At 44.5% G+C, this 144,179-nt stretch overlaps 1 protein-coding gene and 1 long non-coding RNA gene across 2 annotated transcripts; one reads left to right on the forward strand and one right to left on the reverse strand.

The window, feature by feature from the left end:
* Positions 1-24,066: 24,066 nt before the first annotated feature.
* Positions 24,067-38,334, reverse strand: LOC122445352. The gene is made up of 3 exons (XR_006270512.1): positions 38,227-38,334; positions 37,986-37,987; positions 24,067-24,106 (listed from the first exon to the last, which is right to left on the reverse strand). It is a non-coding gene; the product is annotated as an uncharacterized LOC122445352 (long non-coding RNA).
* PCP4 (Purkinje cell protein 4) lies at positions 28,879-94,809 on the forward strand. The gene is made up of 3 exons (XM_043474456.1): positions 28,879-28,975; positions 59,027-59,078; positions 94,398-94,809. The coding sequence occupies exons 1-3, from the start codon at positions 28,967-28,969 to the stop codon at positions 94,523-94,525; spliced, it is 189 nt and encodes a 62-aa protein (XP_043330391.1). The 5' UTR covers positions 28,879-28,966; the 3' UTR covers positions 94,526-94,809.
* Positions 94,810-144,179: the final 49,370 nt, after the last annotated feature.

The following is a 144,179-nucleotide window of genomic DNA, read 5'->3' on the forward strand; positions in this document are numbered from 1 at the left end:
ATCTTGAATTCTTTCATGCTTCTTCTTTCTCATTTTGCTCCAAACACACTCATCCCGCAATTTTTAAAACAGACCAGGATCATCCCTGCCTCAGAGATTTTATCCTTGCAGTAACTTTTCTTTTAAATCTTTGCTCTTTTCCCAGGTATTCACCAGGTTTGTCCCTGCATTTTATCCGGTTCAGTGCCAACAAGGCACCTGCATGGGCAGGACTCTTGCTTGGTCGGGTCTGTAATCATCCCATCTTCCACTCCTGCCACCTCTGCTTCTTCACCTGTTATATTCCTTTTGACAGCATTTGTTGATATTCAAAATGAGTTTTATAGTCTCATTCCTTTGCTGGTTTATTGCTTGTCTCTGCCACTAGAAAATAAACTTCACAAGGGGTCACAAAAGTTTGTCTTGCATGTTGCTGTTTTGTGCTTTGCTGGATAGAACACTTCTGGCACATAATAAAGGCTCAGCATATTTTTGTGATGACTTAGAAGGGTGGCATGGCGGGGTGGGAGGAAGCTTCAAGAGAAGGTATATGTTTATACTTACGGCTGATTCATGTTGTGCAGCAGAAGCTAACACAACATTGCAAAGTAATTATACTCTAATAAAATAAAACACACAAACAAAAAAGAAAAAAAAAACCTTAAAAAGAGTAAAGGGCAGATTGCAGCTAGGCATCTGAGGCTTTGATTCAGTGAATTCATCTCATCTGCACCTCAGATGCTCAAAGAGGGAATGGAGATAGAAGCTCTCAACTTCTACATGATTACTTCTTTACCAGACGGGTCGGCATGTCAGTGGGCTTGCTGGGTGAAGGGTCTCCCATCCAAGTACTAACCAGGCCCGACCCTGCTTAGCTTCCGAGATCAGGTGAGATCGGGCGTGTTCAGGGTGTTATGGCCGTAAACAAGGTGAAGGGTCTCTGAAGAGCTTGGGAGGCAGTGGGGCTGGACTGGGCTAGCATGTTGCTTGTGTCTCAAAACAGATTCAGAGCCCAAGGGAAAAGGCAAACAGGCAGAGCATCTGATGTGGCTCATCAGCTGCTGTTTCAGAATTTGGGGACTCAGAGTTGCAAGAGGTTATAGTATTTTGCTTGCTTCTTTAGTTTTCTGCTGAACATACATAGTTTTTGAATATAATGATGACAGGAAGAAGGTTCTCTTCTCCTCCCACATACAGAATGATCTGCTACCATGCTGTTACAGCCTGAGGGAGAGGTCACAGAGCATGACCTGCCAACTCAGTCACACATCTAGCATCTCTCATTTTTGATGATGTTACTCAAGTGCTGAGATATCAGAACATGTGATATTAAAAAAAGGCTTACTCATAGAACAACTTCTTCATCTACAGAGATTAGTCCTTGGGTCCACCTGACCCACAGAGCTCCTCCAAATCACCGTGTGCTTCCTCCCACGCATATTTTAGGACCCAGCTGACACAGCAAGACTCAAGCTTCTGTAGCTCCTTCTTTTACATCATGAGTCTTCTAGGTAGTTTTGACCAAGTGTTTCTTTTTTTTTTTTTTTTTAACTATGATTCAAAAATAGAAATTTCCATTTTTAAAATTAAAAGATACTTTGTTCTGGTCAAGTTCCTCTGCTGGTACCCATTTCCTGGATGAAGTAACATTTTGGAGTGCAAGTTAACTTTAGAATTTCCATCTGTAGCAACCTACAGCTTAGGAGTCACATGGAGCTGCACAGGAGGCATGCTCTGTGATGGCTAATGACACATCCTCTCATTCACTAAAGCTTACTGTGTGCCAAGCTCTGTGCGAATAATAGCACTCTATAATCATAGTCCTTCCTCCCCAGGTCTCCTTTGATCCAGTCCAGCGTCTCTCCCCAGCACATCAGGGAAACAGCTCATGGCAAGGTCACCAATGACCCCCATCTTGTCGGGATCCAAGAGATCCACATGGGTCCCCTCACAGGTCCTCTTGGTGGTGTTCGATGCAGTTGACCACTTCATTCTCCTGAAACTCTTTCTCCTCTGGTTTCTAAAATGATTCATTCTCTTGATTTCCACCTCCCTCAAATTGCCTTCGTTAATGCTGATTTTTACCAGATGACATGTTGGCGAACTCCTGGTGGTTGGCCTTCCTTCTTCCTTCATTTGAATTTTCCCCTTAGGTGGTTTGTTATGATCCTATGACTTTTAAGACCATCTGAATGCTAATGACTTCCAAGTTATGTTCATCCCTGAATTCTTCCTTGAGCTCTAGCCTCATATATGCAACTGCCCCCTTGACACCTCTATTTCAATATCTTTTAGGCTTCTAGACCAAAAAATCTGAAACAGAACTTTTGACCCCTCATTATAATAAGAAAAAATAACTAGAAGTAATCCTTGATTCTTCCCTTTCCATTATTGACACATCCAAATCCATCATCAACTCCTGCCAGATCTACCTCCATAAGGTACTTCCCCAAACTATCTACTGGGTTTGTCCCCACAGGTCCCATGCTGGTCCAACCACTTAATGGTTTCTTGGAGTTGATGAAGTCAAAATGAATTAGAAATCATCACTATCTTTGAAGAAGTTGCAGATGAATAAATGAATGATCATAATAGTGTTTAGTAAGGGCTGTTTGTCATGGGCAAACACAGGGAATCTTCTTGGGCATATATTAAATCAGGTACATCTTGGACTCAATAGCATGAGTCTAATAGGATGAGAAACGCTGGGCTGGAAGAAGCACAAGCTGGAATCAAGATTGCCAGAAGAAATATCAATAACCTCAGATATGCAGATGGCACCACCCTTATGGCAGAAACTGAAGAGGAACTAAAAAGCCTCTTGATGAAAGTGAAAGAGGAGAGTGAAAAAGTTGGCTTAAAGCTCAACATTCAGAAAACTAAGATCATGGCATCTGGTCCCATCACTTCATGGAAAACAGATGGGAAGACAGTGGAAACAGTGTCAGACTTTATTTTGGGGGGCTCCAAAATCACTGCAGATGGTGACTGCAGCCATGAAATTAAAAGATGCTTACTCCTTGAAAGGAAAGTTATGACCAACCTAGATAGCATATTGAAAAGCAGAGACATTACTTTGCCAACAAAGGTCTGTCTGGTCAAGGCTATGGTTTTTCGAGTGGTCACGTATGGATGTGAGAGTTGGACTGTGAAGAAAGCTGAGCACCGAAAAATTGATGCTTTTGAACTGTGGTGTTGGAGAAGACTCTTGAGAGTCCCTTGGACTGCAAGGAGATCCAACCAGTCCATCCTGAAGGAGATCAGTCCTGGGTGTTCATTGGAAGGACTGATTCTGAAGCTGAAACTCCAATACTTTGGCCACCTCATGCGAAGAGTTGACTCATCTGAAAAGACCCTGATGCTGGGAGGGATTTGGGGCAAGAGGAGAAGGGGACGACAGAGGAGGAGATGGCTGGATGACATCACTGACTCGATGGGCATGAGTTTGAGTAAACTCCGGGAGTTTGTGATGGACAGGGAGGCCTGGCGTGCTGCGATTCATGAGGCCGCAAAGAGTCGGACACGACTGAGCGACTGAACTGAACTGAACTGAACTGAATAGGAGAATGTTAGATAATCATAGATGAGAACCAGAACAAAGGGTATTTACAGTCTTCATCCTAAAGGCATCAACTTCCCATAGATTCTTCAGCTACAAGATGGTACAGAAAGTGTAGCATGCACTTCACCAAGTGAACTAGAGTAGAGACTACTCAATCTAAATTTTTCTTGAGCACTTATACTGTATGCCTAATGCTGGGCTAAGGCAAGGTCAGAAAAATGCTCCTTTGATCTCCTCCATGTCTGCCTTGTATGAATGTTCACCTCCTAGTGCAGCACTGGTAAAAATATGGCATATGGCACCCATGGTGTCTGTTGCATCACTAAGGGATGGTGGTCTTTTTCATCTTTGCATATGGTACCCGTGGCTCCAGGCAGACACTACCAGCCAATAGGAGTTGGTGTTGGAAACTAAACCCATTTGCTATTTGTTTGCTTCAGGTCTCTGCGTATAGGAAATTTAGGGGGTCTATTAGTGTCTGCTGTTTGGAGGGAAGAGAAATTGGGGGATAGGGAGTGACATCAGAGAGCCTGTCCTCTTGGGCTTAGATCCTGGTGAGTCAAGACTCCTACCTCTTTTGTTTTCCTTTCTAAGTTTATAATTTCTCTGTTTTCATACTATGTTTTGAGAGTAAAAAATTCAGTGTGCTTACCCCTGAAAAGAAAAATTATTGGAAGGCAGGCTTTGATTTGCTTGATGAGCTCACACATTTGTTGGTGTCTTGTTCATCTTTCTATTCCAAGCTCCCTCCTGTCACAGCACCTGAGACATGAGAAGTGTTCAGAGAATGTGAGCTGGATGAATGACTGAATTGATAGGAGGCCAGAGTCTGGAGCCTCCCCATTTGGTGAAATAACCGATGACCAGTCAAGGAGGAAGACTCTGAGACACAATGACTCCTCTGTGGGAACCAACATGTATTCATTCAGTAAATATTTATCCTTTACTTTTCTAGTTATTAGAAGTAAATAGATTATTTATTTCATCTGATTATAGTTCCTTTACAATGTTGTGTCTGTTCCTGCTGTATAGCAAAGTGAATCAGCGATGTGTATATGTATATCCCCTCTTTTTTGCATTTCTTTTCCATTTAGATCACTACAGAGCACTGAGTACAGTTCCCTGGCTTGAAACTCAATATTAAAAAGACTAAGATCATGGCATCAGGTGTTACCACTTTATGGCAAACAGAAGGGGAAAAAGTGGAAACAGTGACAGATTTTATTTTCCTGGGCACCAAAATCACTGTGGATGGTGACTGAAACCATGAAATTAAAAGACACTTGCTCCTTGGAAGGAAAGCTATGACAAACCTAGGCAGCATATTAAAAAGCAGAGATATCACAACAACAAGTGTATATATGTCAATCCCAGTATCCCAATTTATCCTATCCTCCTTCTTCCCTTGGTATCCATACATTTCCCCCTCTACATCTGTGTCCCTATTTCTGCTTTGCAGATAAGTTCATCTGTATCATTTTTATAGATTCCACATATAAGCAATATTGTATGAATAAAGGTTAATCCTTTAGACTAACAGCATGATCCCCAGTCCCTTGGAACTTCCAGTCCAGTTGGGGAGACAGACAAACAAACACATAATTATAAACTGATTAATCAGAAAGGATGCAGCTTCGACGGTTCCAGAATTGGCTGGTGCGGAGGTGGGTGGGGCTCTGCACTCTGTCACTCACCCTGCCATCCTCCGAGCCGTGTCACAGGTGCCTGGTGGGAAGAGCCCAGGGGCACAGTGAGCAGGTGCTCAGTAGAGGCCCTGGATTCTGAATGTAAACTCCATGAGTGAGAGACCTGCTCTCTAACAGGCTCCGTTGGCAGCCAGCGGTGAGAGTTAGTGTGCTTTCTAACACCATGAAAGTTTTATCTGCCCAGGCTTCAGTTCCAAAGAGGCAATACACTAAATATTTAAGAGTGCCCCAAATTAAAAGTGACAGACAGACCCAAAGAAGTCTCCTACTTTGTAATGATAAAAATTAGCATAACTTCTACATCATAAAAATGTACCCTTACAGGCTTTATCGGTTTTCATTTTATGGTGGCTTAGCTAAATCTGAGCCCTCAGAGTTGGGGTTTTTTTAAGTTTTGTAAAAATAATGACTTCATTCTCTTCTTTTTAAAGCTTTAATTTCTTTTCTCCTTCTTATGAAGTGATGGTCCAGTCTCCAAATCCTCCTAAGGCTTTGGAATGCTTATTCAGTTCGATAGGCTTCCTTTCTTGAGGGTTCGTCTCTCTGCAGAATATAAAATTTGAGCCCTAAAATAAAACCGCAAAAATCAAGCAGTTAAAAAAAACTGCTAGAAAATCAAGCAGTTAAAAAAACAGTTAGAACCTGTATTCTCTTTACTAACACATTCCATTAAGTATTTGGAGGATACTGCAAAGAAGACCACATAAAGCCCTGTCTACCAATATGCACTGGAAGGACTGATGCTAAAGCTGAAGCTCCAATACTTTGGCCACTTGATGCGAAGAGCCAACACATTGGAAAAGACCCTGATGCTGGGAAAGATTGAGGACAGGAGAAGGGTCGAGAGAGGATGAGATGGTTGGATGGCATCACCGACTCAGTGGACACGAGTTTGAGTAAACTCCGGGAGATGGTGAAGGACAGGGAAGCCTGGCGTGTTGCAGTCCATGGGGTCACAGAGTCAGACACAACTTAGTGACTAAAGAACAGCAACTGTCAATAAGGATATTATAGAGACCAAAATGTTTAAAGATTTTGTGTTAGTAACCCTCCATTCTCATGACCATAATATTGATTTCAAAAAAGGAAATCAACATTGTTAGTTTTCCACCTGCTGTTGTATAGTCTTCTCTCATTTTTCCTCCCTGATCTGTGAGGTCTGTGGCTCCTTTCCTGTGTCATTGGCTTTGAACAGTGTTTCCCAAATTTTCCTCTCGGAGTTCTCTTTGCAGAAGAGAGAGAGATGTGCCCCTGAGCTTCTGGGGGATAACCCAGAAGGGCTTGCCAAAAGCACAACATTTTGGGGTAATCTCCTATTTTATCTTGTTGCATGGCATGCAGGATCTTAGTTTCCTGACCAGGGATCAAATTTGTGCCCCTGCAGTGGAAACATGGAGTCTTAACCACTGGACCACCAGGGAAGTCCCTGTAATCTATTATAGTTTCCCATCTACCCCTTTGATTTACATTCTTACCTTATTCCCACTTGTTTTACTATAAAAATGTGTATTTCCCCAAACTTGCAAGTCACATTGATGTTTTCGGATATTTGATCGAGCACACGTGCTCTACAGCTGTGTGGGTGGGGGTGGGGGTACTCAGCCCGGATGAGATGCATAGTATCTGGGGATGAGTTTTAGCACCAGGTGTACTGAGCGCTCCATTCAACAGGGTGAGGCCCAGACCCTGGCTTTCTCTTGTCACCCCAAGAAACTAGCAACAGTTTGCCCTGGTAGTTTTTTCAGTCTCCTCCTGCATCTCCAAATACCTTATCCTTCCTGAGGTCTCCATTGCTACCCCAGTTAGAGGCAGAATCTCCCTTTCCTTCACATCCATGTGGCAAAAGCAAAACAGAACAAAATGAAACGAGGAGACAGAATTAGATGGCAAATGATGGAACTAGGAAATCCTTATTTGGCAATTATCACTCTAAAGAAATCAGGTGAAAGTCATGGGATGAAAAATTACAGGGCTATAGGATAGACACAAAGACTCAGAATAACACTCCTTGGTTATTCATTAATTGCAAGGGGAAACTTCCCTTCACAGCCCTGGCATCCATCAGCATCAGTGTCATGGGAGGAGCTGACATCATGGGCTCTTGCTCTGATGCAATAAGAAGGGCAGAGCATCAAATATTTAGCATTTCAGTCGGATTTATTTTAACCTGAATCTAACATTGTGAACACAGTCAGATTCAATCAGGCTGTAGGACAGTCAGCAAAACAATTGGCCTGAACTCAAAAAAGATGCTGCAAACAAAAACCAAAAATAAAAACATAGACAAAGGCTCTGTTCTAGGTGAAGGGTGGGTAGAGAGGCACAAAGATTAAATACGCTGCATAATCCTTGACAGGGTCTTGAACTCCTGAGACATTTGAATATGGATTATATATTTGATGCTATTATCAGTATTAAATTTCTTGGATGTGACAATGAGAATCAAGTTATGGGGGAAAATATCCTTTTCTTTAGAAGAAATATTTGGGGATAAAAGCTTTGGGAATGAAGTATTATGAAGACTTCAACTTTCTTTCTTTTTTTTTTTAAAGCTGTTAAGTATTAACCCTATTTATTTTTGTTTTAGCTTTTTAAAAAATTTTAATTGGAGGATAATTGCTATACAATACTGTGCTGGTTTCTGCCATACATCAACAGGAATCAGTCACAGGTATACATAGGTCCGCTCCTTCTTGAACCTCCCTCCCACCTCCTACCTCAACTTACTTTCAAGTGATAGATAAATAAGTAGGGGTAGAGAGAGAGCAGGAGAGGGAGAGAGGGAACGCCAATGTTGGAAAGATTTAATTGGTGAAATGGGGTCCAAGGTGTTTGTTGTAATCTTTGACTTTTTCTGTAAGTTTGAAGTATTTCTTGCTTCTGCAGAAAAAAATAATCCACATAGCAATGTCCATCTAAGTGTCATTTGGCAATTTTAATCTTGTACTCTAGTCATTTGTGGGTGTTCTACTGTCTCTAATGAAAAGTTGACTTTCCTAGAATGAAGACCCAACTCGTACATTCTATAGGCAACTCAGTTCAGTTCAGTTCAGTTCAGTCACTCAGTCGTGTCCAACTCTTTGCGACCCCATGAATCGCAGCACACCAGGCCTCCCTGTCCATCACCAACTCATGGAGTTACTCAAACTCATGTCCATCGAGTCGGTGATGCCATCCAGCCATCTCATCCTCTGTCATCCCCTTCTCCTCCTGCCCCCAATCCCTCCCAGCATCAGGGTCTTTTCCAACGAGTCACCTCTTCGCATGAGGTGGCCAAAGTACTGGAGTTTCAGCTTCAGCATCAGTCCTTCCAATGAGCACCCAGGACTGATCTCCTTCAGGATGGACTGGTTGAATCTCCTTGCAGTCCAAGGGACTCTCAAGAGTCTTCTCCAACACCACAGTTCAAAAGCATCAATTCTTTGGTACTCTATAGGCAACTACTGAGGCTAATTCATGGCTTTCCACACCATGTGTGTTCAGTACATATCATATCACTTACATGAGTGTAGCACACTAATTCCTTGAAGACTGAATGAACGAATGCAGCTCTCGGCCACCCATCCTAGAGCAGTGCAATAGTCTCTGTTGGAGGGTTATGAAGATCTCGTGAGTGCTTCCAGGATGCAAGCCCCACATTTAGGATGCTAGACTTCTTGGCCTTGAAAGCCTGACCTTTTATCTATACAAGATGATAGGATGTCTGTGTGTGGTGTGTGTGTGTGTGTCTTGTGTGAGGGAGCTGTCCAAATAATTTGAGAGCTTTGCAATAAAAATGCTTTTATGATAGAGGAGGATGGTATGCAAAGTTACAGATGATAAAGTTTTTATGAAGTGATGTTTTAAGGATATAGGGCATGAACAATAGAAAGGAAGTACACACTGAAGTCACACTTTTCAGATGATATATATATATATATCTCCAAGGTCTGAGAATGCTGTGTTTTATCTCACATTCATTTGATTTGGGAAGCCCTGGGTTATCTTCCAGAGGGTCTCAGAATTGGGGAAGAGGGGCTGTAAGCCTTCACATGGCCGTGACCATGTTTCACTGAAGCCGTAATGGATGGAGATGCAGGCGGAGTTTCTTCACTGAAAGGTTAGGTGGATTTCAGGAGATGCTCCCTTCCCCTGAAGAGGTTGGTCTTTCTTCAGTGTGGTCCCTTCCTGAGGCTTGGATTCTGAGAGACGCCAGATTGATCTGGATGCTGGTGGAGAAGACTGCTGTTACTGAGGCCATGAGGGGAGGGTCAGCACTGTCCAGGGGGTGCACAGGAAAGCGGACTCCCCACCTCTGGTTCAGTCTGACCACCAGCCAGATGGGCAGTTGACTGCCTTCCTAGCTCACCTGTAAAGCCAGCACCCCGCCAAGGTAAGTGCTGTTTCTTCTTGGTGACAACGTAGTTGGTCTCACCTAGTGACGTCACGTCACTCCTATTACAGGACCTCCTCATGGCTTCTTGCAAAAAAATGAGCTCTGGCATCACCGTGCCCAAGTTTGTCTGGCTTCTTCCCAGGACCAGCTTCCATCACAGGTGCCTCCTTGCTGGCTGTGAATAAGTCTCTCTTTGCTCACAAGGAGGAGGACGCAGCTCCAGTAAGATAGTTTTACCTCCAAATCTTCCCCCGTGATTGTGCAGTGGCAGCTGCAGGGGATATAAAAAAGTGACACCGTAGCCCCACACTGTGTACCACTCTTTGTTTCTGTTTTTCCATTTTGATTCCATTTTGAACTGTTGGTTCTACTTTGGGACGTGGAGAGAGTGCTCCCTTCTCTGTCCTCTTTGTAAACATGACGGGGAGGGGCAGATGGATGTAATTCCACAAATCACACTGTTGTCTCTCTCATTCTGGGTCCCACTGTGTCCCAATGACTGACCTAGATGAAAGTTAAATTTTCCTTTATATTAATTTATTTGAATAGGAACTCCATTTGCATGACTTGAACATCAAAGTAATACAAAAGTGTACACTGACACGTCTCCACTCAACCCACATCATATCCATCCTCTGCCCTCCACTTGCCCTTGATGGTCATTCTCCACCCTCTGCTCTCTGCTCAGCCTGGAGGCTGCCCATGTAGCACACTCATCAGCTTCTCTGCTCTGTTTAGCCAGCGGGAGATGGTGACACAGTCTCCTGAAATGTTGGCCCTGGTGGTTGACTTCCTCTGCTGCTTTGTTAATTGTGTCTACAGTTGGGTACACCATCTCAACAGTAAGCCCTTGTCTGTTAAACCCATCTGAGTGAATCAAGAGCTTGTGGTCAGACCCAAACTGACTGAAGGAGGAGAGGCAGGGCTCAGAGGGGTCACTTGGCTCTCTTAAAGTCACACAGCTTACTTGTGGAGCAGAGTTCTGATATGAACTGGATGTTTGTGTCCACCCTTATCCCTAATTCACATGTTGAAGCCCTAACCTGTGATATGATGGTATTGGGAAGTGGGGCTTTGGGGAGGTGATTATGGTTAGAGGGCTTCCTTGGTGGTTTAGTCTGCCTTCAATGCAGGAGACTCAGGTTCGATTCCTGGGCCAGGAAGATTCCCTGGAGAAGGCAATGGCAACCCACTCCAGAATTCTTGCCTGGAGAAGCCCATGGTCAGAGGAGCCTGGCTGGATATCATCCATTGTGTTGCAAAGAGTTGGACATGACTGAGCCGATACACTTTTAAGGTCATAAGAGTGAGGCTCTGTGATGGGATTCAGTTCAGTTCAGTTCAGTTGCTCAGTCGTGTCTGACTGTTTGTGACCCCATGAATCGCAGCACACCAGACCTCCCTGTCCACCACCAAATCCCGGAGTTCACCCAAACCCATGTCCATTGAGTCAGTGATGCCATCCAACCATCTCATCCTCTGTTGTCCCTTTCTCTTCCTGCCCTCAATCTTTCCCAGCATCAGGGTCTTTTCAAATGAGTCAGCTCTTCGCATCAGGTGGCCAAAGTATTGGAGTTTCAGCTTCAGCATCAGTCCTTCCAATGAACAGTCAGGACTGATCTCCTTTAGGATGGACTGGTTGGATCTCCTTGCAGTCCAAGGGACTCTCAAGAGTCTTCTCTAACACCACAGTTAGAAAGCATCAAATCTTTGGCACTCAGTTTTCTTTAGGAAGAGGGAGAGACAAGAGAGTTCTCTCTCCACAGGTGTGCTCTGAGTAAAGGCCGTGTGAGGGCTAAGAAGGTGCCCCTGCAAGCCAGGAAGCAGTTCTCACCAGGCATAAATCTGCCTGCACCTGATCTGAGACTTCCAGCCTCCAGGCTGTGATGGATCAGTGTCCACTGTTTAAGCCCGCCAGTCTGTGGTATTTTGTTAAGGTGGCCACAGTGACTGAAACAATACTGAAAGTCAGGAGGCCCTGTGTGTTTGCCTGACTTAGGAAACTCTGACTTCCTGAGAAGGGCATTGGGGTCAACAGGGGCTTGGGGTTCAACATGAGATGCTCTGGAATCAGGAAAAAGCCTGGGGCCTGGTGGTGGCTCTGTGGATATGTGAGGGCCTTGGCCAGAGGACGCAGGGCAGAGTCCTGGAGGAGGTGGCGATGGGGGAGATGGACAGGACACTCAGGCAGCTGGCAAGGTGAGGGGGCTGCTCCACGCTGAAGGACCCGCTCATGGGTGCACACATTTCTCTTCCTTCCAAGGGAAGGAAGCGTCTTTGACCCCAGTGGGTGGCTGTCCTCTGGCTTCACCTTTGCAAAGCTTCCTCCTCAGTCCTTTGGTCTGTAAAGCTTGAGCCCTGGGGAGTCCTCAGTTCTGTAACCTCAACTTGTGCTGCAGGTCCAGCGGAGGAGCTAAAAAATGACCTACATTGAGGTCTAGCAAGTGAAAAAGATGTTTTTGCTATATTCAACCCAGGTTCTAATTTATTCATGGTGTGGATGGCCTCTCAGCATGTTGCCATTTGACAGGGCTCCATCAGCTTCATTGGAGAAGGCAATGGCACCCCACTCCAGTACTCTTGCCTGGAAAATCCCATGGATGGAGGAGCTTGGTAGGCTACAGTCCATCGGGTTGCTAAGAGTCGGACACGACTGAACGACTTCAATTTCCATTTTCACTTTCATGCATTGGAGAAGGAAATGGCAACCCACTCCAGTGTTCTTGCCTGGAGAATCCCAGGGACGGGGGAGCCTGGTGGGCTGCCGTCTACGGGGTCGCACAGAGTCAGACAGGACTGAATCGACTTAGCAGCAGCAGCAGCAGCTTCATAGGAGGGACTGGAAGTCTTTGACCTCTTTGTCTCCCTGCCCCCACCAACTTTCCATTCTCAGTGGCTGATTTACTCTATTAAATAAATGTTACCAGTTCGATTTTTCTTCCCAGGAAAGAAAGGAAGAAAAGAAAGGACTGGATCTGAAAAAATGGGCAGAATATCTCCGAAGGAGATTTTAGAGAGAAAAAAAAATTAACTCACAAATGTAAATAACTGGAAGAGCAGTAGAGAAGCAACACTCTCCCCTGGGTAGCCCTGCCACGTGAGGTCTGTAAGGTGATGAGAGAAGAGCTGGCCTTGTGTTCCTACCTGGGAAGGTTTTTCTTTGAGCTCTAATAAGTTGGATGGCATCACTGATTCAATGGATAGGCACTTGGGCAAACTCCATAGTGAGGGACGGGGAAGCCTGGCGTGCTACAGTCCATGGGGTCATGGAGAGTTGGACACAAGTGAGGGGCTGAACAACAGCAATGACAACTTCTTTATTTTTATTTATTGGCTGTGCTGGGTCTTCATTAGGTGCAGTGAGCCTGCTTCTTACTGAAGTGGCTCCTTTTGTTTGGAGCACAGGCTCTAGGGCATGTGGGCTTCAGTTGTTGCAGCATGGGGACTCAGTAGTCACAGCATGGGGACTCAGTAGTCACAGCATGGGGACTCAGTAGTCACAGCATGGGGACTCAGTAGTTTTGGCTCCCGGGCGCTAGAGCTGTGTAGGGCACAGTAGCTGTGGTGAACGGGCTTAGTTGCTCCTCGGCATGTGGGATCTTCCCGGACCGGGGGTTAAACCCTTGTCTCCTGCAATGGCAGGTAGATTCTTCACCACTGAGCCCCCAAGGACAGCCCTCTAGCAACTTCTGACTGTGGAGCTGACTGTGTGGCCTTCCTAGCTGCATACAGAAAGCCAAGCTCTATGGGGAGCAAAGCAGGAATAAACTTTAGAAAAGAACAGTCTGGAAGGGAGTCTAGGTGGGGACCAGCTTCCTAAGGTGACCAGCCCACCAACAGCTTCCCATTCTGCTGGGCCGGGGAGTGGTGCCCTTCCTCCTGAAGTTTTCGACAATGGAGCTGTTAAGAGCCTCATGATCTATGGCCTGAGCTAGCGGGGCACCACAGTGGGGTCTTTAAATCTCCAGCCCTCCACCAGGAGCTGGGAACAGCTGCCCTGGCACCCAGGTTTCCTGAAGCCAGAAGGAAAAAGTGGAGGCAGAGATATACTTTATCATCACCCCTTTTCTAAAAGGCAAGAAATAATTATTGAGGTCTTTTTTAAACACATTAATTCCCTTGTCTGAATAGAGATTGAAATTTGTTAACCGATAATTAATGTCTTTTTTACCTTTTAATTAAAAGTTAACTGCCAGTGGAAAGTGCCAAGAAACATTCTCTCGCTGTACCCAGGCAATTTATGCTCTTGGATTTTCCTGACCTGCCGGTTAGTTGGAGGGCCAGAAGGTGGCATTTGTATGCAAGTGATTAGGGACTTGGGGAGCTTGAGAAAAAAGATATTTCTTTTATGCAAACTGATGTGAAAGGTAAGGCTGAGACGATTAAAAATGAAGATCATCTCCCGATCCAGTCCCTTCGGCTACAATCCCAGCCCCGCTTGTCTGATTCTGGAGGGGAGAAGGCTTTATTTTGTCTTGCTGGGGCTGACTGCTGAGTCACCACAGATAATAGCTTCCTCCAGTATCTTCCATAAACGGAGGGCAGCTGGCCACCACGCTCTATGGCTCCGCTGGGATGCCGCCTCCTTGTCTCTCTTCTGAGTGTCATGAGCTGTCACAGATGGCATTTAACTACAATTTCCCCAAAGGGCACTTTCTTCCCACCACTGTTTATAGCTTCATGGGTTGTATTCTGTCCAAGGCTGGGGGGTGGGGCACAAAGTCCTTACCTAGAAGTAACTTTTTAATTGTATTTTGCACAATCCAAGATTAATTCGCATCCTTGTAGGATTTCTATGTATCATTTATCGAGCTCTTGTAATGTGCCAGGCATGGTACTAAAACTCTGCGATGTTGGCCTGAACCCTAGGAAATTGCAGATATCCAACTCCGCTTGCCAATGCAGGAGATATGGGTTTGATCCCTGGGTCGGGAAGATCCCCTGGAGTAGGAAACAGCAATGCACTCTAGTATTCTTTCCTGGGAAACCCCAAGGACAGAGAAGCCCAGCAGGCTATAGCCCATGGAGTGGCAAAAGATTCGGACGTGATTTAGCAACTAAACAACAACTGAAATTGACCTACAAAACTAGACATTTCCCATGGTTTAATCTAATACTTAATTGCACTTAATTCTCACAATAAGTCTACAGGGAGGTATCATTAAATTGATTTTTTGGATGATGTGAAACCAAGGTTCAGGGAGGTGAGTGTATTTGCTTAATTTTGCAGAACCAGGAGGCTGGCAGAGACTGCTGTCTTATGCTAAATAGCTTGCAGTATTCTGCACCTTATTCTGGGGCTTGGGGACCATATCGGGTGTTTCAAGAAGTTTGGACTAAAATTCAGTGCTTTTCAATAGCATGCAGTGCTGTCCTCTGAGAAGGCATTTAAAACAAAATTTCAGAGTCACGGTGATGGGGGAGGTGTCCCTTTGGCATTTACTGGGTGGGCCAGGGGTGCTAAGCATCCTATAAGGAGTGGGGTGGTCCTGACCCACATCAGTCATTCTGTTCCAAGGGCCAGTTGCTTCCTCCATAGGAACATGGGCTGGGGTAAACCCCAGGTTTCTTTGGCAATAGAACCCAATCATTCTGAGTCTTCAAAGGGAGTGTTTCTTTCTGTGCATAGCTGATGAGCTGTCTGAGCACCCCCTTAGGATGCGCTGGTCCTGTCAGGCCCAGGGTGGGCTCCTGGGGAACATGATTCTGGTATGTGACTGCATCCTAGGCATAGCTGGTTCATCCAGGGGTGGACACCTAGCCAGACTGATTCTGGGAATACATGTACAGACAGAGACCACATGCAGCTGGGACCACTGCACATGAACCTGGGCTTGCAGTGGTCGTCTTCCATCCACATGGGCCTTCAGCAGCCAAGAAGCTCATTTTTTCCCCTTGAAATCCTTCTTTGAAATTAGTCTTGGTATTTGTCTGGAAATAGATCCAGTATTCACCTATTTGTCAAGTGGCTAATTTTAACAAAAAGGACAAGCATAATTATAATTGGACAACAATTCAGAGTAAGAGCATGAATATTTTCCACATCAAGTGACTATGATCTGTGGGTGTTTTTCATCTCATTGATTTTATTGTGGGCACTGAGAGCACCTCTTTTCCTTGTATTTCAATTGTTACCTCTTAAGAATCCAGCTTAATTATCTTCAAGGTTTTATCTTCATAAAAGCCACTAAACTGCTTGGAAATAATACTTTCAGCATTATATGTGAAAGAATTCTATCCTCAGACACTGAAAGTAATGATGACAGCAAAAGACATCTACACGATGCTTCTTTTCTTTTCATAATTATAAGTATTAGATCCCATCATTATGAAAAATAATATACTTAATTTATTTTTAAAAATGGATTGTACCTGTTACATAATGGGAAAGAGATTCTCAGCTCATCAGTCACTGGGGGAAATTCTTTGAGATATGAGAATTTTCTGGAGCTTTTTTTCTGGAGTTGACTTTCAAGGTGAATTGTCAGGATTTCAGATAACTTCCGGTGTTTTGGGACTGAGCCCAGCTCCTGCAGAGGGCCTGGCTTCACTCCAGGTCTTGATGTGGGTTATTCATGTCTGAATCTACTTCATTCATGATCCCAAACCTCACCATGGCAGCAACATGTAGGAAACAATAGGGAACCAAGATAGATGGGTCACTTCAATTCTCTGAACCTTATGAGTTTTTTTTTTCGTATTTAAAATGGGCTAATTATGCCTAGATCAAAGTGGGATTAAATGTCATCAGGCAGGTGAATGTGCTTTGGAAATGAAAATAAGGCGTCTGGCAGCTGAAACCTTGGCAATCTGACCTCTCTGTGATGCTGAGAGGTCATCAGGGTGTAACCATAGAGCAGAAACACAGGCATCCATTGCTTGACTTCTGGTTTTCATGCTGATGCTGTCCCTTTGGATTTGTGGGGCTTACGTCTGAAAAGCAAGCAGATGAGGACAAGGGCAATGCACACAGACTCTGAAGATGAGCAGGCAGGCTGCCAAGGCCCCTAAGCCAAGGCAGAGTCCCACAGTGGTGACCTGAGGCTTTGGAGAGGACCACCCCGCATTGAACCAACACCCGCTGGCTCTGTTCAGTGGGCTGTGCTCAGCGGTGGCAAGCCTCACCTTTCTATTCTTGGATGCCACTTACCTAGTGAGGATGTGGTGAGAAGTGAATGAGATTGTGTGTAGGAGAGCTGGTCATTTATTACCTGCTTCCTGGAACAAGCTGCCACTCCCACTCTGGCCCAGGGTAAATCAGGGATGGGGGTGTCTGGCGGCTGTGTGAGTGGGGATAAAATGGTCCCTTTATCTCTCTGGGGGATGTGTCAGAGATGTGTCTGCTCCGGACATGCACTCTAGTTTTCTTGATTTCTCGATGCGAGTGACCCTAGCTCCTGCCTGGCTCCAGTGATAACCACTGACCCATGCCCTGGATGGCCACAATGGTTAGTAACTGAAGATGCATTCCTGGGGAGTGTTCTTTGGGTCAGCTCTCAGGCAGCCAGTGCTAATGCCCAAGAAATCCCTCCTGGGCAACCCCTTAGCTCAGCCCAGTTCTCATCTGTAAGGATCCTCCACGAATAACAGGACAATCCAGTGTCTCAGAAGCTGCAACTTTTCCTCGTTAGACCAAAGTCCAGAATTGCCTCCTTTCTCTACCTGGCTGCCTGACTCCAAGGTCCTGATTTCGCTGGCCCTGCCTAACTCCCCTCACTTGAGGCACGATGCATTTACACATAATCTCCAATCATTTCCATTCCTTGGCTCTGGACCTCTTTCCCTCTCCTCTGGCACCCAGTGATTCTTTAGGGGACCTTCTGGGGAAACTTCACTTGCTCCTTCCTCCTGTATCTTGACTCTGCCCTCCCTCCAGCCTCTCCTGGTCTTTGGTCCTCCCCAAGACAAACTTTACACAAGGTGAGAGCCATCTTCCTCCTCATTGCTAGGGGTCCTCCCTTCTTCCAGGGGTAAGTCCCTTCCTGTAGCCATTCATCAGGTCTCTCTGTCTCTACCCACACTAGACTGGTATCCTGCCATGTTTCTGGCTGCTCTTTCAATAGTTCAAGTACTTCAAGAAGTTTTAGATAGTTTTCCATGGCCCTAGGGATCAAAGGATGCACAGGCTCTGGAAGAATTACGTGTCCCCAGAGATCTTATTGATATTGAAGAACTGATGCTTTTGAACTGTGGTGTTGGGGAAGACTCTTGAGAATCCCTTGGAATGCAAGGAGATCCAACCAGTCAATCCTAAAGGAAATCAGTCCAGAATATTCATTGGAAGGACTGATGCTGAAGCTGAAACTCCAATACTTTGCCACCTGATGCGAAGAACTGACTCATTGGAAAAGACCCTGATGCTGGGAAAGATTGAAGGCAGGAGGAGAAGGGGAAGACAGAGGATGAGATGGTTGGATAGCATTACTGACTGGATGGACATGAGTTTGAGTAAGCTCTGGGAGTTGGTGATGGACAGGGAAGCCTGACATGCTGCAGTCCATGGGGTCACAAAGAGTCAGTCACAACTGAGTGACTGAACAACAACAAGAGATCTTATTAAAGGCATTGCTATTACTGTTAAAAAATATGTGTTTATGGGAGAGTGTGCAGCAAGCTCGGGAGTGGCTATAAATGACATTCTGGCCTTTAGACTATTCAGGCCAAAATAGAGCCATAGAATAGAATGTTATCATTCAAAAAAACAACAAAATTCTGTAAAGCAATTTTCCTTCAATTAAAAAATAAATAAATTAAAAAAATAGTTTTGCTTTGTAGGCACCTGTTTGCAAAAGCTATTTTTCATCGGATGAATGAAACCTTTTATTCTGGTTAATTTCTTTACGTAATGAAAATGACCTTGCCTTCTGAGATCCAAGTATATGGTGGCATTCATGCATTTTTTAAGCTTCCTTCTCCACAATTATGCCTCAGTCAGAATATCTCATTTATGAGCTTAGTGACCCTGTGGCCACTCTGGTGGAAACATTGCCTCCACTCCTGCAGCTGCTTAACTAGAGAATTAAATTTTTCTAAAGACTTTATTTCACTGAATTTAACTGACTGAGATTTTTTTTTTTCTAATTTTTGCTGTATCAGTATTAAGTTCTTTGGTGTGATTCAGTATTTGGAATTATTTAAAGCAAGTGCTTATATTAAATGGAGTGAACTTATCATTTTTAATGCTAATGTTTCGCAGTCTTGAAACGATTAAAACGGCAGGAAGGTTTTGCAGAGGTCAAGTGTGAATATCATTTTTGTGTTCATTTTGAAAGATTTTAGCACAATTACCTGTCATCTATTGACATATACATTAGGCCCAGTGAGTGGGCACCATATATAATTCTTCCATGACCCATTTAAATGGTGTTCAGTTTAGGTGGTACCTCTGGGAATATGTTATGATTGTGTACTTTCTGTCTTCCCTTTTCTCCAGCCCGTACCCTTGACACAGACAGACAGACAGACAGACAGACACACACACACACACACACCCAATATCTTTATTTTATTGGTTGGACCAACACAACCCTGGTACAAGGAATGTACTCTATTGAGTTTTGAGGGGCTGAGACAGTGGGGTCCACAATTTTATACACTCAAGAAGAAAAACCATGATCAAATTTAAAAATTTTACTACCGTATAAACTATTCGTTTTCTCAAGGGCAAATAGTTGAATGGTCTGAATACAGGGAATTGAAAGAATGGCTGAATAGTAACAATGAAGTGACCTATTCCCTGGTATTTAATTTCTGGATCACTTGGGGTTTCTCATGGAGACACTGTGTGAGATGCAAGACCCATTTCATCCCGCGTGACTCATGAGGATGTCTCCCAGGTACCCTCGTGACCATGGGCTGATCATGTAGTATTCACAAATCCTCCTAACTTCTCACCCCTGACAGACATTTCCCCGACCCCAGTGAATCTAGGCCTGTTATCGTATTTTGGACACTCAGCACAGAGATTTCCGACTGGGCCAGCTCCCAGCCCCAGGTGAGTCTGCTTTCTCCCACTGCCCCCAGCTCTTGTGTGTCAGGCTGTACCTGTAAGCAGACTCTGAGGTGGAGGTTAGAATCCTCACAGGGTGATGGGGTATGACAGGTGTCCTGTTACCACAGCCATGTGGAAATTGTGACTAATGTTTGCCCTACCACATTGCTAAGCAGAGGATGCTGCAGTCATCAGCTCCCACAGCCACGCCATCGGTGAGCCCTGAGGGGACTCAGGATGAAGATAAACCGGTTGCCAAGCCCTCACCCCTGGCAGTCACCCTGACTGTGCACCCTAAGGGGATTCAAGATGGAGAAAAGCAAGATGCTGGTTCTAGATATTTAAAGTGAAAAGCGAAAAGTGTTAGTTACTCCGCCATGTCTGACTCTTTGCGACCCCAGGGGCTGTAGCCCGCCAGCCTCCTCTGTCCATTGAATTATCCTGGCAAGAATATTGGAGTGGGTTGCCATTCCTTTCTCCAGGGGATTTTCCGGACCCAGGGATCAAATCTGGGTCTCCTGCATTACAGGTGGATTTTTTTTTTTTTTTTAACCATCTGAGCCGCCTGGGAATCCCCCTAGATATTTAAGGTGCACACGAAAGGAGTGATCTCCATGAGCCTACACTCTTGCATGTTCCCATACATACAAGAGTGCTAAAGTTATCAACCTGAGGTGTTATCTTTACTGAGCAGTCATCTTTTGATGTTCTGACTACCTGGTCTTTGTAGCAAAAACTCCTATATATCCTGGTTTTCCCCGTTACCTCTTTAGAGCAGTCCCTCAGAGCTATCTGAGATGCTGTGTCCCAGGCTTAAATGCTCAGCTTTGCTTGCCATGTAAAACGTAATTCTCAGTTCTTTGGTTGTGCACTTTTTTTTGGTCGGCAGAGTGAAGGCCAGGGTAGGACTGGAGTGGAGGATGTGGGCTGTGACTCCAGCAAACTCACAGGAAGTTTCAGAGCTGGGATGGAGGACCCTGGAGAATGGTCCCGAATCGGGCAAGGGGTCCAGGCCTTTGTCGGTTGTGGACGTGTCGTTAGAACAGCACTGTGTCTTGGGGTGAGGCAGCTCCCTTGGGCTGAGGGCAGGCTCCCAGGGGACTGAGGGCAGGGCTGGGTTCATCACCATCGTTGACACTCAGCAGCTGGGGAGTGAGACCAGTACTGGGAGGGCAGGGGTCTGAGGGCAGCAGCCCGAGCATCTTCCACAGAGAGAACCTCTGCCGTGGTCCAAGTCTGCCTGGATTTTCATGCTATAGGACCATGCAGAGGGTGGCTTAAACAGCAGACGTTTATCGTCTCACAGTCTGGAGGCTGGAAGTCCAAGGTCAAAGTGCCTGCAGGCTCAGTGCCTCCAGGGACCTCTCTCCTTGGCAAGTAGATGGCCATCCCCTCCCCATGCCGTCACGTGGCTGTCCCTCTGGATGTGTCTGTGTCCTGACCTCCTCTTCTCATAAGGACACCAGCCTCATTGGGCTAAGGTCTATCTATATGACTTCATTTTGCCTTCATCATCTCATTAAATGCCCCACCTCCGAAATACGTGGTGGGAGTAAGAGGTGGGTGGGGAGCACAATTTAGGCTGTAACACCAGGCAAGTGGGCTGGCTCTGCAGAACCACTGATGTGAAATTTCGAGGACAGTGTCTGGAGAGTGAACTGGGGGAGCTCACCTGTGGAGGAAGGAAAGACAGGGGAACTAATTAAGGGCTGAACAAAGCACAATTCCGAAAGTTGTCACTGTCGGCCTTAGAGAAAGGGCTCTTTGAACATAAATACCTACTGACCTTTCCAACAAAGAGTGAGCTGTGGGGGGTGGCACACCGGCTCTGGGAGCCTTCCAGGAGGCTTCACCCTGGGGGCTGACTCGCACATTTAATTGGGCGAAAAGGGACTGCAGGTTGTAAGATGACCTTTTCGTCTGTAAGCAGGGAGTGACTTAGACCTTGAGAATACTAGTGGCTGCAGGTGAGGTTGCGGCAATTGAAACTAGAAGGTGAGATGACAGAGGTCCATGGAACCGTGGCCGAAGGACTCAATGCGTACCAATCCCATTCCCCTAGAATCTCCCTTTTCTCCTTCTCAGGGAGCCTTTGTAAGGAAAGAGTGACCTCATCAAGGGTCAGGCAGGGTGGAAGTTTGGATGAGTAAACTCACGTTATTTCAAGTGAGACTGAGAGACACAGGGCGGGTGGAAGGGAAGGGAAAGCACAGACAACAAACCTGCAAGGCCAGATGGCAGCCGTGTGACATTTGCTAAAACACTGGAAGACCACGACCAAATATTTCCATTAATCTATTTTTTTTCTTTAAAAAGGCAGTAAAACACAGGTCATGAAGGTTTACAACAGATTAGTTATGCCAGCAATTTATTTATTTATATTTGTTTATAGTAAGTTATAACTTGTTGGTTATCTATTTTATTTTTTAATTAAACTTTTTATTTATATTGGAGTATAGCCAATTATGGGCTTCCTTGATGGCTCAGACAGTAAAGAATCTACCTACAATGTGGGAGACCCAGGTTCCATCCCTGGGTTGGAAAGATCCCCTGGAGAAGGAAATGGAAACCCACTCTAGTATTCTTGCCTGGGAAATCTCATGGACAGAGGAGCCTGGAGGGCTATGGTCCGTGGGGCTGCAAAAGAACTGCACATGACTTAGGACTAAATAACAACCACAAAAACTCAAGGAGAGACTAACTTTTTGCAAGCAGCACATACATGAATGAAGCATCACGATTAAGAAATGCTTCCAGGAGAGGTTTGTCGAATAAGGTTGCATTTCCACACTTGTAAATACAACAGATCAAAGGCAAGAGGAGAAGGGGCTGAGAGAGGATGAAACAGTTGGATAGCATCACCGACTCGATGGACATGAGTTTGAGCAAGCTCTGGGAGTTGGTGATGGACAGGGAAGCCTGGCGTGCTGCAGTCCACGGGGTCACAAAGAGTTGGACAAGATTGAGCGACAGAACTGACTGAGATACAACCAGGATAACCTCCTGGTTCTGGACCACGTGACATCTAGAGGTTGGAGATAGGTGGACTCTGTAGGAGGGATTGTTAATAAAATTGAAGGCAGTAGGAAACAAGGTGGGCGATTGAAGACTGGAGCCCACTAAGGCCTCCCATTAAGGTGGAGATGCTCAGACTCTCGGTTGGGGACCTCTAGTCACCAAGGGACCATAGTTGGCTTGTAGTTGGGGAGCAGTAAAGGCAGAAGGAAGGGGGCAAACCAGTCACTGTTGCTCCATCAGAGTGGCACATTTCCTGTCTGTCCTGAAACTTTCCATGGTTAGGGATTAGGACAAAGCTGTGACTGCAGATGGTGGCCACCAAAAGCCACGAAGGATGAAGAGGCAGAGAAGCGAAGGAGGAGAAATGAAAGAGGAGATGGATTTTCTTAAAGTCGTCACACCTCCTGCCATTGTATGCCAATGATGCATTGGGTATGAAAGTCTGATGAAAAGCCTTAGGTTATCAATATATAGTCTCCCTATAAATAAGCCCAAAGGAAGATTTGAAAGATTGCCTGGCCCAACTCTGCACCTTCAGGCAGGCCCATGCTTCCAAGAAAATGAAAATAATCTGTCCATATTATATATTTTTTCATAAATTGCAGAACCACATGTCTGTATTTTAATTCAGCAAGGCTGAAGAATTCCCTCAGATCTAATATATGAAGCTGTAGATCTAATTCTCCTGAAGTTCTTTCAAAATTTATTTCCCTGCTCAATATATTTAGTGTATATATTTTTGCTTAGGTTGGCAGATGTGAGGTTTTAATATTTCTATATTACTAGCGCAGGAAATGAGACGCTGAGGAATGTGGAGGCTTGGCCAAGGTCATAAGGCAAACAATTGCTCACATCAAGGATTAAAGTTCTAAGCTTCTGTTTCCTGGCTCCATCTACCATGTAATATGGTGTTTGGTTGACCTAAGGAGAGTCATTGGATAGGGATGTGTTGAAGCTATTTAAATAAGATTGTTATTAATACATGTAAGGGTCAGCAATGACTATGCACATCCTAACAGGGGATAGGAGAAGTAGAGGCAGGTGGTAAGAGTGAGCCTGAGAAGTCAGGAAGGAGTGAGTGAAATGTGTGTGTGTGTGTCCTCTCACTGCTTCAAGCAGTGATTCTCAAACTTGGCTGCTCATCAGAACTACATTATTGATGTTCAGTCACTCAGTCATGTCCAAATCTTTGTAACCCCATGGACTGCAGCATGCCAGGCTTTCCTGTCCTTCACTATCTCCTTGAATTTGCTCAAACTCATATCCATTGAGTTGGTGATGCCATCCAACCATTGCATCCTCTGTTGCCCCCTTCTGCTGCCTTCAGTCTTTCCTAGCATCAGGGTCTGTTCCGATGAGTCGGCTTTTCACATCAGGTGGCCAAAGTATTGGAGCTTTAGCTTCAGCATCAGTCCTTCCAATGAATATTCAGGGTTGATTTCCTTTAGGATTGACTGGTTTGATCTCCTTGCAGTCTGAGGGGCTCTCAAGAGTCTTCTCTAGCACTACAATTTGAAAGCATCACTTCTTTAGTACTCAGTCTTTTTTATCGTCCAAGACCATACATTTATTATCTATTACCCTTGTCCTGGGGGAGTCCAAGACAAGAGTCATGGAGTCTTTGCCATCCTTGGTCTTATGGCTGATTGTATTGGGGTGCCACAGCCCCAAGAGCATAGATGCGGCTGGCTGGGAGTTGTGGTCCAAGAGCCCATCTAGGGACGTGATGGAGGAGCACTCAGTGCCAGGGTGCTCATGGAGCTGGCCAGTGAGCATGATCGAGATGTGTGGGTTGCACCCTCAGATGTGTCCTGTGTCACTCGTGGGCACTGACTTCTCACGGATGGCTTAATTTTCCCTCTGTGGCCACATTCAGCATCTGCCTTGTGTCTTCTTAAACAGACACAACCTCACAACTCATTAACAAGAGATAACTATTTTTCTAAAGATGCCCTGGGGAAACAGTGGTGGTGGTGGTGGTTTAGTCGCCAAGTGGTGTCTGACTCTTGTGACCCCATGGACTGTTGCCTGCCAGGTTCCTTTGTCCACTGCATTCTCCAGGCAAGAATACTGGAGCGGGTTGCCATTTTCTTCTCCAGCCCTGGGGAAATGAATAGTGTTAAATTGTGTGCCATGTCCACACAATGAAACTCCCCATAAGGTTCTTCTAGCCATTCCTGGAGAGTCTTCCCCAAGTGCTTGTTAGGTCATCCATGTACTTGGTTGAATCATCATAACAACGTACCGCCGGGTGGGAGGCTTAACCAATAGAAAGTTGTTTTCTCTCAGTTATGGAGCCTGGCAGTCTGAGATCAAGGTGTGGGCAGGGCTTGTGTCTCCTGAGGCCTCTCTCCTTGGCTTGTAGATAGCCATCTTCTCCCTGTGTCTTCCTCTCTGAAATGGGACCAGGTCTAAATTTCCTCTTCTTATAAGGCACCAGTCCTGTTGGACTTGAGCCCACCCATATGATCTCAATTTGCCTTAGTTACCTCTTTCAAGACCCTATCTCCAAGTATAGTCACATTCAGAAGTACAAGAGGTTAGGATCTTAATATATGAATTTTGTGTCTTTGCTTAATTACTAAGTCGTGTCCGACTCTTTGTGACCCCATGGAATGTAACCTGCCAGGCTCCTCTGTCCATGGGATTCTCCAGGCAAGAAAACTGGAGTGGGTTGCCATTTCTTCTGCCAGGGGATCTTCCTGACCCAGGGATCAAAACCACATTTCTTACGTCTCCTTCATTGACAGGTGGATTCTTTACCACTGTGCCACCTGGGGAGCCATGAATTTTGGGGGGATACAATTCAGCCTATAACATCATTCATCCTCTCTTTCAGTTCAGTTCAGTTCAGTCACTCAGTCATATCTGACTCTTTGTGACCCCATGAACCGCAGCATGCCGGGCCTCCCTGTCCATCACCAATTCCCGGAGTTTACCCAAACTCATGTCCATTGAGTCAGTGATGCCATCCAACCATCTCATCCTCTGTTGTCCTCTTCTCCTTCTGCCCTCAATCTGTCCCAGCATCAGGGTCTTTTCCAATGAGTCAGCTCTTCGCATCAGGTGGCCAGAGTATTGGAGTTTCAGCTTCAACATCAGTCCTTCCAATGAACACCCAGGACAGATCTCCTTTAGGATGGACTGGTTGGATCTCCTTGCTGTCCAAGGGACTCTCAAGAGTCTTCTCCAACACCGTAATCCCCTCTCTGGTTTGTCCCAAACAGTTGTAGGTTCTACTCAGTAAAGCCACAGCCCACAGTCTGGGCACCACAAATCCTAGCCCCTCTTCTTGAAAGCTGCAGCAACGACATACTCACTGCTTCTCCAACCCCAAGCTCTTGCGCTTCTGTATGTGTTTCTGCACTAGAGCCAGGGCAGCAGAACACAGGTTGGTCCTCCGTGGCCCTTCTCTTGTCCCCTCTGCCTGCGCACAGCCTGCAAAACACGGGACCCGCCAAGACTGCCACTGGGGGAGCTCCCCTCCCCCTCCAGGCACCGGGTGCTCAGAATTCCCACCCACTGAGGCGTCCCTGCAGAGGGTGTGGTTCTGCACCTCAAGGGGAGGACGGAGCCCTGCCCTCCCTCCTCCAGTCGGCGGTGCATCAGTGGGCAGCACTGCGGACCTGGTTCTTGACCTTGACCCTCCTCTTCCCAACTCACCTTCCTAAGCCCCTGAGGAGTCCTAAAAGCAACCTGCCTGGGTTCTCCCATGTGTGAAATTAGGGACAGAATTTTGAGGAGTATGCTGTCAGAATGGACTGGCAGGCAGATGCTTTGAGAGCTTGAAAAGTGCTTCGTGTGGTTAGGATATGTATGTATATGCTTAATTTATATATTAAACCCATTTATCTTGCTCTGTGAAATAGAAATTATTATAATGAATGTACCAATTTTCCCACTGAAAGGGGACTTTTTATAGACACAGTTCCCACGTAAAGTGACCATAAATGAAGAAGGTGGGTTCACAAGCCATAGAAGACTCCTGCTTCTTTCTTTGTTGTAGTCTTGCTCACTGGTGTTCACAAGGCTCAGATGAGGGCTCGGACCCAGTGCTTCTGTGTCAGCCTCCTTGGGCAGCCTGTGCTTGATGGTTCTGAAGTTTCCATCCAGCACTCACACTGCTCATTGTATTTATCTGTTCTGTTTTCATCTTGAAATGTGCATTCTGGCTCCAACTCTCTGCAAAAACCATGTACAGGCCTCTTCTTAGATGGTGACCAGAGGGGTTCTGTTCTCTCCTTTTACCTCACTTTTATTCTTTGATATGAAGCTCATCAACCCTCTTCTTGGGAACTGGGGAGCTGCCAGCAGGGCCAGGACCAAAGTGGCCCAATCCTGGTGCCCAGGGCACACAATTTAAGGAGGCAACAGCTTTCAGGTTTGAGCAAGTGCAGCGCTGGCATTTGCAGAAACCTGAGAGTGAGTGCCTCCTTAAATCTTGTACCTGCCCTGCAGTCGCCACTTTTTACTTCCTTCTCCAAACTCAGAAAGTAGCTTCTGTGGATCCAGCTGGTGGGGATTCAAACAGTAGGTCACCCAACTATTCCTAGGTCCCCCTAGGGTATCTGCATTTCAGGTCTCTGCTATGAGGCAGAGTTGGGGGGACCTCACCCCCAAGCAGTCACTGTGGGTCATCCCCAGGCAGTGAGTAAGGATGATCGGGGAAGAACTTGGAGAGGATTAGGGTTTACATGATTGTTGGGGTGGAGAGGATGGGGTGCCTGGTGGGAACAGAAAGCCTGGAGAAGGAGGGCATAGAGGTGGTATGAAAGCCCTCTGGGGTGTCAGGTGAAAGAGGGAGGGGCTGTGGAGGGGCATGTTGGAGGGAGAGGTTGCTGGGGTGACGGCTGGATAGAAACCGATGGAAGAGAGTTCAGAGACAGGGCTCTGATTAGCATCAATTCCATGAGCAACTGTGGATGGAATGTCTTTGCTCTGGGTGACAGGTGAAGCCCATGGAGCATCTGAGGATCATACTGCGGTACCCAGGTCCTCATTTATTTGTCTGCACCAGCTGTTTGGTAGCCACCACTTGGATATCTTGCAGCTCTGGTGGGTCCTTTGCATGTGAGGAGTTACTCTTATTCTTTGAAGTATTTGCCATAAGGCATTCTTGTTAGTAACCTGAGGCTCCTACTTGAATCTGGACCCAGTTGAAGCCAGCAAGTGGCAGGCAGGTGTCCTGACTACTGATGGACCAAGGAGACAGGCAGCCACATGTATCTCAGGTCTGAGGATTGGCTGCATTCCCTTCTGTAACATCTGCCTTGTCAAAGTCAAGGGCCCACACGGATGCTGCTCAGGATCTTAGCAGTCCAGTTCAGTTCAGTTGCTCAGTCGTGTCGGACTCTTTGTGACCCCATGGCCTGCAGCACACCAGGCTTTCCTGTCCTTCACTATCTCCTGGAGCCTGCTCAAACTCATGTCCATTGAGTCGGTGATGCCACCCAACCATCTCATCCTCTATTGTCCCCTTCTCCTCCTGCCTTCAATCTTTCCCAGCATCAGGGTCTTTTCCAATGAGTCAGCTCTTCGCATCAGGTGGCCAAAGTATTGGAGCTTCAGCTTAGCAGTCCAGACCTGGGCAAAAGGATCTTCACTGCCAGGCTGGATGGGCAGATTCCAGGGTCAAAGCCAAGTCTTCTCCAGCACTGGTGAGGCTATCACACCCACAGGCATAGCTGGGGAGAGGGGGATGCTCTCCTCTGAGGAGTCACAGTGTGACTCTCCAAGTCCATGACCCTAACTGCTCACTTCCTCCTGCCGGAGATGAGTACCTGGGGCGCAGGCAGGCTGGCAGATTTGGGGTTGGAGAAGGAGGAGCAGAAAATGTTCAAATCTGAAAGCTGAGACTGTGCTACGAAGCGCAGGTGCCTCCCAAGCAAACCTGGGGGTTGTTGGGTGACTGGCATCAGGATTTTCAGAACTGCTCTTCCTTCCAAAAACAAACCTTCTGCTCGCTGACATTGAAAGTGCATTTTCCACATATCTAAATCCTGTACCCCTTGGAATTATGAAGAGTGACAAATCTGTGATGATCTCTGTGCTTCCTACTTGGACTACTTTGTCATCTGTCCTTTCTTTCCCTCCCTGGCGGGGCTTGGAGCCCTGACCCAGCCCGCCTTTCTCCTTTGCTCCACTAGGTGGCCCTGGGAGCTCTCAGATATCTGCCAGGCATTCAGACAGGTGAATGAATCTCATTGGCTCAGAGGAAGCATGATGCCACCCGGCAGCCCTTTTTAAGAGAAAAGCCAGAACGGGGAGCAGCGACCCCTGAGCAGTGCTCTCCGTGTGGCCGGTGGGGATACGGAGCTGCCCGTTGTTACAGCATCATGAGTGAGGTGAGTGGGGCTTCCACTCTGGGAGGGAAACCTGGGGGTGAGATGGGGCAAAGTTACACTCAGAAAATGTGAAGGTCTTCCGAGTGGTGAGAGCACGTCGACCCTGGAGCTATTTACCTGGAAGACTGACTCTGTTCCTATCTGGGTTTGCATGGCAAGTGCAAAAATTGGTTAAGTTGCAACTTTTACAAATTCAAAATGAAAGGGATTCATTGTTTGCTTCTGATTGAATTGTGAGTTGGAAAGTGCTTTGGGATTTAGACCTCAGAAGAGAAGGCTGAGTGAGTGTTTTTTAGTCTCTTGCAAAGATTTGTCCTCTTGCAGTGTGTGGGTCTTCACATGTCTTCCTCGATGGGTACCTTTCAGAATGTGAGCAGGCTGGCCATCTGGTGAAAGTCAGCCTCGGAAGAGAAGCAAGGGAAGGTTTGCATTGCTTGGTCCTGTGGAAACCTTGCCTGTACAAACTACATCTGCAGTTAATCAGAGTAAAATCAGGAGAGAAATGCAAGTCCAATGAACCATGAAAAATCTGTGTGTATGGGTGTGTGGGTCTAATATAGGAGAGACCCTGGGGGAAGAGGGGCTACAGTTTTCAACTGAAAGTCACTGCGCTGCATCTGTTTACGCAGAGGAGAGTTTGTTGGGGGGCAAACTGAATGTTCACTGAATTTTTAAAAAGATTGTATTCTCTGTCTTTACAAAAAAGGCAGATTTGGTATTGTATAGCATCACCTTCTAATTTGCACTTGGTAACCAAGACAAATCCACTTTCATTTCCTTTTGGTTGGCACTTAAATCGTTACTTTTTAGATCTTTTATTTTGTCTGTCTTCTTTTTTTAACAGACGGGTGAACCTTTTTTGGAAATCTACAGTAAAATTAGCAACTTCAAAAATAAAGTGCCTCTTTCCTGCTTTCATATGTCTAATGGGTGACTTTTGATATAAAGGATTGTCTGCAATGCAGGAGACCTGGGTTTGATCCCTGGGTTGGGAAGATCCCCGGAGAAGGGAATGGCAACCCACTCCAGTATTTCTTGCCTGGAAAATCCCATGGACAAAGGAGCCTGGTGGGCTACAGTCTATGGGGTAACAAAGAGTCGGACATGACTGAATGACTTACATATATATACATACATATATGTATATATATATACAGTAAAATTAACAACTTCAGCAATAAAATGCCTCTTTCCTGGTTTCATTTGTCTGATGGGTGACTTTTGATATAAGCACGACAGGAAGACGGAGCAGGCAAAGCGTTATAAGATTTAGGAATTGGGTTTGGGATGGAGCCAAGGGCAAGGAAGAGGGCAAGTATGGGTGGAAGAGGGGAAGGCAGGGTTATTCCAGTAGCAACAATGGTGACCGCCATGGCAGCTCCTGTTTGCCCAGCATCCTTAGAACCAAGCGGGGTACCTAGTTGTCTTATTTGAACTTCCTTACAGCCCCGTGAATTAGAATAGAATTACCATGTGCGTGCTAAGTTGCTTCAGTCGCGTCTGACTCTGCGAGACACTATGGATTGCAGCCTTCCAGGCTCCTCTGTCCATGAGATTCTCCAGGCAAGAATACTGGAGTGGGTTGCCGTGCTCTCCTCCAGGGGATCTTCCCGACTGAAGGTCTTATGTCTCCCGCATGGGCATGGGGGTCCTTCACCACTAGTGCCATCTGGGAATAAGTGGGTGCTGTTATGATTCCCAACTGATGGATGAGGAGACTGAGGCACAGGTCAAGATCAGTTGGCTCAAAGCTACCAGCTCGTGAAGGGTCGAGTCAGGACTTGGGTGGGTCTTGATGTCCAAACGGCACATGGAATTTCCTGGTCCATGTGAATGATGGGTGCCAGAGAAGGAGAAAGAGGTGGAGGGCGGGGATGAGGGTGGGGGGCGAGGCCAGGAAGCTGGGCCTTCTGGTCCTGAATGCTCAGATGGGGGGCTTTCTGCAGACTCAACGGAGATTCCAGAAGCTTCTCTGTTTGCACCAGCTCATCTTGCTTGCGAATAGCTGGAACAACTGTGTGGAGTGGGGTTTTTATATACAACTTAATAGGTTCATGTAGAAGGGCTTGGAAACCTGTGCAGCCACGATCCTCCCTGTGTTCGATCAGGTTGGCTAAAGGGGACTCTTCAGGAGTGGGGAACTTTCCGCTGGTTCTCCCCTCTGGCTGTCACTCCATCTTCAGCAGAGCCTCCTTGCTCAACATCTGGAGCTTTCTAGAATGCCTCAGCTTGGTGGTGGTCACTTAACTGTGGGTCCTCAGGGAGACAGCAAGTATCCCAGAGCTCACCCATCATTAGGATCACAACCTCATTTCTGCTGAACCTGTAATTAGGGCAGTTCTGCAGCCACGGCCCTGCCCCCCAGCATCTGTCAGATGCCTTGCCAGGCTGGTCCAAGAACTCTGCCTCCTTCCTTTAATGTTGATAAAATCCCACAGCGTCTCACACCTTGACCTCCCTTTGCTGCCACCTGCCTCAATCCAGCTCCCCCACCTTCCTCCTTCCCACGCGGATTCCCTGCTCGGGTCACGTGCAGCCCCGTCCTCTGGGTGACCAGCTCCCTAGCTCATCTCCCAGTTTCTCGGGAGTGTTCTCTTCGGAGAGTGGGAATTGGTCCTTTGACTCAAACTTAAATCTACTTAACACATTTAATAAAGTTGAACAGAAGCTCCTTTTTGGGTAGAGGACTGGATCTCCCCTCCCTTCTCAAGCTTGTCTTTAGTTAGATGAATTTCATGTGGCTCCCGCTTTTAATAACTCTCAGGAGGGTGTGGATTTCAAATGATCATTTACTTACCCATGTAACTAATTACCCCATAGAGCCAAAGCAGTGGATTTTCTCAGACTTTCCTATGACTTTGGGTTTTATTTGAGTTTGATGGGCACCTCATTCCTGCTCCAGATGTTCAGGTTTATCTCCTGCTCTAGAAATTCTGAGGTTCACAGCTGGGCTGGGAGGAGAGGCTACCCAATGGCTAAATGCTCCCCGGAGTGGGCTCTCTCAGTTCTTGCAGCCTTTCATGAGGGGATTGAGCCTACAGCTTGCTTCAAATTGGGTGACTTTAGGACAATACAACATCTTCTTTTTTCCTTTTGACAATGCTTTATGGGGGAAATGGCATGTGATTGAAAAGAGCAGCTCACGTGTAGTGAGGCAAGTAAAGTCCAAATTTAGGGCAACGTGACAGAGAGGAGGTGGTTGGCGGGGGTGTCTAATTTGCATTTTGGTATTAAAGTGTGTCAGAGGTGCCTAGAGCAATCTACGAGATGAGCTGCAAGATCACTTAGCAGGGATCAAGATGCAGGTTTAGGTACATTTGCTGGATCAGAAATCCTAACCACCACGGCTGAAGTTTACAAAATGCATTCTCATCTTTCCCCACCGGATTTCCCACACAGGGGGAAGAAAAAGGCTCCCTTTGTTTAGTGACCTAATAATACCATTTGAAATAAGTTCCGCCAATGATGACAGTCAGTCCCATTTTCTCATGCAGGTGTCTTTTTAAGTTGCTTTTCAAAACAACTGCTTTAGTAGAGCCAGGAGCAAGAATGTAACGTATAATGGCACATGTTTGGAGGGTGGCTTTGCAAAATGACACGTTCTTTTTGTGAGGCGGTAGGGTGTTCCCCACTGCATAATACATCCTTGACAGCTGTGAAACCCCTTTGGGAAAGTGTTCTCCTGACCCTTTCATGTTGCTGTTTATGGTCTCTTTCCTAGCATCGGCTTTGATGGGATGTTGCAATTTGGTGCCAGGTTTCTGGGCTTTTCTCCCATCTAGACATTGGCCACGACAAAAGGACTGCACTGTCCAGGCCTGGTTTGAAGACAATGAGGAATTAAAAGGGCAAATCTTTAAACCCTCATGTGTATCCCAGGTGGTGCTGGTGGTAAAGAACCTTCCTGTCAATGCAGGAGACGTAAAAGAAGCAGGTTCGAGCCCTGGGTTGGGAAGATCCCCTGGAGAAGGAAATGGTAAACCACTCCAGTATTCTTGCCTGGAAAATTCCACGGACAGAGGAGCCTGGAAGGCTACAGTTCTTGGGGTCACAAAGAGTTGGACATGACTGAGCAACAGACATACACAGTGTGGCCTTAGCACTGAATCAGAAGCTACTTGTCTGGTACACTAAATCTCTGAAGCAAGAAGCAAGCAGTGACTAGCACTGTTTTGGAAAGAGACTGCAAGGGGGAAACTATGCTGCTTGTATCAGGGGTAAAGAGGATGGGCAAGACATGACTTTATTTTCAAAGGTAGCCATTGGTTTAAAATTTGCATATGACACTGGTTTAGGGTTTACCTAACCAGCATTCAGGGTAATTAATCCTTTGGAGAGAGAAATAGTAAGATGAAACAGGTCTAAAGTGAAAATTAGCATAGTTGTGTTTCCTATGATGTAATAGTAAGCTGAAACAGATGCCAATGTGTGAGTAATAGATTTGCAAGGAATTGTATAATTTAGACCAGCTAAGTACAGATACTGAGGATACCTGCATAAAATGTGGATTTTGCAACTGGCTCCAAGGGCTTAACAAGAAAAGGCCAAATGAAAATTCAACCTCTTAGGCAATTTTAATCTCATTTGGGGATGGCCCTGCAGCTGAGATACAGGAAGACCCAGCAAGATGCATATAGTTTTGCTGGAACATAGAATGATAGATGTTCTAACTGGGGACATTAGGTCTAGAAAGACTCCAATTACAACTTGGGTCTGAGGCTCAACATTTCCTAAGTAGGAAGAGGCCAGTGAAGCAAGAAAGTGTGTTTGTTGGGCTGATGATGGTAATGGATTGCTCTAAGATTGATTTCCCCAATCCTGCATTTCATTAACGGAGGCTGTGGGATTAAGAAGTCTCCTTGTTTTTCTCTCTTGAATTCTAAGAATGACAGAATACAAGATGTATGATATTTTTTAGAAAGAGAAATTGAATAAATGACTCACAATTAGAGGTTTAGTGGAATAATGTGATCAAGATGAAGAGGAAACATGGGCTTTTGTAATGGAAAGTGCCTTGAATTTATGATGAACACGTTCTCTGCATTATTTTTAAAAATTCTAATTTCTGCTCTCAGAACTCTGTCAGAAGTGTTGTCAGAGGTGGAAGGCATTCACAGTTTGTTTGGGTTTTTTCTGTTCTTGGTTCACTGGGCATACCGGACTGTTTGAACATCTGAATAACATCATGAACCCAAGCTTGGGGCTTTCCATTAATTTAGAATGACTTTCTAGAAAAGGCTTCAGAGTGGGGAAAAGAAAGATTTTAGGGGAATGCATATGCACAGGTTTATATTGTATTTGATTTTTTATAAAACAGTGCATTAAAGATCATGCTGTTAAAGTGCTATCTTAATCTGTCTGGACTGCTGTAATAAAATACCACAGACTGAGTGGCTTATAAAAAATAGAAATTTATTGATCACAGTGATGGAGGCTGGTAGTCTGAGATCAGGGTGTTGGCATCCTCAGGTGATGGGTCTCTTCTGGGTTGCAGATTTCCCGCCATATCCTTACCTTGTGGAAGGGGCAAGGGAGTCCTCTGGGGTCTTTTTGATAAAGGCACTAATTCCATTTATGGGCTTCGCAGGTGGCTCGGCAGTAAAAGAATCCACTTGCAATGCAGTCAAGAATACTGGAGTGGGTTGCCATGGTCCTTAGAGCGTCCCTATTATACTGGGGTGTTTAAATATGGCTATTAAATCCTTGGGCTTCCCAGGTGGCACTAGAGGTAAAGAATCTGCCTGCCAATGCAGGAGACACAGAAGATGTGGGTTCTATCCCTGGGTTGGGATGATCCTCTGGAGAAGGAAATGGCAACCCATTCCAGTATTCTTATCTGGAAAATCCCATGGACAGAGGAGCCTGTCAGGCTATAGTCCATGGGGTTGCAAAGAATCAGACACGGCTTAGCAACTGAACAACAAACTGACAAAATCTCAAAATCTCATTCATGAGGGCTCCAACCTCACAACCTAGTCAGCTCCTAATGCCATCACCTTTAGGTGTTATGACTGCAACATTTGAATTTTGGCAGGACACAAACATTCAGACCATAGCTAGTATGCGCTGCGTTTTATGTATTAGAGTTATCCTACCTGGACTGTGAACTTTCTGATGTCATCCACAGACCCAGATCCTGGTTTGGCACTTGGGGATGTTCAGTTACTGGATGAAATCAGATCAAATGGCTTTTGGGGTGTGGATTTATTAGTTATTATAACTAACAGACCAGTACCCTGTTTTCTACCTGTTGAGATTTGTGGTCTGGGTAGATTTGGAAAGAAAAATTTCTCTCTTTTGTTCTTTACCTCCAGGTTTGAAACCTGTGTTTGCCATTTAAATCCTTTTAAATTGGAAATGGGTGCATTGTTATACATGTCAAATAAACGCTTTCATGGCTGGCAAAGAAAATGAGAAAAAATCAGAAGAATCTCAATAGAAAGAACTCTTGACATTTGGGAAAATGTCAAGGAAAATAGGGAGCTGACGGAAGAATGGAGAATTCTAATATCCTTCAGTTTGGGGCTTTTCTCCATTGAAACTATTTTGCTGCAGATAAGGTCTGTGAAATTCAGACAAAAGCGATGATAGCCCAAGGTGGCAGAGCTCACTTCTACCTTGAAGAAGACCCATTGTATTGAAATAGAAAACCAATTTGACAGTTAGGGGTTAAGGGTGAATAAGAAATAGTCCAAACTGATCTTTAGTAAGTTAGCTCCATACGCCCAATCATAGCCAAACCATAAATTCTGGAATATTGTTGAAGGCGCATTATAGAATACAGAAAGCAAGCTGCGTATTTAAATATTATAATTAATACTAAAAATGAAGCCCCAATGTTAATACTAAATAAAACAAATAGTTCAATTATAGTTGCATATTCATACCATAATAGTTAATGGAGTGCCAATGTTAATATTCATTAAAACAAATATTTTAATTGTAGTTGTGTGTTTACATTTTTCAGAGTACTTTATATTTGAAATAGGAATATAGGACAATTCATATGCAAAAGACATCAATTCATATTTGTTCTCCTGGAAGCTGAATGTTGAATTGTGAATCCAGGACACTGTGCAGTCTATGGGGTCTGCATCCATTTTCCTATATTCCTCACTCATAAACCACTTATCATTCTTCCAGTCTTTGGAATGAAGTGAGGTATAAATAATGAATGGCAAAATGCTGTTCATTTGATTTAATATAGGTGCCTTTTGGGTATGGATACATGGATGTATCAGATGGCACTGTGGTAAAGAAGTCTCCTGCCAGTGTAGGAGGTGCAAAAGATGTGGGTTCAATCCTGAGTTGGGAAGATCCACTGGGATAGGAAATGGCACTCCTCTCCAGTATTCTAGTCTGGAAAATCCCACGGACAGAGGAGCCTTGCGGGCTACAGTCCATGGGGTCACAAAGAGTTAGACACGAATGAGCACACACACGAGAATGTTGTATAGCTCATTGTTCTGTGTCATAAGCCAAACAAGCTTGCCACACCCATCAAAGGGCCAGACCTATAAACCAGCATCTATTTCAGGGTTGTTTAACATGAACAACGAGTTACCCATTTCAGGCATCAATCTGCTTGAATGTCATTTGTGCCTTGCAAATTGCCCTACATTTATGCTTCAGAATCTCACTGAAATACTTCTCATTCATTTTTGAAAGGGAAACGCATGGCCATATTTATAACATTGTCCATGGAAAAATCAATCACCCACTAAATGCCATTATTTTCTATTTTACTCTCAAACTGCCACTTTATAAATAAAAGGAAGACAAAGTAGAATCATAAAACAGGAAGGTAATCATCCACAGATTGAAAATGGCCTTGCAGGACATCTAAGGGGAAGAAGCCAAAAAGTATGAAATGATGGAACTTTCAAATGGGGCCGTTTTCATACCATAATGGAGCTATAACGGAGAACAGGGGGTCCTTTTCTCTGAGTGGTTTTCCCTCTCCAGTTTGAGGACAATGGTGGGTTTTCCAAGACTGAAATATGTCAAGTCATCCATACCGCAATCTTTTGCCCAATGGCCTGGAATGTCTTCTGCATGTTAGTGTTTTTAATACTTGTTTGTGATGATTTGACAGGTGAGTTTGTATCTGGGTTGACCAGAGACCATGCTTTTCCAGCTAGTACAATCCAAAGCTGCTGTGGAATGACTCAGCAAAAGAGATGGTCATTTGCCCCCATAATACTACACCTGTGCCATAGCCAAAGTTCTAACGAAGTGGCTAGTTACTTTGCTGTTGTCTTTGGTTATCTATTTTAAATATAGAAGTGTGTCCCAAATATAGAAGTCAATCCCAAACTCCCAATTTACTCTTCCTCCAACCCTATCCTCTTGGTAAGCATTCAGTTCAGTTCAGTTACTCAGTCCTGTCTGACTCTTTGAGGCTCCCGGAGCTTGCTCAAATTCATGTCCATTGAGTTGGTGATGCCATCCAACCATCTCATCTTCTGTCATCCCCTTTTCCTGCCTTCAATCTTTCTTAGCATCAGAGTCTTTTCCAATGAGTCTGTTCTTCACATCAGGTGGGCAAAGTATTGGAGCTTCAGCTTCAACATCAGTCCTTCCAATGAATATTCAGGACTGATTTCCTTTAGGATTGACTGGTTTGATTTCCTTGCCATCCAAGAGACTCTCAAGAGTCTTCTCAGTAACCATAAGCTCATATTATATTTTAATTTTATGCAATGCCTGAGACGAGAACACCAGAGATTGACAATAGACTACTCATTAACATTGATCTGAGCCAAACAGGGAGTAAAGATAAAGAAATAAGTTCTTTCCTATTCTCAAGATCTTTTTTGAAAATTTTTTTAGCCAATCACTTTTCTGTACACCATGTGGCTAAGTTCCAATGTTTAAAAACTAATTTATAAATAACACTTATTTTAATTTAGGATTCTTAGGTATCAGTTCAGCTCAGTCATTCAGTCATGTCTGACTCTTTGTGACCCCATGGACTGTAGCACACCAGGCCTCCCTGTCCATCATCAACTCCTGGAGTTTACTCAAACTCATATCCATTGAGTTGGTGATGCCATCCAACCATCTCATCCTCTGTAACCCCCTTCTCCTCCTGCTTTCAGTCTTTCCCAGCATCAGGATCTTTTCAGATGAGTCAGCTGTTTGCATCAGGTGGCCAAAGAACTGGAGTTTCAGCTTCAACGTCAGTCCTTCCAATAAATAGTCAGGACTGATCTCTTTTAGGACGGACTCGTTGGATCTCCTTGTAGTACAAAGGACTCTCAAGAGTCTTCTCCAACACCACAGTTCAAAAGCATCAATTCTTCTGTGCTCATCTTTCTTTATAGTCCAACTCTCACATCCATATATGACCACTGGAAAAGCTATAGCTTTAACTAGACAGACCTTTGTTGGCAAAGTAATGTCTCTGCTTTTAATATGCTGTCTAGGTTGGTCATAGCTTTTCTTCCAAGGAGCAGGTGTCTTTTAATTTCATGGCTGCAGTCACCATATGCAGTGATTTGGGAGCCCCAAAAATTAAAGTCTGTCACTGTTTCCACTGTTTCTCCATCTATTTGCCATGAAGTGATGGGACCAGATGCCATGATCTTAGTTTTCTGAATGTTGAGCTTTAGGCCAACTTTTTCACTCTCTTCTTTCACTTTCATCAAGAGGCTCTTTAGTTCTTCACTTTCTGCCATAAGGGTGGTGCCATCTGCATATCTGAGGTTATTGATATTTCTCCCAGCAATCTTGATTCCAGCTTGTGCTTCATTCAACCCAGAGTTTCTAATGATGTACTCTGCATATAAATTAAATAAGCAGGGTGACAATATACAGCCTGATGTACTCCTTTTCCAATTCAGAACCAGTCTGTTGTTCCCTGTCCAGTTCTAACTGTTGCTTCGTGACCTATCATTTCCTTATTAGGTAGTATTCACTGTTTCCTTGATGCTCACTCTTGGTCTAGTGGTTAGGATTTGGCTATCCCACTGCTGTGGCCAGGGTTTGATTCCTGGTCAAAGAAAACTATTTTCCTGGGCTTCCCAGGTGGCACTAGTGGTAAAGAGCCCACCTGCCAGTGCAGGAGACATAAGAAACATGGGCTCAGTCCCTGGGTTGGGAAGATCCTCTGGAGAAGGAAGTGGGCAACCCACTCCACTATTCTTGCCTGGAGAATCCCTTGGACTGAGGAGCCTTGTGGGCTACAGTCCACAGGATTGCAAAGAGTTGCATGCGACTGAAGAGACTTAGCATGCACTGTTTAATTATGAGTTGTTAGGAAATTATCACTTTATTTTCTTGAGCATGGCAAGATGGCTAATTATATGTAGGCTTTTCTTTTTCACATTTCCTCATACATGTTTGAGGAGCAAAAGATTCCCTGAGGTCATAAATTGGTCAAATTGTGAGCCTGAGAACATTCAATATGGTGGTCTCCTCATTTGGGAGGGTGAGACATCAGTAGTAGACAGGTGTTGACACAAACCTGCCTACATCCAAGATGGAGGCGCATGTTGAGCCCTCTTTGAGAATCCTCTTATTTCATGTCTCAAAGAGCTATAGATGGAAATGCAACAAGCAAAACTTCAAACCGTTATGCTATATGAACTCCTTCCTGACATAGTTCAAGGTGATTTTGAAATGATTCTGTTCTCTCCCTAGTGAAACTATTGCTATCCTGTCTTTCATTTCTTTGACTTTTCCACCGTTAGCTGTTGGTATTCTAATAATAACCATCCACAAGTGTTTAAAGTAACACTCAAAGCTTATCAGCTTCTGGGAAACCATCTCTGCAGCCCTCCTGTGGATCCATGACAGAGCAATGGAATGGTGTCCATGGTGACCGTGGGTATCCCTCCTCAAGGAGGGTAGTCTTCAAAGGTTTTGACAGTGCATTCTCTCAGGAAAAAGGTTGGAGCATGCATTCACAATAATTTTTTACTTACTTATTTTATAATAATTTATCCAGTATTCTTGCTTGAGAAATTCCATGGACAAAGGAGCCTGGTGGGCTATAGTCCTTGGGGTCGCAAGAGTCAGACATGACTGAGTGACTTTCGCTTCACTTAATGCATGCTTATGTGCTCATATAGTAAGTGCAACTATAAAACATACAAAAATAAACCTTAAAATGAACAAGAATATGATGAGATAAACTAGATATTTTGTTAATCATGATGGATGGCTTTATTAACCCTAATCAGGATTTCCAAGTACCATATATACTTGTGAGAGGTAATTGCTGGCGTAAAGTATAAAAATCTTTAATTCAAATAGTGTTGTTAACTTCACTTCTTTTGAGCTGAATTTGTTGATTGTGTTTTTAAGCTCATGTTGGCACTTGTGAAGACATTCTGATAGAAGAATGGTTAGGTAGCAATTCCACTGTTTCCTTTTGTTGGCAGTATCAATATTATCTTCAATCTGTGAAAATTTTATGTAGGAATTTTTTTTATTCCGGTAGAGAATACATATCATAAAATTTACCATCTTACCCATTTTCAAGTGTATAATTCTGCAGTGTTGTCTATTTACATTATTGTGAAGCAGATCTCCAACTTTCTCATCTTGTAAAACTGAAATTCTACCCTTTAAACATCTCCCCCTTCCCCTTCCTCTCTCCCCTGTTAACCAGCTTTCTGCTTTCTCTATGAGTGAATTTGACTACTTTAAGCACCACAGAAGTGTAATTATACAATGTTTTTTCTGTGACAGGCTTGTTTTACTTATCATCATGTCCTTAGGTTCCTCTATGTTGTATCGTGACTATGCAGGAATTTTTAAAGACACTTACCCACTATGGGGAGATTAGGTTGGTTAACGGTAAACTGTATAAATATAAAAATCCTCTTACCAGAGCACAAGGAACTGCATTGCAGCACATAGTGCTATTCAGAGAGCAATTCAAGAGTAAGGGTGTTGTAGAAAGCAAACTCATGGTTACCAGAGGGGAAAGCGGGGTGAGAGTGATATATTAGGAGCTTAGGATTAACAGATACACACTACTATATATAAAAGAGACAAACAACAAGGTCCCATTGTATAGCACAGGGAACTACATTCAATATCTCATAATATTGGAAAGATTCTGAAACAATATAACAGACATCCACCCACCCACCCACACACACACACACACACATAATATATATAGTAGTGGTAAAGAACCTGCTCCTCTCCAGTACTCTTGCTTGGAGGATCCCATGAACAGAGGAGCCTGGCAGGCTACGGTCCATAGGGTTGCAAAGAGTCAAACCTGGCTGAAGCAACTTGTGTCTGAATCACTTTGTTGTACACATGAAACTAACATAACATTGTAAATCAACTATACTTCAATTTGGGCTTCCCTTGTGGCTCAGCTGGTAAAGAATATCCCTGCAATGAGGGAGACCTGGGTTTGATCCCTGGGTTGGGAAGATCCCCTGGAGAAGGGAAAGGCTACCCACTTCAGTATTCTGGCCTGGAGAGTTCCATGGACTGTATAGTCCTTGGAGTCACAGAGAGTCAGACACAACTGAGCAACTTTCACTTTCACACTTCAATTTACGTACCCCAATGTTCATTGCAACACAATTTACAGTAGCCAGGATATAGAAGCAACCTAGATGTCCACAGACAGAAGAATGGATAAAGAAGATGTGGTGTGTGTATATATATATATATATGTGTGTGTGTGTGTGTGTATATACATGTGTGTATATATATATATATATAATGGAATATCACTCAGCCAATAAAAGGAACAAATTTGAGTCAGTTGAAGTGAGATGGATGAATGGGTGAAACCAATGCAACATTATAAAGCAATTATCCTCCAACTAAAATTAAAAAAACTATACTTCAGTTAAAAAAACAGGGTGGGGGAGAGTGAGGTAGTTCTGAACAACCCTTAGTTGTGGGATTCCCACTGTTTCCCACACACAAATGATGATGTTGGTATCAATCCAGGTATTAGTTATTGATAAAATCTGATTTCCTTCTTACTGATCTTAGATCCTAAAGTGATATAAATAGACATTCTAGAATTCTCTTCACCATGCATGGTTGCAAGTGCTGAGCACCCTACAACCCCAGAGGGGCCACTGACACCACACTTCGTGTCAATGGCATTCCCTGGATTTGCACAGTGCACAACCTGTGCGGCTGAACATGGTGGCTCTGCCCTTCCTGAGGTGCGACCAGCTTGCTTAAAGACTCTGGACCTAGAGAAAGATGATCATTTCTATGGCCTTGCTTAGAATTCAGAGAATTAAAGGAGGCCCTATATTCATTTCATTCCAAATAGTCATTTAAAATAGGGAACTGAGTGCCCCTAGGCTAATTTTATTCAAAATCACAGAGCTTCTTAAGGAAAAGTCAGGCTAGGTTTCACTTACACATTTCCTATCCTATTAAATTTCTCATTTTCTGACATATCCTAGATATAGCCCAGTTTCTTTTATACTTGTCCCAGTTCCATTTAGGACTTGGGCATGAAATACATTAAAAATAATATTGTCCTCCCCTCCCCACCCCCCCCAACCTGGTCTTGAGTTAAAAAAGAACAACCACAGAAATCTTGAGAAAGTCATTCTTTCCTTCACTGGGGCTTCTACTTTGCTTGTAGAGTTTCAACTTTCCACTTCAACCCCCTCAATCCTCCCACCCCAGTCACACATGAAGTTGGTAAATGTCAGTATTGCTACTCTTGTGCAATATCATGGAGGTCTCTGCCCACAAAGTTTTCTTCTGCATCACCTGGCAGAGTTTCCCCGACTTTGAGTTTATACCAGTGGCCTTCATTCCTTACCTTAACTCCCTGGCTCTGTTTGAATGTGTAAGACCACTCTGAACTCTCTATAAAAACTCTTAGAAAATATTTGTTCAGGGAACAGAGTCCCTTTCTATGGTCAAAACTACTGCACATACAGGCAGTCCTTGGAGGTATTTTGGGTTCAGTTCAGACCATCGTGATAAAGCAAAAATCTCAATAAAGCAACTCACAGAAACATTTTTGTTTCCCAGTGCATATAAAAGTGATGTTTACACTATACTGTGGTCTATTAAGTATGTAATAGCATTATGACTAGGAAAAATTGCATACCTTAACTAAAAAGGTGTTGGTAAAGAGATGGTAACCATTAACTGAGCCTTCTAGAGTTGTAATCATTTTGCTATACTCACATCAAAGATGACTGATCACAGATCACCATGACAATATAGTAGCAGTAATAAAAAATTTGAAACATTGTGAGATTTACCAAAATGTGACACAGAGACACAAAGTGAGCAAATGCTGTTGGAAAAAATGATGCCAATAGACTTGCTTTATGCAAGATTGCTACCAACATTCCATTTGTAAAAAGTACAATATTAGCAAAGCATAATAAAACAAGGTATGCCTGTAGTCAGTAATCACTTATCTTGTCAAATTTCTGTCTGCCTTCTAGATTATAAACCTTTAAAAGACAGATATTGTATCTTCTACATTCTTTCATCTCCCCAGCACATACCATTGAACCACACTGATGAAGAATTCATTATACGTTGGACATTATGCTGGATGAATGGACCCCATTCCTCAAAGAGTTTATAGACTAGAGGGGGAGATAGGATCACATAAAGTTAACTGGATGAAAGGGGCCATACAGAGTATAGGTCTACTCACTGTATAAACCAAGTGCCAGGGAAGCATTGGTTAAGGTCATCGCGCTGGCCTGGGAAAGGGAAGAAGGACGTGATCAGGAAAACTTCCCCAAAGAGTCGGTGCTGACAAAAGCAGGGACTCAATACATATTGGTTGAATAACTACCTAACTAATGGTTCATCTTAAAAGTCATATATGTTAGAACAGTCATGAAGTCCAATGAATAGATGCATATCCATTAGGATATCGTTCAGTTATCCCTAGGTATCCAAGGAGGATTATTTCCAGGACCACCCTGTGCACAGATGGTTACCAATCCAAAGATTCTCCTTATATAAAGTTCCTTATATAAAATGGCTTAATATTTGTATATAAGCTATACATATCCTCCCATGTACTTTATATTATTTCTAGATTACTTATGACACCTAATAAAATGTAAATGCCATGTCAATAGTTATAAACACAATATAAATGCTAAGTAAATAGTTGCTGGCATATAGCAAATTGGAGTTTAGCTTTTGGGAACTTTCTGGAATTTTTAAAAAATACTTAAAACCTGCGGTTGGATGAATCCCAGATTTGGAACTGTTGGATATGGAGGGCTGCTAGTAGTTGATTTCTAACTCCTGCTTAGTGATATAAATTGCTTTAAACATGTTGGAATTTTCCCCATCCTTATCAATAACGAGTTAGGTTCTATTGAATTATCGCATCTTCCTTTAAAAGTGTGAAGTGAAAATAAATCTGTTCAGTAATTTAGAAGCAGATTACATGAGGACAGTCAGTAAGATTTTTGCAATTGTGACTATTGTGTATATTTTTTTATGTTCTGTGTTCTAATTGTTAGAAATGCCCACGTGAATTTAGACATTCCTGTAATCTATCTTCCGTGAGGGTATTAGAGTTTGTGCATGGCAGAATATCAGTATACACTTTGTATCTGAGCTCCTGGTGAACTTTTTTTTTTTTTTTGCCATGTGATGTGGCTTGTGAGGTCTTAGTTTCCCGATCAGGGATAGAACATGTGCCCTCTGTGGGGGAAGCATGGAGTTTTAACCACTGGACTGCCAGGGAAGTCCCCCCTAGTAACTTTAACCATTATTATTTTCTTGTCTTTGGAGTTTGTTCAGGGCATGGCTCATGCCTGTATTTATAGCTCAGTTTTCACATATGCACAAATCTTGTCAAAATATCGAGGTAATACAGTGGCACATCGCAAATATTATTTCTGGCAATGTTCTATACTTCAGAAAGCTATTTTACTTCTTCTTTGAGATATCCTCTTAAAATACATAGAGCAATTTGTCAGTTTGTATTGCCACCAAATCCTTCCTGCAAGTTCACTGTTATTTTTTCCATCTAGATTTAATCTTTCCCAGCTTCAAAGCGGATTTGGTTCATTTTGGGGGCACTATTTTGTGAATTTCCATGTCATCCTTTTCCTGCTGCGTTCTTGCTGAGAACCCGATTTGGCTGATCTACATTGGAGAGTGCCCTCACAGTTGAATTTTGGATGAAGAGTTGGGGTTCTCACCTGAAAAAAAAAATGAATGCAGTGAAATGTAGCTGTTGGATTGTGAGCAGCCCCCTGAGGGGACCCTACTCTGCTCCTGTGTCCCTTCAGTGTTACGACCAGGAGACAGGACGAGAGCACAGGAGTCGAGCAGATCCCCGTCAGAAATGAAAAAATCTAACGGCACCCACTCCAGTACTCCTGCCTGGAAAATCCCAAGGACGGAGCAGCCTGGTAGGCTGCAGTCCATGGGGTCGCTAAGAGTCGGACACAACTGAGTGACCTCACTTTCACTTTTCACTTTCATGCATTGGAGAAGGAAACGGCAACCCACTCCAGTGTTCTTGCCTTGAGAATCCCAGAGACGGGGGAGCCTGGTGGGCTGACGTCTATGGGGTCGCACAGAGTCGGACACGACTGAAGTGACTTAGCAACAGCAACAGCGCTCCAGCATTCTTGCCTGGAGAATTCCATGGACAGAAGAGCCTGGCCAGCTACAGTCCATGGGGTCACAAAGAGCGGGACATGACTGAGTGACTAACACTTTCATTTTTAAAAACAAGCCACAGCCCTGTCATCACTTGCTTCCATCCACTTCTGCCATGAACCTCTTTCAAGGTGACCAAAGCTCAGAACTGGGAGGCCCAGGTGAGCCTACGATGGGGAGGTGGGGACAGGACCATGGACACAATTTGGGTGACAGTGAAAAGTAGAAATGTGGTGTTCCATGTTGAACGTGGTGAAGAGTTTTGAGAGTATGACACCAGTGCGGGCCCTGCTACGGGAGGGACCCTGGGTGCGTTGTTCAGCCACAAGGCTAGCCCCGTAATGTGGGGGCAGGGACGTGCGGAATGGGGGCTGCCTGACTGCTTTTTAGCAAAAAAAATCAAACCAAACCAAACTGAGAGACAGAGTGATAAAATGTAATTCCAATAGTCCTCTGTCATGCCTAGAGCCTTTTACATATAATTTCTCTCCATCCAAGCAGAGCTTTAGGAATGGCCCACGCCTGACCGTGGAAGCAGGTGGCTTGCGGGTCTTACCCAGGAATCAGATGGAGTTTTCAGGCCAGCTCAGAAGAAGCCCACTCAAGGACACGCTTGAACAAGAAATCAGTGATGCTGGCTGACCCCACAGGACCGTTCTGAGGATGGAGTCATAAAGCTGGTTCAAAACACTTGGAAAGCATACATTTTTAAAAGATCGTATAAATGCTAAGCTATAACCTCAGTGTGGAAAATTCCCCCAATTAGGATTCCAAATATCTTTACTGAGTGCGGTTGTTGACTCTGATCAATACTCCGAGCTGCCTATTTTGTTCAGAGACTTTTCCTATGCTTAAGCCCTCTGTCCTCACCCTTCTCTCCTTGCCTGTGTGATGTCAGGGGATACAGAGGGCAGATGTGTCAAGGGTCAATTAAAGGATGATGTTTGCACTTGGGAAATAAAAGTTCTCACCATAGTAGGATCCAGGGTTGGTATGTGCAGGCATGAAACAGTTTGGCAGCATCAGTTCAGTTCAGTTCATTCGCTCAGTCATGTCCGACTTTTTGCGACCTCACGAACTGAAGCACACCAGGTCTCCCTGTCCATTATCAACTCCTGGAGTCCACCCAAACCCATGTCCATCAAGTCGATGATGCAATCCAGTCGTCTCATCCTCTGTCATCCCCTTCTCCTCCTGCCCTCAATCTTTCCCAGCATCAGGGTCTTTTCCAATGAGTCAGCTCTTCGCATCATATGGCCAAAGGATTGGAGTTTCAGCTTCAACATCAGTCCTTCCAATGAACACCCAGGACTGAACTCCTTTAGGATGGACTCTTTGGATCACCTTGCAGTCCAAGGGACTCTCAAGAGTCTTCTCCAACACCACAGTTCAAAAGCATCAATTGGCAGCATCAGTTTCCTTCTTTTGTAACAGCCCCCTCCCTGTAAGGCAACCTTCAACTCAGTTACATCTGGGCTGGTTTTCCAGCAAATTAAGTTGTTCTGGATTTCTGAGGGACTTGAAAATAAAATTTGCAGCAATATCAGATGTGAAGGAAGTGGAGGCGTTAGACTGAGTTGGTTGGTGCTGCTGGATGGTGGGGGCGGTGTTTGCTAGAATTTTCAGCTTTCCAGAGGGCAGCTGATCCAATGGTTTATATAGCTTTTTCTCTTTTAGTCATTTTATGTATTCATTTTGTATTGACACATAATTGATTTACAATGTTATATTAGTTTCAGGTATGCAACAAAGTGATTCAGTTATATATGTCTTTTTCAGATTCTTTTCCCTTCTAGGTTATTACAAAATATAGAGTTCGCTGTACTATACAGTCAGTTCTTACTGGTTATCTATTTTATATATAGTATAATTTTTCTACCATTTTCGGATCTCTCTTGATTCACTTTTTTTGGTTCATTCTCTTATTTGTATTTTATATCTGTGTATATATACTCACAGACTTCCCTGGTGGCTCAGTGGTAAAGAATTTGCCTGCTATTGCAAGAGAAGCGGGGTTGGGAAGATCCCCTGGAGGAGGAAATGGCAACCCATTCTAGTATTCTTGCCCAGAGAATCCCATGGACTGAGGAGCCTGGTGGGTTATAGTCCATAGGGTTGCAAAGAGTCAGACATCACTGAAGCTACTAAACAGGACCAGCAATATGTACTCACACACACATATGTAAAAATTTATTATTTGTAATTATATTATTTACTCTATTTTTGCCTGCTTCATAGATTTTCTTACTGTGCTGTGCTAAATCTCTTCAGTCGTGTCTGACTCTGAGACCCTATGGACCGTAGACTACCAGGCTCCTCTGTCCATGGGATTCTCCAGGCAGGAGTACTGGAGTGGATTGCCATGCCCTCCTCCAGGGAATCTTCCTGAACCAGGGATCAAACCTTCATCTCTAACATCTCCTGCATCGAAAGGCAGGTTCTTTACCACAAGCACCACCTAAGAAGGCCCAGATTTCCTTACTATAGGTCCTCAAATATTCATCCAAACTCACTGAAGTGGGCTAGGATTCAGTTCATTTCTTGAGCCTTGACCGCTGATTTAGGACAAAGCCTTGCCCTCTCTTCCCAAAGTACACAACCTCAGTCGTGTATACCATGTTCTGAAGCTATATTTGTTTTAGTTGAGTTGGGGGGAAAAAAAACAAACCTGGCTGCTTCTTTATTACCAGAAAAGAAAGACTCTAGCTCTTAAAGCCCGGAACAACCCCTCTCAGAGAGGCACTCGGAGTAGCAGATGGGGCTGAATCAGCATCTGTGCTTCCTCACGAGAAGTCAATGCATGAGACTAAGCTTTGCCTTTCTTACCAAGTGTCCAGGCAAGAGTCTGTGAAGTTAGTTAAGCACATAAAATAAGTCAGGACACCCGGACAGAGTGAATTATGGAGAGAGAGCTGTCTGAAGGGTCCCGGAGCCCCGTTCTAGCATCCTGCATACCTGTGGGGTTTCCAAAGGCGGCTGAGTCAGGTTGAGTCGACCCACATGTCCTTTTATTCAACCTCAGACTCAGGGAGAGTCTGCTGATCAGGTAAGAGGCACACATGTAAAGGGGGCTTCTGTCCACCTCCTTCTTTGATCATATCTACTCTCTTCTTGCATCTTCTCTTTCTAGAAAAAAATAAAAGCAGTGATTTATACCAACCACACAAACACATGCACAGCAGAAGCAGAGGAAAATTCAACTGAAATTCACAGTCTAACGACTAGCAGATGAAGGCTGCATACTTTATGAAAAAAAAAAAAAAGATCATAAATACCAATATTCTGTCTTTGGATTCTCACATAGACATGTGAAATACACGCTTAATTTAGTCATATTTATTTGAATTCTCCACGAAGAGGAAACTGAACAGGTGCAGAAAAAGCCGAGGGAATCCCTTTTTTCAGGGTTCATCTGGCTGCACACGAAGGCTGGGCTTCTTCTTTCCTCAAGTTTTACTGAGCTTCCTCCTTCCTCAAGTTTTGCTGAGCTCCTTGGGTCGCTGCAAGAAAAATACAGTGGGAACAAAGAATCAGTTGTCTTTCCAAGCCTCTTTTGCATTACTTTGCAGGCTGACTTTTTTTAGGGATCTCCTCCAGGCAGTGTGAATGTTTTAATCTCATTGAATTCTCACAACTTGATGATGTGGGTGTATTATCATCTTTGGCTTATAGAAGCAGAAATTGAGGCTCAGAGATGTCCCGTGTCATGTACAGGGTCACACAGCTGCTAAGTGAAAGGCTTGCAGAGCCTGGTCAGCCTGAAAACAGGACACTCTTTGCTTTCTTTTTTAAAAATCAGTTTTATTAAGGTATATTTTATATACAGTAAAAATTATCCTTTTTAGTTGTATAGTTGGTGAGCCTTGACATGTTTATAATCTTATAACTGAGGTTTAGACTATCCTAAAAAAGAACTTCTGAGGGTGATAAGATAGTTAACATAGATTAACTCCAAACAGTTGGATTACAAGTGTTTTGCTTTCTTCCTTGTGTATTTATTTTCTAAGATTTTCGTTATGGCCCTATCTCACTTATATAAGTAGAAAATAGTATTACTGAAAAAGAAAATGGGCATGGAGAAAGTTTTTAAGGGTAGAAAATACTCATTTAAAATATATAGCTATAGGATAAAGTACAAAGTGAATTTCAATAAAACAAACTGCCAGTCCCTAAAAATGAGGGATAGATGGCCTGTCTCACCAGAGCCATGCTAATTGCTTCTATTAACATAAAGGTCAGGATAAAAATGCTCCGAGCTGAATGTAGTATCAGAAGGCAGAAGAATTAGGAAGAATTATAAAGGTTAATGCCTTTGTCATGAAGATCCCATCATTTTCTTTTTAACCAACTTTTGGACTTTCTTTGAAATCCTTCCAGTTGAAGTTCTCTTCTGACCTCTAGGGATTAAATTGGTGGATTTTTTAAATGTTCAGTGTTTGGAGTATTACCAGGAGAATCATAGATGATTTTAAAATGATCAGTGCTAAGATATTACATCAGTTCTGTTCTGATCACACAATGTTGGCAGGAGAGTCTCTTCTGCTCTTCAGACAAATTCGGGGCCTTTGCTTTAAAAGAGGCCTTTCATGTTGTGCCTTTCATGTCACTGAGAAACCACTGATTTCATGATGGTGGTGGCCCCCAGCACACATCAGCGACCTGTGCTGGCCGACCCAGCTGTTAATCTTACTTCACTGTGCGATCGCCATGGTTCCCCATCACTGTCCATTTAAAATCTGATATTTCATCTAAAAGACTCACAATCTTTCATCAATAAAAATTAAATATAACACCATAGAAAAACGCCTTAATATAATACCATAGAAACATTTCTGTTTCATTCTTTATAAACATGGTCATCAAAAGACATCTTCGAAGGATGGAATGAGAACTCTGGGGCCCTTTCTCCATTTTGCCCTCTCTTCTGTGTGCAGGATATCGATTCTGCAAAGAATATTGCAATTATCTGAGCCTTCATGTTCCCTGAGAGTCTTCTAGCCCCAAAACACACAGATTGTCATTTTCCCCCTTGTTTATGACCCATTTGAGGATCTTCTTGTCATGATGCTAGCATATAAGGGGTGCCAGAATCCCTGAGCCACTAGTAATCTGAATATCAGGATGCAGCCACACAAAAGGAAGACAGAGTCTTGGAGAAAAAACAACTTCAGAGCAAAGTCATTACCAGGGGATAGAATGTATGAAGGAGCACTTGCTGACAAGAGCTTCTAAGCAACTCAGCGGGTGGGGTGGATGTTTCTTTCATTCTTTTGCCAAATCTCTGTAACTTCTTGGTTATTGTTGCTTAGTCACTCATTTGTGTCTGACTCTTGGAGGCCCCACGGACTGCAGCACATCAGGTTTCCCTGTCCTTTACCATCTCCCAGAGCTTGCTCAAACTCATGTCCATCGAGTCGGTGATGCCATCCAACCATCTCATTCTCTGTCACCCGCTTCTCCTCCTACCCTCAATCTTTCCCAGCATCAGGGTCTTATCCAATGAGTCACCTCTCTTCATCAGATGGTCAAGTACTGGAGCTTCAGACAAAGTCCAACAGAGGTCAGACATTGGGGACAGAGGGGAAAACGTTAAAAAAATGCCTTGAAACACATACTTTCCTTTCCCTTGAGACAGTGATACCATCCACTTGATAATGCCAAGTAATGTCTCTTTTGGAAAACGCTGTCACTGATGGGTACATGGGAGAGTGAACTTGCTGCATGGCAGGTCCTTAATGTGACAGCAGGAGCCGGAGGTCACCGTCTTTCCTTCTCAGGAGGGAACTTGGTAAGGCGTTTCCCCAGCTCTGCCCAGCTTGTGGGGTCACTGTGACTCATTTCCCCCCTCAAAATGTGGAATTGTCCTTGACCCCCTACTCACTCCAGTGTGAGCTGGGGGACCCTAACCCATGGCCCTGAACTTGGTCATCTTGTGTCCTATCTTACCCACCATCTGAGATGGTTGGTTTAGTCTCTCTCCCTCCAGGCTGTGACCAACCAACGTCAGAGCATATCCTCCTTCTCCTGGGGACCCTTAGGGCCTGGCCCAAGGAAAGAGGAGTAAATTGTGAGTCCAGGAGCCAGTCACCCCCTGAGTTGCTCGCAGACTCTGTCTGGCACTGAATCCATGACTTCACTGCTAATAGTTTTGCACAGTGCTGAATATACCTAATTTTTTTAAAAAATAAATAATGTTTTGTTGGAAAACAGCTAGTGTTTGCATATTGTCTATGGCTACTTCCTCATTACAACTGCAGACTTGAGTAGGTGCAACAGAGACCACTTGGCCTGTGACTCTAAAATATTTACTACCCAGCCCTTTAACAAAATTTCAGCTGGCTCTTTCTTTAGGAAGTTATTTTTAGAGCAATTAGGAAGTGTTAATTTAGCTTCCTTTGGAACCTCTCTGGAGCTTCTTATTTTCTTATTGTGGATCTGAGTTTCTGTGTGGTGCCATCTTCCTTCTGCATGAAATCTTTTATTTCTTAACTTGGGTGAGACCAAAGTCCTCTTACAGGAATTTTCCTAATGCAGCAGCATGGACAAGCTGACCCCAGGGCTGTGAGAAGCTCACTCACATCCTCTCCTACCTTGATGGCTTGATAAGGAGGATGAGAAGAAATGCCTTCAAGAGCCAAAGACTTCTACAGGCCCTTCTGTCCTTTGCCCCCTTGGATCTGGTGCCATGAGGGTGGTGGTCTTTTCTCCAGTGTTGCCAAAGCAAATTTATGCATGCAGCTCTTTCCAGAATTTTGTGGCACAATGGGTGAGGTGCTTGGGGAGATGAAACAAGGAGGGATGGAGAGCTGGGGGACTCTGGGCACCCTGGGGACCCTGGGGATGCCCTGGGACCCTTACCGCTGCAGAAGGCAGTTTGTTCCCCAAGCCTAAGGGGTCTTTGAAATTAGTCACCCTCTAGTTGAGTCTTTTGTTGTTCAGTTGCTCAGTTGTGTCTGACTCTTTGTGACCCCATGGACTACAGACGCCAGGCTTCCCTGTCCTTCACCATCTCCCAGGCCTTGCTCAAACTCATGTCTACTGAGTAGGTGATGCCATCCAGTCATCTCATTCTCTGTCCTTCTCCTCCTGCTTTCAATCTTTCCCATCATCAGGGTCTTTTCTAATGAGTTGGCTCTTCATATCAGGTGGCCAAAATATTGGAGTCATAGCTCATCAAATTAAGGAGAAAGCCAAGTTTTTTAAGACAGGTTTATCCACTTAGTGGGTGCAGATTCAGAAAATATTCTTGAACTGTCATTTGTGCCCCTCTGGAATTCATTTCACATTTCATTCTCTCCAGCCTTCTGAAATGAAAGGCAAATGTCTTTTCATGGGAACTTGTGTTTTATCCTAAAGATGAAAGCAGTACATACTGGCTGAATGGATTTTCCAAACAGACAAAATCTTTCCAGGGTTCTGGGTCTGCTTTATTGAGGAAGCAGGTTTTAGTGATTCTCGGTCCTATACGACATATGATTGGCATGACCGATTTTATGGGTATTAACAGCGAAATATGAAAGGCGAGACCCTCCACTGCAGTATTCTAGAAATCATAGAATAAAAACTTGAAAAATGACAGCATGAATCATAACCCACAGTGTTGGCCCTTGAGAGCTGTAGAAGAAAAGTTTCAAAGACCGTATTAGAATAATTGTATAAATCCATGAAATTACTCAACTTCCTGAGTCTTTTATTTGCTTTAGGGAAACATGGCCAGCACCTGGGAGAGCCAACAAGAGTGTGGCAAAAGGAAATGTCAGTGGTTCCCATCTGTCTCATCTTTGTGCAAAATGTGGGTATTTTGTTTATCATGACTTCTTGCAGTAGTTTTGATTTTCTAAAATATTGCATTAATATTCACCTTTTTTCCAGTTTTGTTGAAGTATGTTGTTTAGTTGCTAGGTCATGTCCGACCCTTTGTGACCCCATGGACTATAGCCTGCCAGGCTCCTCTGTCCACAGGATTCTCCAGGCAAGGATACGGGAGTGAGTTGCCATTTCCTTCTCTAGGTGATCTTCCAGACCCAGTGATCAAACCCACATCTCCTGCACTGGCAGGCAGATTCTTTACCACGGAGTACCTGGGAAGCCCTTTCTGGTGTATACTTGACAAATAAAACTGTGACATGATTTAAGTGTACAACTGGAAAATTTGACATACCTGTACACTATGAAAGGAGTCCCATTATCGGTTTAATTTCAACATCCATCACCTGAAATTTTTACCTTTTTTTTTTTTTTGCTGAGAGCTCGTAAGTTTCATTCTCTTAGCAAATTTCAACTTTACAGTAGAGTGTTATTAACCATAGTCACCATGTAACACATTTGATCTTCTAACCTTGCTCATAACTAAGCTTGTACCCTTTTACCAGCTTCTCCCCTTTCCCCTACCCCAGTTCCTGGCAACCACCATTTCACTCTCTGCTCCTATCACCTTGACTTTTTTTTCTCCTTCAGATTCCATGCAAACATGATCCCAGGCAGTGTTTATTCTGATTAACGAGTTTCTTGATGTCATCTTAAATCCTGTCCCAAGGCGGGTGAACACTTCACTCTCCTTAGGCAGTGACTTGATAAATACTCAAAGAACACAAAGGTTTTGTGATAGATCTCACAAGCAAGAACAGAGGACGTGGGGGCTTGTGATGGTCACACCGTAGGATTGGGCTACAGTCTGATGGTGATGGGTAGGACGACAGCACACTTTCTCTTCCAACCAACACTTTTGAGACGGGTCTTACTGATGTGTGCATGGCCCCTGTTGTTCAATCACTAAATTGTGTCTGACTCTTTGCTACCCCATGGACTACAGCATGCCAGGCTTCCCTGTCCTTCACTATCTCCTGGAGCTTGCTCAGATTCATGTCCATTGAATTGGTGATGCTTTCTAACCATCTCATCCTCTGTCGTCCCCTTTTCCTCCTGCCCTCAATCTTTCCCAGCATCAGAGTCTTTTCCAATGAGTCCCAGCCCCTAGATGTAGCAAAAAGTGACTGCACACACTCTGAGCTCAAAATACAGGAAGAAGTGGCTCCAACGCTGGTTATTTACCAGAAAATTGATGTGGCTTATTTCACTAGTGAAGTTTCTAATATGAAAGGACTGTGCGTGAGCTTGCAACTTGGTTGCAAAGACCCACCAGCCAAGCTGATGTGCTGAGTCAGACACCTCTCCTGTGTCACTTCAGGTCCCATCAGGGAGGGCCCTGTGGGTGGGCAGCCAGCGTGGGCTCTGCAGGCTTCAGGCAGGTTTAAGTGACTGTAAGTCACCTCCTGCCCATGCCGTGTGTCTCCATCTCCTTCCCAGGGGTGTCCTCCTTTTCCTTGGGCAGACGCCACGTTGGAGGCATGGCCCAGACTAGAACCATTGGGAATTAAGCCCTATAGTGCATGTCTTGGGCCAGTGAGAGATGGGAACTGATGGATCTTGGGAGTCTGTCCTTGAGCAGAGTTCGAGCATTGCTGGAGGGCGCAGTCTCGAGGTCTGGGTGCCCCTGGCAGTGCCTACCAGATGCCGTTTCCTTGCATGGCTGTCTGGGCCCCACCACCTGTCCTCCCCACTCATTCCTGGAACCTCCCTCCCCAATTAAATTGTAGCACAAACAGCTCTTGCCTTGCACTTTGCTTTCTGGGAAGCCAAGCTAAGACATGTTCCTTGTCATCTCCCTGTAGCCTTTGGTGTCAGGGGACTGACAGGGAAAATCACTTTAAGAATCATACTTTTGAAAACCAGTCCTGCCTTTTTATGAGTACTCAGTATTATGTTGAATTGTAAGAAGGAACTATATACGCTTATTCTTCACTTAGGCTCCTTTTTAAAAAATCATTTAGTTTTAATTGGAGGATAATTGCACTGTAGTGTTTTGTTGGCTTCTGCCATACATCAACATGAATCAGCCAGAGACATACATATGTCCCCGCCTTGGACCTCCCACCCCCCTACCCCATGTTGTCAAAGAGCACGGCGTTGAGCTCCCTGGGTCATATAGCAAATCCCCACTGGCTATCTATTTTGCATATGGCAATGTATATGTTTCAGGGCTACTCTCTCAATTTGTCCCACCCTCTCCTTCCCCCACTATGTCTACAAGTCTGTTCTCTACTTAACTGGGATTTATCAAACTCTGAAATGCTATGCTTGTAATAGTTAACATCACCGAGGAAGGAAACCTCCCTGCTCAAGCCTCCTGCTTGTGCTGCAGAAGAAGGAGGCTCCAGTGTTGGCCCCAATGCTATCATATTAACATTCTGATCTGCGTCCTTAGACAGGGCTCTTATACTTCCTGAGAAATTCTGCAGAGGCCATCAGTGTGTGTGTGCTCAGTCGTGTCTGACTCTCTGCGACCCCTGGACTGTAGCCCACTAGACTCCTCTGTCAATGGAATTTTCCAAGTGAGAATCCTGGAGTGGGTTGCCATGCCCTCCTCCAGGGGATCTTCCCGACCCAGGGATTGAACCCGGGTCTCTTGCGTATCCTGCATTGGCAGGAGAATTCTTTACCACTAGTGCCATCAGGGAAGCCCACACTTCCCGTTGGTGATAGAAGCAGGGTATTGATGGTGATGCATTTTCTCTTAAACTATTTTTCTCTGTGGTGCTGTCTGCCCTCCACGTAGCAATCTCCCCACCTGCTGGTGTGTTGGGTGGAGGTGGGGTGGGCTCAGAAGGATACTAGGGGATATGCAGGCTCAGTGGTTCAAAGGTCAACTAAAGAGCCAGAGCCTCTGGGTTGGAGCTCAGGCTCTGCCACTTCCCAGTTGTGTGACCTTGAGCAAGTCCTTTGTGCCTGGGGATGCAGTATGTAGAGTGATGCTGATGAGGACCATGGTGGTATCTGCCTGGTTAATGATGCTGTCGTAATTCACTGAGCCCGTAACGCGCAGGACCACTTGGAGCTTGTCTGGCCTCGGCACCCCAAGCCCCACCCTGACTCAGGCCCCCTCCAGATACTTGGTTCAGGGGAGTTTCAGCTCCTCCCCTAGTGATAAAACAATCACAGGTGATGACCCTGGAGACCCCTGGAACAGGAATAAGAGCCCTCTTGACTGCTCCCCTCACTGTTCTCAGCTTTGTCTTGAAAATGTCGCCAGGTCTGAAAGAATTCTGAAACAAAATGTTTTGGATGACTAGTTCTTTTTTGTAGGGATCGTTCTCTGATGCGAGACACAATCTCCTTATGACAACTATCAGCTTCATTTTGCCTCCATCGAATAAGACCTGACACAAAACTCCTATCTTAGAAATTCTTAGAAAACGAACCCCTTTTCTTCCCCAGTGCACATTTCATTTTGGTTTCCTTCAGGTTTCTTAGAGGTGATCTTTTATGGAATGGAGTATTCAGGACATTTGAAAGGTGTCAGTGTTTAAGGTATTTAAAGATAATGGAGCTGGATGTGCACCTCTTTTGCACTTGTATGCCATTGAATTTGCTTTATTCAGCTCTAAAGCCCTGTCCTTTTATTCTGTGGAATTTGCCATGTCTTCCGAGTCTTCTATGAACTGTGTGGGGAAGAATGGAGGGTTTAAACCTTGGAGTGGTTCAACCCCTAACTGGCTGCTATGTCACTTTTGATCCTTCACAATGGTGACCAGATTTCCATCCTGTGCAGCAAATTTACCAGCTTTCTGTTTTAAAAAAATGAAACTGAGTAAACACAGGCAAGAATAAAGTGGCTTTTCACTTACAAATCTACTGTATTTAAGAAATGTGTAATTTGGTTTAAATCAAGATGATGATGTGTTACAAGTTGAGTGCGTTAGATAAAGATGTTATGATACAGGGAACGAAATGGGAGAAATTTATTGAAGATCAGTGGATGTTTGGCCAGTACCGCAACCTTCTTCTTCCATGGGATCATGGGCAGGTCTGGATTCTGAAAAAAATGTTTTAAATTAAATAAGAGGAAGGAACCCACATTTATCTAGGCTTTCTTTCCACTTCCTGCCAGAGAGAGGTGGTTTTTCTTCTTGGAATGAAGCAGAGTACTCTCCTGACCTGGGTGGGCATTTGCACTTCTCAAATTTGACTCCATTTGACTGAGATGGAGTCTGTGTGTACATGGGGTGTGTGTGTGTGTTTGTGTGTGGCATGTGTGTGGTGGGATTTGTAATAAACGGAAGGCTTGATTTTCCTCTCTCTGGAGTTATCATCTGCACCAGGTAGTAAGCGTACACAGGGATGGTTAAATTTGTTCACATAAGTCTCTATCATTCATTTGCCATATTTATTTACACTAATCAGAACATGCAAGCAAGATTTTTCCAGATGATCCAGCTTCTGTTAATCAAGGGTTGGCCAAGGGCCTGGGAATTTCTCATGACAACATTGGACAATAATAGGAACTAATAATTTTTTTAAATACTGCTCTAAGCTGAAGTCTTGGACTCAAATATAAATTTTAAGTTCATTCTGATCCTTGATGGGAGTCACCTATATTGATTTTCTCCTTGGTCAATGCCTTGCTTCTCTTTCTAGGATCCCATCAGAGAGTTACATAATGATGACTATTCCTGCAAGGTACTAACCTTGGCAGGAAGTCCAGTCTCCAGTCTTGATTGTACCACCAATTAGCTTCATGAACTTGGACAAATCAGCTCCCTGCCTGGCCTCTTTTTCTGCACCTGAAAGCTAGAGACTTTACAATCACTTTGTTTTTCTTAACTTGAAGCATGTTTTCTGATGATGACCAGAAAACTGGACTGACAAAAGACTTCTCTCTCCATGGACTAGAACAATTCTGCACAGCATGTTATTTAAAGGTAGTCGCTGTATAAGCTTTGAGGAAATATGCTTAAATGCTTGCATGTGCAATACATTGCACATAGCTCCCCAGGCCACCTATTCAGAGAATCTTGCCCAAAGATTCAAGATTAACCATAAGACATTCCTTTTGGTCAACCTGGTAAATTGAAAATACACATGATAGGCATAAACATGGACAGAAAATTAACCTAATGATTGGAGAGATTCTGACCATTGACATGAGACTTTTAAAAATTGAATACCATATATTTGAAGATGAGACATTGAATATAGTGATTGGAATAAAAATGTGGCAGTGTAATTATTGACAAAAGTGATAGCTCTGATCTTGTTGCAGTTGGCGAAACTCTTTGCTGCTTCCCTCGTGTTTCTGTTGATGCTATGTTCCATCAACAGTCTCCTGTCTGCTATCCCTTGTGACTAGTGAACTGAATTCATAGAGCAGTGGATCTGGTCCACGGAGGCAGTCTGTGACATTTCAAAACATCCTGTCTTGGACTGATCTTTTCTTGGTCTCACGAACATCATGCCTTAACCATCTTGAGCTAAAGTGACATAGAACTTGCTATGATGCAAGAAGTATTGGAAACAATGAAAGAGATAAAAATAATCCTGAAAGAGATAAAAATAATCCTGAAAGTGACTGATAACAATTTCTTTCTTTTTTAATGCCTTTAGCGACAAGGAGCTGGGACGACCAATGGAAAAGACAAGCCATCTGGTGAAAATGGTAAGACCCCACGAATAGTCTAACTACTTACTTACGTCTGTAGTTTTGGGCACATGGCAGGTGTGGATCATAACTTTTAGCCAAATCAGCCACTGTCTATGCCTGCACTTTGGTGTAGAGTGGATTTTAGCAATTCAAAGTGGGCACCATGGTCTGGTTTTAAAACAACAACAACAAAAAAACCTGAGCTAAACACAGTGGATAAGATCAGTTTCCTTCTCAAAGGAGGACGCCCATTCTGGGCAACATGATAATTACGATGCAAATATAGTTCTCTGCTTTCTTCATTAGGGGTGGTGAGAATCACCCGAGTTGTTGTGAGGATAAAATGAGATCAAATGAGAGAAGTGCTTTGAAAACTGTGAAGCGCTCAACTTCACAGAAAAGGAGGTTTAAAACTCGCTTTGCTCTCCCTCGTACGTAGAGCAGGGTGTCACTGCACGGACTCACAGAAGATAAAAGTAATAGCAGAGAGCAGAGCACGTATATTCTCCATTCCAGTCTCCACCTCAGCCTTCAATTGTAGGAAGGATCATTAAATTTTATCGTTGAAACAGACTGGCAGCGGAGGAGCTGGGATGTGGCCGGGAAAGGGAAGAACACGGACTCTGAAGGCGACAGAGCTGGGAAGAAGCCCAGCTCCCCACCCTTAGTGGTTGTAATGGAGGATGACTGGTCACCAGAATAAAAAGCCCAGGGCTGGGGTTGTGGTCCTGGTGAGGTTGAGTTCTGGGTGTTCCTGTATGTGACTCAGTTGTGACTCAGTCACTCAGTTGTGTCTGACTCTTTGTGACCCCATGGACTGTAGCCCACCAGGCTCCTATGTCCATGGGATGCTCCAGGAAAGAATACTGGAGTGAGTTGCCATCCCCTTCTCCAGGGGATCTTCCCTGACCCTGGGTGTTCCAACTTTTTGTTTATTACAAAATGAACTCACCTTTCATGGAAAACTATTCCTTGCTTCCTGCTGGATAGAATTTAAGCTGATGCTGCTCATCCAGTTGTAGATAATGTCAATCTCAGATCCTGGCTGTAAAAACTCCTTAGGGTTCTGAAAACCACTTAGGAAGCTCCGTTTCGAATCTGAGTAGGGCCTGAGCAAGTCTTAAGTTCTAGAATATTTCTTGGTGGGCCACTCATCTGTGGCTGCTGACTCACTCGCCTGTTTTGGGCCTTTGTCCTGGAGAGGGACTGTGTGGTGGTGACCCCTGGGGTGAAAAGTTCATTGTATTAATAAAAAGAGGGACTGGTACCCAAGAATGTCTTGATCAGACCTGGGGGCTTGGGGAGGGTGGGGGAGGAAATGTGCTCTTTCGCAAGCCTTTGCTGATGCCCACAGCTTTTCCCATTTTCTCTGTGTGGGTGTGGGTTGGTGGGTTTATTAGCAAGGCATTCTGAGAGCAGAGAGGAGCAAAATGAGAACCGCTCAAACAGAGAAGGATGGAATGTCTCACAAGAGTTTCCTGATTATCTGGGTTCATAGATTCATGTCCATCTTGTCAATGGAGTTAACATCCATGGAACCTGCCAACCTTAGTATCATGGGATTTAGTGTCAAAAGGCTTCTCAGAGATGCCCTCATGAAGCGGTTTTCAACCTTTTGGCTCTCACAACTTCTTTTCATTCTTAAAAATTCTCAAAGACCCCCAAAGAACTTCTGATTTGTTGGCTATATCTACTGATGGTTCTCATATTAGAAATTAAAATGGAGAAATGGTTAAAGGGTTTACTTTTTTGTTCACTAAAACTAAAGTGACAAACCTAAAATATGTTGACATAGATAACATTTTAAAAATAAAAAGTAATAATATTTTCCGAGACAGAAAAAAATACTTTTGCAAGACAGTGGGAGAGTTCTGTATTTTTGCAAATGGCTGTAATGTCTGGCTGCGTAGAAGACAGCTACTTCCACATTCAGTCAGTTGTAATATCATGTGTTGTGTGGCCTCTAGAAAATTCCACTGTGTACCTATGAGAAGACGAGATTTTAAAAAAGCAAATAATACCTTGCTGTTGTTGTTTGGTGGTACTAGTGGTAAAGAACTTGCCTGCCAGGGTTGGAGACATAAGAGATGTGGGTTCCATCCCTGGGTTGGGAAGATCCCCCGTAGAAGGAATGGCAATCCTCTCCAGTATTCCTGCCTGGAGAATCCTAAGGACAGAAAAGCCTGGCGGGCTACAGTCCATAGGGTGGCAAAGAGTCGGATACAACCGAAGCAACTTTGCGTGCACACACGTTGTTGTTCCGTCCCTCAGTCATGTCTGAATCTTTGTGACCCCACGGCCTGCAGCATGCCGGCCTTCCCTGTCCTCTACTGTCTCTTGGAGTTTGCTCAGATTCATGTTCATTGAGGCAGTGACGCTACTTAACCATCTCATCCTCTGCTGCCCTCTTCTTTTACCTTCTCTCATTTCCAGCATCAGGGTCTTTTCCAATGAGTCAGCTGTTCGTATCAGGTAGCCAAAGGACTGGAGCTTCAGCATCAGTCTTTCCAATGAATATTCAGGGTTATTTCCTTTAGGATTGACTGGTCTGATCTCCTTTCTGTCCAAGGGATTCTCAAGAGTTTTCTCCAGGACCAAAATTTGCAAGTATCAGATAATATAATACCTTAGTACCATAAAGGTGATTTTGATTTTGTGGGCTCCCTGAAAGGAAGGAAGTCCCCTCAGGGTAACCAGTGCATTCTTTGAGAACTGCTGCCCTAGGCAACTCATGGCTCACGCGTCACGCGGGAGGAGACTGGAGTCTGTGGTCTGGCAGAGTGGTGGTCAAGGCAGGACTAGGTCCCTTGTGCTCAATAGCTCTGCAGCCTGGCTTTCCCTTGGCATCCACAGGTCCTTCAAAGCAAGTCTATGTGCTCAGCGCTTTGCACCAGAGGTGGTTATCAGCTGTTACAGAAGATACTGCTTTCTGGTATTATAAAGCATAAAATTCATTTCCAATAAAAACTGATTCACTCTAGTGAAAAATGCATATGTCTTTTCTGGAAGTGTAAAACTAAACAGAAAGGAAAAATTCAAGACGCTACAAATAAAGCTTTTCTTTATATAATTCTAGATATTAGAGGATATTCATTTGACAAAGACTATTTGATAGTTAAAGATTATTTTATAGTTAAAGACTCATGGCTCTGTATACATTCAAATTGTTATTAACATGTTCTATCTTAATTTCAGATATAACTGCTCATGTGTGATATACATACATGGTATTTTATTAAAATATTGAATTTGGGGTAAAGTTTTCTAGAAGTAGTCTAAATGTTTTCCTAAAAATCTAAGCTGCCTATTCCTTATTCTTAAATATGCAATATGAGAAGATCATCTTGGAATTTTTGTTTTAACCTAATATTACATCCCATTGAAATTCAATTCATTTTATTCTGTCATCATGGGTATCTCAAGAGATCTTTTATCTTAATGTATATTTCCTATTAATACAAATGAAACTGTCTACATGTTTTGAAGAAACAGGGACCCATGAGAGTAGAAATATGAAGCACAGACTATCAAAATATTATGAGATCGGAATAGTAGTCAATTAATTGTAAAGTGAGCATCCCAAAATATCATTAGTTGACTACAATTTGAATATTATAAATTTACTTGAGGTCTCCATTTAGCACAAAGCAATGAAGACTATAGGGGGTTCCCTGGTGGCTCAGTCGATAAAGAATCTGCCTGCAATACAGAAGACTGCCTGCAATGAAGGAGACATGGGTTCGATCCTCAGGTTGGGAAGATCCTCTGGAGGAGCAAATGGCCACTCACTCCAGCATTCTGGCCTGGGAAATCCCTTGGACAGAGGAGCCTAGCAGGCCACAGTCCATGGTGTCACAAGACTCAGACATGACTTAGCAACTAAACCACCACCACCAACGAAGACTACAGGGCTATGGGCTTCCCAGGTGGTGCTAATGGTAAAGAATCTGCCTGCCAGTGTGGAAGACATAAGGGACGTGAGTTTGATCCCTGGATCAAGAAGGTCTCTGGGAGCAGGAAATGGCATCCCGCTCCAGTATTCTTGCCTGGAAAATTCCATGGGCAGAAGATCCTGGTGGGCTACAGTCCATGGGATGCAAAGAACTGGACACAACTGAACAACTGATCATAGACATACGCATAATGAAGACTATGGGAGTGAAGTCTGGGTGCCTTGAAATTCTAATCTGGATTATAGGAGACACAAGTCAGATACATTAAACCCCATTGGGATCTAAATTCTTGAGCTCTGCTGAAATACTGTTAAATGTTATCTCAAAAAGGTCATTGGCTAGGAATCTGGATTCTTCTAAGATTTATTTTTGTGTCGTTGTTGTTGCCGTGGTATTTATTGATGTGAAATTTAACATATATCCACCCCATATGATACAGAACAACCTTGAACTTGTCCTTATTCTCCAGTACACCAACCTCTGGATACACAACCCAGATGGTCCTCATCTTACCTGCAGTGTGAAGACATTTTTTTCCCCCAGAAATACTAGAGTTGTATTATTTTTTAATTAAAAAAATAAACTCATTAGTATCTTGATAATTCAGAGATTTTCATTCTTATCTGAACAAAGTGCCTTTGTGATTGAGTAGTCTTGGCCAAGAACTTCATCTCTTTGCACATAGGACTTCCCTATGTGCGTATGTTAGTGGCTCAGTCATGTCCGACACTTTGTGACCTCATGGATTATAGCCCACCAGTCTCCATTGTCCATGGGGTTTTCCAGGCAAAAATACTGGAGTGGGTAGCCATTTCTTTCTCCAGGGGATCTTCCTGACCCAGGGGTTGAACGTGGGTCTCCTGCAGTGCAGGCAGATTCTTTCCTGTCTGAGCCACCAAGGAAGCCCCTATAACTCTCCACTTGAGTGAAACGCCACTTCAGAGCTCTGGTTACAATTCATCTGCTACATTCAATTCAAACATGACACAATCATCTGAATCGGATTATTCACCACTAGTCGCCAGTTTGCTGTTGTTGTTCAGTCCCTTAGTTGTGTCTGATTCTTTGTGATCCCATGGACTGTGGTACACCAGGCCTCCCTGTCCTCTGCTATCTCCCAGAGTTTGCTCAAAATCATGTTCATTGAGTCGGTGATGCCATTCAACCATCTCATCCTCTGCCACCCCCTTCTCCTTCTACATTCAATCTTTCCCAGCATCGGGGTCTTTTCCTGTGAGTTGGGTGTTTGCATCAGGTGGCCAAAGTACTAGAGCTTCAGCTTCAGGATCAGAATCAGTCCTTCCAATGAATATTCAGGGTTGGACACAACCAAAAGGTTTCATTTTGTAAGAATAATTTGGCTGTGTCTCTTGATTTATATCTTGATGTTCATTGTTCAGAGAGACTGTAAGAGTTAAATTTCTTTATTGATGAACAAAAGTGGGAAAATACTGGAAAGAGAGTGGCTGCTGGGTGACTTCCAATCTGAAGGAAAGATTTATGAGTAATAAACTTCTGATGGAGCTTACTTTTAGCGCTTGAGGGCTTACCCAAGCTAGATTGAATTTCTAAAACTGGAATGGATTTCTCTTGACTGAGTGAGCAGTGATATATTTGTTTCCAAAGTCTGTACTTGGAGGTGAAAGGCATATGGACATACCTGAGTTTGATAAGAGAATCCCCCCACCCAGTCCTGGCTGTAGGTAAATACCCAGAAGGAAGGTATTTTTCTGAAATACCTATGGGGCTCACTCCAGCTGTTGTCTCTTTGAAATGTGATTTGTTGTGTTGTGTGCGTGCTCAGTCATGTCCGACTCTTTGTGAGACCACAGACTGTAGCCCACCAGGCTCCTCTGTCCATGGGATTCTCCAGGCAAGAATACTGGGGCAGGTTGCTATTTCCTTCTCCAGGGGATCTTCCTGATCCTGGGATGGAACTCACATTTCCTGCATCAGCAGGTGGATTCTTGAGTATCTGAGCAAAAATACAGCACCATACTTGGATAGGTGCTGCTTCCTTGGAAAAGAGGTCATGGCTTGAGAAGTTTCTAGTAGGTGTGGGATTGTACTAGAAGCATCCAAGATTTAGTTTGCTTTGTTGTGATTATAGTTACTAACAACGAATAAGGTCAAAGATGGTGGTACTGGGTACTCTACTTTCCTTGTTTTGAATAAAGTTAAAAATCACATTTAAGTTTATCTCACCTTTGATTTTGAGGGAACACAGACACACACATTGCAATTTTATTTTTCTGCTATCAAGTATGTGGAGAGAGAAACTGACTGAGAAGGACCTACATTCATAGACATAGAGACAGATAGAGTAGCATTAATTTGAGCCTGATTTTTCAAATAAGAACTAAAATTCAAATATTTATTCCCAAAACAATTTGCATGCTGCCCACACCCACCCCCTTGGCTCCAGGGCACCCAGCAGATACCCCATTTTTCTTTTGGTATATTGTTGACCTTTCCATGACCGCAAATTTACATGGGCAGATTTTGCCTGGGCTACATTTCCTCTGTCTCCTTTCCTTGGTTTGTGGAAGTGTGTGGGGCAAGGTCTTGTACACAGGATGGATGATCAGCCTGGAGTAGGGAGAGACAGCTTTGGAACTGGGAACAAAAGGGAGCTGACTGAATGCTCACTACCAAGCTTAAGAGAGAATGTCAGTTCTGGCAGGAGATGCTGCGGGGCTGGTCTGATTCCTTGGTCCGGGCAGGTTGGGCTGGAAGGCAAGAGGAGGAAATGCAATTTCCAGAAAGGCTATGGAGGGATCATGCGTTGTTACTGCCTATGGCAGAGGTGTGACTGGTTCTGCTTCAAATACGGGATATGATGGTGCCTGAGGCTGGGTGGAGGGTTTTGGACGTTTCAGCAGGCTGCTGTTTGCGGGGATCTGGAAGGCAGGGCTCTGCACAGTTCTCCTCTACTCTGAGGATGTAATACGCCAATTCTGCATGAATCTCAAGATGAGTTCAGGTGGAAGCTCAGCGTGCTGAGCCTCTAAGCCCTTTGAAACAGGGAAAATGGTAACTTGGACTGCTGAGCGGCCACGGGTCTCAGAGACGTGCTGGTTAAACTGCATCTGGCTATGGGAAAAACATGTCTCTAAATAATCAATCACTGAGGTGTGCAATGATTCCCAGAACAGAAAGCTTTAAATCTGTTTTCTGTTAGAGCAGTAAAACCTGCAGGAAGCCCTGAATTCACCTGGACTGATGCACTGTGCGTGCTGCCCTGAATGCCGCAGAGCTCTCAGGGTCAAACATCACATCACTCTGGTCTCCAACAGGGGTCCCTTGGCCCTTTCCTCCTCCTTTTTCTATATTTGAAGTAACCAGAAAAAAATTCAAAACAAGAATGGATGAAATATTGTACTAACATGACTCTCAAATACTATTAACAGGACGTGCCCTTTGTATTATGAGCTCGGAATGCTCTGAAGCTTCTCTATTCCAGAAGGAAGCTATGGATGGATACACAAGGTTGCTCCTGATATTGATCCAGATGGGGAAAGAATGAAATTGGAATTGCTTAGAAGGCCAGGCCTTTAAACCATCAGGGTATCCACACAGGCCTGGTCAATGGGTAATATTGTTCAACAAGTGAATCGATTCTTTGCAAAGGTTATTTTAGGGATTAGGGATGACAGGGAATTTATTACTGCAATCTCAACTGAGTGACTGATTGATTGATATTCCCCCCCCCCCCCCCGCCCCGACTCCTGCTTCAGGTTGAGTCTTATAATATAACTTCAGTGTGCTAGTAAATACCGTGAATAAACACGATGCTTCTAATCCACTGTCTTTGGAGTAAATGTGCTTGAAGCATTGTTAGTAGATGTGGAGCTTTTTACCTACTTCTGGTTCTAGTTCTCTACATCTGTGGGTGTTTGCATAGCCTAAAATGCTCTCATGCGCAACCGATTCCATGGCAGACTTGGGAAGGGAGATGGGGAGGCTATGTCAGCCCAAGTTCCTTGGGGAGTCCGGAGATAGGCCCCAAGGTTGCATAAATCACAGGAAAGATGGCGGGTCATCTGGCCTGTGGTCCAAAGACTCCAGCTTGTCCCCATGTTCACGCTGTCCTAAGTTCTCTCTTGACTAGGGGTCTGGGGTGTAAATGGGCAACTAGGTTGGGCTGTGGTCTGAGTCCATAGCACTGAAGGAGGTTAATAGACTGACATCTTGGCCAAGCTGGAAACCATGGTCTCAACAGCAGTATCATCTCATCAATTTAGTTAACTAGCTTCTGGCACGTAGGTATGGTCACAGACTATTATAGGGACAGCCTGTTAATTTTCAAAAGTAAAACACTGAAGCAGTATTCTAATTTGTGGGCTTATCTGTATTTCCTTCCTCCTTCCCTCTAGGCTTCCTTTCTTTTTTTTTGAGATTAAATTTTAGATAGCTTTAGACCAACTGAAAATAGAATTTGGAGAAGGCCCATGTGTTTTAGTGAAAAAAATGAATTTATAAATTATGCTGAAAGAATTCCCACTGAAGATCTTTTGAAGCCTATGAATTATGAGCTTGCACCAGGAGAGTGATGATCTGTCTATCCTTTGCCCTCATCAGGAGACAGGAATGTTTCTTATTCTGCTTATCAATTATTTGTATGAACATAATACTTCTCAGGTACTTGAATATGTTTTGCTTTTTTAAGCAGGTGATACATTCATAATTTTATGTAAAAATTAATTTGCACAACAAGCAGCTTTTCAGAAGAGAGAATCCACTACAACTGCAGCCTGAGCTCCATGATAAGATGTTGAAATCTGTAGGGTTCCCATCAGAGCGGTGCATCTGTGATTGCAAAGGCATTAGCGAAGCTCACAGCTCCTGTTCCTTCTTGGGAGTCAGTGTGTTCAGGCAAGACAGCGGGCTGAGTTGCCTTAAGGCACTGGACTTCCTCTTAGGCGGGACCTGCTTTCCTGTCCCAGATGTGCAGAACAAGGAAGTCCCCCATCCCTGTGACAGTCTGCAGGCGTCCTCAGAGCAACCACAGACTCACCCAGACCTGCAGGCAGACATCTCCCTGGTCTCACCTGAAAGCTCTCATCAGCGATCCCAGAACGTGGCTTTAGGGAGAGCCCCAGAGGGTTGTTGTGAGTTTCTGTAAAATCCACGCAACACAATTGGTTTCTTCCAACGTTCTTAATCAGTAATGAGTTGGCATTTCCAATCAATAATAATTAACTGCCAAGATTTGGCTCAATTTAGACAATTCAGCCAGGAAACGGTACTATTTCACTCCAAGTACAATTTTTATTCTTTCCTAAGTGGGTCCCTCATACTCAGGAAGTGACCACTTTTTATTCACTCTGACAAGCTGAGAACAAATTAGCTCTGAATCCTCTTTAAATTTTTTTTAATTGAAGTAAAACTAGTGTACAATGTTATGTAAGTTACAGGTGTACAAAATAGCAATTCACATTTTAAAGGTTATACTCCATTTATAGCTATTATAAAATATTGCCTGTATTCCCTGTGATGTACAGGATATTCTGCAGCTTATTTATACCTAATAGTTTGTACCTTCTCATCCCCTACCCCATGTTGCCCGTCCCCCTTCCCTCATCCCACCAGTAACCACTAATTTGTTTTCTATATTAGTGAGTCGGCTTCTTTTTTGTCACATGTACTAGTTTGTTGTATTTTTTAGATTCTACATATAAGAGATATTTTACAGTATTTGTGTTTCTCTTTCTGACTTAATTTCACTTATCATAATGCCTTCCATGTCCATCCGTGCGTGCCTGAGTGCATGCTTATTCATGTCTGACTCTTTGCAACCCCATGAACTGTAGCCCACCAGGCTCCTTTGTCCATGGAATTTTCCAGGCAAGAATACTGGAGTGAGCTGCCATTTCCTTCTCCGGGGGATCTTCCCCACCTAGGGTTTGAACCTGAGTCTCCTGCTTCTCCTGCATCAGTGGGTAGACTCTTTACCGCTGCACCACCTGGGAAGCCCTCCCAGTCCATCCGTGTAGCTGCAATTGGCAAAATTTCATTTCTTTATACGGCTGAGTAGTATTCCTGTGTGTGTGTGTGTGTGTGTGTGTGTGTGTGTGTGTGTGTGTGTGTGTGTGACATCTTCTTTATCTGGAATCCTTTTTTTAAGAGTGACTTCAGAATGTGATAGTGGATTTTGTTGGCCCTGTGCTAAAACCTCATCTAGCAAACAGGCTGCATCAGTGTGGTTTTGCCTCACTGAGGGCAGGTGCCTTCCACTTCAGAGGCAGACAGGGGAGCAGAGACCGCATAGCTGAGTTTGTCTCAAGGTTGGCATGACATCACCCAGCCCGGGCTCTGGAAGACAAGCCCCTACAAGCTCAGCCTTAGCTCTTCTTCAGTTGCTGCCTCCTGACCTCACTTGCTCTCTACCAAGGACCAAGGACAGGGCCAGTTGTATCAGTTGTAGGGTTCAGGGGAAAACTGAGGACCTGGGCTCCTTGGATTTGCCTGGTGGTGCAGTGGATAGGAATTCGACTGCCAATGCAGGGGCACGGGTTTGGTCCCTGGTTTGGGAAGGTTCCATATGCCTCAGAGAAACTAAGCCCATGAGCCTCACCTACTGAACCTGTGCTCTAGAGCCCTGGAGCCACAACTACTGAAGTCTGTGTGCCTAGAGCCCGTGCTCTGCAACAAGAGAAGGCATCGCAATGAGAAGGCCTCTCTAGTTGCACCACAACTAGAGAAAGCCCACGTGTAGCAACGAAGACCCAGCACAGCCAAGAAAGAAAGAGAGAAAGAAAGAAAACCTGGGCTCCTTGTTAAAAATTATTAAGCAGATCATTCAGTCAAGCCTGGTCACTTCCTAGGGTCCCTGCACATATTGTCTACCATGTAACTGGCCTGAGTGGTACCACATACAAACTCCTATTTAAAAACAATTCAATATTAACTTCCCTGACAGTCCAGTGGTTAAGATTCTGCACTTCCCCTGCAGGGCTCATGAGTCAGGGAACTAAGATCCCACTTGCCATGCAGCATACCCCCCCACCAAGAAAGCCAATTTATTATGTATTATTCATTTCATAATATCAATACATTTCACCCCCAGCACTTTCTAAACTGCTACTCTGGTTTAAGCACAGCAGATAGATCATTGGGAACTTATTAGGCATGAAATTTGCATCTAAGAACTTTTCCAAGTCAGGGGCTTAAAACCTCCCTCTCTTTAAAGTTTTCCTTACTTTTTAATGGCCTTGGCACATATTCCTGGATCCCTTTGTGTGTTGGTTGTGATTTTGTATGATTCCTGGTTTGGGGTCAGACTTGAAGAGAATGGAAGATTGCTGCAGACTCTCTGGCCCGTGGAGGGAGAGTTCTAAGTCCCTCCTCTTGCTTCAGGGCAGCTGAGGCTCCTCAGGCCAACAGCATGCAGCAGAGGGGGACCTATGAGTTTCCTGGCTTGGACCTTAGGAAACTGGAAGCTTCTGCTTTTTCCCTCTGGGAATGTTTGCTGTGAGAGAAGCCAGTTGCCACTTAAGAAGTTCCAGTAGATGGGAAGGAAATCCAAAAAAGAGGGGATGCATATACATGTATAGCTGATTTGCCTGTCTGAACAGCAGAAAGATCACTTTGCTGACAAATGTCCGTATAGTCAAAGCTATGGTTTTTCTGGTAGTCGTGTGCTGATGTGAGAATTGAACCATAAGGAAGCCAAAGAATGGATGCTTTTGAACTGTGCTGCTGGCGAAGACTGTTGAGAGTCCCTTGGACTGCAAGGAGCTCAAACCAATCAATCCTAAAGGAAATCAAACCTGAATATTCATTGGAGGACTGATGCTGAAGCCAAAGTTCCAATACTTTGGCCACCTGATGTGAAAAACTGACTCATTGGAAAAGACCCTGATGCTGGGAATGATTGAGGGCAGGCGGAGAAGGGGGCGGCAGAGAATGAGATGGTTGGATGGCATCACTGACTCAATGGATATGAGTTTGAGCAAGCTCTGGGAGTTGGCGATGGACAGGGAAGCCTGGCGTGCTGCAGTCCATGGGGTCACAAAGTGTTGAACACGACTGAGCCACTGAACAACAGCAACAACAAGAAACTAATACAATATTATAAAAGAACCATGCTCCAGTAAAAATTTAAAAAATAAATTAAAAAAGAAGAGCCACTACCTTAAACTGCCATACTGTAAGGAAGTCCAGCTAGTCCATGGACAGTGACCTGGAGAGGTGCCCACCCAGTCAGACTCTGCCGGCTCTCCCCTCCCAGATGGCAAGAATGAGGGTGAAGGTTGTTGGGTGACCCCAGCCCTGGGACCATCCGGCTGCACCTGTGTGGGAGGCTCCATCAAGAGAAGAGAAGCTCAGCCAAGCGTGCTAACCTACAGCACTGGGGGGAGAGAACACTCAGTTCTTGTGCTGAATCTGCTAATTCAGGGTGATCGGTTCTGCAGGAATAGTTATCTGGAACACAGGTAAATTGTTCCTCTCTGCTAACGCCTTGGTTCCTTCTCCTTCTCTCACTCCACTATTCTTCAATAACATCCTGGATTGCTTTCTATTCTTTGCTGGCTAGGGTAGGATCGCTTCAGGATGCAGACTTTTGGGTCCTTAACTACCAGAAATGGGATGCTGCAAAGCACTCTGGACTCTAGCTTGGTTGTGCTCATTCGTTTATCCGTTCATTCAGGAAATATTTGCTGAGCACCTAGTATGTGCTACCCCTGGGTTGGGAAGATCCCCTGGAGGAGGGCATGGCAACTCACTCCAGTATTCTTGTCTGGGAAAATCCCGTGGACAGAGGAGCCTGGCAGGCTATAGTCCTTGGGGTTGCAAAGAGTCAGGCGTGACTGAAGCAACTTGGCATGCACACACACAGTGTATGCTACAGCTGGTCGTCAGAGCTGGGGATGGGAAACTTTAAAAAAGTGATGCTGGGAGAGTGAAGTGGGATGCCCTTAGTGACGAATGTATCAGTCATGATTCTGAGGGGAACCAGAAGACAACTTCCACAGGAGTCGTTTGAAGAAGGTCAACTCCAAAGGACTGTTTGCAAGGGTGCCTGCAATGCCGGAGACCCCAGTTTGATTCCTGGGTCAGGAAGATCCGCTGGAGAAGAGATAGGCTACCCACTCCAGTACTCTTGGGCTTCCCTTGTGGCTCAGCTGGTAAATGATCCACCTACAATGCAGGAGACCTGGGTTTGACCCCTGGGGTGGGAAGATCCCCTGGAGAAGGGAAAGGTTACCCACTCCAGTATTCTGACCTGGAGAATTCCATGGAGTCCATGTAGTCCATGGGGTCGCAAAGAGTCAGACCTGACTGAGCGACTTTCACTTTCATGCAGAATTTAGGGAAACCCACAAAGAACAGTGTAGCATCTCACACTAGGAATAGCAGAACCTGCAGAGAGGCACCAGAAACCAGAGAGGATGCTATGTGGGGAGCAGCCTGACAAGGTCTGTGGTCTTCTGTTGAAGGGCACAGCTGTGCTTCAGGCTACTTATTTATTTGGCTGCACCGGGTCTTAGTTTTGACACGTAGGATCTTTAGTTGCAGCATGTGGGATCAACTTCCCCAACCAGGGATCAAACCTGGGCCCCCTGCACTGGGAGCACGGAGTCTTATCCACTGGACCACCAGAGAAGTCCCGGCCTCAGGCTGTTTTACAGACTTTCATGGTTGCCACATTTCAGCACATAAAAATTCAGAATACTCAGTTAAATTTCAATGTCAGATAAGCCAAAAAAAAAAAAAGTGTAAGTATATCCCACGGAATATCTGGGTGCATAGTTATACTAACTTTTTCTTGTTGTTTATCTGAAATTCAAATTGAACTGAACAGTCTGTGTTTTACCTGACAATCTGAGCAGAGAAGGAGGCAAATGAATACCCAGATCTTATTTCTTCTGTCTTCTGATCACCTCTAGTACCACCTATGGGGTGAATCCACTAAAGCCACAGCACGATGTTTAGGGAAAGGGTGGGTGGTGAGTCAGGAGGGGCAAGAGGGGAGGACTGTCTTGCTTTTTACCCCTGCATGTCTCCCCCTGGGCTCTTGGCCAGGCCCTGAGTGTTCCTCTCAGCCTCCCTAATTAAAAATGTCAACTGTTAGACTGTACGTGATGGCAGCTTTACAAAGATGGTGAAGGTGTGATTTTTGAACCCCGATACTGCATTGGTTTCAGGGAAAAAAAAGAAAGAAAAGCAGTGTATCCGTATCATCCTTTTATTTTAACTGCTGTGTCATTGGTTGGTTTCATATTTTTTAAAAAAGGAAAACTGTCAGATCTTTTGGGAAAAGTGAAAATGAAAGTCGCTCAGTCTGACTCTTTGTGACCCCATGGACTATACAGTTCGTGGAATTCTCCAGGCCAGAATACTGGAGTGGGTAGCCTATCCCTTCTCCATGGGATCTTCCCAACCCAGGGATTGAACCCAGGTCTCCCACATCGCAGGCAGATTGATTGCCAGCCGAGTCACAAGGGAAGCCCCTTTCGGGAAGGAGGACATATTTGACATTCTTGGAGCAATTAGGCTCTCCTGTAAAGGTTAATGTGTGTTTGTGAAGTCAGTTTTAGCCCTCCAGCCCAACCTGGGTGTCATTCAGGAGGTGGCCAGAGATGCGGGGTACTTAACTGGGGATGTGGCCAGGGCGGTGGTACAGGTGGACGCAGGCTGTGAGCATCTCAACCCCGTCTGAAGGGAAACCCTGGTGGATCCAGGCCAGCCGGAAACGGGGGTGGAGGCAAAGCAAGTCGGTTGCCCCCAGAAGTCCGGGTTATTAGAGCAGGAAGGAGAGGGTGGCAGCTTCTGCCTCCTGGGATTTGGGGCCACCAGGGTCCAAACATGGATGGGGCGGTGCAGGCTCCCTTCAAGGAGCTGGCGCTGGAAGCCACACGGGTTTCTAGAAATGCTACTTTCTATGTGTGGAGTCCACTGTGTCTCTGGATAACTCACCCAGCCACCCTGGCCCAGAAAGGTCGGAGATGGGGAGCCGCCAGGATTCCAGGTGTCCCTCCGGGCAGCCTGGACAAGCTGCCATCTGGCCTGGGGCCAGGGCTCTTGATCTGGGATATACTGTACTTTGCTCTCCCAGCCAGTGATGCAGGGTAGAGATGCTAACTTTTGCTGTTACTGTCTTGGGGAGATGTCAAGGAGCACATCTGCTCTTGGATTCCTGGACCCCAGAGCTTTGAATTCAACTCAGGGCTCATGACTGTGAGATCAGCTGTTTAAAAACTATGAGAAATGACCATTTCTTTCCTTTGATGACATACAAATCAGGAATCGAAATCTTCATCTCTCTGCTACTTCACACAACCAGGGGAACTGTTCTTTGGCAACCACAGTGAAGATAGTCCCCAAAGAGAAGATAATTTGAGCCCCTTTAATATAAGCCAGGCTTTGAAAGTTCAAGAGGGAAGAAGATTAACCCATGCTGTGGGATCATTGAATTTAAAGGGCAATTATTTATAGACTGGGCTTCCCTGGTGGCTCAGATGGTAAAGAATCTGCCTGCAGGGCAGGAGATCTGGGTTCGATCCCTGGGTCAGGAAGATCCCCTGGAGGAGGAAATGACAACCCACTCCAGTATTCTTGCCTGGAGAATCCCATGGACAGAGGAGTCTGTTGGGCTATAGTCCACAGGGTTGCAGAGTTGGACACGACTGAGCACTATCACTTTCACTTTCATTTACAGACTTGGCATTTTCCAGCATTAATGTGACAGAGTATTTACTATTACCCTTCATAGGGTTTGCTACCTATGAGTGATAAGCCTAATTACTTGCAGATTACTAGATTTAATTCAATAAGACATGAAAAAATTATGTTTTTCTTGAAGACTACCCCTTTCTCTCAATAAGTGAACCGAGGGGTGGATGCTTCTTGTCAATCCTCTGGTTTTCTTTTGGGTTCTTGCCACAGTTGTGCTGTCCCAGCTGCCACGTTCCTTTTGCCTGTTGGGATCTGAAATTGAATCAACCAACAATCAGCTGAAATATATATTGATTCCATAGAGCCAGACAGTTGGGGGATGGGCAGGGGAAGGATGGGAAATGGACAGACAATGGACGAGATGGGCTCAGTCACAGTGTTTATGGGAACACTCCTTCCAGTAATTTGTGATTATGTGAAATGAAAGCTTGCTACTATTTTTGTGCTTGGCTTCTTCAATATTTCCAAAGCACCGTTTCCTCTCTCTACTCTCCCCCCATCCAGACCCTGAAGATAATTGAAAATTGAACTGCACTCTGGCATTCATTTAGAGAGCAGAGTCTCTCATGTCAGAGAGATGCTTTCGTGGCTTTGGTGCTGATGCGAGGGAAATCATTCTCCTTTTGGGCTCACCCAATCACAATCAGCTCAGACCCAAGCATCCTACACGCAGGACGCACTTCTCACAGCACACTGATTGCTAATTGTGTTCATTGTAGTGAGACGAGGCTTCTTGCATCCAACTTTTCTTAGGCTTCAGGGTTTCAGGGTTTCAAGGCAAACATTAACCTTTTGACAGCTTGAATTGATGTGTGCTCACCAACATTCCATTTCCCACCAGTCCATAAAGACCTTGTTTTTATAGTGAGCTTTAAAAATGGGCTGGGTCGTCAGAAACAGCTCATGAAGATGCCTACTGTAGGTGATAATACATTTCTTGGCCACGGAAAGTGCTCTAAATGTTCCTACCAGGTAGTCACACTTGATAATTGTTTCCTAGGGATTCTGAAAGGAATAGGGAAATGTTTAGCGTCCAATTTTCACTGGATCTGCCCTTGGAAGAGCTGACACCTCACTGCCTCCTCTGGAGAGCTTTGTCATGTCTGACTCTTTGCAACCCCACGGACTGTAGCCTGCCAGGCTTCTTTGTCCATAGGATTCTTCAGGCAAGAATACTGGAGTGAGTATGTCATTCCCTTCTCCAGGGGATCTTCCCCACCCAGGGATCGAAGCTGGGTCTCCTGCATTGCAGGCAAATTCTTTATCATCTGAGCCACAAGAGAAGCCCTTTTCCATCTTAGTTGATTGCTTTGAAGGTTCTTTACATTTTAGCCATTCCTCTTACTACAGGGCCTCTGGACCTCCTTGCCTGTCTGGTCTGCCCAGAAAACCCCTTCTGAGTCTCAGCTTCTTCGTCAAGGGTTGGGGGAAAGGATGAACCCCCAAAAGTTTCTGGTTCTTGTCCTGTGGTTTGGCCATTTGCTGGAGGTTCACTCGTGGTGAATCATTTCACTCTTGGGGTTCCAGTATCCTCTTTGTGGGACAACCGTGTCTTCAGACTCTTTCTCTAATCTGGACACTCTCTGATCCTATCTTTCTCCCGGAACACTACAGAACGCTCGATTTCTCTTGATTTTACTGTCTGTTCACATCAAGGGAATGCTGCCTGTGAGTTCAAAGGAGAAAAGGATGCCATTTCTTGGTGGAGGCAGTAGAGGGGAAAGTAGGTACAATGGACAGAATCAGAATCGGATTCTCACCAGCTGTGAACATGTGATAACAAATAAAGTAACTATTTCCAAAAAATGGGTGAAAACGGAAAAATTTGGCCTTTTATCTGGACAAACTGCATTTCCAAGTAGCTGACTGCCAAACATGGAGAGAGAGCTTATTTCCCTGGATATTTCTGTGGTGTGCATTCAGGCTGATGGTGAGGCTGCCTGGCCGGGGACCGGCCTCCATGCGAGGACAGGTGTAGATGAGTCTGTGCGTGACAGGTGGGGGGGCCTCCTAAGGCTGAAACGGGCACACCTGTGCACATAAAGAGGCTGCTGTCAGCTCCCCCCTTACCCCCTAAAACTAAATTGTTATTGTGCTGTTGCAGCCAGAAAGTATTCTGATTTTCTTTTGAAACTTTGTAACCCTTTCCCTTCTGGTGCCCTGCATATTTGGGATGATGGAACCTCAGGTTGTCAGCCGGTATCGTCTCTGGTGCCTTGGCAATTAAATATTGAGTTGCAGCTACTTCTGGAAAAATGTCTCATTCGCATTTTCGTTCTTCTTTTAAATATCTTTTTCTTTTGGCCACATTACATGGCATGTGGGATCTTACTTCCCCAACCAGGGATCAAACCTGTGCTCCCTGCAGTGGACGTCTTAACCACTAGACCAACAGGGAAGTCCCTCACTTGCATTTTCTATGCATCCAGGCCTTGACATCTTAACTGACAGTAAGGCATCATTTAATAAAAATTCCAATTCTTGCTGGGAAAGATTGAAGGTAAAAGGAGAAGGAAGTGGCAGAGGATGAGATGGTTAGATAGCATCACTGACTCAATGGACGTAAATCTGAGCAAACTTTAGGAGATAATAAAGGACAGGGGAGCCCGGTGTGCTGTAGTCCATGGGGTCGCAAAGAGTTAGGCATGACTTAGTGACTGAACAGCAACAAATTTTGAAATTATGAGCCAGATTCGTGTCAGGAAGGCTAGCGTAGGATCTCTGAAGACATTATGAGCAAGTTGCAGATAAAATGTTCAGTCTTTTCCTGTTCATACATCTCAGAGGTGAACAAAGCAAAGCACATCTTTCCAATTAGGTATCTGGGCTGGAAGCAGCCTGCTGGGTCTCCCTGGCCATTTGCAGCTGGCAAAATAAAAGTCCCTGCTGTGCCAGTCGTCAGTTCGGAAATGACTTTAGTGAAAGGTCAGATGCTGTGGCTCTGGGGAGGACTTCCGTTCTCTAACAGACTGACGTTAGACCCTTTCTCCCCGCTAACATCCTATCTAAATGGGTTTCCTTCATCAGGTTCTTGTCATCGGCCTCTATTTAATGCTCCCTTGAGCTGCTGCCCCCCAAAATGGATATTTTATCACTGCTTCCATGTGTGATCTTAGACAGTAATGCTTCTACCACCTCTGTTGATGATTAGAATGCTTCAAGGGATGATCGGTCAGTGCGAATCCTTTGAAATACGTTTTGTTAAAACTTTATTTCAAACTTGAACACTTTTCCATCATGCTGCCTGACACTGGAAATTATTTCCTTTTTGGAATTCTTTTTTTAGAAATTAATTAATTAATTTTTAGCTGTGCTGATCTTCCCTGCTATGCAGTATTTTCTCTAGCTGCAGAGAGAGGGGCTACTCTCTAGTTGTGGTGCAAGGGCTTCCCAGTGTCGTGGAGCACGGGCTCTAGACCTCGCGGGCTTCAGTAGCTGTGGCACATGGGCTCGGCAAAGTTGCCGCTCCCGGGCCCTAGAGCATAGGCTTGATAGCTGCAGTGCCTGGGCTCTGTCACTCTGAGGCATGTGGGATCTTCCCAGACCAGCGATGGAACCTATGTCTCCTGCACTGGCAGGCAGATGCTTTCTCACTGAGCCACCAGGGAAGCCCTAGTTTGGAATTCTTGAAATAAAAACATTCTGCTTCTGGATGGGGGGAGGGGCCAGGTGGTCTGTCTGTGGAAAGTGCTTTCCTGTCCCAGAGCTGCATAAAGGTCCTGGTTAAACACTCACAGTGGCTCGTAGGACCAAGCACAGCTCACGTCTGAATTCATCCCAGATGCTCTTCATCTTAACCAGGAGGAGAGGAGCCTGGAGCTTTAGCACTTTTCCACCTACTTGGGAAGCACTTCTTATTCTATTGCTTCTTGGGATTACTTGTCAGAACATCACTACTAAATAATGCTTAAAAGTAAAACCCAGGCTCTACTGTGAACTAGTCCTTGAGAATCTGAGATGCTCTATGTGGTTGAGTTACTTCACCCAGAAACCACATCACTTTATCCTTCCTTGGGTGTTCAATTTTGTTCTCTTTTTACAAATATGTGAATCCATCTTCCTGGTAGGGAGCATAACAAAGCCCGAAACTTAAAATGACATACCTCTAAAACCACTCTTTCCAACAAATCAGCAAGTCCTTGGCTGTGGGCTCTCAAGATAGTGTCACTTAAAAAAAACAAGTAGAAGGGATATAGTTTTGCCTAAAACCTACAGAAGGAAGAAAGGCAGGAAGAAAGGAAGGGAGACTGAGCCTGTGCAGTCAGGAGATAGAATGCATGGAGTTAAACCCTCGGGCCAGCAGTTCCTGGAGCTTAATGCATGTCTTTGATGACACATAAATAGACGTTTATGACCAGAAGCACACACCTCTGTGAAGAGAGCTGGTCCCTGTCATTAGGACACTCAGGAAGCACAAGACGCATGAGCAGATGGGGAAATCAAGGCTGATCGCACCTCAGGTTTGAGATGGTGAGCAGAAATGGGCATATGTCAGTCAGGCTGCAGCTGGACCCATCAGGATCCAGGCTCTAGTTTGGCTTCACAGATCCCCCTTTCAAAACTTTGCACCGAAATTCTGAATACACAGTGGATGCATCTGTCCAATACTCTTGTGTGTCTAAGAAAGCTTGTAATCCCTGGAAATCCACCTGGGAAAACATCTGTCCGCCTGGATTAGAGGTGCAGGGCTGAAGAGCCCAAGTGGGATATTTCCTGGGAGACAATACAGCCCCTTGCTCAGCTGCTGGTGGAGCGCCAGGAAGGATGAAGACACACCTGCCACGCTACTGGAGAGAGACATCTCTAATCAGCCAGTGCCTGGTGCAGAGGGCAAAGGGGAGGAGAGGAGAATCATGGTCCTAAAGCCTGGAAACAGCTTCGGTCCTTTCTGGCATCTGCGTGATGATTTTTCAACTGACGTTGCTGTTTGCTCTCCACATTTTTCATAAAGCTTGCCTAATTCCATGAGAGCCCTAAGGCTTGTCTTGGCCTTTCTCCTATTCAGTCTTCTTTCTCCTGCACAGAATGGAATGCATTCCATCTGCCTTAATGCCTTCCTTTCCCTTTTAAAGTCAAACTGTCTAGAATAATGGAGCAATGGAAGTTAGATACTCAATGGGTTCAAGTGAGGTTTTTAATATCGTTGTTTTTCAGTCGCTAAGACATGTCCGAATCTTGGTGGCCCCATGGACACACCAGGTGTCCCTATCCTACATCATCTCCCAGAGTTTGCTCCAACTCATGTCCTTTGAGTCAGTGATGCCTTCTAACCATATCACCCTCTGTTGCTCCCTTCTCATCTTGCCCTCAATCTTTCCCAGCATCAGGGTCTTTTCCAGTGAGCTGGCTTTTCACATCAGGTGGCCAAAGTATTGAAGCTTCAGCGTCAGCATCAATCCTTCCAATGTGTATTCAGAGTTGATTTCCTTTAGGATTGACTGGTTTGATTTCCTTGCTGTCCAGGGGACTCTCAAGAGTCTTCTCCAGCATTACAATTCCAAAGCATTAATTCTGTGGTGCTTAGCCTTCTTTATGGTCCAGCTCTCACATCAATACATGAATACTGGGAAAACCGTAGCTCTTACTATATGGACCTTTGTCAGCAAAGTGATGTCTCTGCTTTTAAATATTAGATGAACTAATACTTTGAGGCTACTTGAACATGTCCTGTGATTATGATTGTATTTGACTTTTCTATTTCAAACTGGGGAACTTTAGAGAATTCTCCATTGTGGTGAAATTTTCAGAGTTTAATCCTTTAAAACTAATATTTTGAAGTTTAAAAGCTGGGGGAAAAGAGCCTGAGGAAATTCCTCCCTTCTGAAACGGTAAAACGAGGTAACATAAAAGAAAGGAAAGCACTCAAATTTTTCCCAAACTCTGAAAAGAAGAAAAAAAAAATGAGCCTGGAATAGAATGGAAGGAGTGAGCTAAACCCTGATGGGAAAATGCATGCCTAGGAGCCGCACCTCACTCAGGTTCATTTCCTAAATTTTAGGGAGTGGAGGGAGGAAGCTGATGCCCCAGGAGGAGAAAAATAATAAATGAGTCAGGGACACCTGAGAATGATGGTTGGCAAAGGTTACTACATATGCAGGCAATATTTCTATAGAAATAAAACCTGAGGTTTTAAAAGTATTAAGTGCTATAAAGAAATGGCCATCCATATCAGAAATTGAACAGATGTGTATATCAAAAAAACAAGCATATAGTTAAGTGAAGCCAAACTATGCACAGGGATGTATATTTGAATTTTTATTATCAGCTTGAGACAAAATGTTTTCAAATGAACTATACACATTATTGTGTATGTGTAAGTAGATAAAGTTTATCTGTAAGAAGCTGAAACCCTTAAAATAGAAACAGCTTTAACTATACTGTCTATTCCTCACTCTTATAAAAGGAGTCTGAAGATAGGTAGCTGATAACAATCAAGATGATTTCAAGGTGCATTAAGCATCTGTATTACTGCTTTGTCATCCTTAGCATAAGACTTATGCTCCAGAATGGCTGCCTGAGCACCAGCCATTGCATCTGCATTCCAGCTAGTAGAAAGCAGATAGCAGTAAGTAAAAATGGCCAAGGGTTAGCTTCTTTCTTTTCTTCCTTTCTTTCTGTCTCTTTTTTTGGCCCTGCTACTTAGGATTTTAGTTCCCCCAGCAAGGGTCAAACCTGGGCCTAGCAGTGAAAGTGCTGAGTCCTCACAACTGGACTGCTACAGAATTCCCAGGTTAGCTTTCTTTTAATGAGATTTCTTTCTCCCATATTGTACTGACCAGAACCTAGATCACCCAATTTCAAGGAGCATGGAAACCTTGTTTTGGGTAGTCATGTGCCCAACCCCAAGTCAGGGGTTTTATAACTAAGAAAAAGGGGGTAAATAGAGGTGAGAAATAGACCTGGCCACAACACATTTCTGCTGATGGAATTTCTTTAGCCGTTACTTATGTGGCTGGCTTGCATGGAGAGCAGGTCTAAGCTGTCAGATGACTCTTTGGTCCTCCATCTTCCCAGTCATTTCAAAGTCTTCAGAGTGTGAAGGAAGGCAAACGGTGGCTTTTCTGAGTGGTTCACTGTTAAGGAAGTTAGGTGTTAATTCCTGGGAAGGAATTTTCATTTTTTCCACGTGCTCTGAAGAGGAAAGGAACATTTGATGTGTTATCCTCATCTCCCAGAGGTTTCTTACTTACCTACTTTCATTCAAGTTGCTCTCCAGTGCTTACTAAAGAATCTTCTATGCAAATGAAACGGAAGTCTGCTATCTGATCCCTAGATGCACAGGATCATCTCTTTCATTACCTAACACTGCTCTCCTCCCATAGCCCCAGGTAAGCCAGGCATGCCTGCAGGAGATAGCAACATGGACCACAGGCACCACTTTTGCAAGATTCAGCCGAAACGGGTTTATTATAAGTGATCCATGTATTACAGAATTTCTGGGAGGCAGGGAAACCAGTCCTAGCCGTTCATAGCCAAGGACAATGCACACGGAAACACGCAGCCACATGGCAAGTTCTTCCAGCAGAAGATCTTCCAAGAACTGTTGCTGTTGCTTGGTCCAGACACAAGACAGGGGGTGTCTGCTGGCTGCCCCTGGAAGCGGTGTCTGCTGGCTGCCCCGGGAAGCGGTGTCTGCTGGCTGCCCCGGGAAGCGGTGTCTGCTGGCTGCCTGGGGAAGCCCTACTAGGTGTTTCTGCTTCTGTGCTTGCAAAGGGGGCTCTTGCTGTATTTGGTTGCCTCCCTGGTGCTCACCTGTTTTCTCAGACCCTGCCACACTGCACCTGTTTGAGTGGTCGTACACCTGGACTTAGGGCTTCCCACTTGGCACATTGGTAAGAATCTGCCTGTCAATGCAGGAGACGCAGGTTCAATCCCTGGATCATGAAGATTCCCTGGAGTAGGAAATGGCAACCCACTCCAGTATTCTTGCCTGGAAAATTCCATGGACAGAGAAGCCTGGTGGGCTACAGTCTATGGGGTTGCAAAGAGTCAGACATGACTGCACACGCGTGCATGCACACCTGGACTTAGTGACTAAACAGCAGCAACAATAGCTGGGCAGCAGAATTCTACTCCCAGGGCACCTGCGGTGGAGGGAGGAGGTGGCAGGAGGGGTGCTGGGGGAGCCAGTCTGCAGGCCCCCATCTATTACCACCAGGGAATAACCCTGCATTTGCCTTTGCCTTTTATACATTATGAAGCAGCCAGGTACACTCTCTGGTAAATATCTTGCAAGAGAAACAAGCCTCCATTTATTATTATTCCCATTTCAAACACAGGAGAGGATGCGAATCCCAGAAAGGCAAATCTGACCACACAGAGTCAGTTGGGATTTGAATCTGAGGCTTCTTTAGTGAAGCTGTTTCTCATCTTAACTCATCGGCCTTTCTTTATTTTTATGCTAGGAAATGTAGGCATTCTGGCTAGTGTCACGGGCTGAATTATGTGTCCTCCTCAAATGCTTCTGTTGAAGCCTTAAGCCCTGGTGCTTCAGTATGTGACTATATTTAGAAATATGGCCTTTAAAGAGGTAATTAAGGTAAAATGAGGTTATTAGGGTGGGTCTTCATCCAAGATGTCTGCTGTCCTTATAAGAAGAAACCAGGACACAGATACACAGAGGGATGAGCGTGTGAAGACTTGGGGAGAAGACGGCCATCTGCATGCCAGGCAGAGAGCTCGGAGGACCCAAGCCTGTGGAGACCTTGACCTTGGACTTCCAGCCTCCAAGACTGGGAAGAAATAAATGTCTTCCATTTAAGCCGCACTGACTGTGGTAGTTTGTTACGGCAGCCCTAAGCAGACTAATGCAAATAGGAACTGAGTTTGCCTTTCCAATAGAAAAACTGTTTTCAACAATATTTATATCTTTTTGTTTTGTTTTGTTTTTCTCTTCCTAGACCTAATGAGTTTGGGGAAATTTTTTATCTCACCAGTGCTTATTCTTTTCCATTGAGTCCCACATATGTGCACTTATTTGATTACCTAAATGCCACAGCTCGGGAGTAATCTTATTTGAGCAAGGTGCATCCAGGTAGGGGTCAGAGAAATAAGATAATGAGATCGAGAGAAAGGAGGGGTGGGGGGAGCTTTGCATCCACCAAAGCCTGAGGTGAGCATTGGAGACTGGGATTCAAAATGCCTCTATTTTAGGACAAAAGAGAATTTCTTTCTCTTGCAAAAAGCTGTAAGGACCAGAAGGGTGCTGACTTGGTAACGGGAAAGTTAGGAGAAATGAGAACCGTGTTTTCATTTGATGTGAGAGGGAACATGGTGAATGCAGAAAGCCCCCCTTGCCGGCTGCCACTAATGCCTGACCTTGCTCATTAATCTCTGCCGCTTAGCAGAGACCTGGAAAATTGCAATTCTCCGTGCCAGCAGCCCTTGTTCAATAAATCCCGAGCCAGCAGGCAGAAGCAAGAAATGGCCCGAAGCTCGGAGCTGGCTTGCCGCATTCCACACTGCCACCCAGCAAGGGAGACTCTGTTTTAACTCGGGAACAACTGGCTGAGGAAGCTGGGGCCTCTTTGTGTTCATTTCCAGCTTTTAAAAGAACGTGTTGTCTTTGTTTTTATTAGCGTCTCATGGGATGCTCTGTGCCAGCATTGTGATGAACTAGGTATACGAATTTATTTTTATTACGATTTTTTTTCCTCAGGAGGAGCTGACCTTTTCTCTAACACTAGCTGCCTTGTTCTCTGGGTGTATTTTGATCCAAATTTGAGGCTTAAGGGATAAAAATCCCAATTCTTGCTTTTCTTATTTGTGGCTCTGTTTTCCCTGCCTGGAGGGCTGGGTTTGGGTCCTGGTGAAGGAAGGCACCCTAGCTGTTCTGCGTCGGTCTGGAGCCCTGGTGCTGGAGAGGGTCAGTGGCCATTTCAGAGGCCTCTGGAGCCCAAGTACAGTCTCTGGGTATCAAGGGCAGCCCAACTGACAGATGTTAATTCTTTCCCAGTTAACATTATACTTTGAAAGAAGGTAGGACATTCTAAGAAACTTGGCATTAAAATACCCCATTTGCAAGGCATACTTATGTTAAATGACTGTTATTTCTTGATGGCGTACTAAAATTTAGGTTCTTTTATAGTACGCTCTGTGCTTTGCCTCCTAATCAAGGCAAACTCCCACTCAGGACAATTATATCCCAATTTACTGCTTATGTGCAAATTTCTGATCTAGGGGATTAGGCCTTAGGAGGTAATTTGTTTCTACAAAATAAATCCTAAAATATGGAGGGTTATAAATGTGTAAACGAAAGACTTTACATCTGTGTGTGTGTGTATGTGTGTGTGTATACACAAGCCCCTGTGCTCATGAATTAGTGCCAGTATCTCTAGGCAATGACTTTGAATCATCACAAACTCAGAAACAAATATAAGAGCCCTTCTGATCAAGCATGGGGGTTCATATATTTTGGAATGAGGCTGAATTTCAAACTTTTAAAATCACACCCGGAGCTGTTGCAGGATCCCTGAATAGCTCTGTTTTGCCCTGGATGACTGCGTGTCTTTTAATTTTGGAAGAACTCATGCTAAGTGAGTGAAGTCTGCCACTTGGATGGGGACTGGGTGGATGAAGAACACTTTTTCAACCAGTGAAGAATAATTTTTCAAAAAGTGTTGTATTTGCCATCCCTCTTGTCTGGGCCAGTGAGTGTGAGGCTAGCTTTGGGGATGGCCTCCCCATCCCCTTCCTAGAGGCCTTTGCTGTTGTTGAGTTATTTCAGTTGTGTCTGACTCTTTGTCACCCCATGTACGGTAGTGCACCAGGCTCCTCTGTACATGGGATTTCCCAGGCAAGAACACTGGAGTGGGTTGCTCTTACTCCAGGGGATCTTCCCGACCCAGGGATCGAACCTGAGTCTCCTGTGTCTCCTGCATTGGCAGGCGGGTTCTTTCCCTCTGAGCCACCTGGGAGGCCCTACCCAGAGGCCCACTAGGCACATTAAAGCACCCACATTCCCTCTCCCACTCAGCACCCTGTTTTATTTGAGGAATTTCTGAAATTCTATTGCTTATCTATACATTTACTTTTTTATTTTCTGTTTCCCCAGAAGAGCAGGGTTTTTTCTTCTGTTCTCTCCCAGCCCCTAGAACAGGGACAGGCCCACAGGAGGCCTTCTGGGCCATTTATCAAATGACTGAATTTGGCATATGAATTCTCCTGGAGTGCCTGGTAAACAGACAGATTTTTTGAACTGGTAGACCGAACCATGTGTTTAGACTTGGACTGTTTGAGACTTCTTTTTCCTCCCTGGGCAACAGTAACTGGTCCATACAGCCGGCTGTCATCTAGGGCTCTGTCTAAGGAATTCAAGGTAACAAGACACCGGGGAATAAAAAGAAGATTTGGAGCAAGACCTGGATTCTGAATCAGCCCATGGCCAGCTCTCACCGGGTGCTCTCCAGTGAGGCAGGTGATGGTCTCTGAGCCTTTGTAAAGTGAGGACCATGGACGTTTCCTGCAGCTATCCTAACTGGCCAAAGAAGCCAGACAAGGCATACAACATGAAGCTACTTTAAAACCTAGCACTGGATGGGAGAGGTGTTTGGGGGATAAAGGACACGTGTACGTATGGCTGAGTCCCTTTGTTGTTCACCTGAAGCTGTCTCAACATTTGTTTGTTAACTGGTTATACCCCAATGCAAAAGAAATAGTTTCATTAAAATATTAAGTGGTTATTAACAGGTACGTGCTGAGTTGCTTCAGTCATGTCCAACTCTGTTTGATCCATGCATTGTAGACCACCAGGCTCCTCTGTCCATGGGATTCTCCAGGCAAGAATACTGGAGTGGGTTGCCACGCCCTCCTCCAGGGGATCTTCCGGACCCAGAGATCAAATTCACATCTCTTATGTCTCTTGCATTGGCAGGCGGATTCTTTAGCCCTAGCACCACCTGGGAAGCCCGTTGATAGGTAACAGAAGAAATAATAAAACCTAGAAAGCCCCAAAGTTAGATCAGGTGCTGTTATGTGTTGAATTGTGTCTGACCCCAAATTCAGATGCTGAAGCCCTGTACTCCCAGCCCCCCACCACATCATCCCTCAGAATGTGACTCTATTTGGATATAGGCCCTTTATAGAGGTGATTCAGCTAAAATGGCTTAGCAGGTAAAGAATCCACTTGCAACACAGGAGACACAGGAATCTCAGGTTCAATCCCTGGGTTGGGAAGATCCCCTGGAAGAGGAAATGACAACCCACTCCGGTATTCTTGCCTGGGGAATCCCAGGGACTGAGGAGCCTGGCTGGCTATAGTCCATGGAGTCGCAAAGTCAGACACGACTGAGCGACTAACACACTACTACAGGTTAATACGGCTGCTCACCAAGAAACTTTGATGGGCTGGAGGGCTGATCTGTGTTTTATCAGGATGAATTCACACAAAGGGAATTTTTGTCTCTCAAACCGTTTTCCTATTCACTGGATTTTCATGACCATATCAGAGGCTTGTAGAATCTATTTGGGATTGTCTTCACCTGGTAGCAGTTCCTTCCTTTTATGTTTATGATTCTAAATTTTCCATTTGCCATCAAATGATCTATAAAAGAAAATCCACTTACGTCTATGAGGGAGAATCCATGTAATGCTTGGTGAAGACTGGTTCTTATTACAACAGCATCTTCTAGAAGGGCTCCCTCAACAATTCTCTGATGGTGTAATAAAATGCAGACAGCAGGGCCATTCCCTGTCTCAGTTTCTGCAAGGAGAAGGCTGTATTTCAGGGAAAGAGTGTGAAAAATACCTTGTTATTTGTTTCAGTCGCTAAGCCGTGTCCTACTCTTTGCAACCCCATGGTCTGTAGCTTGCCAGGCTCTTCTGTCCATGGCATTTTCCAGGCAAGAATACTGGAGTGGGTTGCCATTTCCTCCTCTAGGAGATCTTCCTGACCCAGAGATCAAACCCATGTCTCCTGCATTGGCAGGCAGATTCTTTACTACTCAGCCACCAGGGAAGGTCTAGAGCCATGCAAAGTGTAAGTCTGACTAGAAGGAGGTTCCTTCCTGGTGGGGAGGTCACGGAAGAAGCCTGAGCTGCAGGGAGCATTGGTTCTTCATCAGGCTGGGCCATCAACAGCGCTCTGTGCCGTGCCTCAGTTGTTTGACGATGTTTCTGCCTGGGGAAAAGAGTATAATTGTTTGGGATGGTTTTACAGCTGTACCTTTCATTCTGAGAGGGAAGATGGATGGGAGCACAGACAGACGGGTGACACAGACAGGTAGATACTGTAGTTGAGACTGCCGCTGCCTTGCCTGGTAGACTGTGAGCCTCACCTCCTCAGAATTGCTCGTGTCTCTGAGACCCGGTGCTCCAGGTAACGGACCTGATCGCGTTTGGGTGAAGTCTGAAGGGCTCATGGGGAGTCCTGCTCACACCTCTTGAGCTCCAAGATCAGGAAGGTGGTTTTTCTCTCCTGCTCCAGAGGAGCTGGCAATCAATATCTTTTTCTATCAAACCAGGGGATTGGAATGAGTCATCTGTTGACCATTCTCCTATTCCGCTTTAGAACTGCTTCCTGAGCTGTGGTACATATACACCATGGAATATTACTCAGCCGTCAAAAAGAATTCATTTGAACCAGTCCTAATGAGATGGATGAAACTGGAGCCCCTTATACAGAGTGAAGTAAGCCAGAAAGATAAAGAACATTACAGCATACTAACACATATATATGGAATTTAGAAAGATGGTAATGATAACCCTATATGCAAAACAGAAAAAGAGACACAGAAATACAGAACAGACTTTTGAACTCTGTGGGAGAAGGTGAGGGTGGGATGTTTCAAAAGAACAGCATGTATACTATCTATGGTGAAACAGATCACCAGCCCAGGTGGGATGCATGAGACAAGTGCTCGGGCCTGGTGCACTGGGAAGACCCAGAGGAATCGGGTGGAGAGGGAGATGGGAGGGGGGATCGGGATGGGGAATAAGTGTAAATCTATGGCTGATTCATATCAATGTATGACAAAACCCACTGAAATGTTGTGAAGTAATTAGCCTCCAACTAATAAAAAAAAAAAAAAAAAAGAAAAAAAAAAGAACTGCTTCCTGGAGGGCACACAGAAATGCTAAAATTCTAGGACCCTGGAGAGAAACAAATGATAAGAACTGCACAGTCCCGGGCAGTTTACACGGTGCTTTGGTGACATGCTGCCCTCTCAGCCTCAAAAGCTACTGTCAGGAGCCGGGTGGGATGGGTGCTGTCCACTCCAGGCAGCGGGACTCTAAATAAAAATGCCAGGTGCAGCCCACCCAGTGCAGATGTGAGCGGCAGATGGTCTTCATGGAGCGGCAGTGCGCGGAGGACACGGGAGGAGGGGTGGCTGGAGGGAGGTCTGGAAATGAGGGTGGTGTCGGTCCCCTGCGTGGCTTGCCTGAATCTACGGTCCCTTCGGGTGGAGCAGTGTGCAGAGCCTGATGCCCCCAGGGCCTCCCAGCTGTGGGGACTGCTGACCCTTCTCTTGTACTGTTCCGGGTGTGTATTCACAGGACCCAGAAGTCATCTTTAGGTGGAGGACTCTCTGTGCCTTGCCCTGCTGGGTGAGGACCATCCCAACGCAAGCCAGCAAAGGCCACCTGCCACCCCAAAGACTGGGTGGGGCCTGATGCCCTGGGGCTCCCGCCTGGCGGTGTTTGGTGGTCACGTGGCTGGCCCTGCTGGAAAGCAGCCCCTCCCTCTTTGCATCGGGGCCCAAACATCCCTGAGTCTCACCACTGAGCAGATGGCCAGGCGGAGAACCACATGACTGCCCACATCCTCTGCTGACTTAGCAAGTCCTTCCCCACCCCAATGGGTCTCAGTTTAATTTACACCATGGCCTTGAATTTGCTCGTGACTAGCTGGAGCAGGCTTTGAGTTTTTATTTTTATTTTTTCTGGCCACACCACACGGCTTGCAGGATATCGGTGCCCAGACCAGGGATGGAACCCAGGCCATGGCAGTGAAGGCTGGGAATTCTAACCACTAGGCCACACTGAATTCCCAGGGCAGGCTCTTTAAAAAACAGTTTTACCTCTCCATTTTTGAGATGTGCAAACTGAGGCTCAGAGAAGCTAGGAACCTTCCTGAGGGTCCCAGAGCAGGCAGAGACACCCCTAATCCACCCTTATCTGGACCTACACCCCTGCTTCTGCTGCAGCCTTATCAGAGGTGGGAGGGTCTGGGGGCTGGGAGACGGTCAGCCCAGCCCCACGGCAGGCTGGAGGCGCTGTCTGCCTGCCTGAGACCTCCTTTCACTATTCCTCTGGACTGGTGCTAGGAATAGGCACTGTTCCGGCACATTTTCCATTCAGGAGAGAAACCTTGCCTCTTTTTCACCATGCTGCTGGGGTCAGTGCCCCATAGAGGCTTTGTCGTGCCCCACTGCCCAGACCCCTCCTTAAGAGCACTGGGGTGGAAGAGGGGGCTGGGAACTCCCTGAAAGGCCTGCACTGGACAGCAGCCTGGCTTATCAGTCAATGGACTCATTTGCAATCAACCATTGGTTACTTGTGGAATGCCTGCTATGTGCTGGGCCCCGTGTGAGCCGCACAAGAAGGCTGAAGCCCCCGACCTTAGGGAGCTCAGATGGGTTGATGGACCACCAAACAGGAAGTAGAGCAGGGAGTAGAATAAGACAGAGGTAGCTCCATGAAGAGTAGTGATGCGGGGGGAGTGGGTAGGGTGTGCCCCGGAGGGAACCCACTCCTTGCAGGGCCCTTCCTGTCCCCCGCAGGCAAGGCCAAGTTCCTACCTTTGGGTTTCAGCTGATGCTGCTGGTCGGCATCTCTCGTCTGCCCTGGAGTGATGGCAAAGGGAGGTTTCATAGAGCCCTCCTGCACCCTTCCACTGTCACCATCACCCAGGTCAAGGGAGGGAGCCTTGGCATCAATGAGGGGATGTCCACTGGGCGCCGGCTGTGGTCCCTCAGTTGCCCCTTCTCCATCATTCCCTCACTCCTGCTGAGTGTGGGGTGCTTAGAGCTCCTTTTTCTTCTAGCTCCCAGGATGACATGGACCCATTGCCAGGCCCTCAGATCATTTGCATTGAACCCTGTGTCCCCAGTTCTAATTGTTTCTTTTCCTCCACAATCTGGGTCCTGGATGCTCTGCACATCCCTGGGCAGCTCAGCAGAAGCACTAACCATGGCAGACCTCCAAGAAATGCTGGACTCTACAAAGTAAAGACTCCTGAAACATCAGTGGTTTTCTTTTTTAAACACTGAAATATTTTTCAAAGGAGGGAGGAATCTATAAATCACTTTGGCTGAAGATATTAGTCGAAGATATAATTGTGAAATCCATTTTTATGACCCGTCTTTACTGTCTCATTACATATTCCCTAAATATACATAATTTTCCACATCTTCATTCATCATGTGTCAAAAAATAATATTGCTGTTTTCTTCCGTTATTGTAAGAGGGAAAAGACGAAACAGGTCGCTCAAAAGCTTCAGGCTGCAGCAGCATTTTAACTCTGAAAGAGAAAATCTCCCATCTTCTTTTGAGTCAGATCTCATTCTCCCCCTTTGCAATCAGGGTACAGTAGATAGAAGGGTTCCTCTGGGAGGAGAAGCACCTGGGACTCCAGACCTTCCGGTGATGATTCTTGGTGCACAAGATACTGCTTCTGCTCCATGCCGAGGACAGATGAGCTGAGCCATCATGCGCTGGTTTGATATATGCTTGCGCTCCAGTCACAGGCTCTTGTGATAATCATTTTTTTGTTTAGTTGCTAAGTTGTGTTCAACTCTTTTGCGACCCAGTGGACTGTAGCCCGCCAGGCTCCTCTGTCCATAGGATTTCCCAGAGAATACCAGAGAGGATAGCCAGTCCCTGCTCCAGAGGATCTTCCCAACCTAGGGATGGAATCCACATCTCCTACATTGGTAGGCAGCTTCTTCCCACTGAGCCACCTGGGAAGCCTGTGATAACCTCAGTGAAATGTTTTTAAAGGATGAATTTGAGCCTCAGGAACCTCCTATCCTTCCTGATGTTTCTGCTCCTTAGAGAATCTCTGAAGAAAGGGACTTGGAGTGGGGATTAAAATGTGGATGACTACCCAACACAGTAAGAGACAATCCCACGATTCTCTGTATCATCTGGGGTCTCATGGGTTAAAAAATATCACTCACAAATAATCCATGGACATCAAGATACTCAAAATCTCAGTGGTCAATCTGAGATAGAGGGAAACAATTTTACTGATTTCGGTCATGGGCCAATCAGTCCAGTAAGGCTTATAAAGCCAGCGTCTTCTCCTCCCAGATGGAGGTGTGATTGGAGGGCTCCAGGCGCAACCTGCTTGGTCTCTGAGAAAACTGAGGGGAGAGTATTTAAAGATCTGCAAAGGAAAAGTTATTCAACCAGACACGTCTCTCTCTCTCTCATCTATCTACCTGTTCTATCTATCTATCTAATCTATGGGCTTCCTAGGTGGCTCAGTGGTAAAGAATCTTCCTGCCAATGCAGGAGACGAAGGTTTGATTCCTGGTTCAGGAAGATCCCCTGGAGGAGGAAATGGCAACCCACTCCAGTATTCTTGCCTGGAGAATTCCATGGATAGAAGAGCCTGGCGGGCTACAGTCCATGGGGTCACAAAGAGTTGGACATGACTGAGTGACTGAACACACACACGTCTATTTAACCTATCATAGCTATTTATCCACCTATCTAAACTATCATCTAACATTATCTATCTGTCTATCTAATGGAGAGAGAAAACAGATCAGAGTAAGCAGGAGAGAAGGGACCTGTGTCACTTGCATGTGACCCCAGCATCCCTGACTCTCTGTGCTGGGGATACTGACTGAATACTGTCATCCGAGGGCACAAAGTAAGACAGACGGAGAAGGGCTGGACCACGCTCAGGTTAAGTGATGACCTCAGGATGCTGGTGATAAGGTCAAGGAGTGAAGCCCTGGCTGTGCTCCCTGGGTGGGCTTCCTGTCCTGCCTCCTATGCTCCCCGTGCTCCACCCCCAAGCTGGATGTGCTCCACACGCTGTCCTGACCTCTGCTCCAGGTGCAAGCCCAGGATGGCGGGGATATTCTCAGCCCAGGTGCCAAGTGAGGGGGTTCTGCCTCCAGTTCTTTCAGGAGTTAACCCCAGGGCCTTATTTGTTACTTCATCTTAAGCCAAGTAGCTGGATCTCAACCCTAGCTGCATCTGGAAATCACCTGAGAGCATTTTTTAGAAAGTAGGGCTGTCTGACCCTATGCCCAGGGACGCTGATTACTCTAACTTGGTCTTGTTTGAAGGAGTGCTTCCGCTGTGGCCGTGAAGAGGCACCCCGAGTCTGGGGTGGGTCCTCATGTCTCTGTTACAAAATAGTGCCTTTGATGATTCTGATGATCAGCTGTCACTAAACTGAAGGAATATTAACGATTCTTCCCTTCTGTGACTAGAGGGTTTGTTTATTTATTTTTCTTATCTTTGGCTAGAAGTGTACACAGCACAAAGGCAGCCTCAACACAGGTAATCACTTCACCATGGCTCCTATCCTATTTTCAAGGATCTTAACTGTGAATGAGTTCAGCCCCCTGCCACAGCAAACAAATGCGAAGCCTACGTCATTGAAACAAATTGTTAAGATGTGCAAGTCCAGCTTGATTGTGAAGGTCGGATGGTATCATCCACCTGTGACAGTGGTAGAAACAGAAGGCCTCATTCAATCAGTAAATCTCACGTGTGTGTGCGTGGAAGCTCAGTGCCTCTGTTGGTTGGAGCTGTCCTGAGCAAGAGTTACCACTCGGTCTATTATCTGCAGGACTGTTTAAATTGTATCTCGGGAGGTTCAAGAAGGCGGGGAACATATGTACACCTATGGCTAATTCATGTTGATACATGACAGGAATCAAACCAATATTGTAAAGCAATCAGTAATCAATTAAAAATAAATATAACCAAAGATAAAAAAAAATACAAATCAGTAAAAACATAAAAAAGAAAAAAATTGTATGTACATGAGAAAGAGGAAAATAATAGCACTGTTAGAGTTTTAAATTTTTTTAATTGAAGTACAGTTCTGCACTTGTTTCAGTGTATAGGAAAGTACAAACACATACACGTATACGTATATTCTTTTTCAGATTCTTTTCCATCATAGGTTATTGCAAGATGTTGAGTAGAGTTTCCTGTGCTATATAGTAGGTCCTTGGCATTTATTTTACATATGGTGGTTTAGTCACTAAGTTGTGTTTGACTCTTGAGACCTCGTGGACTGTAGCCCGCCAGGCTTCCCTGTTCATGGGATTTTCCAGGCAAGAATACTGGACTGGTTTGCCATTTCCTTCTCCAGGGGGGGGTCTTCCAGGCCCAGGGATCAAACTTGGGTCTCCTGTATTGCTGGTGAAGTCTTTACCAACTGAGCTACCAGGGAAACCCTATCTTATATATAGCAGTCTGTGTACGTTAATCCCAATATTAAATGGGGCCCCAAGGAACAGAGACTGGTACAGAAAGTGTCCATGATGCCGACTGTGTTTCTGACTTTCCTCGTCCCTCCCTGGCAGGGGTAGCGACTCGGCAGTCAGAAGACGGTTGCTTCTGAGCTCTGAGGGAGCCCAGGACACGCTCTGCTGGCTGGTACCTTGCAAATTAGGTCTCGTGCTGGGGGAGGTGCCACGTGGCGCTCGGAGCCTGGCTTGATCCAGAGCCGCTGTCTTCCTGCTCGCTGCTCAGTGATCGCCTTCTGTTTGTGCTTTTCTTGCTCCAGATGGGCAGAAGAAGGTTCAAGAGGAATTCGACATCGACATGGACGCGCCAGAGACAGAACGCGCGGCGGTGGCCATCCAGTCTCAGTTCAGAAAATTCCAGAAGAAAAAGGCCGGGTCCCAGTCCTAGCGGGAGAGTCCCTTCCTAGTCTGCCAGGAGACACCAGCTTCAGCCATCATCCATCAAGAAATTGAAAAGGAACAGCGCCCTCAAGAGAAGTCCTCATCACATGATACCCATGTGCACCGCAGTCCCGCAATGCATGCACAGAGACCCGTGATATTTATACCCTTGTAGGAAGGTGTAGACAATGCAGTTGTGAGCAGCTTAATCTCTGTTTATCTTCAGGATCATTCCTCCTGCAACTAATTATTTTCCTTGATGTTGTAATAAAATGGAGTTAAGATGTGTGATTTAAGTGTCTGCCTCTGTCTCCCCTTTTACATTAACTTGGAAAGTTACTGCTGTTAGAAGGGGCTACAGGCTAGATGCCTATTTTCCTCTCCCTCCAAGAGTCAGAGCTGAAACGCGGTGCCTTCTGTGAGCAGTTTTCCTGCTGAGAATGGGAGATGTATGCTCAGCTGTGCCTGTCTAGTTCAGAGATGGGCAATGAATTTTCTTCTTACCGTGGGGTTAGAGCCCTGGATCCTGGTGAGTCAAAGAATCAGAGGGCTCCCTGGGGAACTGTGACTCATGCAGAAGAACTTGAAGTGGGAGGGCAATACATCTATTTGGGCGTGTCACCCAGGTTTAGGCAGCAGGCACATTTCAGTTCCCTGGGGGGGATGTCCCCACTACTGACAGCCATTCCACCACTCACCTGCCTCTCCCCACTCATGTGGGGCTCCATGGCCAGGTGATCCCCCGCCCCCTAACTCCTTACACTCCTCAGATAGTAATTTGCCACCTGTTAAGACTATTTAGCACATCCTGCAAATGGGAGAAGCTGTGGGTTCTCTCACGCCCCATCTCTTCCCCTGCAAACCTTGCAGATGAATTGCTTCCCACACCCAAAGGGTAGGCAGGAAGGAGAGGGCTGTCACATGCAGAGGACAATCCTCCGAGTTGAGAGACAGGTGTATATTTGCCTTGGGGACCCGGGAGGCAGGGGCCTCCAGCCCCCAAGTCTGGTGTGGTTTGGGCTTTGCCATGTGAGACCCTGATCTGGAAGCTGCATCTCATCTTCATCCCGAGATGCTTGGGGGCAGCACAGGGTACCACTGTGGGCCGATCAGCTTCTTTCCTTTGCCAGCAATTAACCAAGGATGGAGGCAGAGAGTGGGGAATAGTGGAGAGAGGAGGAACGTGGTGTGTGTGTGTGTGTGTACATGCCCTCTCACATACGTGCACCTGGGATTGTGTGTGTGTACAAAGTACAACGCATGGTGGGAGCAAGCAGTGGGCAGGGCCATGACTTGTAGCTTCTCTGGCAAGGCCCCATTCGATGTCCCCAAGTACAGACTGAGAAAGACTGTCTGAAAAACTCATCTGCAAATGTGTTCATTCTCTTGTGTATGCAAATCCCTTTTACTGGACACCTTCTGGGGCTGTTATGGTCCAGGAGACTTGGGCTCCTCTGATGTGTTTCCAACTAGAGAAGCACAAGTTGGGATCGTTGTGGCTTGCCCAGCAACCAGCCAGGGCCCTTTGGGGCTCCTGACAACCTGTGGTCCCCACTGAGAGGAGGACCGTGGGTTGAGGGGACCCTCCATAGAAAGTGTCATGAAGACAGTGGATTATGAACGTGACCCTGTCTTCTCTGGAGTCACAACACGAGGAAAGTTGGGAGCAAAAACAAGCATTTAATCATTCACATGAATTCCCTCTACACCTGTCCTCCCAGCAATCCCACTGCTCCCTCATTCTCTGAATGTTTTACATAAAGGAAGTGGGGTTCCCCCTTACTAGATGAGTCTGGACTTGATGACCAACACTCTCTCTGGCTCTGAGAAATCTAGAAACAGGACTTCCCTGGTGGCACACTGGATAGGAATCTGCTGCCAATGCAGGAGACATGGGTTCCATCCCTGGTCTGGGAAGACCCCACATGCCATAGAGTCACTAAGCTTGTTGCACCACAACTACTGAGTCCTGCAGGCTCTAGAGCCCAGGAGCCACAACTACGGAGCCCACAGCCTGCAACTACTGATGCCTGCCCATCTAGAGCCCGTGCTTTGCAATAAGAAAAGCCACCTTAATGAGAAGCCTGAGCACCACAACTAGAGAGTAGCTTCCACTCACAGCAACTGGAGAAAAGCCAGTGCAGCAGTGAAGACCCAGCACAGTCAAAAATAAATAAATAAAATGCAATAAAAAAAAAGAAATCTAGAAACGACTGGTTTTATAGTGAGGATGCTCCCCCTAGAGGGGATTCTCCATGCACAGTGGGGAGTCCTAGGGAGGGACTCCTGGACCGGAAACACTCCTTCCACACTGACAAAGCCCCTGGAGGCAAAAGGAGGAGGGTGGGGTGATGACTGGAGAGGCCCCTCAAGCATTTTGATTCACCTTCTTGGTTCAATCACAGGATGAGGGTGTATGTGACTTTCTATGGGTCACTGGAATGAATTTAATTTACTTCCCAGGTGGATTCATGAGAGTCTGAAATGCCAGTCAACAGCAGTGCTGCTGCTGCTTCTAAGTCACTTCAGTTGTGCCTAACTCTGTGCGACCCCATAGACGGCGTCCTACCAGGCAATGGGGAGACTCCAAAATGCCCCGCTCTGTATGGGAATTGGGTGCATTAAGCCTATGGCTTCGTAGAGCCAGAGGAAGGAGCAGAGGCTCGTGGCTCCAGCCTCTGGGGACCTTTCTGCTGCTGAGGCTGCAGTGTTCACCGCAGGGAGGAGGGGGACTTTCCCTTCCCAGGCTGTGTCCAAGTGGGGCAACATGTGGTGTCAATTTCATTTCACACATAGTTATTGAACTCCTAGTATATGTATGTACTTGGCACTGTCACGGTGGTGGCAGAGTGGTGGGGAGGAGGCAGCAATAAGTAGATGGTAAAATGGAGAGATTTGTGCTCCAGTGGACCAGAGGAGAGACAGCTCATCTGAGCTTGGAGAATTACTGAAGCCTTCCTAAGGAATTGCAACCCACAGTGGTCATCCGAAAGAGAGTGGGGGCCACTGTATTTACCAGGTAATAGTGTGGGGGGTAGGCGGGTGCAGGAGTCAGGGCAAGGCCTAGGAGGAGAAGGGGCTGAGCTCTGCAGACCCAAAGATTCACTGGATTAGCACACCCGAGCCAAGGGGCGTGCTGTGTACTCAAACTTGTGCAAGCCAGGAGGCAGGACTTGGAACTAGATTCATATCTGACCTACAGGTCAGCCAAGTGACCACAGAGAAGCTATCTACCTCGAGCAGCTTGTTTCCATACCATCCAGGTGATGATAAAGTCTACTTGGCAAGGTGGATGGGAAAATGTTAGGAATTTAAAATGTCTCCATGTGGGTATCTGATGAGTGAAAGATTATTAATGGTAGCGCACGTGTGCATGCTAAGTCGTTTCAGTTGTGTCTGACTCTGTACGACCCTATGGACTGTAGCCCACCAGGCTCCTCTGTCCATGGGATTCTCCAGGCAAGAATACTGGAGTGGGTTGCCACGCCCTCCTCCAGGAGATCTTCTTGATCCAGGGATGGAACCTGTATCTCTTTTGCCTCTTGCATTGGCAGGTGGGTTCTTTACCACTAGCACCACCTGGGAAGCCAATGGCAGACCATGAGGTAAAGAGTCAGTCTTTGCCTCCATCACCAACACCCTTTTTCCTGACTCAACCTAATTCATGGGACTCTGCTTCTCTGGGTTGTAGCAATCTGGGTAGGTGGTGTGTGCTTGACTCAAGAGGTTCAGTTCAGTTCAGTTCAGTCACTCAGTCATGTCCAACTCTTTGTGACCCCACGGACTGCAGTATTCCAGGCCTCCCTGTCTATCATCAACTCCCAGAGCTTGCTCAAACTCATGTCCATTGAGTCAGTGATGTCATCCAACCATCTCATCCTCTGTCATCCCCTTCTCCTGCTTTCAATCTTTCCCAGCATCAGGGTCTTTTCCATTAAATCAGTTCTTTGCTTCTGGTGGCCAAAGTACTAGAGTTTCAGCTTCAGCATCAGTCCTTCCAATGAATATTCAGGACTGACTTCTTTTAGGATAGACTGGTTTGATCTCCTTGCTGTCCAAGGAACTCTCAAGAATCTTCCCCAACACCACAGTTCAAAAGCATCAATCCTTGTGAGTCTTAACCAATAGTCATGGACCTGAGCCAATCAATGGGAAGGAGAGTAAATGCTGAAGCTGGTTAAAGCTGACCCCAAATCTTAAATTTTTTTTTGGCAAGAAGCTACAAAAGTTCATTTGGAGAGAAATGCAACGGGATGCATGTGAGGACCCAAGACCCAAAATGTATGGGCCCACAAGAGATGGAAGGGTAGCTTAGGTTGACTCATTCATTGAAAAGAGAAGAAACCCACTCTTTGTTCTTATTCAGTCACCAAGCTGTGTCCAACTCTTTGTGACCCCATGGACTGCAGCACACTAGGCTTCCCTGCCCTTCACCATCTCCCAGCGTTTGCTCAAACTCCTGTACATTGAGTTGGTGATGCCATCCAACCATCTCATCCTCTGTCCAGGGGGCTGTAAGAGTCTTCTCCAGCATCATAGTTCTCTCTAAAAAAAAGAGTTATTAAGGTCTCACAGACATCCAAGAATAGAACATCTAAGTTATCTCGGATGCCATGGACAGGCAGAATTACATTGAATTTATGGCCACACTGGGGCATAGTGAGGGAAGAATGGATTTCTTTATATTATTGTCTTTATAGCATTTTATGACTTTCAGTCAAGTCTTACAGTTTTCTTCACATAGGTGTTGCACATTTCTTTTCAATTTCCAGGTATCTCATAGTATTTGTTGTCCATTCAAATACAGTCTTTCCCCACAGCGATCTCTGGTTGGGTTTGCTTTTTTTCTAGGATAACTACTGATTTCTGCATATTCAACTTGTTCAGTTCAGTTCAGTCGCTCAGCTGTGTCTTAGCGACCCCATGGACTGCAACACTCCAGGCTTTCCTGTTCACCACTAACTGCCAGAGTTTACTCAAACTCATGTCCATAGAATCGGTGATGTCATCCAGCCATCTCATCCTCTGTCATCCCCTTCTCCTCCCACCTTCAATGTGTCCCAGCATCAAGGTCTTTTCCATTGAGTCAGTTCTTCACATCAGGCGGCCAAAGTATTGGAGTTTCAGCTTCACCATCAGTCCTTCCAATGACTATTCAGGACTGATTTCCTTTAAGATGGACTGGTTGGATCCCCTTGCAGTCCAAGGGGCTTTCACGAGTCTTCTCCAACACCACAGTTCAAAAGCATTAATTCCTTGGTGCTCAGCTTTCTTTATAGTCCAACTCTCACATCCATACATGACCACTGGAAAAACCATAGCTTTGACTAGATGGACCTTTGTTGGCAAAGTAATATCTCCACGTTTTAATATGCTGTCTAGGTTGGCCATAGCTTTTCTTCCAAGGAGCAAGTGTCTTTTAGTTTTTATGGCTGCAGTCAACATCTGTAGTGATTTTGGAGCCCCCCTCCCCAAAAGTCTGTCAAATCATATGTAATATCTGATCATTTTCAGTGGATTTGTTCAGATTTCCAACTAGACAGACCTGTCTATCATCTGTAAATAACAATAACTTTCTATTCTGTGTTTTGAGCGCCTTTCTTTATTCTTGTCTTGTATTATTTAATCTCTATCCTTGCATTTTGAGGGAGGTGTAGGGATTTTTTCCATCTCAAGTGACAGCAAGAGACCATCTCATGCCTGAGGTGAGCATTATTTTTCTTTTACATATTCTTGAGAATCACTTGGACAGCAAGGGGATCAAACCAGTCAATCCTAAAGGAAATGAGCCCTGAATATTCATTGGAGGACTGATGCTGAAGCTCCAATACTTTGGCCACTGGGTGCAAAGAGCTGACTAATTGGAAAAGACCCGACTAATTGGAAAAGACCCAGATGTTGGGAAAGATTGAAGGCAGGAGAAGGGGACAAGAGTTGGATAGCATCATCAACTCAATACACATGAATTTGAGCAAATTCTGGGAGATAGTGAAGGACAGGGAAGCCTGGTGTGCTGCCGTCCATGGGGTCACAAAAAGTCAGACAGAACTGAGCGACTGAACAACACAACAACATATATTCTTTTCCATTGTGGTTTATCACAAGATATTTTTTGTTTGTTTTTTCTATTTATTTTTATTAGTTGGAGGCTAATTACTTTACAATATTGTAGTTGTTTTTGTCATACATTGACATGAATCAGCCATGGATTTACATGTATTCCCCATCCTGAACCCCCCTCCCACCTCCCTCTCTACCCGATCCCTCTGGGTCTTCCCAGTGCACCAGGCCGGAGCACTTGTCTCATGCATCCAACCTGGGCTGGTGAGCTGTTTCACCCTTGATAATATACATGTTTCGATGCTGTTCTCTCTAAACATCCCATCCTCACCTTCTCCCACAGAGTCCAAAAGTCTGTTCTGTACATCTGTGTCTCTTTTTCTGTTTTGCATATAGGATTATCATTACCATCTTTCTAAATTCCATATATATGTGTTAGTATACTGTACTGGTCTTTATCTTTCTGGCTTACTTCCCTCTGTATAATGGGCTCCAGTTTCATCCATCTCATTAGAACTGATTCAAATGAATTCTTTTTAATGGCTGAGTAATATTCCATGGTGTATATGTACCACAGCTTCCTTATCCATTCGTCTGCTGATGGGCATCTAGGTTGCTTCCATGTCCTGGCTATTATAAACAGTGCTGCAATGAACATTGGGGTGCATGCGTCTCTTTCAGATCTGGTTTCCTCGGTGTGTATGCTCAGAAGTGGGATTGCTGGGTCATATGGCAGTTCTATTTCCAGTTTTTTAAGTAATCTCCACACTGTTTTCCATAGTGGCTGTACTAGTTTGCATTCCCACCAACAGTGTAAGAGGGTTCCCTTTTCTCCACACCCTCTCCAGCATTTATTGCTTGTAGACTTTTGGATAGCAGCCATCCTGACTGGCGTGTAATGGTACCTCATTGTGGTTTTGATTTGCATTTCTCTGATAATGAGTGATGTTGAGCATCTTTTCATGTGTTTGTTAGCCATCTGTATGTCTTCTTTGGAGAAATGTCTGTTTAGTTCTTTGGCCCATTTTTTGATTGGGTCATTTATTTTTCTGGAATTGAGCTGCAGGAGTTGCTTGTATATTTTTGAGATTAATCCTTTGTCTGTTGCTTCATTTGTTTATTATTTTCTCCCAATCTGAGGGCTGTCTTTTTACCTTGCTTATAGTTTCCTTTGTTGTGCAAAAGCTTTTAAGTTTCATTAGGTCCCATTTGTTTAGTTTTGCTTTTATTTCCAATATTCTGGGAGGTGGGTCATAGAGGATCCTTCTGTGATTTATGTCGGAGAGTGTTTTGCCTATGTTCTCCTCTAGGAGTTTTATAGTTTCTGGTCTTACATTTAGATCTTTAATCCATATTGAGTGTATTTTTGTGTGTGGTGTTAGAAAATGTTCTAGTTTCATTCTTTTACAAGTGGTTGACCAGCTTTCCCAGCACCACTTGTTAAAGAGGTTGTCTTTTTTCCCATTGTATATCCTTGCCTCCTTTGTCGAAGTTAAGGTGTCCATAGGTTCGTGGATTTATCTCTGGGCTTTCTATTCTGTTCCATTGATCTATATTTCTGTCTTTGTGCCAGTACCATACTGTCTTGATGACTGTGTCTTTGTAGTAGAGTCTGAAGTCAGGCAGGTTGATTCCTCCAGTTCCATTCTTCTTTCTCAAGATTACTTTGGCTATTAGAGGTTTTTTGTATTTCCATACAAATTGTGAAATTATTTGTTCTAGTTCTGTGAAAAATACTGTTGGTAGCTTGACAGGGATTGCACTGAATCTATAAATTGCTTTGGGTAGTATATCCATTTTGACTATATTGATTCTTCCAATCCATGAACACGGTATATTTCTCCATCTCTTTGTGTCCTCTTTGATTTGTTTCATCAGTGTTTTATAGTTTTCTATGTATTGGTCTTTTGTTTCTTTAGGTAGATATACTCCCAAGTATTTTATTCTTTTTGTTGCAATGGTGAATGGTATTGTTTCCTTAATTTCTCTTTCTGTTTTCTCATTGTTAGTGTATAGGAATGCAAGGGATTTCAGTGTGTTAATTTTATATCCTGCAACTTTACTATATTCATTGATTAGCTCTAGTAATTTTCTGGTAGAGTCTTTAGGGTTTTCTATGTAGAGGATCATGTCATCTGCAAACAGCAAGAGTTTCACTTCTTTTCCTATCTGGATTCCTTTTAATTCTTTTTCTCCTCTGATTGCTGTGGCCAAAACTTCCAAAACTATGTTGAATAGTAGTATCACAAGATATTGAGTAGAGTTCCTGGGCATATATAGTAGCACCTTGTTGTTATTTATTCTCTATATAATAGTTTGTATCTGCTAACCCCAAACTCTCACTCCATCCCCCCACCCCTACCTTGGCAACCACCAGTCTGTTCTCTAAGCAGGCCTCCTCCTGCTTGCTGTGTCCTCACATGGTAGAAAGAAAGTTCTAGTGTCTCTTTTTCTTTTTGTAAGAGCATGGATCCCAGGCTTCCCTGGTGGCTCAGTGGTAAAGAAACTGCCCACCAATGCAGGAGACATGGGTTCGATCCCTGATCCGGGAAGATCCCACATGCTGTGGAGCAGCTAAGCCGATGTGCCATGACTATTGAGCCCGTGCTCTAGAGAGCCTGGGAACCACAACTTCTGAGGTCACGTGCCACAGCTACTGAGGCCTGTGTGCGCTAGAGCTTGTGCTCCCCAACTGGAGAAACCACTGCAATGAGAAGACTGCACATCGCAATGGTAGGGTCGCCCTTGCTCTCCAGAACTAGAGAAAATCCCACGTGCAGCAATAAAGACCCAGCGCAACCAAAAGTTAAATAAATAAAAAATTATTTTTTTAAAAAAAAAGCACAGATCCCATCATGGGGTCCACCCTCATGACCTGCTTTAAACGCAGTTGCTTCCCCAAGGCCCCATTACGTGAGGAGTTAGGGTTTCACCCTATGAATTTTTGGTGGGACACAAACATTCAGTCTGCAGCATTCACCGTCTCAGGAGCAGAGCTCACCAGTTCTGAAAGCCCTTTACTGCAATGTGAACAGACAAGAACTCATTGGACTGGCTCCACAACCCCGCTGATTGACTGCAGGACTCTGAGGTGTCCTTACCACCTCTGTTTCTTCTCGGCTGCTGCTCTGATGTTTTCCTCGTGGCTGTGGCACTGGACTCTACTGCCTGTCACGTTGCCCTTTTCCAAATAGTTTGTCCTTTTGCTAACAGATGCTTAACTGAATACGAGTGAAGCCTGCTCTGCTGGATGTGACCTCCTGGGAGGCAGGGGTCCACAGGGCAGGGATAATGACGGGACTTTATCAGGATTGATGGATAAAACAACCAGAGGCTAGTCAAGAGCATGACACTGAACATGTCCACTTTCTGCTCCTTGCCCTGTGAAATCAGACCTGACGATGGAGATTTCTCTCCTTATTTCCATGTGCCAGTGTTGCAGGGGCTCGCTGACTAAGAGTTTAGAAAGATGTCATCACAAGAGTTGTGATTGCTCACAAAGGGGGAGTGGATGGAGGTTTCTCTGTTAGTGCTTTTGGGGTTTCAGGTGAGGTTCTTTTCCTTATAGCCCCTCAACTAAAGAGAGCTTCCCAGGTGGCACTACTGGTAAAGAATCCACCTGCCAAAGCAGGAGACATAAAAGACGAGGGTTCGATCCCTGGGTCAGGAAGATCCCCTGGAGAAGGAAATGGCAACCCACTCCAGTATTCTTGCCTGGGGAATCGCATGGACAGAGGAACCTGGCGGGCTGCAGTCCATGGGGTGGCAAAGAGTTGGACACCACTGAGCGACTGAACAACAACTAAGGAATCTTTTCCTAGCCCACCTCTGGGATGAACTACACAGCTCCAACAAGATGACTGTCTTATCCCAAACCAGGTTGTCATTGATGTGTGTGATGGACTGCTGCATGGAGATGCCTGAATGGAGATGAAAGTACGTTAGTTGGTAAGACTGGGAGGAATCTCCACCTCTGTGTCCCCATATGAACTTCACTGATGCCAGAAACATCACCCTGACCACAGGTCTCCCTCTTCTGCTGCCATGACCACCCACGTCCCAGTCCTCTGTCTGTCCACTCTTCCCTGGAAGCCACACAGAGGAGCATGGCCAGCTTGAGACAGGAGATTTGTGCCAGACCCTCTAGTGATCTACTGGTCCAAAGGGCTAGATCAAGCTGCTAATTGGGAGGGAGCCACGCCACTCTGCGCTGGGATTAGCTCATTGTTCCTCCGATTCCTCCACTTTGTGCCCACAGTCCTTTCTCGAGAATGTTCCCCTGTAGCAGCCAGAGCATTCTTGTACAAATGTGGATCTGACCATGTCACCTTGTCTTCCTGCCCCCACACTTGAAACCTTACACTGGCTTCGTTGTGTTCTTAGGAGAAAGACAATCTCCTTGATGTGTCTTGGGGAGACCTGCCCTCTCTCCCCCTTGTTTTCTGGATGTTTCAGTTCTTCAAACATACTTTCCCACCTTCCATGTCAGTGCCCCTTAGTCTTTGCATTTGTTTACTTCCTATCACGAGCTTCCTTGGTGGCTCAGATGGTAAAGAATCCGCCTGAAATGCAGGAGACCTGGGTTTTATCCCTAGGTCAGGAAGATCTCCTGGAGAAGGGAATGGCAACACACTCCAGTGTTCTTGCCCAGGAAATCCCAAGGACAGCAGAGCCTGGTGGGCTACAGTCAATGAGGTCACAAAAAGTCAGACATGACTTAGTGACTATCATACACACACACACCTCCCATCATGCCTTAGTTCTGAGCTGGCACATTCCCTTCTGGAGCAATTGAGATGAAACTAACTGCTGGAAGAGATCAGCCTCCAATCATGGAGGCTGCACCTGAGGGAAGTTCATTTTTCACTCACTGCAGAGACCGATGCAGGTGTTCTGAGCCAGTCCTCTCCATGTGGAAGATGACATCAAAGGTGTGTAATGGGCCAGGTCAAGAAGTGACTCACAGAAATTCCTCCAGTCTGAACACAGGCAAGTGGCCACACCTATTTTCAAGGGAAGCAGGAAATGTGTCCACCCATGTGCTCAGGAGGTGTAGCATACACACCACCGTTTCTGCTGCAAGCTCCGCCCCAGCACCCCCACCCCTCTGTAAGGTCCTACTCTTGAAGGTTCTTATTATAACTTCAATTCCACATGCATTTTTGTGCTTCTGTGATTGGTGTCTTCACTCAGCTCCGAGGTCAGGGACGTCCATTTGATGGCAGGTCAGCTATTCAGTAAATATTTGTCAGGAGAGTGAATTAATAAATATGTATTCAAGTTGTGAGCACTCTGAAGAAATCAGCTCCCATTGTATCTGAGGACATGGACATCCACACTTGAGAGACATAAATAAATCTTGTGTTCCCATTCATCAACAGCCAAGAAAGACTGATCCTGACTTGGTCAGAGTTCAAAATCAGCCCATTTTTCTTTTTAAAGAGGGTTTTAGAAAGATGTTTGGTGGATTTTTTAAGTCATTTCAGCTGACAATGGATAGATATACAATTGAATCAGGACAGATGGGCATCAAGACATGTACATTTCTAAGCCACCTCTTTCCTAAAAAAAAAAAAGCAAACAAATCCCCAAGCCCATGGTGGCCACAAGGACAGCAGGTGTCTGAGCACTGCAAATCCAGGATCCTGCTTATAATATATTTTTGTCCTTTCTTCCATGGGAATCAGAGATCCTTCTTTCAACCTAACCTCCCAGGAGCACCTGTCATCAGGAGAGCCAGGCTTGGGCTCTGACTCAGTTACTACCACTGATGCCATCCTGGGCAAGAACCATAACTTCCATTGACCTCAATCTCCTCCTCTGTAAAGTGGGTCTAATAAGCTCCCCAGAGTGGTAGAGAGGGAACAAAGACCTTTCTGTATGTCAGGCTGAAGCAAGCCACTGAGCACTTTATATATATATATAAAATATGTAGTGTCTACTTTGTAAGATTATGATTAAATGAGATTATATACATATATATAGTCTATATATTATAGATTATATTAATCTATATAGTATTTATAAGATATAATAGTCATATATTTAATAATAATCTTATATATAACATAATAATCTTATAATAGTCATATCTTTACAAGATCATTAAGATTAAATTAGATTATATGTGTGTGTGTGTGTGTGTGTGTATACACATATATATATATTATTACCTGATGATTCAGCAGGTAAAGAATCTGCCTGCAGTGCAGGAGACACAGGAGACGTGGTTTCAATCTATGGGTCAGAAAGATCCCCTGGAGAAAGAAATGGCAACCTACCCCAGTATTCTTGCTTGGAAAATCACATGAACAGAGGAGCCTGGTGGGTTACAGTCCATGGTATTGAAAAGAGTCAGACATGACTGAGTGACTAATACTTTAACTTTCATATATTTTATATATTAACCTATATAATCTTTATTATATACTAATCTATTAATTAAATGAGATTATATTATTATATATTATTTTTTGTTTTTTATTTTTTTAAATTTTTATTATTATATATTATATAAAAATTTATCTAATATAGATTTATATCACTGCAGATGGTGAGTGCAGCCATGAAATTAAATGACACTTGCACCTTCGAAGAAAAGCTATGACAAACTTAGACAGTATATTAAAAAGCGGAGACATTACTTTGCTGATGAAAAGTGATGGTCCGTCTAGTCAACGTTATGGTTTTTCCAGTAGTCATGTATGGATGTGACAGTTGGACCATAAAGAAAGCTGAGCACCAAAGAATTGATACTTATGAACTGTGGTGTTGGAGAAGACTCTTGAGAGTCCCTTGGACTACAGGGAGATCCAACCAGTCCATCCTAAAGGAAATCAGTCCTGGGTGTTCACTGGAAGGACTGATGCTGAAGCTGAAGATCCAGTACTTTGGCCACCTGATGCGAAGAAATGACTCAATGGAAAAAACCCTGATGGTGGGCAAGATTGAAGGCAGGAGGAGAAGGGGACGACAGAGGATGAGATGGCTGGATCGTATCACTGACTTGATGGACATGAGTTTGAGCAAGCTGCAGGAGTTGGTGATGGACAGGGAAACCTGGCGTGCTGTTGTCCATGAGGTAGCAAAGAGTCAGACACGACTGAGAGACTGAACTGAACTGACTAGTCTATATAGCATAGGTTATACAGATTAATATATATATATAATATAATATAATTTAATCTATAATATAGATTACATTTCGCTGGTAGCTCAGCTGGTAAAGAATCTGCCTTCAATGCAGGAGACCCTGGTTCGATCCCTGGGTTGGAAAGATTCCCTGGAGAAGGGATAGGCTACCCACTCCAGTATTCTTGGGCTTTCCTGGTGGCTCAGCTGGTAAAGAATCCACCTGCAATGTGGGAGACCCTGGGTTTGATCTCTGGGTTGGGAAGATCCCCTGGAGAAGGGAATGGCTACCCACTCCAGTATTCTGGCCTGGAGAACTTCATGGACAGAAGAGTCTGGCAGACTATAGTCCCTAGGATCACAGATTCAGATAAGAGTGAGTGACTTTCACTTTCACTTTTCATAGATTATATATATTAATATAATATATATAATCTCATTTAATCTTAATAATATTATAAAATAGGTGCTGTATCTCCATTTTACAGGTAAGAAAACTAAGACTCAAAGAGGTAAGGAAAAGTTTAGGGTCATGCAGCTAGTGAAGGAGTGAAGTGGAGTTTCTCATCTGGGTCTGACTTGAGAGCCTGCAGTCTTTGACACCTGAATCCCCCAGGCTTTGAACACCAATTATCCAGATAGTGTGCCTTAGGGTTCTACAATCTTCAAGGGTCCCCATGATGCTTCCCTCATCCATTCAATCCCTTAGGAGGCTCTTTTGCCTCTGAATTCCAACAGGGATGGTCAGTAAAATAATTGTTCCCAAAGATGTCCATGTTCTTGTCCCAGAAAATATAAATATGTTACCTGACATGGCAAAAAAGTCTTTGCAGACAAGATTAAGTTAAGGGTTTTGAGGTAGGGAGATCATACTGTTTGTCTGGGTGAACCCAGCATAATCACAGGGTCCTTATTAGAGGGAGGCAGGAGGATCACATCAGAAAAAGACATAATTTAGATGGTAGAGAGGTTGGAGTGATGTCTTTTGAAGATGGAGGACGTGGCTGTGAGCCAAGGAATGGCAGTGGTGTCTAGAAGCTGGAAAAGTCAAGAAAACAGCTCTTCTCCCAGGGCCTCAGGCCTCAACTTAGCCTTGCCCAAATCTTGATTTTTCAATCCGTAAAATGGATTAGGGATTCCTCACCTCCACAACTGCAGTAGTAAATTTGTGTTGTTTCAAGGTACTGGTTTGTGGTATCTTGTTACAGTAGCATAGGAAACTCATAGAGTGATGTTTTCTGTGCTGTTTCTTCCAACCCTTAGCACTTGGTGTGGTCTTGTAATTTACCTACTATGCATGTGTTAATTATTATCACCCTAGCTAATGGAGACAACCGAAGTACTGAAGAACTGATGCTTTTGAACTGTGGTGTTGGAGAAGACTCTCGAGAGTCCCTTGGACTACAAGGAGATCAAACTAGTCAATCCTGAAGGAAATCAACCCTGAATATTCATTGGAAGGACTGTTGCTGAAGCTCAAACGACAATACTTGGGCCACCTGATGCGAAGAACCAACCCATTAAGAAAGACCTTGATGCTGGGAAAAATTGAGGGCCAGAGGAGAAGGGGGTGACAGAGGATGAGATAGTTAGATAGCATCACTGACTCAGTGGACATGAATTTGAGCAAACTCTGGGAGATAGTGGAGGACAGAGGAGTGTGGTGTGCTGCAGTCCCTGGGGTCGCAGAGAGTTGGACACAACTTAGGGACTGAACAATACAGCAACAGCTATTGGAGAATCTCTTAGGAGAGGGAGAGGGAGACCAGAGCTTATGCTCACCAGGACAGGGCAGACACATAAAAGCATCAAGTAGAAATCTGTTGAGGTTCAAGACTGTGACCCAGTGGTGAGGCCATTGAGCCTACTGGCAGATCATTATGTCACCAGGGCAGGCAGTCTCTGGGATGGAAGCTGCATGGCAGCATCACATCCACCCCCACCTGGGCACCCCTCCAGGTGGCAGATGTGGGCTAAAGTGAGCTGGGAGTGTCATGGCATCGGCGTGCCCACACAGCTACGCACATAGTCCACACCCAGCCACGTCCTGCTGCAGAGGCTGGTCCGGGGCCAGCACTGGTGTCACCTGGATCTTCTGGGGTTCAAGGGTCACTCGTCGTGTGTGATCTGTTTGCCAGCCAGCCAGCATCCTCTGCTGCACCAGGGCACCAAGCCAAGTCAATGAACACAGTGGCTGAGGGAATGGATTTGCGGCTGCAAAGCTGCAGGTGGGGAGGGGGTCAGTGCAGACTCTGCATCATTTGTAATCTCTCTAGCATCGCTGACCTCCACTGCAGTCAGTTCTGAGTGCATCCTCCTTGTGGAGATGAATGGTGGATGGGACAGCAGGAATGAGGATCCTTTGTGAATCTGCTAACCTCCGAGGCGGGTGTGTGATGGTGACTCCAGGGAGCTGTTTGTGGAGCGGTTTTTGTGACTGTCTGGGTCTAAATGAACTCTCTGGTTCTTAATCCAGCACTCGCTTACTCGGTCCTCCCACACCCAGCTACGGCTTCCAGCTTGTAAATCAGAGAGCATTCAATGTTTCAAGCCTCCACAGGGATCTCAACCATCCCTGCATTTCATAAACAAATAAAGCAAAGACTCTAAGACACGGAGTTTTTAATCTGTGACTCCATGGCCAGGTCCAGAGTCCTTCAGGGCCAGTGCATCACCTGATGAAGCTTTACCCCAGACACGGATGATGTAACCCACGCTCAACTCCCCATCAGAGACACGGGGCTGTGCCAGGCCCCAGGAGGCCCCTCGCTGACCAGGTTGCACAACCTTTTGTTAAAATTCCCTGGGGATGGGAGCAGAAGAAAGCTCAGAAACAAACAACTACGGGGCCACTTCACTGTTACTTTAGTCCAGGTCTCAGAAGAGCAGAGGGGCGGGTGGGTGGCAATCAGGATTTCAGCTCAGCTGCTTTAACAAGACCCCCAATAAAAGTGGCTCCAACCAGAGGCTTGTCTCATGCTGACAGTCTGGGTGAAGCCTCCTGGGGTGCTGGGAGAACAGCTCCTGCCATCAGAAACACGTTCCTTCTGTCTCATTTGCCTCTACCCCGAGGTTTTGCCATTTTTCCTTCCTGTTTAAGATGGATCACCATGGTGTTCCAGTTCCAGGAAGGATACCTGGGAGGATAGATGTAGGATGCACAGTCCTTGCCACAAGGATCACCTAACTACAGAGACAGACACGTCTATGGCTCAAGTTCCCCAGACAGTTGGCCTTTGTCCGCTTCCCTTGGCGTGTGTGGCATGGGGAGGTGGGACTTATGTGACCAGACCGATGCTCTCTCTGCCTGTCTGTGTCTCCCGGCACAGATCACTTAAGTTAATGCTGATGGCCTCCTGCAAGTCTCTGCGACTCGCCAGGGGCTTCTCCCCGCCTACATGTAGCTCCTGGGGTATCACTGCTGCCCAAGGCAGTTCCCAGACAATGCCCAATGGAGCTTGGGGGATAACTCTGCCCATCTCCTTGCTCCTCAGGTGGGATCACTAGGAGTATGTACTCTCCTGCTTTCTGGAGATCCTGGTGGGAATCCTGGTGGGGATCCTGGTGGGGATCCTGGTGGGTAGGTAGTGACCTGCTCAACTACACCCTCTTTATTGGCTTTTTTTCCTTCCTGTCTCACGTCCTCACTTCCCTGCCCACCTTCCCTTGGATAACCTTCGCAACAAACCATTTTCCTCCAAATCTTTGTCTCAGGATTTGCTTCTGGGTGAATCCAACCCAAGACATATGGCAATGGAGACGTGGGCATTTTTAGCCAAAACTCCAGGTTTCAAGAATTCTGAACCATATGGACGATATGTTTTGTTTATATCGTATTTGTCACAACCTCCTTGCTTGAAGAAATCAGCTTAAGGTTTAAAAAGGGGGGAGAATGGACTTTTGTTTCTGGAGCAACCTCACCAGCTTCATCTCCAGAACTTGAGCCAAAAAACTCTCCTTCTGGTCCTTGGGAATTGCCTGCGAACACGCCTCTGCTTTTTCGGGTCAGAGAGCAGGAATTTCAGGTTGTTTCAGGGACACTGCTTTCTTTATTGATTTGCTGTGACTTGATGCTCAGGTCTCTGGGGTGCACTGATGTCTGGGGCTGGCTTCTGGATCTCAGGATGAGCAGGGATGGTGCTCTCTGCACAGGAGCATCCATCCTTCCCCCAGGGATGCCCCCCAGAGCTCCCTTTCCCTCTTCCTTTCAGATGTTCACTTCTTTGCTTTTTTGTGGAGGCTCTCTCGGCTTTTTTACCCTCAAGGCAGACTGTTCTCCAAATGGTCCTTGCTCCCTCATGTTTGGTCCAGTATTGTGCCCTCAAGGGTCTCTGCCAGAGGGTAGCTGCTTCCCAGAAGGGTCCTTGATACCTATAACGATACTTCTCTGATGGACAAAAACTCTAGGTGTCCGGGATGCCAAGAGCACAGCCAGTCTTGAACCTATGCTGTCCTTGAAAAACTATTCCAGTTCATATCTGTTCTGTTTGGGATGATGTGGATTGCAGGATTGCACTGTGACTTCTCAGAATTTCTGAAGCTCCATCTCTCTTTTTTTTTCCCTGATAGTTTCTAGGTCCCAGGCTATGATTCCTCAGTTTCCTTAATAAGGGATCTGAAAAGCTGAGTTGTTTTCCAGACTGATTATACTGTACCATCTTTCTCTCAGTTTAACCTGGACTCCTGAACCAGATTAGCTCAGTCCTTGGGTGAGCTCCTGGGTTGACTCTGGCCTGAGACCATACTCCTTCTCCATGTGAGGGCTGCCCAGGGCATCATGTCATGGGAGGGCTTCCCAGGGCTTCTCCATGGGAGTCCTGAATTTTACAACCTTGATATGTAATAAGGGGTCTGACTGTGTCTCTGAGCCAACAATAGCTCCAGCAGATTTTGAGGATAAGGTGGGAGCAGCATAGTTTTGTCTGTGTCTGGATGAGAAAGACCGAGAACCTTTTTTGGTCAGTGAAAACGCAGTCTTGACCACTGAACCGCCATGGAATTCCTAAGACCCTGGACTTGATACACCACTGAAAGTGAAGAGGAGGAACTGATTGCTTTTTCTTATTTCCTTTTTTTTCTGCTCTTAGGATTTCTTTCTCTCTCACCTGGATTACTACTTTTAGCCTTGTCATTATAATGGGTTGTATTAGTCAGTGTAGTTAATGCTAGCTGCTATAACAAGCAACCCCACATCATAGCAGTTCAGTACACAGGAAGCATGTGTCTCACTCCTGTACATCTAACAAGAATTTTCAGCTCTCCTGGGCAGCTCTCCACCAGGTGACTCAGGGATTCCGGCTCCATGTCATGTGGAACTTTGCTCTCCTTGGGTCCTTTGCTTGCGAGAGAAAGAACTTGAGTGATTCCCTGATGTCTTGTTTCCTAGTGAAAGTTGCTCAGTCGTGTCTGACTCTTTGTGACCCCATGGACTATACAGTCCATGGAATTCTCCAGGCCAGAATACTGGAGTGGGTAGCTGTTCCCTTCTCCAGGGAACCTTCCTAACTCTGGGATCGAACCCAGGTCTCCCACATTGCACCAGATTCTTTACCATCTGAACCACCAGGGAAGCCCAAGAATACTGGAGTGGGAAGCCTTTCCCTTCTCCAGTGTATCTTTCCAACCCAGGAATCAAACTGGGGTCTCCTGCATTGCAGGCGGATTCTAGGGCTTCCATAAAAAAATTTGACACAAGCTGGGGGCTTACAACAGAATTCTATTGTCTCACGGTTCTGAAGGCCAGGCTCCAAGATCAAGGCGTTGGCAGGGTTGGTTCCTTATGGAACTGAGGGAAACTCCATTCCATGCTTCTCTCCTAGTGTCCTGTGCTGCTGACGATTCTTGAGTTTCCTTGGTTTGCATAACACAACTCTAATCCCTGCCTCCATCTTCACTTCAACCTCTTCTCCGTGTATCTGTGTTCCCCCCTCTCTCTCTACTTCTAGAAATATCTGTCATTTGACTCAGAGTCTACCTTAAACTCCAGATTATCTCTTCTTAGGATCTTTGACTTCATTACATCCGCAAAGACCAACTTTGCCCAGATAAGGTCACCACCATGGGTTCTAGGGGTTGGGACTTGGGTCTTTTGGGGAGTCTCTCTTCAACCTGATACACAAGGTTTGTTTTATTATCAGGTCTAGAAGTGGCTCATGAATCTGCTCACATTCACTGCCCAGAACTAATCGTATGCACAGCCCTGATTGCAAGGGAACCTGGGAAATACAGTCATTCTGTTTGCCCAGAGGGAGGAGACAGAGGTGGTGGGCATCTGGCCAGTCTCTGACATCGGCTAATACTCAAGGAGTGTGTCTTCTGTGCCAGATGTCTTGCTAAGGACCTTGCAAGGACAACCTCATTTTGATCATTTTAATACTCACAAGGGACTTATGAGGTCAATGCTCTTTGTTATCCAAGTTCCAGTTAAGTAAATAGAAGCAGAGAGTCCTCTGAACAATAACCCACATCATTTGTAAATGGGGGAGCCACTGTTTTCCTCTGAGCAGACTGTTTTTAGAACCTGTGCCTTTAGCTCCTGTGTGATGCAATCTCTAACTGCCCTGACGCCTGGCTACTGGTCTCTGTGGGGCACGATTGTTACCCTCCCCCAGGTATCCCCAAGTCTATTCTCAGAAATTTACTCATCACTGGGCACTGACCTGGCTGGAGCAAAGTGCTTACAGGGTGACTTTCCTTCACTCTGGAAAAGGTTTCATCTTTCTTCTCCCTGAAATGACTTGTTCAAGGACAACTCAGTGGACGATGATGAAGAAGCCAGCATTCTTACCTCCTAGGCCTGTAATCAGAGGACACCAATCAACAGGGATGACAGTGCAGACACCCCAAGTTGATTGAAGTAAATGTTATGTTCATCTGCCAAAGAAGACAAGCTGGCTCGTAGAGTGTGATGCATCCCCCAGGCATAATGATTGATGCTGGGTGAGAGGACGCGGTGAGTTTATTTCTATTTTGACCACTCACAGAACTGCATTTTAGGAGCTCTGAAATCATCTGCATCAAGCTACAAAACATCAATTGGCAGCTTGTTTGAAGTGGATCCAAATTACCTTGTCTGAATAGAGTGACGCAGAGCGTTTGTAAGCAGGAAAGCCTTGGATTGACAGCGTGTGGGGAGAAGGGGACTGGAGTTGCTTTCTCTCTCCCCGCTGCCCCTTCTGTCCTGGAAATTTTCTGCTGACTTGCAGAAGTCCAAGGAAGGAAAAACACGCTTGTGTACTTTTGTACTTCATTATGATTATTGATCCAGATCTGTCTTGTACACATTGAGACAAATAAATAAATGTTTTTTTTTTTTTAAGGAAATAAAGTCCAGAAGAGAGTGAGATTGGAAGAAGGGTAAGATGGGGAGGAAAAAAGTAATCTGAAAAAACATGGAAAGAGGCAGGAAATTGAGAAAAAAAAAGTAGGAAAGAAAACAACTTGCCTCTAGATTGGTTTTGATGTAAGAGATAATGTTTCTCACCAAGCCCTTGACAAGGGCATGTATGTGTGTATGTGTGTGTGTGTGTGTGCTCAGTCATGTCCGACTCTTTGTGACACGTGGACTATAGCCCATCAGGCTCCTCTGTCCATGGAGTTTTTCAGGGAAGAATACTGGTGTGGGTTGCCATTTCCACTTCCAGGGGATCTTCTGGACCCAGGGATCAAATTCATGTCTCATGCATTGACCAGGAGGATTCTTTACCACTGAGCCACCTGGGAAGCACTAGGTATTGTTAGGGGATATTCCTGCTAAAAGTTCTGGCAAATATGTCCTCAGTTACTGCAGATGCAGTAGATCTCATCCTTGGTGCTGGAGTGCATGGTCCCTCCATGGATGGAGAAAGGGGACACCCGAGGGCCTGAGTTGGCACCGGTTTACTTGGTACGTGCTACACAGGAGGCACTGTATCAATTCTCCAGGCACAGAGAGAATGATGTAATTAGGTATGAATCTTTCAGGTCTGCTTTGATAAAACACAGTATGAAGACATGACCACCTGTCTGCAAGGTGCTTGATTTTTTAATGGATATATGGGCATATCCACAAAGGAGGTAAAAGCGGCATGCTATGTGGCAGGCAGATAGATGAAGACTAGGGAGGGACTGAGATACATTTCAACCTAAAGAAGGCTTCATGGAGAAGTACCAGTCTTGAACAGAGCATAGAAACTGAACATGTTAAGAGAGGGAGTAGGCTAGTCCAAGGGTGCAGTCACAGAGGCAGGCAGGAATAATAACAGTTCTTTCAGTTTAGGATATGCAAAGGGAGCTCCGAGTGGCATGGAGCTGCAGATCCCAGGCTCTAGAGTGCAGGCTCTGTAGTTGAGGCACACGGGCTTAGTTGCTCCTCAGCAGGTGGGATCTCCCAGGATCAGAGATAAGACCTGGGTTTCCTGCCCTGGCAGGCGGATTCCCTACCACTGAGTCACCAGGGAAGTCCCCAGTCTTCTTTCTACAGTGGCTGTGATATTTTGAGTTCCCATCAGCAATGTATGGGAGTTCTTGTAATTCCAGATCTTTGTTAACATTTGGTAGTCTCCTAAGATTTTCAAAAATGTTATTATTTTATCAGTTCCATTGTTGCTGAAAATAAATCAAACACCATTATGATATCCAAACTTCTGTCTGTTCTTCAATTTTTGGTCTTGAGCCTCTCTTTATTGCTGTTTACTGACAATTGAGTGATATGCTTTGAGGTGTTTTGGCTGAATGTTTATGGCCAAGTTCCCAACTGGAGTCTCATGTCCTTCAATTCCACAAGTTCATTCTCTATATCGAGCTTCCCTTGTGGCTCAGCTGGTAAAGAATCTGCCTGCAATGCAGGATACCTGGATTCGATCCCTGGGTTGGGAAGATCCCCTGGAGAAGGGAAAAGATACCCTCTCCAGTATTCTGGCCTGGAGAATTCCATGGACTGTACAGTCCATGGGGTCACAAAAAGTCAGACAGGACTGAGCAACTTTCACTTTCTTCACTTTCGTTCTCTATATCTGTGTCTCCATCCTTCCCTTCAAATAGGTTCAGTACCATTTTTTAGATTTCATGTATATGCATTAACATACAATATTTGATTCTCTCTTTCTGACTTACTTCATTCTGTGTAACAGGTTCTAGGTTCATCCGTCTCATTAAGAACTGATTTAAATTCGTTCCTTTTTATACTAATTTTTTTAGCTTTTGTCTTTCAATACTTTTATTATCTTTTCCATTTTGATCTCATGTCTTTAATTGCCAAGACCTAGCTTTTTTGTTGCCCCTCTGTACTTGCTTTTAATCACATTTTATTCTTGTTTTAATGAAACAGTACCTACCTGTATTTATCGGGATGCTAATTGCAGTTTTTTCTTTCCAAAGATGTATTTTCCTCCTTGCCTCACCCTAGTTTGCTTTTTCCTGTTTGTTTTAGGATTTGCCTTTCCTATTGTACTATGTCAATGACTCTCCATTGAGCCGATGGGTTGGAAGGAGGAAGACCTCACTCTCAGGGGATATTCGGCAACATCTGGAGATATTCTCGTTGCTCCCACTGGAGCAGGGCTGCTACCCTCTCTGGTGGGTAGAGGTCAGGGATGTTGCTAAGCATTTTACAGTGCATAGGCTACCCACACCCTTCCCCACAACAAAAACTTATCAGGCTTCAAATGTCAGCAGTGTGGAGGGTGAGAAACCCTGGACGCTTGATGCTTCTGTCAAATGTCTCCTGACTGGCTGTCAGTTCATACTTGAAGTGCATGCAGTTCATTAAAAACTATCTTTATATGGTCCATATATACAATGGTATACTGCTTAGCCATGACAAAGAACAAAGTAATGCCATTTGAGCAACATGGAGAGTCCTCAAGATGATCTTACTAAGTGAAGTAAGTCAGACAGAGAAAGATAAATACCATATGACATCACTTATACGACACAAATGAACCTATCTATAAAACAGAAACAGTCTCAGAGACATAGAGAACAGGTATGTGGTTGTGAAGGGGGAGGGGGTGGTGGGGTATAGATTAGGAGTTTGGGGTTAGCAGATGCAAACTGGTGTATATACAATGGATAAACAATGAGGTCCTACTGTTAAAGCACAGAGAACTATGTTCAATATCCTGTGATAAACGATAAGGGAAAAGAATATGAAAACAAATGTGTGTGTGCATATATATATATGTGTGTGTGTGTGTATGTATGTGTGTATGTGTGTGTATATATATAATGAGTCATTTTGCTGTATAGTGGAAATTAACACAGCATTGTGATTCAACATTGTAATTCAACTATGTGAGTGAGTGACAGTCACTCGGTTGTGTCTTATTCTTGGTGACCCCATGGACTATAACCTGCCAGGCTCCTCTGTCCATGGAATTCTCCAGGCAGAAATACTGGAGTGGGTTGCCACTTCCTTCTCCAGGGGATCTTCCCGACCCGCTGAACACAGGTCTCCTGCACTGCAGGCAGATTCTTTACCACCTCAGCCACCAGGGAATTGAACTATACTTCAATAAAAATAAAGAGTATCCATGGGCAGAGCTCATTGACTGGGGGATTCAACTAAGAAACTTGGTGGGTTCTTTTCATTGCTATATGTAGATCTTTGTCAGAGCTGATGAGAAGTCCTCAAATTCCCCTTAAAGTGAGGATGAGTCTAAGCGTTGCAACCCATGCTCTCAAAACTAAAGTGGGAAAGGAGCCCAGAGTCTTAGCAGCCACTGTGTCAACTTTGATTTAATTTCCATGATTCAGTCTGTACTATGACGTCAGCTCTATATACTCTCTGTTTCAGTCTCTTCATAGAATAAGCTTCATGGCAAATAGAAGGGGAAAAAATGGAAGCAGTGATAGATTTTATTTTCTTGGGCTCCTAAATCACTGTAGATGGTGACCACAACCATGAAATTCAAAGACACTTGCCCCTTGGAAGGAAAGTTATGACAAAACTAGACAGCATATTAAAAAGCAGAGACATCACTTTGCCAACAAAGGTCCATATAGTCAAAGCTATGGTCTTTCCATTAGTCATGTACAGATGTGAGAGTTGGACCATGATTATCTCTAGGTCCATCCATATTGCTGCAAATGGCATGATTTCACTCTTTTTTATGGCTGAGTAGTATTCCACTCTGTATATGTACTGCATCTTCTTTATTCATCCGTCAATGGACATTTTTATTGCTTTCATGTCTTGATCCTTTTTTGAATCCTCAATCTCTCCCTCGGTATAGTCCCCTTTTCCTGTATAAAATATCATTAGGTATGCCCTGTCTTTAAAAATATCATGACCTTGGTATTTCTTAAAACCTGTCCATTCACAGTCATATTTCTTTGTAAAAGTTGTCTAAACTTTTTGAAAGCACTTACTCACTTGACCTTTGTGAACCAGCCCTCACTCCCATCCCTCCTCCTGTCACTGATGAGGATCTTGCCTAGGGTTCTCTCAGAGATATTCCCAGAGGAGATATATGCTCCTCTGTCCCATTGTCCCTGCTCCTCCTCTCTGCTGATTTCTTCTCTTCCTCCCCCGGGTCTTCCTTTTCCTCCCACACACTAACAAATGGAGGAATCGCTTCAGGATAATCTTTTATATATCCAGGGCGTCTCTCAGTTGGCTCCCAAATCTTCACCACGAGTTAGGCTCCATCCATATAAGGTACACCTGAGGGAAATGATCCTTTGATTTTAGATTACGGGGGGAAAAGATGGCTGTCAACACACTGCTGCATTGTCTGGAGACACATGGGCAGAAGAAAGCATCTGTCCACTGGCTGTAATTCTCTAGTGAGCTCACATCACCAAGTATGGGAAATAGCCTGCACCCTCGCTAAAGATTCATTCTTGGGCTTCCCAGGTGGCGCTAGTGGTGAATAACCTGCCTGTCAGTGCAGGAGACATAAGAGACTCAGGTTCAGTCCCTGGGTTGGGAAGATCCCTTGGTGAAGAGCATGGAAACCCACTCCAGTATTCTTGCCTGGAGAATCCCATGGACAGAGGAGCCTGGCGGACTATAAGACCATTGGGTCAGACAGAGTTGGACATGACACGCATGCACTGGCCAAAGATTCAGTATTTCTGCTCTTCTTGCATGTTAAATCCTTACCTTACTCTGTCTTAACTTGGGACCCTTTTCATGCCTAAACTATTCACATACTTCTGTTTATGTTGAATTACTCTGAAATTACATTTTTCATCCATCTGTAGCAGACCAAAGAAATATGGTCTATCAGTCTTTTTACATTCAAAAGGAAAGTAGGATTTTGTTTATTCTGTGACTTGGAGCACAAAGGGGCTACAGGCAAACCTGCTCTGAAGCCCGCACTTACACATTCATTATTGCTGCCTCTGGATTAAGTCTTGTGGCTGAGGTTCTTGGCCCCTGCTCACTCTGTAATCAGCTGGGGTGTTGCTGAAAAACACCATTGTTCAGGTTTCACCCTGGACCAATTATGGGGCTTGAGCATCAGTGCTTTTACATCAGTACTTTTCATGTGATTCAAAGGTGCTGCCAAAGCTGACAGCCACAGTTCCAGTTAGCTTTTTTCCTTTGCCCAACTTTTGGCCAAGACTCAAATCTAACTCTAGTGATTCTCCCACATTAGTGTATCTTAAAATCAACCTTGAGACTTATTAAGACAAATTTCTGAGCCTCACCCTCAAAGTTTCTGATTCCATGGGTCTGGGGTGGAGTCCAGGAATGATGATGATGATCCTGGTCTGGGGGCCACACTTGCAGAATCACTGCCTAATTCTGCCTGAGGATTTTCATCTTCTGAAGTCTGCCTCTCAGAGTGGGGTAACCGGCCAATCTCCATGGGATGTGCTGAAAGTCCCAACTCTTGGAAAATCCTTCCAATTCAGGAAAATGGGGACAGATGGTCACTACAAAGCTATATCATGTCCTAATCCTTAGAACCTGTGAATGATCTTATTTTGGTCAGGGGTCTTTGTAGATGTAATTAAGTAAAAGGTGCTGAGATAAGGTGATCTGAGTGGGGGAGAGGGGCCAAAGCCAGTGATAAGGGCCTTTATTTATTTTTTTTTTACATGAAGACATCATCTTTACATTCTCTAAGGACATAAAAATAATATAAACAGGATAAAATGACCAGATAGTGTCAGGAAAATAAAAGAAGTATAGCATAACCATCCAGAAAAGAACTGACAATTTGGTAATATTATAGTTCAGAGTCAGAATACAGCTGCATTTATATGATAGAAAATCAGTAAAACCTTGTATTTTAAGGGAGAAATCCAGATGTTTCACACCCCCCCCCATGTCAAAAGTCTTGAATTCAATTTTGTGGTATAGTTGCTTTGGTACATGTAAGTAGGTCTACCTAGCATGAGTCATAGAGAATCATCATCTGAAAACATAAGAGTAGTATCCCCTACTTCATGTGTGTGTATGTGTTCTCAGCTGTTCCGTTGTGTCTGACTCTTCGCAACCCCATGGACTGCAGCCCGCCGGGCTCCTCTGTCCATGGGATTTCCCAGGCGAGAATACTGGATTGAGTTGCCATTTCCTTCTCTAGGGGATCTTTCCAACCTAGGGATCAACCTGCATGTCCTCCATTGGTAGGGAGGTTCTTTGCCACTGAGCCACCTAACCCTAACCCTACTTCACAAGGTAGCTTGAATAATGAAGGAAATTGATTGTCCTTAAGAGAATGAGGCTGAGTGAGGTTATACAGACAAGAGGAGAAGGCCATGTGGTCATAGGGGCAGAATGTGTATTGATCCTGTCATAAACCAGGGAGCTCCGGGAGCCACCAGATGCTAGAAAATGCAAGGAATGGATTCTACTAGAGCTTCTAGTGGGAGTGTGGTTCTGTCAACACCTTGATTTTTTTACTTTTTCAGAATTGTGAGAGAAAAATTGATTACAGCAGCCACTGGAATTTTATACAGTTGCCCCAATACTGCCCTTCTATTGTAGGTGTTTCTTGTCTCTGATACCTATCAAAAGGGAGATTCAGTTCAGTTCAGTTCAGTTCAGTCGCTCAGTTGTGTCCAACTCTCTGTGACCCCATGGACTGCAGCACACCAGGCCTCCCTGTCCATCACCAACTTCCGGAGTTTACTCAAACTCATGTCCAGTGAGTCAGTGATGCCATACAACCATCTCATCCTTTGTCGTCCCCTTCTCCTCCTGCCTTCAATCTTTCCCAGCATCAGGGTCTTTTCAAATGAATCAGTTCTTTGCATCAGGTGGCAAAGTACTGGAGTTTTAACTTCAATATCAGTCTGTCCAATCAATATTCAGGGCTGATTTCTTTTAGGATGGACTGGTTGAATCTCCTTACAGTCCAAGGGACTCTCAAGAGTCTTCTCCAACACCACAGTTCAAAAGCATCAATTCTTTGGCACTCAGCTTTCATTATAGTGCAACACTCACATCCATACTTGACTACTGGAAAAACCATAGCCTCGACTAGACAGATCTTTGTTGGCAAAGTAACATCTCTGCTTTTTAACCTGGACAGCAGTGTAGGTTGGTCATAACTTTTCTCCCAAGGGGCAAGCATCTTTTAATTTCATGGCCGCAGCCACCATCTGCAGTGATTTTGGAGCCTAAAAAAATAAAGTCTGCCACTGTTTCCACTGTTTCTCCATCTATTTGCTATGAAGTGATGGGACCAGATGCCATGATCTTTATTTAGTCTCCTGTAGTAAACCACAATGGAAAAAGAGTATCTATTTATCTCTATATCTGGGCTTCCCAGGTGGCTCAACAGTAAAGAACTGACTTGCCAAACAGGAGATTCGAGCTTAATCCCTGGGTCAGGAAGATCCCCTGGAGCAGAAGATGGAAACCCACTCCAGTATTCTTGCCTAGAGAATCCCATGGACAGAGGAACCTAGCGGGCTACAGTCCATGGGGTCGCAAAAGAGTTGGACATGACTTAGTGACTAAGCAACAACAACAATAAGATCTCTATCTCTCTAGATAACCGAATCACTTTGCTGTATACCAGAAACTTAGCACAACATTGGAAATCAACTATACTCCAATCTAAAAAAAGGAGAGAGATTCTGATAATACATTTCCTCCACAAGACTGGGTGGTTGACTAATGAGTCTGTAAAAATGCTTCTCAGAAAGAACAGGCTAGAAATCAATGGAGTACAGCTAATCTGATATATTAAAAGTTCTGAAGATTATCTGCAGTAGGTCATTAAGCAGCAAATGAGGTAACTAGAAAATCTATTCATATTAAATGTGCCACTTTGTTATGCAGGATATGACAGTCCAATTAGGGTGGGCTTCCGGTCAGAAATGTCCCAGAGCAATGGTGCTCTGGGTACCAAACAGAGACCATGTAGAGACTTTGGGGGCTTGTTCGTGCTCTTGACCCCTGGGGGCTGCTGTGTGCTGTGTGTGTACTTGGTCGTGTCTGACTCTTTGTCACCCCCTGGACTACACACTGTCAGACTCCTCCATCCATGGAATTCCCCAGGCCAGAATACTGGAGTGGCTTGCCATTTCATTCTCCATTTGATCACTGGGAAGGCACTTAAATCCCAGGTCAGGGGTTGAAGAGTTTTCTGTGTTCTGGGAAACTACTGTCACCTTCACATTATTGGGCCACAAAGAAGCAGAGCTGGGCCATCCCAAGGGAGGTACACCCTGTCAAGTCTGGGTCACTTCTGGGGCCAAAACTGGTGGAAAAGGAAGGATAGGATACAATTGAAAAGCTCTAGAAATAGCAGTTTGCCCTGCAAAAATCTTTGAATTTTATGCCTTGGGCTGGTTCTGCTCTAAAAATTTCTGTGGGTCTACCTGGGCATCCTGACAGATGTCCTCTGTTTTCTCCATCTATTCTGGGCTTTCTACTGGCTGTTCCTCATGGACCTTGGGATCCTATGTCCTTGCCGAGGTCTGAGTCATGGTTTTCTCCTGATAGTCAACGTCTGGACTATTCTATGAATGTACTGCTCTATAAGACTTGGATCATAAAGCAGGCTGAGCACCGAAGAATCGATGCTTTTGAACTGTGATGTTGGAGAAGACTCTTGAGAGTCCCTTGGCCTGCAAGGTGATCCAACCAGTCCATCCTAAAGGAAATCAACCCTGAATATTCACTGGAGGGACTGATGCTGAAGCTAAAGCACCAATACTTTGGCTACCTGATGTGAAGAGCTGACTCTTTGGAAGAGACCTTGATTCTGGGAAAGACTGAAGGCAGGAGGAGAAGGGGGCGACAGAGGATGAGACAGCTGGATGGCATCACCGATTCAATGAATTTGAGCAAACTCTGGGAGATGGTTTAGAACAGGGAAGCCTGGCGTGCTGCAGTTCACGGGGTTGCAAAGAGTTGGACACAACTTAGTGAGTGAACAACAGCAGTAACCACTGTGTGAGTTACCTTGTCTAATTTGCCCATACTTAGTACATATCCAGCATAGACTGTGACATATTTGATTTTTTTTTCTGTTTTTCAGATTGCTCATATATTGTCTCAGGTACACACTTCTCGATGCTGAGACAACTAATTATTTAAAGACCAGAACTAGGCTATCTGCCTTTCCTCCAAGACACCCAGGTCTGGCGCTGGCCCACAGTAGGATATTATCTGGTACAGATATATTTACAGTTCCCCTCTATTGTTTCTATTATTACTAGATCCAAATATTAATTAAAAAACCCTTGTGGTTCAGATGTGAATTGAATAGGACATCCCCGAATGGGCCTCAAAAAGGGGCTAAATGTTCCAGAATTTGAAGACAGAGGGCCAACACCGAAGACCTGGGAGAGGGTGGTGCAACTGTGGGCACAGCTTAATACCTGTCTCTTTGCAAGCCCTTAGTGAGTTTTTGCTGAATGAACACTGCCTGACAGATTAGTTGTGTCCAACATCTTGTCATAGGAAGCATTGAAAGCAGCCCCAAGCAGCCCCAAGCATGGAATTCAAAGACCACTGCAGGGCAACCTATCTTTTCTGGAACTTTACATAGGTATCTTCACTTGGGGTGTTTCACATCATAGAGAAAATGTTTTGAAACTCAAGTCCTTCAGTGGCTGTTCTGATTAGACTTAGTTTCTGAGATCATAGAAAACTCTAAGTGAAATTTAATGTCATGTCCAGCCCAAGGCACAACCGGCCTAAAGGCCCAGATGTGTTTGAAAGCTATTGTTCTGGCCCCCAAATTCACATGAATGTTTGTTCTATTCCAGTGTTACATTGTAAATTACCCCTCAGGGAATACAGTCAATCTTTAGAGAAGACGAATGTGGTGCTTTATCCCTTTATTTTCCACTCCCTCTGAAGTTGGAGTTCAGGGTTCTCATCCATAACTCTTAAACATGCCTGGTTCAGACTACAGTTCTAAGGAACTGTGTTAAAACTGTGATTTTCAGGGGCTTCCCTGAGGGGCTCAGTGATTAAAAAAAAATCTGCCTGTCAATGCAGGAGATACGGGTTTGATCCCTGACCCAGGAAGATCTCAGATGCCATGGAGCAACTAAGCCCATGAACCACAGCTACTGAGCTTGTGCTCTTGAGCCTGGGAGCCGCAGCTGCTGAAGCCTGAATGCCCTAGAGCCTGAGCTCCAGAATAAGAGAAGTCACCACAAACAGAAGGCCACACACTGCAACTAGACAAACTAAACTAAACTAAACTAAAGTCTGCTTGCAGCAAGGGAGAGCCAGCACAGCCAAAAAGAAATAAAATCAGAGGAAGTTTAAACGACATAAAGATATAAGAGTCAATACTTAGTTCTCCTAGCTTTCTCTAGCTCTGGAGGATGATCTTAGAGAAAATTTAAAGTTCTTATTGCTAAAAATAGAAGCAAGCTGTCAAGATGCAACGGGCTAGTGGAACAGACCCTGCAACGTTTTCTCAAAAAAGCAGAATTGCTAGTAAGCTAACATGCTGTGAGATTTTAACTCACAGGCTTACCATTGAAATCTTTAATGTGGGAAGGGCACATAAATGAAGCTTTGCTTGCAAAGCCATCAATAATGTAGGTGGTGGTTTCTTAAGGATGTACTCACTGATTTTATTGCGACTTTGCAGTGGGCAGAAGAGAGACTGTTTTTGAATATTGTTGAAGTTATGCCACACAAAGGCTCTAAGTTAGAGGAAGAAAAGCTTAAAGGGACCCTAGAACAATCTATCTCCTATCAACGGGGAGATAATGATTTAAGAAAACTAAAAATTGTGTATTAGTCACTTTGGTGCAAAGTTAGGAAAATGTTTACATAGGCCCTTATAAATTTCCATTGGATTTGCTTTAGCATTATTTAGCACAAAGTCCTAAATCCAAGGTGAATTTTGTAAAATGAATTTATTATGCTACAAAAGAAAAAGTGTATGCAAGGATAGTCAGGTTTCCTGCTGATAAAATGTGGTCATGTTCTCTCAGCTATTGTTCAAGGAACTATTTCTAGCAGCTTACTAATGTCTTTAAAACTTAGAAGTGCAGGCCAATGTCATGGAAATGAAATGAAGCCTATGAAAAATTAGTTTCTTTCTAGTTTTAGCACTCTCAATAAACACTGCTTTGATTCTTAAAGTAAGTTCTGACCTTGGGGAATTATGGTACCTGAAAGAATAAAGCAAGTTAGAAGTAATATTTAAAAAAAATTATGTGCATCCATGGACTCTGTCCTTGGCTCTAAAGGTGGATTTTCATGGACATAAAGAATAGTCTGGTGGTTGCCAAGGGGGATGTGGGTGGAGCAGAATGGAGTGGGAGGTTAGGGTTAGGAGATATAAATAAGCTTTTATATATAGAATAGATAAATAACAAGGTCTTACTGTGTAGGACAGAGAACTATATTCAATACACTATAATAAATCACAATGGAAAAGAATATAAGAAAAAATAATGCATACATATATGCATAACTGTATCACTTTGATGTATAGCAGAAATTAACACATTTTAAATCAACCATAATTCAATAAAAAGAGGGGGAGAAAGGTCAATTTTGCCTATAAGCACTCAATTTAGAGAAACAAGGGTAAGAAACTAAGTTTCATGAAAAGAAGTGACACTTCTGAGGTTCTCAGAGTTGAGCTCATCTGAGGAGCTCAGTGGTAAAGAATCCCCCCGCCAAGGCAGGAGATAGAGGAGACACGGGTTTGATCCCTGGGTCAGGAAGATCCCCTGGCTGGAGGGCTACAGTCCATGGGGTTGTGTAGAGTCAGACACGACTGAAAGACTAAGCATAGGAGGATTAAGACATCTCTATGGATGTGTGATTAAATCCTTTTTGAGAGGCATCTAACATGCCTTGGTGAGTTAACTGATGCTCCAAGTACCTTACAATCACCACACGTCCATAGAATATCTCCACACTAAAGCTTCACAAAGTGTCACTGGTAACTCCACAAGGCATAGGAGACAGGGAGCATTAACTGTCAAGTCAGAGTAAAGGGGAGTCTGTGGGGCTGTGGACACAGATATTGTTGCATTTTCCAAGTCAGCTTTTCTCGAAGTTTTCCAACAATTTGCTTCTGTGCGTGTGTCCTAAGTTGCTTTAGTCATGTCCGAATCTTTGCGACCCCATGGACTGTAGCCCGTCAGGCTCCTCTGTGCATGGAATTCTCCAGGTAAGAATACTGGAGTGGGTTGCCATGCCCTCCTCCAGGGAATCTTCCTGACCCAGGGACCTAATCCTGGCCTCTTGCATTGGCAGGCAGCTTCTTTACCACTAGCACCACCTGAGAAGTCCATTTGCTTCTGTCAGCGCTGATGTTTAATGGATAAGCTGAGCTGTTAGGTTGAGCAGGATGGTCTTACCTGCTTCTTGTTTTGAAACGTGCTGATCTGATGTTTGCCACCTCAAATTTCAAGAACCAGGTGGATTTTTTTGGAAGTTCAAATTCTGTAAGTTTGCATGTTATCTTTAGCTGGGGCTCAGAAGGAACATAGGCAAGCATTTATAAAAGGGTGACTTTTTAAAGAATGCTATTTCTCTTTTTAACAGTTTGAGTAGACATTTTAAAAGACTGCTTCATGTCAGTAAGGAAGCCTGCAGAATGAAACTTTCCTTTACAATTGAAACTTAACTGAAAATTCCAGTAAAAACACTACATTTTAGTTCAAGGTAGGAAACTGCGGGGTGCGATAAAATGCAGGGAAGAGTGCTGGAGTCTCACCTGGGTTCTTTCCTCAGGTCTAGGGAAATGAAGCAACTTTCAGCTTCATACTTTTTCAATTGTTTTGACATTAGCAATCTTCACGTCCATTTCATTTCAAAAAATGTTATTTATGGCTGTTTTCTGGGTCTTATAACCACCAAGATTTACTCTGCCTTCAAAGAAGGAAAATTCCTCACCATGGCTACAACCTTTGTTCTCTTCCACTGTCTCACTCTGAATGTCCTTGTTTTTCTCCATCAGACCAGCAGTCCTGCAACCTGCCCTGGTTCTCCTCTTTTATCAATCTTTTTTTTTATCTTAGTTTCCCCACTTAGGATGGATTAGATGATCAACCACTTCCATTGTCACTCTTCTCTTACTAGGGTTCAGTTTCGATTCCTGTTTGATTTCGTCACCTCCAATTTTGTTTCTGCCTAACATTGATTAAATGTGTGTGTGTGTGTGTGTGTGTATGCCTGTGAGCATGCACATGTTTTTATGGTCTTGATGTGGAGCTTTTAATGCTATTAGAAAAAGACAGTCATATTCATTGCTCTCATCACAAAATTATTTTATATAACCTTCTTGCAAATTGACATTTCTTGTAGTTTATTCTAGTTAATTCCTTACTGAGTTGTCTCCAGTGGCTGATGTACCCTTCTCTGTTCTCTTTAGGTTTTACACTTACTCCCGTAAACTGCCTCACTCTCTGAAGGTGAACTTGTGTCCTTCTTCACTGAGAAGATATGGCTTCTTACACTGCAACATCAGAATTCCTCTCCCTTCTCTCTTCTCTTTTGTTGACCAATATTTCAGAAGATAAAATAAATCTATTCCTTTTTCATTGCTCGAAAATTCTCAGCCATTATTTCTCTGTTACTTCTACCCAATTTCCCCTCTTTCTTTCTCCTCTTTACAAAATACATATGTTGGACCTTCTGAGAGCTTCTTGCATGTAATTTATACTCCTATTTGTTTTTCCCACTGTTTCTCTTTCTGTAATGCATATGTTTTCCATTGGCTTTTCTTCCAACTTACAAATACTGTGTTCTGTGTGTAAAATCCGCTGTTAAACCTGTTATCAACTTGAGATATTATACTTTTTTTTTTCAATTTTAGATGTTCATTTGATTTTTTATGAACTTAAATTCCTTGGAAAAATTCTTCATCTTTTGACTTATATTATGATTCTTTCCCTTCATTTAAAGAAACGTATCTTTTTCAGCTGTACAGTAGTGTCTGACTCCTTGTGAGCTCTTGGACAGCAGCATGCCAGTTTTCCCTATTTAAACCATCTCCTGGGGTTTGCTCAAACCCATGTCCATTGAGTCAGTGATGCTATCCAGCCATCTCATCTTCTGTCGTTCCCTTCTCCTTCTGCCTTCAATCTTTCCCAGAATCAGGGTCTTTTCCAATGAGTCAACTCTTTGTATCAGATGGCTAAAGTATTGGAGTTTCAGCTTCAGCATCAGTCCTTTCAATGAATATTCAGGATTGATTTCCTTTAGGATTAACTGGTTTGATCTCCTTGCAATCCAAGGGACACTCAAGAGTCTTCTCCAAAACCACAGTTCAAAAGCTCAAAAGCACAGTTCAGTCACAGAAGACTAACCAAACTGATCACATGGATCACAGCCTTGTCTAACTCAATGAAACTGTAAGCCGTGTCATGTAGGGCTACCCAAGATGGATGGGTCATGGTGGAGAGTTCTGACAAAATGTGGCCCACTGGAGAAGGGGATGGCAAACCACTTCAGCATTGTTGCCTTGAGAACCCCATGAATAGTATGAAAAGGCAAAAAGATATGACACTGAAAGATGAACTCCCCAGGTCGGTAGGTGCCCAATATGTTACTGGAGAAGAGTGAAGAAATAGCTCCAGAAGAAATGAAGAGGATGAGCCAAAGTGCAAGCAACACCCAGTCTTGGATATATGTGGTGATGAAAGAGAAGTCCGATGCTGTAAAGAACAATATTACATAGGAACTTGGAATGTTAGGTCCATGAGTAAAGGTAAATTGAAAGTGGTCAAACAGGAGATGGCAAGGGTGAACATCGATATTTTAGGAATCAGTGAAATAAAATGGACTGCAATGGGTGAATATAATTCAGATGACCATTATATCTACTACTGTGGGCAAGAATCCCTTAGAATAAATGGAGTAGCTCTCATAGTCAACAAAAGAGTCCAAAATGCAGTACTTGGTTGCAATCTCAAAAAGACAGAATGATCTCTGTTCATTTCCAAGGCAAACTATTCAATATCACACTAACCCAAGTCTATGCGCCAACCACTAATGCCCAAGAAGCTGAAGTTGAACATTTCTATGAAGACCCACAAGACCTTCTAGAATGAACATCAAGGAAAGATGTCCTTTTCATCATAGGGGATTGGAAAGCAAAAGAAACATGTTAATTACTTCAAAATCCTTGTTTGCAATTTCCAATATCCAGCTCATCTGTGTTTCTACTTCTACTGAATGGTTTTTTTTTTTCCTATTGATTATTAGTCATATTGCTGCAGGAAAATGGGGCACAGAACATGGTCATGTCCCAGGTCTTGGCTGAGTCCTGGGATGGGCTGCCAAGTGAGGGTCCTTGGCTTCACACAGGAAAGAATTAAAAACTGAGCCACAGGAAAGTGAAAGAAGGATTATTCACAGTGATACACACCCCACGGACAAAATGCAGTCTGTCTCAGAAGGGAGAGTGGCCTTGAAATATGGGATGGTTGGTTTTTATGGGCTGGGTAATTTTTCTTTTTTTGGCCACACCACATAGCTTGTGAGAATGCTAGTTCCCTGACCAAGGATTAAAGCCAGGGCCATGGCAGTGAAAGCACTGAATCCTACCCCTGGACTGCCTTGGAACTCCCATGCGATTTCATAGGTTAATGAGAGGGGGGAATAGTCCACTATTTTGAGGAAGGGGGTTGATTTTCAGGAATGAGACCATTCCTACATTTTGGCCTTTTATGGTCAGCCTTGGCACTGTCATGGTGCTGGTGGGTATGTCATTTAGCTAATGTATTACCTGCTCAATCACTAAGTCATGTTTGACTCTTTGCGACCCCATGAACTGTAGCCTGCCAGACTCCTCCGTCCATGGAATTTTCCAGGCCAGAATACTGGGGTGGGTAGCTGTTCCCTTCTCCAGGGGATCTTCCCAATCCAGAGGTTGAGCTCATGTCTCCTGCATTGACAGGCAGATTCTTTATCACTCGAATCAGCTAGGAAGCCCTATGTTTTACAATGAGCAAATAATGAGGCTCAAAGTCTACTGGAAGTCAACTCTTCCACCATCTTTGATCTAGCTGGTTCTAGCCTGTTTACGTTTTATCCTCATTGATATGTCATTTTTTTTGAAAAAGGTTGTGCCCTGCCCCTTCCCTCCTATCTCAATATGACCTTCCCTCTTTGCACATCTAATTTTTTTTAATGCATATTACATGTAAAAGAACAGTAGAGATTTAGGTGATGCTGTCTTTCACCAAAGTGACTTGCTTTTCTTTTTTGTTAGGCAGAGAAGAGACTGATCACCTTAGCTTAATGAAGAGTGAGTTGAGTTAGCTGCTGAGCTGCAATTTTAGTGAGACTCAGCTTAGATCTGATTCACCACTGTTTCAGGCTTCTGATCAAGAGCCCAGCAAATCTTCATCTCAGCCCTGAAAGACCAGAAAGTTCAGTTCTTCTCTTCGCAGGCTTTCAATTTAGCTCTTTTCTTTCCCAGATTCAGGGTATTTTCCAATGAGTCGGCTCTTTGAATCAAGCATTTCAGTTTCAGCATCAGTCCTTCCAATGAATATTCAGGGTTGACTTCCTTTAACATTGACTGGTTTGATCTCCTTGCAATCCCTGATGCTGGAAAAGATTGAAGGCATAAGGAAAAGGGGGTGACAGGATGACATAGTTAGATAGCATCACTGACCCAATGGACATGAGTTTGAGCAAACTTGGGGAGATAGTGGAGGACAGAGGAGTCTGGAGTGCTGCAGTCCATGGAGTTGCAAAAAGTCAGATACGACTTAGTGACTGAACAACAAATTTACTTATGTATTAGTTATCTATTTCTGCATAACTAATTTATCCAAACTTAAAGGCTTAAAACAATCCGTGTTATTATCTCAGTTTATATGTCATGAATTTGGGAGCAGTTTAGCTTAGTAATTTGGCTGAGGGGCTCACAAATTTGTAGTAAAAGCATCGGCTTCAGCTTCCTTCAAGATGAAGACTGGACTGGAGCTGGAAGAGTTCCTCATGAATTTAGTTACTTGGCTGTTGACCTGGGCTCTCCTTTTTTCTCTGTTGTTCATTTCCTCACCATATACCCTCTCTATAGGGCATTTGTGCATCCTTCTGACATGGCAGGTGGTTTTCCTGAGGAGTGACTCAAGAGAGAAAGCAGGATGGAAATCACTGTGTCTTTATGACCTGGTCTCAAAAGTCACACTCTATCATGTCTGCCACATTCTCTTCCCTGGAGGTAAGTCACTAAGGGGAATTTGCTCCACTGAAGGGAAGAATATCAGGGCATCTCTGAACATGTTTTTAACTGCTGCACCTCCATGCCCATTTTTCAAAATCTGGCAACATCTTCCAGAAAGATCTGCTTTGTGCTTGAGGCAGACTCTCTGAAAGCCCTTGTCTTTTAAGTCCCAAGAGAATACAAGTGAAGCAACTTCATTTTTTATAGATCTTGACCTGTCTCCACTGTCTCCAGAACCCAGAGACCATCCTGAGGCCCCTCTCATTTCTAGTTCATCACAGCAGCTTCTTTTGCCCTTAGACACCTTGCTGCTTCTCTTTGTTTCAGCAGAAGTTCTCTGCTTGTCTTATCCTCAGCACCCACCGGGAACAGAAAGTGCCCAAGGGAAAAAATCATTTCACCTCAGAATGGTTGTTTTCCCATATGTGGAATCTCAGTTCCTCTAGTTCTTATTGCTCGCAGAGTTCTGCGATGCCTGGCAAAGATCACTCTGTAATTTATCCACCTTTTTGTGGCTGCTGCCACAGGAGCATTGGCCTGACTACATCCTACCCTGAGGCACAAGCAGACACTCTTCCTTTTAAAGGAAACATTCCGTTTGATCTCGTTTCTGAGTCCTTGGACGCCCTGCTCATGAAGTGTGTGCCCTTCCCTTGGAATCTACCTTAGCTGCTGTTCTGTCTCTTTGGTTTCCAAACAGCTCTATGTATCTGCTCTTCTAAACAAATCCATTTTTTTCTTTCAAATCTGACAACCTTTTAAAGTCACCCTCTCCATCCCCTTTCACGCCAGCCTCTTTCCCATGTTTGTCCTTTACATTCTGGCTTCTGAAAGCTCCCTGTAAGGTCCTCAAGTGACCTCTTGACAAAACCCAGAGGCTTCTTCTTAGTTTTCCCCACACCCAAACATCCAGCCACGTCCACTGCTACAAACTCCCCCCTCTCTTCTCTCCTTCAATGTTTCTCTTGAGGGATCGTTTTTTCTGGCATGTCTGTTCCCTCTTACTGTGCTCTTTTCTCCTGTTTCTGGATGCTCTCTCCTAATTTCACTAAAACCCTGGGCTTCAACATTCACTTCTATTCATGTGACCCCTGAATTTTCAGGTGCCTACCAGACACCTCTGTACGATTGGGTCATTACTACTCTAAAAACAACATTCTTCCCTGAAATTTTATTTTCGTGATATACATTTATTCTTTAAGGCTCAGGTCCTGCTACCCTTCCACGTGGTATCCACCTCTGGTCCCTCAGGCTGCAGGGGGCAAGGTGGGGTCAGGGCTTGTCTGCGTATCTCCATCAGGCATCAGCACCACCATCGCATCCTCTGATGTTTAACCTAGAGCAGTAGTTCTCAGCTGGGGTGGGGGGTTGGGGGGGTGGTTGCACCAGTCCCTGAAGCCAAGGGAATTGTGCTCACTCTTTGAGGGCCCTGCTTATGGCAGCTAGTGAGAACAGACCATGGATGCTGCTAAATATTTTATAATACACAGGATGGTCCCCCTCAGCAAAGAATTCTCCAGCCCCAAAGCCAGTTTCTAGTGCTGAGATACTGTGCTAAACTGTGAGCCTTTCAGGAAGTAGTGATGTGTTTTCCTGACTGTGAGCCTGTAGTGCTTGACTCACTATATAATGCACTCAGTAAATATCTGTGAACAACTAACACGTGCCCACTGCATAGTACAGGGAACTTATTTAATATCTTGTAATAAGCTATTCCCTGGTGGCTCAGATGGTAAAGAATCCACCTGCAATGCAGGAGACCTGGGTTCGATCCCTGGGTTTGGAAGATCCCCTGGAGGAGGGCATAGCAACCCACTCCGGTATTCTTGCCTGGAAAATCCTCAGTGGACGGAGGAGCCTGGTGGGCTACAATCCATGGGGTCGCAAAGAGTTGGACATGCCTAAGTAACTAAGCACATGCACATCATGGAAAAGAATCTGAAAAAGAATAGATTTATATATGAGTGTATAACTGAATCATTTTGCTGTACATCTGAAACTAACACCACACTGTAAATCAACTCTGCTCTGATTTAAAAACAAAGAAGAAAAAAGAGAAAAAAATCAACTCAGGCTTCATAAAAAGACTGTTAAATGTCTGAAAGAAATGAATTTCATGAAATACACTCACTTGCCTTGCTTCTTTTCTAGATTGTGTAATACTTTTTTTTCCTCTTTACTTACTAAAAGCTTATGCATCCCTATGTTTCTTCTCAAATACTAGCAGCATTTCAAGAAGTCTCATATGATTCCTCCTGAGTCCTTCTCTCCTATGGGCTTCCACAGCAATTTGCTCCGAGCATGTTCCCTTTTTCTGGAGAAGTATAGTTATTTGTTTCCATGGTGACCTCTCTAAGTGACTCAGAAGTCCTGTGAGAGCCGTGTTGGCTAACTACTCTTTTTGGGACATTCCTCAGGGACCAGAAAGGTGCCTTAGGATAGCAGGTATGTTTCTCATGGCTAATGAATTGGGTCCTCAGTGGCTCCCCATCCAGAAAAATGTGTGTGTGTGTGTGTGTGTGTGTGTGTGTGTCTACCAGGCCGTTTCCCATCATTCTAGAAGGATACAGAAACCAATGGATTATTTGAACTTCTTGTTTGGTGTCATTTGTTATATGATGATAGATACCTAATTGAGAACCTCTGATGATGCCCTTTAGTATTTGCTAGATAAATTCCAAAAAAAAATACTTCTAAAATCTTCCTGCTCAACCACAGCACCAATGGAATTAATATATATTTTTCCATAATAACATAATTTTTATATCTATATATTTTTGTTTATATATATATATATGTAATTTTTATATGTGTCTGACTCTTTGTGACCCCATGGATTGCAGCACGTCAAGCTCCTTTGTCCTCCACTATCTCCCAGAGTTTGCTCAAATTCATGTCCGTTGTGTCAGTTCAGTTCAGTTCAGTCACTCAGTCGTGTCCGACTCTTTGCAACCCCATGAATTGCAGCACACCAGGCCTCCCTGTCCATCACAAACTCCCGGAGTTTACTCAAACTCATGCCCATCGAGTCGGTGATGCCATCCAGCCATCTCATCCTCTGTCGTCCCCTTCTCCTCCTGCCCCCAATCCCTCCCAGAATCAGGGTCTTTTCCAATGAGTCAACTCTTCGCATGAGCTGGCCAAAGTATTGGAGTTTCAGCTTCAGCATCAATCCTTCCAATGAACACCCAGGACTAATCTCTTTTAGGATGGACTGGTTGTCTCCATTGTGTCAGTGATGCTATTTAATGATCTCATCCTCTGCTGCTTCTGTTTTTACATGCTGAAATAAGAAAGAAATCAAGCACATCACTGCGTAGACACACTTGGCTTATTGTACTGAAGGGCAGCAAAATATGCCATGCACTACTTTGACACAAGCTGTGTTTTGAGCTGAAGATAGAATAGATACAAGAAAAGTTCTCTGCCCTCCCCCTATTTGCCTAAAAGCAGGACATAAGTTTGTAAAGGTGCCCCTCCCTCAACTTCCCTCACTACTAGGAAGGATGAAGTTAATCCTTGAAGACAATTTTGAACGCTTAACAGACCAGATTTAGCCCTAGAAGAATCTACATAACTCACTTTACCAGGTAGCCCTTTTCTTCTGTTATTGCTCCCATATATTCACCTGCTCAGAATTTGCCTTCCCTACAAGTTCAAAGCCTTTTTTCTATGTCTCATCACTTCTATAAAAATGTGTGGTCTTTCATTAAGATGCTATACGCACCCAAGTTCTAACCAACCCCCTGCAAGTTACTCATTTCTGGGTACTCTCTTGTATTTGGTGAGGAGGGCATGACAAACCACTCCAGTGTTCTTACCTGGAGAATCTCCATGGATGAAGGAGCCTGGCAGGCTGCAGTCATGGGGTCACAAAGAGTTGGACATGACTGAGTGACTAAGCACACACTCTTGTATATGGAGGCTGCATGTATCAATAAACTTCTGTTTTTCTCTTGTTAATCTTTTGTGAGTCTAATTTTCAAGGTTCCAGCCAAAAAGCCCAAGATGGTAGAGGGAAAAAAATGTCTTCCATTTGTTGGGGGTTCTAGTTTTGCAGAAGAACTTAAAGATGTTGTCATGTGTGTCCCTGGAGGTGGGACCAGGACCTGTCCGAAGGCTGCACTTTTGTTTCTTGGGTCTCCCTTCCTGCCTCTGCATCCTCTCCCTTCTCCGATGAGCAACTGTTCAAATCTGCCCTCTGGGACTCAGAGAAGATCATGGAGGCTGGAGTCTGTTCCCTACAAACAAGAAACCAGGGAAAGAAAAGCTTTCATGTCCAGGAGCCCCACAGGGTCCTCCTCAGTTTCAATAGTCACATTATCTCTTATTCATGCCCTGTTTTGAAAGTGAGTTTAAATACTTTGTGAAGAGGCAATGATTCCTTCTCTATTAGGAATGATTAGAACATTCAGAAGATTGAGAAAAAAGTATATTCAAGATTCTTTTTGTGAATGACCCCTTAAAGTTTTTCTATTGCTTTAAAGCATGGTGTCTCATTTCTGCCTCTGGATAGGAAACAACCAGGCATTTTAGATTAGGTTTTCTGTGCTTCCAGCACAAGCACGTCATTGGGAAGCCAAATTACACTTAGAAGCTACATCTATATTTTGATGATGGATTGTTGATTGACTTTGTACTCAACTAATAGAGTAATCATCTTGCTCCCAAGCGGCTCTGACATACTCGGTGCCCTCGGCCACGATCCAGAATCAAGATCTGGTGTAAGAAAGTCATCAAGCTCTTTAAAAAAGAGAAAGATAATAGACGCCCTGATCCACACCCTCCAGCCCCACCAGCTGTTTTTAACTCATTTTCATTTGGATTCCAAAGTTAATAAATGGTCTTTTCCAAAATAGTGATGCCAAAAACTTGGCCTCTGTGCACCAGTGCTGAATCAAATCTCAGAGATGGAGTTTTGGGTAAAGTAGAAAAGAATAAACTTATTGTTTGGCCAGGCAAAGGGGGACAGAGTGGACGCATGCCCCAAAATACTGTCCCCTCTACTCAGGAGGATTTGGTGAGGAGTTTTACAGCAATGGTTTAAGAGTGGGGTTGCTAATAAGGATCAGGGTATGCAGGGCACTCCTTTAATCTGGCCTCAGATGCCTCTTGAGCTCTGAAATGAAGAGTGCTGACAACTTCCATTTCTTGAGGGGTTTAGTTCTAGAAAGAGCTCGGAGGTATTGGTATGTGTATCCCTTGAGGCAGAACCAGGGTCCTGTCCCAGTGTTACACTATTGTTTCTTGGTTGCTCCTCCCTTGTCTCTGCATCCCCTCCTTCCCCTGATTTTGTTGTTCGGTCATCCAGTCCTGTCCGACTCTTTGTGACCCCATGGACTGCAGCATGCCAGTCTTCCCTGTCCTTCACAGTCTCCCGGTGTTTGCTCAAACTCATGTTCATTGAATTGGTAATACCATTCAACCATCTCATCCTCTGCATACCCTTCTCCTCCTGCCTTCAATCTTTCCCAGCATCAGGGGCTTTTCCAATGAGTTGGCTGTTCACATCAGGTGGCCAAAGTCCTGGAGCTTCAGCCTCAGGATCAGTCCTTCCAATGAGTATTCAGGGTTGATTCTCTGATTAGCAACTGTTTGAAAGGTTTCTGTGCCCAGGAGCCCCACAGGGTCCTGCTCAGTTTCAATACCAGTACCAATTTGTACAAACTACCATGTCCTCAATAGACAAAATAGGCATTTGTTTGTTTTGCAATAAGAAATGAAAGGGCATCCACGGTTATAGTTTTAATGTTAGACATTTAGTTCTATTTTTCCTTTTCAAACTGCACACACATACACACTCACATACACAGCTAATTGAAATGAAAACTTCTGCAACATTTAATTCTACTGTGCTGGGATTGTATTAATTCAATGGACATTGCAATTCTACAGGGCCTTATAATTTATAGTTGGCCACTCGATGCAAAGAGCCAACTCATTGGAAAATTCCCTGATGATGGGAAAGATTGAGGGCAGGAGGAGAAGGGGGCAACAGAGAACAAGATATTTGGATGGCATGACTGACTCAATGGACATGAGTTTCAGAAAACTCCAGGAGATGGTGAAAGACAGGGAAGCCTGGCATGCTTCAGTCTATGGGGTCACAAAGACCTGCACACAACTGAGCAACTGAGCAACAATAACATTTTGTGTTTTAGTTGATTTAATATTCAAAACCATCACCAGAGATGAGGAAACTGGTCAAGGAAGAGAATGAAGGACCTAGGACTTGAGAACAAGACTTCCCACCCAATTCCTCCACCCTCTCCTTTACAAGACTCTTTCAAACTCAAGTATTGTACAGACCCCTTTGAAAGGGAGAAAGTCTTTGTATGGATCCCTGAGAGAAACACAAAAGTGAAATGCTGCCAATTTGACTTTCCTATGGTTATCTGTATTGGCTAAAAAGATACAAAACTTGAGAGTTGTGAGTTAAGTTTTACTTGGGGCAAAATGAGGACTGCATCCTGGGAGGCAGCACCTCAGATAGCTCTGAGAGACTACTCCAAAGAGCCAGGGGGAAGAAGGTCAAAATATAAGGTTTTGGTGAAGGTGGACTATAATACAATTAAGCACTCACTTAACAAAAGATTTTCTGCTAGTCATGAGGATCTGATATCACCATGAAGGCATTTAGTGCTTTTCTAGATATGAGAAGATGCAAGGATTGGGATCATAAAATCTGTTCCTAAAAACACCCAACTATCTAAAGACTTGTTCCATCAGATTCCTTGGAGCACAGAGTGCCTCAGTTCAGTTCAGTTGCTCAGTCACATCCAGCTCTTTGTGATCTCATGGACTGAAGCATGCCAGGCTTCCCTGTCTTTGACCATCTCCCAGAGCTTGCTCAAACTCATGTTCATTGAGTCGATGATGCCATTCAACTATCTCATCCTCTGTCGTTCCCTTCTCTTCCTATCTTCAATCTTTCCCAACATCAGGGTCTTTTCTAATGAGTCAGTTCTTCACATCAGGTGGCCAAAGTATTGAAGCTTCAGCTTCAGAATCAGTCCTTCTGATGAATATTTAGGACTCATTTCCTTTAGGACAGACAGGTTTGATCTCCTTGTAGTCGAAGGGACTCTCAAGAGTCTTCTCCAACACCACAGTTCAAAAGCATCAATTCTGTGCTCAACTTTCTTTATAGTCCAACTCACATCTATACATATCTGCTGAAAAAACCATAGCATTGACTATGCTGACCTTTGTCAGTGAAGTAATGTCTCTGCTTTTCATTATGCTGTTTAGGTTGGTCATAACTTTTCTTCCAAGGAGTAAGAATCTTTTAATTTCATGGCTGCAATCACCATCTGCAGTGATTTTGGAGCCCCCCAAAATAAAGTCTCTCACTGTTTCCACTGTTTCCCCATCTATTTGCCATGAAGTGATGGGACCAGATGCCATGATCTTATTTTTTTGAATGTTGAGTTTTAAGGCAGCTTTTTCATTCTCCTCTTTCACTTTCATCAAGAGGCTCTTTAGTTCCTCTTCATTTTCTGCCATAAGTGTGGTGTCATCTGCTTATCCTAGGTTATTGATATTTCTCCCGGCAACCTTCATTCCAGCTTGTGCTCCATCCAGCCCAGAATTTCTCATTATGTACCCTGCATGTAAATTAAATAAGCAGAGTACAGCCTTGATGTACTCCTTTCCTTATTGGGAACCAGTCTGTTGTTCCATGTCCAATTCTAACTGTTGCTTCTTGACCTGCATACAGATTTCTCAGGAGACAGGAAAGGCGGTCTGGTATTCCCATCTCTTGAAGAATTTTCCACATTTTGTTGTGATCTACATAGTCATAGGCCTTGGTGTGAGGAAGGCCTTATACCAGAAGTAGATGTTTTTCTGGAACTCTCTTGCTTTTCCAATGATCTAATGGATGTTGGCAATTTGATCTCTCTGGTTCTTCTGGCTTTTCTAAATCCAGTTTGAACATATGGAAGTTCACGGTTCACATACTGTTGAAGGCTGGCTTGGCAAATTTTGAGCATTACTTTGCTAGCGTGTGAGATGGGTGCAATTGTGCAGTAGTTTGAGCATTCTTTGGTGTTGCCTTTCATTGGGATTGGAATGAAAACTGACCTTTTCCAGTTCTGTGGCCACTGCTGAGTTTTCCAAATTTGCTGGTATATTGAGTGCAGCACTTTCACAGCATCATCTTTTAGGATTTGAAATAGCTCACCTGGAATTCTATCACCTCCACTAGCTTTGTTTGTAGTGATGTTTCCTAAGGCCTGCTTGACTTTGCATTCCAAGATATCTGGCTCTAGGTGAGTGATCACACTGTTGTGGTCATCTGGGTCATAAAGATATTTTTTGTATAATTCTTCTGTGTATTCTTGCCATCTCTTCTTAATATCTTCTGCTTCTGTTAGGTCCATACCATTTTTGTCATTTATTGTGCCCATCTTTGCAAGAAATGTTCCCTTGGTATCTCTAATTTTCTTAAAAAGAGCTCTAGTCTTTCCTATTCTATTGCTTTCCTCTATTTCTTTGTATTGTATTGTATTTGTATTGTATTCTTTCTGTTTTGGAAGTCTTTCTTATCTCTCCTTGGTACTCTTTGGAACTCTACATTCAGATGGATATATATTTCCTTTTCTCCTTTACCTTTTGCTTCTCTCCTTTTCTGAGCTCTTTGTAAGGCCTCCTCAGACAACCATTTTGCCTTTTTGCATTTGTACATCGACTAAGATGGTTGAGTAGAAGGATATGCACTCATCTTTTTTCATGTGAGAACTCTAAAATTGCAACCTGCTACTGAACAGCCAATTACAGGAGAATGTTGGATCCCACCAAAAAAAGATACCCCACATCCAAGAGCAAAGGAGAAGCTCCAACAAGATGGTTGGAGGGGTAAAATCGCATTTAGAATCAAACCCCATACCCTCTAGAGATGCTCGGAGGCCTCAAGCAAAACCTTGTGTAGACCAGGACTCAAAAACCCCACAGAGACTAAGCCAGACCTGCCTGAGTGTTTGAGTGTCTCCTGCTGAGACACTGGTCCACAGTGACCTGCTTCAGGAGCAGGGGATCTAGCTGCAGCAGACCTGGGAAGCATGACGTGTGATATAAGTCCTCTTGGAGGAAGTCACCATTAGCCCCACCATAGAGCTCCTGTGCAGATAACCCACAAACTGGAGAACTATACCAAAGAAATTCTCACACTGTTATGAGAATTCTAGGACCCACAACAGATTTCCCAACCTGGAGATCTGGCAAAGGGACTGAGTATCATCAGAAAATTTGACTTTATAGGTCAGTGGGGTTTGATTACGGAACTTCCACAGGGCTGGGGAAACAGACTCTTGGAGGGCACAAACAAAACCTTTTGGGCGCCAGAACCCATAAGAAAGGAGCAGTGACCCCACAAGAGACTGACCCAGACTCGCCTGTGAGTGTCCAGGAGTCTCTGGTGGTGGTGTTGGTGTACAGTGGCCTGACACAGGCCAGGGGCACTGAATACAACAGTGCTGGCCTAAGTCCTTTTGAAGGTGGTTACTGCTATTTCTCCTACCACAGTTTGGCTTTAGGTCAAACAACAGGGAGGGAACACAGCCCCGATCATCAACACAAAATTGGATTAAAGATTTACTGAGCATGGCCCCGCCCATCAGAACAAGACCCAGATTCCCCCATAGCCAGTCCCTCCCATCAGGAAGCTTCCACAAGCCTCTTATCCTTATCCATCAGAGGGCAGACAGAATGAAAACCACAATCGCAGAAACTAACCATACTGATCACATGGACCACAGCCTTGTCTAACTCAATGAAATTTTGAGACATGCCATGTAGGGCCACCCAAGATGGACAGGTCATGGTGGAGAGTTCTGACAAAATGTGGTCCACTGGAGAAGGGAATAGCAAAGCACTTCAGTATTCTTGCCTTGAGAACCCCATGAACAGTATGAAAATGCAAAAAGATATGACACTGAAAGATGAACTCCCTAGGTCAGTAGGTGCCCAATATGCTATTGGAGAAGAGTGGAGAAATAACTCCAGAAAGAATGAACACAGGGAGCTAAAGCGAAAACAATGCCCAGTTGTAGATGTGAGTGATGATGGAAGTAAAGTCTGATGCTGTAAAGAACAATATTTCATAGGAACCTGGAATGTTAGGTCCATGAAGCAAGTTACATTGGAAGTGGTCAAACATTAGATGGCAAGAGTGAACATCGACGTTTTAGAAATCAGCAAACTAAAATGGACTGGAATGGGCGGATTTAGTTCAGATGACCATTACTACTGTGGGCAAGAATCCCTTAGAAGAATTGGAGTAGCCCTCATAGTCAACAAAAGAGCCCCAAATGCAGTACTTGGATGTAATCTTAAAAACGACAGAATGATCTCTGTTCGTTTCCAAGGCAAACCCATCCAATATCACAGTAATCCAAGTCTATGCCCCAGCCACTAATGCCGAAGAAGCTGAACAGTTCTATGAAGACCTACAAGACTTTCTAGAACTAACACCTCAAAACGATGTCCTTTTCATCATAGGGGACTGGAATGCAAAAATAGGAAGTCAAGAGATACCTGAAGTAACAGGCAAGTTTGGTCTTGGAGTACAGAATGAAGCAGGGCAAAGGCTTACAGAGTTTTGCCAAGAGAATGCATGGTTCATAGCAAACACCCTCTTCCAACAACATAAGAGACAATTCTACACATGGCTACCACCAGATGGTCAATACTGAAATCATATTGATTATATTCTTTGTAGCCAAAGATGGAAAAGTTTATACAGTCAGCAAAAACAAGACTGGGAGCTGACTGTGGCTCAGATCATGAACCCCTTATTGCTAAATTCAGACTTAAATTGAAGAAAGTAGGGAAAACCACTAGATCTTTCAGGTATGACCTTTCAGGTATAAATCAAATCCCTTACAATTGTACAGTGGAAGTGGCACAGAGATTCAAGGGATTAGATCTGATAGCCAGAGTGCCTGAAGAACTACGGATGGAGGTTCTTGACATTGTACAGAAGGTGCTGATCAAAATCATCCCCAGGAAAAAGAAATGCAGAAAGGCTAATAGTTGTCTGAGGAGGCCTTACAGAGTACCTCTTTCCACCCTGCAGTACCTGAGGAGGTGTAGAAGGTCAACAGCTGCAGCACCACAGGGTTCAACCTCCACAGAGGCAGATGGCAAGTGCCTTTGTCATTGGCAATGCTTTCAGCAAGTGTCGATTTGTAGTTGACACCTGAAAATTGGTTCCTTTCTCAGTAGGGTCAAGCCAAAGACACGACCAAGCCAAAGGCAGGAGAAGAAAGGATTTATTACTTGCAACAGGTAAGGAGAATAAGAGGGAATCTTCCCCAAAGCTGTGTCTCCCAAAACAACAAAGTTGGGGAAGTTTTAAGCTAAGGGTATGGACATACTCATGAGGGGGCTTTAGCAGTCAACAGAGTCCAAGCCTTAGTTGACTGAAGTCAGGAGTGTCAGATGAGGTCAATACCATCATTGTTTTGTTTCCACTTGATCTTGTGGTTGAGCTCCAGGCTAATCTTTACCATTGAAACAGAACTGGGAGTCTTTACAACTGATATATTATCTTTGCTATTGTTACTTTGCTTGCCTTATAATAGTAGTTTGTTCTTGCATTTTGTTGTTCCTTTAAGATCATGAATTACTGAGACTTGTTCAAGGGCAAGCACTGTGACCAGGCTTAGATAAAAAAATAGCTTAGACCAGAAATGGCTTTTCTAACATCAAGAAAGCCACACTTAGTTCTCTTTCTTCAGGAACCTCCTGCCTTATCTGGTTGCAGCCTGCTCTAATAATATTGCAGATCAAGAGCCAAACCTGAATATCTAAAATCTCAGCTTATGTTTAATGCTTTTAAGAGTTAACATCAAAGTGAAAACACACAATAGAATATATCCCTATCATTATTGGACTTGAGTGCTCTCC

Source organism: Cervus canadensis, chromosome 7 (assembly GCF_019320065.1).
Source record: "Cervus canadensis isolate Bull #8, Minnesota chromosome 7, ASM1932006v1, whole genome shotgun sequence".
Taxonomy (NCBI): Eukaryota; Metazoa; Chordata; class Mammalia; order Artiodactyla; family Cervidae; genus Cervus; species Cervus canadensis.

Bases quoted from the DNA above. Each gene is read 5' to 3' on its own strand.
- PCP4 (XM_043474456.1), top strand. The intron at 59,079-94,397 runs GTAAGACCCCAC...TTCTTGCTCCAG, and splicing joins CAAGCCATCTGGTGAAAATG to ATGGGCAGAAGAAGGTTCAA.